Source organism: Cnephaeus nilssonii (assembly GCF_951640355.1).
Source record: "Cnephaeus nilssonii genome assembly, chromosome: 9".
Taxonomy (NCBI): Eukaryota; Metazoa; Chordata; class Mammalia; order Chiroptera; family Vespertilionidae; genus Cnephaeus; species Cnephaeus nilssonii.
Window position 1 is genome coordinate 96,223,387 of NC_137080.1, and position 136,633 is coordinate 96,360,019.

The following is a 136,633-nucleotide window of genomic DNA, read 5'->3' on the forward strand; positions in this document are numbered from 1 at the left end:
GAGTCTCGAGTCCCTGGTAAACCGTTCTTTTGCAAGATCCCATCCTTGTGCCTACTGAGTTAATTTGCACGGCAGTTCCCATCGGGCACGCTGAGGTTCCCCAGAGCGTCTCAGAGTTACTGAAAAAGGCCCACGCACATCCCAGGTTGATTGTAGACGAGTGAATCTACGTGTTGTCTTCGGAATCTACAGCCGTTTTGGGTGTTGGAAATCGCAGGCAGAGGAAGGAGGAAGAGAGCAAGGCCCCCTTCAGTTCAGGCCAGCTGTGACTTGGGTCATCCCAGCACAGCAGGGCCTGGGAGTAACAGATGCTACTCCCACTTCGCAGGCGCGTCAGCAGCGGGACCGGACTCCAGCGGGCCGCCTGCAGCCGCTGCCTGGGCCGTGGGGAGCGCCCTGAGGGTGTGCGCTCCGCAGCCCCCCCCAGCCGCTGAGTGGTGACCGCCCCTCCCTGCCCGGACTGTGGGCTTCTCACAGTTGAGCGGAAGACACAGTTTTCTCTACGTTGACTCCGCGTGGTGACAGGTGTCGACGGGACAAGGCAAGGTAAGGGACCGGGCGGAAGCCAGGTGAGAAAAGCCGCCTCTTGGTGCCGCCGGCTTCCTCACGCTCCGTGACCACCAGGGGGCAGACCGTGCCCAGCCTGGCAGCTCCGTCCCGCGGGTGGGCAGGGCTGAAGCGGTCCTCCCGGCTGGGCGGCCGCCTGCTTGTCGGGGTTCTGAGACGTGACACTCTTCCAGCTTAGGGTTTGCCGGGAGCTGGCCTTTGCGCCCAGCCAGACTCCAAGCCGGCGGTCTCCACCGTCAGATGACTGCTTCTCCAAACAATAAAGAGCAAACCCCCGGGGCGGGGGGTGGGGTGGGGGGGCTAGCAATCTACACTGTATTGTGAACGGAGCTAGAAACACAGGCACAAAGAAAAGCAACGCACTAACCCTTTGCACTCGCTGGCTTTTTTCTCGATTCCTGTATTCCACTCGGGATTTAATTTTTTAAATACCCCAGATTTTACAAAGCGCGGCAGTAGAATAACAAACTGGAGTTTCTTTTCATACAAACTTATTTATTTGGATTTTTTTATATTTCAAATTATTGATACATTCAAAGAGTAATTTTAATCTCGACATCCGAGTGCAAAAGGTTAATCTAAAAGGGTACAGAGAGCCCTGTGTGCTGGTATTTCTCTCTCTCTCTCTCTCTCTCTCTCTCTCTCTCTCTCTCTCTCGTCAATAAACATATCCTCAGGTAAGGATTGTAAAAATAAATAAATAGATACATAACATAAAAGGAGCCAGAGAGAAGTGTGTGGGGAGGGCTGGCCCTGTTCCACCAGGCACGTTACAGGTAACCCTGTGGTCGCGTGCTGTGCCCCTCACACGGCTCTGCCATGCACGTGTGAGCCATGTTCCTGCATTAACCCCTCTACAACCGTGAGCTGCATGTAACACAATGTGCCCTTCATTTGTGTCTGTGCAAACACATTCCATGGAATGGACACTGCGTTCTCAGCGGATGCTGGTTAAATGGTGATGCAGCAGTAAACGAGTGAATTTACCAGTCGGGGGCAGTCCTGGTAAAGCGCGCCGGCCAGCTGAACTCCTTCCACGGAGACCTGAATATGAAGGTTCAAACTTCCCCATCAGCTGCACGCACCCCGCCAAACCTCGCAGGTCTAAGTTAAACAGGAGCCAAGCCCCGAGCAAACCTTGTCACCACCACCAATCAGCTCGCTTCTTCTAACCCCCTGGATGATAGAATCTGTAGAGCGGCCCGGGGGAGGGTGGGATTCCAGGGAGAGAAACGGATGGGTGGGCCTGGGCACGGATGAGCCGACGGGTGGGGTGGGAAAGCGGGTTCGCTCTGGGCCCAGGAGGGCTCCCGGAGGGCTTCTGGGTTAAGGGCTGGTCTTCTCGAACATCGGAAGTTGGGGGAACCACATCCTGGTCTCACTTGCCAGACACCTAGGCCTCCACTCCCTCTCAAACACTTAAGCCACCTGCCCACAGGCTGCCGCACCTCCCGAGACCCAGATCTCGCCTCCGCAGGGCCTCTCCTCGGCCATGCATTTCCTGCCCAAGGTGCCAGGAGGCCAGGTGCTTGGCGAGTGATGTAGCCCTGTGCGTCACAGAAGGCTCCACCGGCGTTTGGTGACCAAGGCTGCTCAGCGAGGGCCGCTCCTCCTCGGCCAGCCTCGCTGCTCAGGCCCCTCGTCCGTCCGCCAGAATGCCCTCCCACGCGGCCTGGACGCTGCTGCTCGCCTTCACCACGCTCCATCCAGGTGACGGCTTTCTCCCGGACCCGGAGGGGGTGGGCCGGGGCCCGGGGAGGCTGGCTAGAGATGTCTGGAGAGCAGGCTTGGTGGGGGCTGCACCTTGAGCCCTGACGGGAGCTGACACCCGGAACTCCCTGCTCGGTTCCCTCAGGCTGCCTGCTGGCACGGTCATGGTCACGGTCACGGTCACGGTCACGCCCAGCTTCCCCCCGGAGCTCCTTTCTTCCCAGCCACCCTCCATAAGATAAACTTGAAAGAACCAGCAAAATTGGCTTGAAGTGGTCAATTTCTTTAAAGGGGTCAGTTTTAATTTGATGAGTTTATATCTCGGTGTAGAGATCATTAGGAGTTCGGGAGACCTCATTAAATCTAAGTTTCCTAGTGAAACTGACTTTAATTCACTGAGAGATCTTCCCTGTCAGGCCTATTCCTGGACTCAGACCTGTAGCTGCAGATCAGCTGGTTCCCGGGGCAAGCCCAGGCCCCTCCACACCCCTCCAGACCCACCGAGTAAAAGTCTCTGGGGTGGGCCCAGGGCCTGTTCAACAAAGACGCTAGGTGCTGTCAAGTTTGAGAACCACTGAAATAGAAGAATGCCTGGTAAATCTCACTAACTCGAGAATTTAATCAGGGATTTTAAGAGTTGGTTCAATTCATCCATTTGGATCAGTTACGTGGGGATCTCAATCAGTGACAGCCAGGTTTTCCCCTGGAGATTTCAGTACTTGGTGCTCTTTAACTGCACACAGAGCAGCAAGGTGGTGCGCGGTCGCCTCGGGCAGTGGTGCCTGGAGAGATGTGATCGATGACACAGCTAACTGGCGCCCGTTCGCCAGGGAGCTCCCCTGTGGCTGTCGCAGGGGAAGCTTCAGCAGGACGCTGCTGCTGAGTGCAGCCGGGACACAGCGAAAGGCAGGGGCGAGCCGGCCCAGGGGAGAATCAGAAAGGGGTTTAATAAGCAATATTAAATATTAGCTTGGTGAAGAGAAAGGGATGAACGAGGCTCCCACAGGCTGGGGCATTCCACGGTGAGCGCTCTTGCCTTTTCTCCTGGGTTATCCGGGGAGGCATTTACCTGGGTCTTCTCTGCCCCCAGCATCCTGTGCTCTCTGGGTGTCCCAGCCCCCTGAGATCCACGCCCGGGAGGGTGCCGCTGTCCTTGTGCCCTGCTCCTTCAACGCCAGCCAAGGGACAACGGCCATTGGCTCTGTCACATGGTACCGGGATAAGGTGGCCCCGGGGAAGGAAGTGAGGAATGGGACCCCAGAGTTTGGGGGCCGCCTGGCCCCTCTTGCCTCTTCCCGCTTCCTCTATGACCACCAGGCGGAGCTGCACATCTGGGATACCCGAGGCCGAGACGCCGGCGTCTACGTGTGCAGGGTGGAGGTGCTGGGCCTGGGTGTCGGGACCGGGAATGGGACTCTGCTGGTGGTGGAGAAAGGTGAGCCCCCCCCCCCCCCCCCCTTGGCTGGAGGCTCCACTCTCCCTGAAGTTGAGAGTCCTCCTGCGTGCACACCTCTTCCCCAGTCCCCTTACCAAGCCCTTCACCACCCGCATGCAGGACCGCCTGGGCCAGGGGCCCTCACAGCCCTCCTCCTTCGGGCTGGATTCTATGCCTTCAGTTTCCTCTCCGTGGCCATGGGCAGCACCATCTATTACCACGGCAAGTGTGAGTCCTGGAGCCGTGATGGCCGAAGAGAAGGCGGAGCAGCGAGCGAGCTGGAGGGGGCGGAGACAGAGGCCAAGGCGAGAGGAGGGTCGCAGCACCAGGGACTCGGCCACCTCACACCCAGGCCACTGCCGCCTGGGGACACTGCGCCTCTTGGATGCCTCTGATGAGTGATTCCAGACCCCAGTGACCCCAGCTCTTCAGGGGACCCCAATAAATCGGCCCACCACTAACTTCCAATGAGTCTCTGTGTTTCCTTCCCCATCCCCCAACCCCCCGGTGTGCCCCTCTCCGGGTTCTCCCTTCTGCTAAGCCTGGCCTAGGAATGTCCAAGGAGGAGCTTCCCAGCAACTGTGCCTGGACTCCCCGCCCCGCTCAGCCTGGGCTCCACAGGCAGTGGCCCAGCTCTCCCAGCCCAGGAGGCAGAGGCTGGGTCTCCTGAGAAACGAGGGCTGTCAAATCTGATTGGTCCAGTTGCCAACTGCCCACAGACAAATACAATAGTCTCCTCCATGGGGGTACCTTCCAAGACTCCTCATGGATGCCTGAGACCATGGTCGGAACTGAGCCCTCTATATACTGTGGTTTTTTCCTGTACATACATGCCTATGATGAAGTTTAATTTATAAATTAGGCATGGTAAGAGATAACAACAATGATGATAAAATGGGACAATTATAACAATATCCTATATAATAAAAGCCTAATATGCAAATTGTCCCCTTGACCATGAGTTTGACCAGTTCTACCGCTCGCTATGATGTGTGCTGACCACCAGGTGGCAGCGCGGAACATGGTGGGCGTCTGTGCCACGGCGCTGGCGGCGGGCAGCAGTGGAGGTGCTGCTGGCCCCAATGAGCCCAGAGGAGAGCGGGACCGCAGCGGGATGGTGGAGCAGGTGAGCGGGCGGTGCCAGGCCCAGGCAGGTGTGGGTGGGGCCCGACTGCCCCACAGATGGCGACCAGCAGCGGTGGCGGTGGGTGGGGCCGCTGCCTGGCTCCCAGATGCTGAGAGGGTCAGGCAGGGGTCCGATGACTCAGGCAGAGGGGGGCACGTGGGGCCCCGGGGGCCCAGGTGCTGCCCAGGGCCCAGAGGTCAGCTGGGACCTGCCCTTCCACGCCAGACACTCACGCTTCGATCGCCGGCCAGGCCTGGGGACCGCACTGTGCACCAGCATCGTGCACCGGGCCTCCAGTACTGTAATATAAATGATGTGACTGTGTTTCTCTCTCTCAAGGTATCTTATTGCCCTGTACTCACCCTGCTTCCTGTGATGTGAGAGGATACAGTGCCTGCCGATGTGATGGAGGACGTGAGGTGAATGGCGTGGGCACTGGACTGCGATAGGGTGACTTGAACACAAGCACAGTGATACCTCGACTGCTGATCTTGCAACCTGGTTGGCTACTAAGTGACTAGGCCAGGTAGCATATCCAGGGTGGGTTCGCGGGACAAACAGGTAAGCCATGCCCCGGGCAGGGTGGAGCGCGATAGAGATTTCATCACGCTACTCAGAATGGTGCGCCATTTAAAACCTAGGAATTATTATTTCTGGAATTTTCCATTTACTATTTTCTGACTGTGGGTACCCGGACCAGTGTTCCCACTGTTTCAAAGCCAAACCTGGATAAAGGAGGGACTATTGTATTCTGTTCAAGCCTTCAGGGGAGCTTGGTCCCTAGACACCCTTCTTTAGCCAAGAAATCACTACTTGACCCCGGAGTGTGTGGGAAGGGAAGTCACTTAAGTTTGGTGGTGGCAGTGCTGAGGGGCTTGAGATGGACTGAGAAGCCTGAGACACAGGAAGTTTGAGACCAAGGTGTTTACTGGGGGAGCCACAGGATGCACCGGGGTGGGGGCGGGTGCTCAGGCGGGCTTCTGGTCAGCAATGAAGGTGTAGTCGGTGCCGGGGTCCTGCGGGGGGTCTTCCCTTTCCCGGTGGCCGTGGCCATGGCCCGGCGGCTCCCGGTGGGGCAGTCGCTGCAGAGACGCGTAGTGGAGCTCCTCCTGCTCGGGGAGCTGGGCCTGGGCCTGGGCCGGGCACACAGGCTGGCGGGGTCACAGGGCCTCTCCCAGCCTTCCCTGGGAGCTCTCGCCCCACCCCCACTTTCTTCCTTCATTACTTCCTCAGCCTCCTCTCCCTTCCTTCTTCCTCTCCCTCCTCCTCTCCCTCCCTCCTCCCCTCCCCTCCTCCTCTCCCTTCCTCCTCCCCCTTCCTTCCTCCTCTCCCTCCTCCTCCTCCCCTTCCCTCCTCCTCTCCCTCCCTCCTCCCCCTTCCTTCCTCCTCTCCCTCCTCCTCCTCCCCTTCCCTCCTCCTCTCCCTCCTCCTCCCCTTCCCTCCTCCTCTCCCTCCTCCTCCTCCCCTTCCCTCCTCCTCTCCCTCCTCCTCCTCCTCCTCTCCCTCCTCCTCTCCCTCCTCCTCCTCCTCCTCTCCCTCCTCCTCTCCCTCCCTCCTCCCCTTCCCTCCTCCTCTCCCTCCTCCTCCTCCCCTTCCCTCCTCCTCCTCCCCTTCCCTCCTCCTCCTCCCCTTCCCTCCTCCTCTCCCTCCTCCTCCTCCCCTTCCCTCCTCCTCCTCCCCTTCCCTCCTCCTCCTCCTCTCCCTCCTCCTCCTCCCCTTCCCTCCTCCTCTCCCTCCTTCCTCTTCTCCCTCCCTGCTCCCCCCCCCCCCGCCCCCGCGCAGCCCTCAGCTCGGGTCCTTCCCCTCATTGCCCTTCCTCGTGTGTGTCTCACTCTCCCACCCTCTTACTCTGTCTTGGTGTCTGTTTCCTTCCTTCTCTCTTACTTTCTCTTTCACTCTTCGTCTCATTTCTGCCTCTCTCTCTCTCTCTCTCTCTCTCTCTCTCTCTCTCTCTTTTCTCTTATTCCCTCTTCCTATATCTGTACCATTTCTTTCCTCTTTTCTACTCATTCTCTATTTTCTCACTGACGCACACCCCTGCTTGCTCTCCTCTCGCCTCCCCCATCCCTGTCTCAGCCCCTCTTGCTGCCCCTCACCCAGGCCCCTGGCCCCAGACTCACCCAGCTCCTCTCCAGCTTCCTCACTGGAAGAAAGGAAGCAGCTCAGCGGGACCCAACCCTGGCGCCCCAGCCCCCTGAGTGCCCCCCCCCCACAGCGGTGGCCCCTCACTGCTGCCTTTCCTGGGGTTCCCACGGCCAAAGCCTGGCCTCTCCATTCGGACAGTCTCCCCGCCCCCCGAGCTTCTCACCTTCCTCCCCAGGGGGTGTCAGGGTTGAGGGGCGCCCTGGGAAAGCGGTAGGAAGGGTGTGGGGGGGGCCACACGGGGCATTGTTGTGGGGCAATGAGGGGGGTCAGGGCAGGCTCACCTCTCCGATGGAGCCGACACAGGCAGGCGGACAGAACAGCCACAGCCACAGCCAGGAGCCCCCCCAGCCCCAAGCCCGCATAGAGGTAAAAGGCACCTGGGGAGAAGGGGGGAGTGTGAGCGCCCCTTCCCTCTCCAGCTCACCCCACCGCCTGGCTGGCGAGGAGCTCAGCGGCCCCTCCAGCAGTTTTAGAGGCAGAAAAGCAGGCCCTCAGGCCCTTCACCGCCGGTAACCGGGCCTCCGGCAGAGGCACCACCCACCATCCCTCCAATCCAGTGGTTCTCAGCCTTCCTAACGCCGCGGCCCTTTAATGCGGTTCCTCATGCTGTGGTGACCCCCAACCATAAAATTGTTTTCGTTGCTACTTCATAACTGTAATTTTGCTACTGTTATGAATCGTAATGTAAATATCTGTGTTTTCCGATGGTCTTAGGCTCTACAGCAGCGGTTCTCAACCTGTGGGTCGCGACCCCTTTCATGGGGGTCGCCTAAGACCATCGGAAAACACGGATATTTACATTACGACTCATAAGAGTAACAAAATACAGTTATGAAGTAGCAACGAAAACAATTTTGTGGTTGGGGTCACCACAACATGAGGAGCTGTACTAAAGGGTCGCTCACCCTTGGAGGCTCCCACTGCCACCCCCACCCCCAGTCTTTGCCCACTCCCCGCTGGCCCTGGCCTGCACACCCCACGCTGCACCCACTGTGCCTGGGCCCGGGCGAGGCTGCCTCACCTGATGGGACAGCATCACCAGTTGCCATGAGACGGGCACGGGAGACTGGTCCGAGGTAGGCAAACTGGCCCCTGCCCAGCGGCCCAGGTGGCCTGGGCGAGTCATGTGCCTCAAGTTCCTCATCTGCCAAGTCCACCTCTGTCTCAATCTCCCCAGGCCCAGCGGCCTCGCTCCTGCCCAGCCCTGACCTGGCACTTCCCGTCACCGCTCCTCAGCGCAGCATGGGGCTGTGGTGCCCGCTCTGTGAGGGCCGCTCCCCCCCCCCCCCCCCCCCCCCCCCCCGCCCCGGGACTGACGGTGGCGCCTGGGCCTCTCCAGCCCGGCACAGTTCTGGGTTCGGCTCAGGAAGAGCGATGGCGGGGAGGGGCTGGGTGTGGCGTGCGTGTGGGGGCCGGTGGAAGGGCAGCGGGCAGGCGTCCAGCCCCGGCAGCTCGGGCAGATCCTGCTGGCGAGGGCCGGAGCCTCTGGGGCCCCTAACTTCCCTTCAGGCTTCCTGCCTGGCAGCCGCTGGTTCCTGTCTGAGGGCAGAGCGGAGGCCTCGGCCTTCACCCCGGCCGGATGCACAGACCGGGGCGTGGAAACAGCCTCCTGGGCCCGAGGGGAACTGCTGTGTGGGGGTGGGGGTGGGGGTGGAGCGGAGGCCCAGGTGGCAGGAGGCCCGAGCGGCCACGAGGGGGAGTGGGCTGTTGTTCACTTTGGAGGGATCCGAGACGGAGGCCGGAGGCCGGAGGCCGGGCAGGACTCCTCTGGGGCCCAGGGAGCCTCAAAGCCATGCCCTCCGGCTCCTCACAGCCTCATCTCACTCTGGGGTGTCCGTCCGCTCTCCCTGCCAAGGATCCCTGCTCTCTCCCAGCTCACCCATGGCCTGCAGGCGGGGGGGGGGGGGGGGGGGGGGCGGACAGAGGGGGCGGGTGGGGGCTCTAGCTGACAGACAGCCGAGTGAGCGGCCCGGGGAAGCAAGTGCTCACCGCAGGCATTCTCCCCGCCCCCCCCCCGCCCCCGCCGGCTTCCCCTTCTCCCTCAGCCTTGGTGTCTCCCCGCATCCTTAGAGAGAAGTTGGGCTTTCAGGGTTAGGTGAGGACACCCTTCCTTTCAGACCCTGGGACGGGACAGAGCACCTGCTCAGCTCCAGCCGTCCTACCGACCCTGCAAGGAGCCAGCGACTTGGCCTCCTCGGGGGCTGCCCTGACCACCTTCCCCACGCCTCCCACCTGCCTCGCGTGCCCTGACCGGTGGGCGGCGTGCACACACCTGACCCTGCACCACACGGAGGGCTCTGGTGGTTGCAGGGTGGCTCACTGGTGGCTGGGGCGCCCCCCTCCCTCCCTCCCTCCCTCCCTCCCTCCCTCCCTCCCCCCTCTCTCAGGGTGCGTGGCTGACTGATTTACAACCGCAAAGTCCAAGGCAGCCGGACTAAGTCTAATCGGCACTGCGGTTAGGTCTAGGGCTGTGACTGGCTAGTGTTCGGAAGGGAGGGATGGCCGTCCGGGCGGACTCCCTGCGGGAGGCAGCGTTCTCAGGTGGGGCACGGAGGTGAGCAAGGCAGTGGTCGGAGGCCCTCTGGGCAGAGGCCTGGACAAAGGCCTCCCGGCGCCGCCGGGGTGGAGAGGGAGGCGCCCCAGGACTGCCCGGGCCTGAGGAGGCGGAGACTGGGAGCTCATGGGGAGCCCGGGCTCAGGAGATCTGGTGCCGGGTCCACATGCAAATTCAGAAACTTTCTGCTACTTTCTCCCTCTCCCCTCCAGCGCTCCCCACTGCGGGACAGGACAATAGTCCGTCTCATTTTTAAAAGAGATTTATTATTAAAAAGCTTAAATAGAGAAAAATGGGAAGAATTGAACAGTGAACATATCCCTACCACCTAGATTCTACAATTAGCGTTTTTCTACATTTGCTTTATCACTCATTATTCATCTCGTTATGATACCTTTCAACGTTGCACACATCAGTGCATTTCACCTCTAACCTCTCTGCCGTGTTTATCACTGGAGTCCAGCGTCTGCTTCTCCATTTCTGTTTTGGGGGCCGAGGGAGGCGGCGTTCGCAGGCAGTGAAGTACACAAACCTGAAGCCAGCACTTAGCTTTTCCACTGTCTCGTGGTCAAGGCTCTGAAGCCAGACTGCCTGGGTTTCAAATCCTGACTCTACCGTTACTGTGTGACCTTCCACAAGTTCCTTAACTTCTCTGTGCCTCTTACAGGATTTTTGTCAGGATTAAAATAATTATTGTATATAAAGTGTATAGATCCGTGGCAGGCACATGCTAAGTGCTATTTGCCTATATATATATTTAAATCTATTTTTATTGATTTCAGAGAGGAAGAGAGGTAGAAACATCAATGATGAGAGAGAATCCTTGATTGGCTGCCTCCTGCACGTTGTACCGAGCCTGCAACCCTTGACTGGAATTGAACCTGGGACCCTTCTGTCCGCAGGCTGACACTCTATCCACTGAGCCAAATCGGCTAGGGCCCTATTAGCTATATTACTGTTATTATCCAAACACACACACGCCCTTGAGAAGGGGAGATGATGTGCAGCCACCTCTAACTTCCTCGGGCCCGGCCTTTCCCTCAACCCCTCCATCAGCCCCGTGCTCCGCACTGTCCACCACAGCATTCATTTATCAGTGCTGCTTGACTTTGCTGGATCATTCCTTTGTCATTTCTTCCTAACATTTAGTCAGCATCTGCTCAATGGCTAGGACTCTGGGTGCCAAGCTCTTTGGGGGATGCCTTGCGGCTCTTCTGTGCACTCTGGAGCCAGGGAGGTGATGCTCCCCATCCCTCCTCAGCTGCCATCGCTGCCGGGCAGCCAGTTCTGGGGGCTGGGGGGAGCATGGGAATGGAGGTCAGCCCAGTGCAGGGATAGCTCTTCTCAGGGACATCTATCCCTCAAGACCCCCGTTCTGGACCTCAGGGTTGGGGTGCAGCCCTCTGTGCAGCACCCGCCTCTGGGGTGCAGAGGGCTGCAGGCTGTGCTGGGTATCGGGAGTTTTGTGTTCTCATTGCAGCTTTGCTGCCAGGCTTTCTGCAAGCCAGCTGCCCTGCTCGGGCCACGCTCCCTCCCTCCGGAGCCAGGAGACCTCAAGACACCCTCCAGATCTACCCCGAAAGCCTGCCTCCTCGCCTCCACACCTTCCCCAGTTCAAGGAACCCAGGCATCCAGCTGCCCCACCCCAGCTCTGGGTAAACAGGAAGCTGGGTGAGGGGAGCAGGGGTGTGTGGAAAGTCCCAGCCAGGTGTGTGGGTCTATGGGGAGGGGGTGGCCCCACCCCTGAGATATGAAAGCCCCCCTGCCCTGGCCCTGGCTCAGTCTCAATGGGGGCCCTGGGGCTGGAGGGCTGGGGGAGGAGGCCCCAGGGGAAGGGCTGCCTCCTGCTGGCTGTGGCAGGAGCCGCCTCCCTGGTGACCCTGCTGCTGGCTGTGCCCATCACTGTGCTGGCCGTGCTGGTCGTGGCGCCCCCGAAGCCAGGGCTGGTGAGTGGCTGCAGCCAGGGCCGAGGGTTTGTGCTGCTCATCTGCCGGGTCCCTGTGTCACCTGCTCAGCCGGCCCGTCTGGCCCTCCTCTGTGCTGGTCCTTTCCCATGCTCCTTGCTGCTGCTGCCTCCTGATGTCTCCAAGCCCCTTCCCGGTTGTCTGTCTGTCTCCTTCCCCTTCCCAAGACTTACTCCTCCTGTCGCTCTGCCCAGTGTACCTGCGCGGCTTGCTCTCCCCTCCAGGGAGATGGTGCTGGCGGGAGGCTGGGTCTACAGTGGGAGGTGGGGTTGGCATCAGCTGGACTGACCTCTGGGCACTGTGACCCTCCCGCCCCGTCCAGGTGGCAGAGCCCCCTCACCCCGGGGCACAAGCACAGGCCCAGCAGCGACTGGGTAAGAGCAGACCGTCTCCCCTCCCGCTCCAGCTCCCGGGACTCCTCGCCCCCATCCATCTGCACCCCCCCCCCCCCCTACACTCTGCTCTTCCTCCGGGGATGCAGGGCCTCGTCCCGGGACCAGGCGCGGCGGCCGCCCTGCCCCAATCCTGGGCTCTTCGCCCCTTCCAGGGCCCCAGGAGCTGCCGGAGCAGGCCGCAGAAACCGACCCCAGCCCCGGGCCCCCGGCGGCCCACCTCATAGGTAAGGACCTCGTGGACCTGCCCGGCCCGGCCCCTGCCCGCCCTCCGGGAGCCCCGGGCGGCGGCGCTCCCCGGGGATGGGGGATGGGGGACGGGACCCGAGAGCCGCGCTCTCTCCGCAGGCGCCTGGACGCAGGGCGGCGGGCTGGGCTGGGAGGCAGCGAAGGAGGAGGCGTTCGTGCGGAGCGGCGCGCAGTTCGGCGCCGCGGGGCTGGCGCTGCCGCGGGACGGCCTCTACTACCTCTACTGCCACGTGGGCTACCGCGGCCGCGCGCCCCCCGCCGACCGCGGCCCCCTCGCCCGCGGGCTCACGCTGCAGAGCCGGCTGTACCGGGCGGGCGGCGCCTACGGCCGCGGGGCCCCCGAGCTGCTGCTGGAGGGCGCGGAGACCGTGCGCCCCGCGCCGGACGCGGCCGGGAGGCTCTGGTACGCGAGCGTGGGCTTCGGCGGCCTGGCGCGGCTGCGGCGGGGCGAGCGCGTGTTCGTCAACATCAGCCACCCCGACCTGGTGGACGCCCGCCGCGGGAAGACCTTCTTCGGGGCGGTGATGGTGGGCTGACGCCGCGGGGAGCGGAGCGGGACGGCGGCCGGGAGCGGACGATGAAGAGCGCCGCCGGCGAGCGAGCCCGAGTCTGGTCCGCGCGCGGTTGCGTAGGGCGCCCCTGCGTTTCCCCGGACGCTCGCACCCAGCGGGCTCCCCCGGCGGCCGGCCCCACTCTGCCGGAACGGCCTGGCCCGGCGTGGGCTCGGCCGGAGGGGATCTCCTCAACCCCCAAAGCATCGCCAAGCACCTGATTCTCAGAGCCGCATGCCCCCCCCCCCCCCCCACACACACACCGCTTTCTTCTCTTGGGTCCCGCCCAGCAGTGAGAGCGGGGTCATGGCTGGAAAAGGCGCGCACACGCAGAAAGGCCCCGCGCAAGGGCAGCCCTGCCGATGCTGAGGAGCCGGGGAGCAGCCGGAGAGGCCCCGGCAGGACTGCCCCCGGGCCGCTCGCCTCCGGCAGCTCCTGGGCTGCAGGGAGGATGCTGAGGAGGGGGCTGGGAGGGGGCTGAGAGAGAGGGGTGGCTTGGGATGGTGTCTGGGGACGCCATGGAGAACCCGAGGAGGAGGAGAGGAAAGGGTGCCGCCTCCTGCGGGATGGAAAGTTCTCACCTCTCTATCGCACTTCAGGTCCCCTTCCCGGAGTGGGCAAGTGTGGGGCCTGGGGTGAGTAACAGCAGCCCTCTCACCCCATGACTGACTTCCAGCCCCAGCGGGGGCAGGCGGAGGGGGACCCAAGGCCCTATCTAGGTCACCCCAGTGGGTCACCCGCCCTGCGCACACCGCAGGTTTCCCCGCCTGCTGTCGCCTGTATTTCATTTCTTCACTCTACTACTCATTTCCCCTTTTGGTCAGGATTTTTTCTCTTAGAAAACATCGTAGATCAAACAAAACATTTTAAAGTCCCTGATGTCAAGGTGGCAGTGCCTTCCTTGGACCTGGCATGCTCCGCAGACAGGGGGTAGGGCTGGGGACAGGCTTGCCTATACGAGTTTATAGGCAGCTCAGTATTTGTGCCAATTTTTAGGTTGCAGCATTAGGAAAGGACCAGCTGAGATATTACTAACATACACGAGTTTCAGGGACTAGGTCAGGTCACTTAAACAGTTGCCTCTCATTGTAGGAGGCGGGATGCAGTGGCTCCCAAATTACTGGTAGGCCTCTGGTGCACATTACCAGGCATTTACAACCACGCCTCTCCATGGAAACAAAAGAAAACAGGGTGGGACGATTGGCGCTGCCTGTCAGCCCATCCCTGAGCTCTGAAGGCAGCCAGTCTAGATGTCTGGCCCGAGTCCCTTCCGACGGAGCAGCGGAGGCTGACCGCCCTGCTCTGCAGTTTGAATGTCTCCGGTGATCTTGCTGATTTCTCTGACGGTTACATCACGTCGTCCGCTTTAGCGGGTATGACTTTGGGAAAAGGGCAGTTTTAGTTCTCAAGGATGACAAATCAAAGGATGCGAGAAAGACGGGCAGTGTCAGCTTGGAGACGCATAGCCAGATGTTAGAGGAAACTAGAATTCGAGATCTGGTCCAGTTTAGCTGTATGAATAAATCCTCCAAAGAACCGGTTTAGCTCAGTGGTGAGAGCGTTGGCCTGAGGACTGAAGGGTCCCGAGTCCAATTGCGGTCAAGGGCACAGGTGAGGATTAACAGTAACGCCAAAAAAAGATAATGAACAGCACTAGAATCTAATATCCAGAAAGGTGTATTAAACAATTTTGCTCTCTAAAATAACCCTCATTTTTACCAAATATAGCTAAGACCAATTTGTTTGTGAAATAAATCTAGTTTCAATCAAGTTGGCTTGTTATTTACATAGGAACAGCAAGAATAGGTTTTTAAAAATCTGCTTTACCCGGCCGGTGTGGCTCAGTGGTCACGGTTCAATTTCTGGTTGTGGGCTCGATCCCCATGGGGGACATGCAGGAGGCAGCCAATCAATGATTCTCATCATTGATGTTTCCATCTCTCCCTCTCTCTTTCTCTCTAAAATAAATAAAAAATTAAAAAAAATCTGCTTTGTTGGAATTTGTCATAAGGAATCTTCATACGGAACTTTAAAGGCCCCTGAGGCCAGAAAAGCCACGGCAAGGACTTGTCATCAGACAAACCTATAGGTTTGGCGAGTTTCTCTCTTCTTGAGGTCCCCAGAGTAACTGAGGCCCTGCACCTGCAGGAAGTGGCCTTCGTCACTCATCGGATCAGGCTTCCGAGACGCTGCAAGCAGGGTCCGGCCGGCGGGGCCAACGGTTTCATTGGCTTCCATAAGTCACTCCTAATCCCTTGAAGCTGTCTGCTCGTCTCTGAATCTACGTACGTCTCTCTCAAAGGACATCCCACCGAAAGCTTGGTAACATAGCCGCTTTCCAAATGTGTCCTCTGACAAGGAGAACAGATCCTTATTAACGCACGCAAATAACAATGTCATGAAAATAAGAATGCTCACTGTGATTGCTGAATCCTAGAGGAATCAAGTAGGGAGAAAAAGGTCAATGTTTCAATTCTGCTTACAAAGGTATAATTGCTCTAATTCATAGGTTGCCAAAGAAAAAATGTTTCTTTATGTCTAGAAAAACAAAAAAGTAAAGAAGCAGCAATATTTCAAATAAAAAGTCATAAAAAGTGTAATCATTCAATCCCAGGTTATTAATTCTTGTTGGTCTTGCTCTTTTTGTTAACTTTGAGGAATACAATGCTTCCCATGTAATTTTAGCAACTCAAATAGACCTAATTTGTTTTTTCCCTCCTTTTGTTTTTAAATATGTTTATTGACTTCAGAGAGAAGGGAGAGAGAGAAACATCAAAGATGAGAGTCATTAATCTGCTGCCTCCTGCATGCCCCCACTGGGGACCGAGCCCCAACCTGGGCATGCGCCCTGACGGAACCGAACCCGGACCTCCTGGTTCACGCGCGGACACTCACGCACCGAGCCACCGGCCCGGCTGCTTTCCTCCTCCTGTAAAGAGAGGGGGGCATCCTTTAGAAGGCGCCATGGATTTTCCTTAAAAATCTCAAAAGTTATGTTTAGGTTAAGAAAGAAAGGACCCCAATTTCTTAATTTTGGGAAGTTTGTCAAACATTTCAAAAGTTTACAAGTCATTGGTCAGCTTTCTGAGGGCGGCGCGGGCGCTGGGGTCCCGCGCTCCCCGCTGGTGTTGGCCGCCGCCGGCGACCGGGGCTCCCCGGGGGGCCGCGGCTGAAGACAGAGGGACACGTCTCCGCCCGACGGACGGTCGGACGGACGGGGCGGCTCTGGTGGAGCCGGTGTCGTCCGGTCCCTCAGCGTCACTGCAGCGGCGCCGTTCTGCCCAAACCGTGCCGTGTCCTGGGCCTCCTCCGTGCTCGCCACCGCGGCCCCCCAGCCCCGCCAGGCGCCCCGGGAGAACCGGCGCTGCCGCCGCTCGCGGGCATGGCACTGGCCCGGAGGCGGGAGAGAGAAAGCCCGGCCAGGGATGGCTCGTCCGCTCCTGCCCCCTGCGCACCGCTGAGCTCCGGAGGGGGAGCGAGGCCCCCGGGGTGTGAGCCCGCTGGGCACCGGAGGGGGAGCGAGGCCCCCGGGGTGTGAGCCCGCTGGGCACCGGAGGGGGAGCGAGCGCGGCAGCCGGCGCTGCGGGGCGGGCGGCCGACTCCTCGGGGCGCAGCTCTGGCGGCCGGAGCCTGGGCTCCAACAGGCCTTTGGTTGACACCCAGGTCTCCGCGCCGCGTGGACCCCTAACGGAGCCCGGCCTGTGCTCAGGTTCACAAAGCCCCGCAGAAGCTGTTCCCGCAGGAGAGCCGCACGGGCCGGCAGCCCGCAGCTCCTTCTGCGTTGAGTAACACGGGCTAACCGGCACATGCCAATGGGTCACAGCTTTGGTTGTTAATTTAAAACGACAAAAAATATTCCAATGATTCTTTCAAAGTAATAAATAAATAATAAAAATAATGGTCAAATAGGATCATGGGTCCCCGTCAAACAATACCCGGTTATGTTTAATCATTGCGACGATTAAAGACTTCACAGGCAAATACAGAAAGTTAAATATTTGTTAACAAAATTGAGCTCTTTTAATATTAAGAAGACTATTTACCCAAGCAATTAAAGACCTGATGGAACAGAGGACATAAAATAGTTTTAATAAAACACAGAATATTTGTTTTCTCTTTATAATTTAGTAAGAATATACCAATATCCTGACTCAGTGGTTGAGCATCGACCTGTGAACCAGGAGGTCACAGTTCATTTCGGGTCAGGGCACATGAGGGGTTGTGGGGGGCGTGCAGGAGGCAGCCAATCAATGATTCTCTCTCAAAATTGATGTTTCTATCTCTCTCCCTCACCCTTCCTCTCTGAAATCAATAAAATTTTAAAAAGAGTTTACCGCCCTAACCGGTTTGGCTCAGTGGATAGAGCGTCGGGCCTGCGGACTCAAGGGTCCCAGGTTCGATTCCGGTCAAGGGCATGTATCTTGGTTGCGGGTACATCCCCAGTAGGGGGTGTGTAGGAGGCAGCTGATCGATGTTTCTAACTCTCTCTCTCTCCCTCTCCCTTCCTCTCTATAAAAAATCAATAAAATATTTTTTTAAAAAGAGTTTATCAATAGTATAGAAAAACTTTCTCCTTTTAACAGAGAAAACCAAATTCTAATTTTTGATATTTAAATTTATTTACTTAATTAAACCCTTTTGTTGTTGTTGTTAACCCTCACCAGAGCATATTTTTCCATTGGTTTTTAGAGAGAATGGCAAGGAGAGAGGCATGGGAGAGTCAGAGAAACATCCACGTGAGAGAGACACATCGATAGGTTGTCTCCCTCGCGCGCCCTGAGCCTGCAGCTGAAATCTGTGTTCTTGACCAGAATCGAACCCACGACCCTTCAGTCCATGGGCCAATATTCTAACCACTGAGCAAACCGGCTAGGGCTTACTTAACCTAATTTTAATCTTATTTAGCTTGACCACACATAAAATTCTTTTCTCAAGATTCCTTTTTCACAAACCTTTCACAACTTTCCTGTCCCTCTTGTCACTTCTCACTCATTCTGAAATAACTAACTTTATTTTTTAAACTTTTTAAAAAATATATTTTTATTGATTTTAGAGAGGAAGGAAGAGAGAGAGAGAGATAGATCGGCTGTCTCCTGCATATACCCTTCTGGGGACTGAGCCCCCAACTCGGCATGTGCTCTTGATCGGAATCGAACCCAGGACCCTTCAGTCTGTAGGCCGACGCTCTATCCACTGAGCCAAACCGGCCAGGGCAAACCATTTTCTTTTAATTTTCTCAAAAATGCATTTCCAGCCCTGGCAGGGTTTCTCAGTGGTTAGAGCTTTGGCCCTCGGACCCAAGGGTCCTTTTGATTCCAGGTCAAGGGCACGTGCCTGGGTTACAGGTTCCATCCCGGGCGGTTGGGGTGCGTGCAGGAGGAAACCAATTGATGTGATTGATGTTTCTCCCTTTCTTCCCTCCCCCCCCCCCCTACTCTCTTTAAAAAATATCCTTGGGAGAGGTTTAAGGAAAAAAGTGCATTTCCATAACTTATATCTTCTTTTCCTGAAAACACATATTATTTCCTTCCATATTAATTATAATCCTTTTATTTTCTTTAAAAAAATCTTTATTGTTGAAAGTATTACATATGTCCCCTTTCACCCCCCATTGACCTCATATTAATTTGAATTCTTAACCCTTAGAAACCTTAATTTCTTTCTAATGACAACTGAAAACTAAGCAATTAGCATGCTTTAGGTTGGCAAATTTATGAATATATTTCATAACCTCTAGAAACATAGTTTCTTTTACTGGCAAATATATTTCATAATTTTTAGTTTTTTTAAAATTGATTTTTAGAAAGAGGAAGGGAGGGAGGCAGGGAGGGAGAGAGAGAGAAACACCCACATCAGAAACATTGATGGGTTGTCTCCCACACGCGCCCTGACCAGGGATCAGCCCACCACCTCTTGGTGTACGGACAATGCTCCAACCAGCTGAGCCACACTGGCCAGGGCAACAGTTCATAATTTTTAGGTGCATATGCTTCCTCAAGTGTGAAACATGTCCATTTACAGATCCAAATTTACGTTTTAGTTTATCTGTAATGAGAAGTCAAAAGTAGATAAACTTAGACTTGTTTAACAATTGATGTTCTAGTATTTTATTTTTTGGGGAAATGATCTAGATACTCAATGAATTTAACCTGACTCATCATTTAACTTAACTTGGCAAAACTCTGGGATACAAGTTACTAAAAGATTTTTTTAAAATATACTTTTTATTGAATTTTTAGAGGCAGAGGAAGGTAGAGAGATGGAGAGATAGAAACATTGATGAGAGAGAAACATCATCGATCCGCTGCCTCCTGCACACCCTCCACAGGGGATGGAGCCCAAAAGCTGGGCATGGGCCCTGACCAGTAATTGGACCCGTGGCCTCTTGGTTCCTGGCTCAATGCTGACCCTGTGAGCTACACCAGCCGGGCCCAGAGATTCTGATGAACTATCTCAGTAAACACACCATAAAACGTAAGTGTCGCTGAAAAGCTCCCTGACGCGTGTATCCCCTGTTCTCAGTGGCTGTGGGTCCTCACGGACATTTCGTTGCACCGAGTTGCTTTCCTTGCTGACAGATTCTGCAGCAGAGACGGGGACCTCCCCTGCCTGGCGAGCTACTGACTAGGGAGCCCAGGTGGATGGGTGTTACCTAAGGGTCTGCCGGTGTCACCAAACCCAACCGAAACCAGCTCTCCTACAAATGTGCTCCCACAGCCCTCGGTCCTGAGGAAGCATGTCGATTAGTTTCTATTATATTTTTGAGAAATTGTATGTAAGTGCTTAATTTCTTTCAGCCAATTAAGCAGACTTTTCCAAATTAGCACTATTATCTCGGGGTAGAAACTTCCACACGCCACACATGAACACACAGACAGATGCAAACGGAGGCCTGGTACTTTGTCTTTAAAATTTCAGCCATGAGTTCGTAAAATAAGGCAAAACCCCACTAATGGATAAGTTAAGTTCATTTATTCAGATGGCTAAGGCCTTTTCTTATTATGTTTGTGAATAAGACAGTTAAGGCTTGTGTTTGTCCTTGGCAAGGAATCTTGAGCCAGAGCATGAGTTTGTGCTTTGTACAAAAATGCTCATGTCCCTTTTCTTCCTCCAGCCGTAGGATCGGAGGCAGAGACAGGTGGCCCCGAGCTGCCTCCAGAGCTGCTTCCCAGATCTGTAAGATGAGGACGGTTGCTCTCAATACCCACAGAGCTGGGTTTTAACTTATGTGGCATCAGGGGTTGATCTACCCATCCACGTACATCATTCCCAATTGGCTTCTTTCCCTCTGGGTGCGTAGTTTTATTTTTGTTTAGGGGAGGAGGCTTTTTAAAAATTCCCAACAAGGTTTGAATCTTTAGCTTCCAATTTCGCCAAATTTCTGACCATAGAGTCATTAAGTTCTTTGAAATATCAGGTTTCTGGGGGCAGGAGGGAGGGTAGTGCGGGGGGGGGGGGTAGGATCAGGAAGAAAAGTTAAAATATCTGCTTAGATGGTCAAGCTTCTTTAGGATCCTTTTAGAACTGCTTTTAAAATCAATTTGTCTTTTTTTGTTTGTTTGTTAATTCTCACCTGAGGATATTTTTTCCATTGATTTTTAGAGAGACTGGAAGGGAAGGAGGGAGGTGGGGAGAGAGAGAGAGAGGGAGAGAGACTTAATTGGTTGCCTCCTGCACGTATCCGGACCAACCCAGGTATGTGCCCTTGGTCAGGAATCGAACCCGTGACCCTTCAGTGCGTGGGCTGACTCTAACCACTGAAAGTACCATCCAGGGCAAAATCAATTTGTCTTTTAGATTACAAGCTTCTGCATATCAATCAAAGAATTCATTCCAGTACCCCAAGAGGTTTGAAATTCTCTCTAAGGGAATTGCAACCAAGGTACATGCCCTTGAGGTGGACTTAAAGTTTTCTCTTAATGGCTATTAGAGTTCTAAGTCATTTTGGCTTAGTTGGTCTATTTTGTGCCAAAAGGCACTTGAGGGGGGACAAAAATGTTTGTATATATAACAGGCTAGCTAGAGTTCCTAAGGGAGGAGCTTTGGGGATATTTTAGGGGTCCCATGTTAAAGGTAAGTTCCCCTGAAAGCTGTCACGGTTGGACAAGAAGACAAGGAGAGCCCTAGCTGGTTTGGCTCAGTGGATAGAGCGTCGGCCTGCAGACTGAGGGGTCCCAGGTTCGATTCCTGTCAAGGGCATGCACCTTGGTTGAGGGCGCATCCCCAGTGGGGGGTGTTCAGGAGGCAGCTGACCAATGTTTCTCTCTCATTGATGTTTCTAACTCTCTATCCCTCTCCCTTTCTTTCTGTAAAAAAAATCAATAAAATATATATTTAAAAAAAAAAGAAGAAGACAAGGAGATGTTGTCTATCCGTGCATCATTTCATTTCTTAGAGGCCTCTAAATTCCAACTGAAAAATGCTTCTCATTCAGGTTGTTTAACATTCCTAAGATGTAACTAATTTTGGCATTTCAAAAGATCTCTAAAGTGGCCACTGCAGTTCTAAGTTGTGTTTGAGGTCCATTGGGATATGATTTAATAGAGAATAAATCCTAAGTTTTGAACACGTATGCAGCTGGTGTTCCTGCTGGGGCTGTCCTTCTGTAGCGGACTGAGACAGAGGACACCCCATCACAAACACCAGAGCCAGGGACCCCGAGTGGAGGCTCTGAACCGCCGCCAAAGCGGGTGGCACTGCTACAACACCCCGGCTGTTACTGAGCGGACGGAGGAGGGAGGACCAGACATCCCTGTGGGCAGTGTTGCCAGGAAGCTGTAGTTTAACGCTCTCCCAGTCCGTTCCCGCTGGCGATGGAGGAGGGCGGACACGTGCCCGGTGAGGCCTGAGGGTTGTGGGAAGGCGCTGGCCTGCCTGTCGGCCGCACCAGGGAGCAGGGAATGGGCCAGGACAGGCATGGCCACAGCGAGGGGAGAGTCTGACTATTTAAACTTCTGAACAAAGGGCGTCTGGCTCCTGGCTCCTGGTCTTTGGCCCTCAGGCCCTCTTGGGACTCCTGCATCCACCCGCATGGCCTACAGCCGTGTGGCCTCTGCCCCACGGAGGAACGGACTTGAATTAGCTGAGGCTGCACTGGACCCAACACGGGCGGCGGCTCGGGACACTGGCCCTCCTGTCGGCTCTGCGGGATCCCCAGCGCACCTCTTGCAGGACTGGGCTAAGGGCCGGGGACTTCACAACCTGAGGAATGTAACTCCACGCCAATAAAAACACTCCTTCTCCCATGCAAATCTTAGAACGTTCTAGAGACATTGTAAGAACCCCACTCCCACCGTGCGGAAGGAATTGGACTCTCTGGTAACAGAAGGGGAGTCAGAACCTAGAGGACTCACCACTGGCCTCCCGAGCGGTCATGGAGACACACAGCACAAAGGGCAGCACACACAGCCCAGGGCAGCGCAGGTCAAAGCAGGGCGTCCTCCGGCCCGGCTGCCACCCAGCGGCCTGAGCGCCGCGGCCTCGCCAGGCTTTGGCTGGTAGTAACCGGTGAAGGCTGGTGATCACGAGGCTTTGGCTGGTAGTAACCGGTGAAGGCTGGTAGTAACCGGTGAAGGCTGGTGATCATGAGGCTTTGGCTGGTAGTAACCGGGGACCGTTCACTCGAAGGTCCTAGGCTTACAAACTGGAAACACCGCAGGCAAGACGCAGAGTTCAGAGGAAGAAAGCAGGCGGAGGGCTCTGTTCGGACACAGTCCTTTGTCGAGAAGAAACGGCTCCCCAAGCTCAGCCTCGGGACGGGTCCCAGAGGAATTCTCCATGACCGGCTCTGTCCGCGGGACGCCAGCTGGGCTGGCTGCATGGACATTCGCTCCTTCGTCCTTCAGGGGCTCCACAGAGGTTATCAGGAGGTCGATGTACATCTAGATACTGACACAGGACTGGGGCGTTCAAAAGCTTAAGTTCCAAGACTGGTTAAAGCAAGAATAAAATTGTTTCCTCCGGCCTCAACCTACTTGATTTCAGTAATTTGACTGTAGTGACATTGTATTTCTTTGGCTGTTCCTCAGCGGCAGGGAGGAAACCCGGCGTCCGGGCCCCGTGAGAGCGCCTGTTCGCTGGGCCTCCAGGTCTGCCTCCACGTGTGTTTGTGACTCTGGGCCCAGAAGAGCCTCCTGGGGTGGGGGTGCTTTTCTCTTTCCAAGTCCCCACCGCACAGCCCTCCCCTCATCGTTTGCCAAAAAAACCAGGGAGACCAGGCTGCGTGTGGACCCGTCACCCACATCTTATTGCTAGCTTTTTATTGTCTTTTTTCTCTTCAGTCCTACCCACGGAGAGGGGAGGGGATAGGATGGCTGGGCTGAGTGAGCGGGAAAAGCCGGGATTCACGGCGGCCCCGGTCAGGTGCTGTGCGGGGCACCGAGGCAGCTGTTCTCCGGTGGCTGCGTCCGCGGTGGGCATCCCTCCCTCCATTTGACGGGGGAGGTCAGTGACTGGTTCAGGTGGCCAGGTGGGCCAGGTGGGCCAGGTGGGCCGGAGGCCCCCGGGGGTGTGGAGTCCGGATGCCTGACTGTCTGGAAGCCCTTGGCTGTGACTCAGGTGCCGGAGCGCGGGGCTCCTCCTGGTTCTCTCACAGCAGCCAGCAGCCGCCCCTGAGCACCTGAGCACCTGAGCACCTGAGCACCTGAGCTCAGGACTTCCCCTCTCCGGCTGGAATTCCCGGAGCTGGAAATTCCCAGGCCCGAGGCGGAGGCGATTAGGCTGGGCTGCAGGTTCCTATGGGCGGGGCTGTCTGGCTGAGCTCTGTGTTCTGTGGGGTCTCCTGAGCCCAGCAGCCCAGGGAGTGAGGACTGGGTCCAGGGACCCAAGCCCTGTGGAGAGAGGACTTCAGGGAGCAGGCCGCACGCCCAATGCAGAGTTAATTCCAAGAAAGAGACCGAGTTGCTTTTCTAAGCACACTTTATTTCTCGCCACTGACCAGTAGGGCGGTTACAGGCACAGCTCCCCTGGGGAGCAGAGGTTCAGCGATGTAGCGACAGTCAGTCACTAAATCAACATTATTTAGACACCTTGATCAGATCAATGTTTTCTAAAAACACAAGCAAAGGGAGACACCGAGACCAGGAGGCCAGGCGGGAAGAGCCTAGAGTTCAGCTCCATTTTCACGGAAAACATGTCTGAGCCCAGGCGGCCCTTGCGTTGGGTCTCCCCGGACACCTGACCTCCCGAATAAATACTCTTATTAGCAAATAAATAAATAATAAATAATAATAAATAATCACAAGTGCAAACATAAATAGAGGAGCTGGCCCTCTGGGCGCTCTGTCCCAGGGAAGCTTCCCGGAGCATTTGAAGAGAGAAGGGCCTGAGGCCCCTCAGCCAGTTTGTGGGTCAGATCTTCTCGGGGTGCTCTGAGGGGTCTGGCCAGAACGAGAGCTTCCCAGGCCCCAGCCCAGGGGTCCCAGGCTGCGTCCAGGCACCCAAACCTGCATTCGGAGTGCTCGGCAGCGGCCGGTGCCCCGTGGCCCAGGCCACACCACAGTGCACCCTAGGTTTCTGAGTGCTGTTTAAAGTCTTCAGCTCGGAGCCCAGCCCTGAGCCCCTAATCCCCTTTCTGACCCAGAAGGGGATGGCGTGGTCTGAAGGAGTGGGTGACGCAGGCACTGAGGCGGACGAGAATGGACCTCCTGCTCCCTCACAGGGCAACGATCCCGAAGTAGACCTGCCCGGACTCGGAAAAATCGAGATAGTCGGGCAGGTTGGTCTCGGCACTGAGCCGATCGCCCTTGTCCAGCTGGAAGACGCCCCCCAGGTAGATGGGCTCGTACCAGGGCATGGCCTCGGTCCCCTCTGGGCTCTCCCGCTGGCAGGGGCTCTTGATGGCATAGAGGAGGTTGATCTTCTCCTTGTAGGAGACGGCAAAGCGGCTGACGATGTGGGTGAGCAGCACGGGGCTGTGAGGGCAGCCTCTGCCCTTGAAGAGGACCTGGGAGTAGACCAGGTACAGCCCACTCAATGGCACCACCAGCTGGTTGTCCGTCAGGTTGACACCATTGGCCAGGAGCGCGTTGGCCACCTTGCTCTGCCACTGCAGCTGCCCCACGGTTTGCTGGTTTGCTGGAGGGAGGGAGAGGGGAGTCAGGGTGACCCTGTCAGTTCCACCCCCACATCCTGCCCACCCCCCACATCCTGTTCCTGTCCCCTCTGTCTTCCCATATCCCATCTGCCACGAGGTTCTGAGCATTCCCCCAGGCCTGGGGTGCTTCTCCTCCCTCCCCACCTTGAATTCAGTTCTTCTCTCAGGGTCTCCAAGGACTGTCTGCCCTCAGCCTGGGCTCAGCTCCCAAACCCTAGCCCTGCCCAGCCCACCTGCTTCTGCATCCCTCAGACCACCCTCAGAACTCTTACCTACAACATGGGCCACAGGCTTGTCACCTGGGGTTCGAGAAGATAATCCTGAGGAGGAAAGAGGAAAGAAAAAGGTGAAACCCTTAAGTTTCCCCCAAAATAGCCTGCTACTTTGACTTCCATTCCTCATCCCTCCACCCCCAGGTGTAAATTTCCCCGCTGCTACCATCCGAGGGCTAACACCAACTCTACCCAAACCCAGAAGTAGGAGAGAGGCTAGGCGACACTCACCGAGGGTCTGGGCCAGTGGGAGGCTGCCCATCGGGAACTGCTGGGGAGAAGGAGGAGGATTAGCATCAGAGCAGGTGGGGGGGGGGGCGGACAGCTGGCTGCTTAGCTAGTGTGTACTCCCTGCCTGATGTGTCTAGTTTTCTCTCCACCCATCCATGCATTCACTCACCCACCCATTTGACAATCTTTTGTTGAGTGCTGTCCATGAGGCAGACTCCCTATCTCCATCTCTCCTTATTTCTCCTTCCTTCACCTCGTCTCTTTCATGCCTCCCATCTCTGTTGATCTCTGCATCTTTATTCTTATCACTTGTTTGCTCCCTTGCTCTCTACTCGTGCCCCACGTCCCTCTACACATCTCTCTTGAGATGTGCTGGTCTGCCTGCTCATCCATTCACTCAGCACATGTCAGTGAGCACCTTCTGGGTGACAGGTCCCCTCTCCAGCCTGCTCTCTCCACTTCTCTTTCTGCCTCCCCGTCTTTCCCCAGTGTTCCCTCCCCACCTCTCACCCTCCTTCTCCCCCATTTCTCTCTTGGTGGCAGGAGGAGGGGGGGCCAAGGCTGGCGAGGCACTCACCTCTTCCCTCTGGGGGCCGATCACCCCCAAGTGCAGCAGGCAGAAGAGTGTGGTGGCTCCTGCCACGAGGAGGAAGGAGAAGAGGCTGATGCACAGGCACCGTCTGGAGCCCTGGGGGCCCCCTGCCTTCTTGGGGAGCGCCTCCTCCGCCAGCTCCACGTCGCGGATCATGCTCTCAGTGCTCATGCTGTGTCTCCCAGAGGCCAGGGAGGGCGTCGGGTGTCGGTGGGGCGTGTCGCTGAGAGACCACTTCCAGGGGGTCCGAGCTGGTCTCTCCCCGTCCTCGCTGAGGAGCTTCTGCTGGCTGGCTGTGCCGCAGCTGCCTTTATAGCCTGGGGAGAGGAGGGCGGGGAGTCTCATTCAGCCAGCGGAAAACTTCCTTGGTGGAGAAACCCATGAGCTCATCTGGAGGAAGCGGTAGTGGGCCTGCACCTTCTGTCTCGGGTTGGTTTCTTCTCCATTGCGGGGGTGGGGATTTGGAAAGTTGGGGACACCCAGGCATCAAGGATACTGGCCCCCTCCCCATCTGGATTTGAAGGTGGCCTTGCTGGGCCAGTCAGGGTTATGAATGTAGGACCCTAAAGGCTGGACCTCAGTTCCCCTCTGCCCCCCAATTCCCATCGTCTCCATTCCTTTGGGGGACCAGGGCTGTGGCCTGTTTCCCCCCGATTTCCAGACAGGACTCACATGGGGGCAGCACCGGAAATGGGAGGGGTTCAGAGAGCTGAGTCCTTGACGGAAGAAAAAGGGGGAAACCTGCTGGTCCTGAGCTGGGGCTGGGGTCCCTGGGAGAGAAGGGGATGGGCCCCTAGAGGCCTGGGGGAAGAGCAGGGGCAAGCCTGGGACAACCCAGAGGGAGGGAGGCAGCCTGGGAACCCCGAACCCCACAGGGCAGGCCTTCCCCTTTCGTTCTGACGGACTCAACAGTGCTGTTTCGGTCTTGGCTCCAAAGGCACCCGAGGCCCTCATTTTTGTATGAAGCCTGTGTGTGGCCACGGACCCCAAAGACCTCCTGCTTCCTCAGACCCCTGGAAAGGGCCTAGTCCCAGAGCCCCTGGGCATGACCATGCTTCCCGGCCCCCCACCTTGGAGGCTTTCAGGGGATCCCCATGCTCCACCCCATAGTCCTGTAGACCCTCCGGTGGGGTCACTTCTCTCTGGACGCTCCCTGTAACCCCACTCCCCGCAGCCTCTGCCTGTGGCCATATCTGCCAGGGCTCCCCTGACCTACCCGCTGCAGACCTGAACCCGCACCCTTCCTTCACCTTCTTAGCTAACCCTTCGGTTCCCTGCAGGGCCTGGCTGCCCTCCCCCCCGCAGGCCCCTGCACCTCTGTGTGCCCCAGCTCCCCTCCAAGGCCTCTGTCCTCCCTCCTTCAACAGCCCGAGACATTCTTCCCTCCCAGACAGACGGACAGAGCCAGGCGCATCTCACAGAAAAAGCTTTTTTTTTTTTTTTAATATATTTTATTGGTTTTTTTACAGAGAGGAAGAGAGAGGGATAGAGAGTTAGAAACATCGATGAGAGAGAAACATCGACCAGCTGCCTCCTGCACACCCCCTACTGGGGATGTGCCCCCAACCAAGGTACATGCCCTTGACCGGAATCGAACCCGGGACCCTTGAGTCCGCAGGCCGAAGCTCTATCCACTGAGCCAAACCGGTTTTGGCCAGAAAAAGCTTTATTGGCCGCAGGGAGGTGCCGATGTCTCCTGGTGAGGTGTCTCCTGGTGAGGTGTCGGCGGGGGCTCTGCTCCTAGGGCCTGGCCGCCTGCACTGGCCCCTCCAGGGCAGCCGAGATGACCCCCAGCATCGGGTGGGCACACTTATCTCTGTCCCCTATCTCTCCCTTCGCTCCATCCCATCCTCCATAAATAAATAACTTATTCTCTTCTCCTCATAAATACCCCCCTCCCTGCCTCCAGACAGCCACCTGCTCCCCGTGTCCTGCCCCGCGGGCCGCGGCAGCACAGAGCGGAGGGTGGGGGGTGGAACCCTGGGTGCCCAGAGCGCCTCCTTGGAAGCCCCAGGTGACGTGCGGAAAGGTCACAGGCCAGGCGACCTTTGAATGGTCAGGGTGGAGGCAACATGGGGAGAAGGCCTTGAAACCAACTTTTTTTCTTTCTGGAATTTTCTACAGAGCGAAAGCTCCAAAGAAGACAGTACTGGGCCCGAGGAGCAGGTGGTCGATGCCGTCCGTGCTGGTGGAGAGCTGGTCGCCCTGGGTGAGCAGGAACACCGCCCCCTGGTACACCGAGCGCACCCAGGGCCCCTGCGGCCCGGGGCGCACGGACTTCTGCGCGCTGAGCAGCGGCACGTGGGCCGGGTACTGGGCGGAGGAGAGCTGCACCTCGTGCGCCAGGTGGAGCGGGGCGGCCGCGGGGCAGCAGCCCGGCCCGGCGAAGACCACCTGCGAGTAGATGAAGTAGAGGCCGCTGGCCGGCACCAGCAGCGAGTTGTTGCGCAGCGAGAAGCCGTGGCGCAGGAAGGCGCGGTCGGAGCTCGCTCTCCAGCGCAGCGCGTCCCGGGCGCCGGGGTCGCCTAGGAAGAGCCAGAGGGGGTGTCCGGGCCCTGGCCTCCGAGGTCTCAGTCCCTGAAGAAGCAGGTGCCGGCCCAAGTTCCGGGGGTGTTGGGAGGACAGGAGTGGGAGCCGGTTTGCAGGGGGTGGGGGGGGCTGCGGGAGGTGGAGTAGACAGCTGTTTGGGCCTTGAAGGGGGTAGCGGGAGGGCGAGGGGTTGTGTCTGGGGGTGTTTACCAACAAGGTGAGCGGCAGGTTTGAGGGTGCCTTGTGCGAAGTGCTTCTGGGGGTGCTGATGGGCAGTCTGCGCAGCTGAGAGGCCAACATCGGGGAGCCCCTAGGGGAGAGCAGAGTTGGGGGCTCTGGGGCCCAAGGTTCGGCTGGGCCACCCCTGCACCCCCTTCTCCTGCAGTCTCACCTGGGCCGCAGGTGGCAGGGCCAGCAGCAGCCCCAGGAGCAGGAGGGGGGCGCCACACCCCCTCCGCAGGCAGAGGTGTCCAGGTGGTGGCATGGGAGACCTGCAGGGGGGAGACGTGAGGGGCGGGGCGGGCGCACGGCCCAGCCGGCCTCCTCCCCAGGCGACAGCCACCGCGAGACAGGGTGACAGGCAGAGACGGGACCAGAGGCAGTCGGGAACCGAGGTGAGCGAGCAGGGGAGACAGAGACGCGGAGGGAGGGGAGCAGAGCGGGCCGGAGGCAGACACAGAGGCTGTGTGACAGACAGGGAGAGACCCACCCGACCCGGAGTGAGAGACAGGAACAAACCAAAGCCCAGCGCCCAGGCCCAGGCCCAGGCAGGAGGCGCGGGAGGCGTGGGGAGAGCCACCGAGGGGCGCGGGGAGATGGGGTGGCAGAGGCTCACCTGCTGTCGCCCCGGGGGCCCTTTATAGAGGAAGCGGCGGCGGCAGCGGCAGGCGGTTCTGGGCCGGCTGGCCGGGGAAGCCCCCAGGGCTCAGGAGGTGCTGCCTTTCAGCCGAAGGCAGGAAGGCTGAGGCCCCGAGAGAACCAACCGCAGGCTGCGCGGACGCCTGGGTTCTGGGAAAGGGTGGGGGGTCAGGGGAATTGTGGGCCGGGAGGGCCAGGGAGTGGGGTCAGGCTGAGGAGTTCCAGAGAAGGACGGTGAATTCGGGGAGCCCAGGGCAGCAGCTGGGTGTGGGCTGGAGGCCTGGCTCCCTGGAGGGCGGTTCGTGGAACAGCTCGGCGTCCCTCCGACTGCGGGCTTCTCTCTGGGCCCACCCTCTCGGGCACCCCGTCCTGTCCCGGCGGCCCTGCCCCGGTGCCCAGTGCGCACTCTCATGTCGGGGTTCACACCGAGGAGCCTGGGACACGCGCCGCGCCGGGGCCCTTGGTTATGGCTCTGTCCTGGGCGGCATGCACGTCCCGACCCGGACATGATGCCGGGCTCATCGCACGCCAGAGGGTGCCCCCCTCACCGGGCCTTCCCTTCGTGGCCCCGCAGATCGGGTTCCATAGCCCCACACAAGCACCGCGCCCGGGGAGGGGTGCAGCGGGTTTCGGCGTGGGGCCCGGCTTGCTGTGAGCTGTGAGGGGCTCCCCCTCTGACGGCAGCCTGGCAGGGTCCCGCCTGGTGGCAGCCACGCAGCCGCCACTGCACAGGTTCGCAGGTCCCTCCCAGCGAGCGCCCGCCAGGCCGGCCACTCTGGCCTCACGCCGACGGGCCCTTCCTGCTTGTGCGCGGCCGATACATGAAGCCACACCGAGCGCGCATTGGCGTGTGGCTTCTTCCGGCCGCGCTGCGTGAGCCCCAGGACGGCTGCGATGACTTTCTGTTGTGTGAAGAGACTAATTGATGTGTCCTGGAACTGGGCCAGCTTGAAAACATTGACGTGAACATTCTTGAACACGAGCCAGTTTTCACTTTGCTTGTAAGTTGCAGGTTAAAAACAAGTGAGGTTTCTAAAGATGATTGTGTTCATGTTTCATGAGACTGAGAACACAGCCATGGCTGTCCCTAATGCCGTCAGCTTCCATTCGCAGTTTTGGAGGGGCTGGTGCTGAGGGTGGTGGTGATGGAGGCGCAACCCTCCTCCCTGGGCGCGGGGCGCGGGGCGCGGGCCCTCTCCTGGCAGCGAGCCCCGGGGCGGGTGCTGTGCTCAGTGACCTCCAGGGTGTGCACCCTCCTCCAGGGTGCCCCCTGCTCCCCCCGCAGCCCCGCAGCGCTGCCTTTCAGGCCTTATAGTCTTATCTGTGATTTCTTTGCGTTCTCATTCCGTATCCTTAGCGTTTTCTCTGTTCCACTGACATGTATTGAGCACCTTGCACAAGACCTTGAGAATGCAGACGCGAAGGACAGGCTCCTGACCTCCGGGACCTCAAAACCCAGAGTGGGAGACAGGGAAGTTACCGGGACATGACAGCAGGTGTGACAAGATCCATGACGGGGCGCTCGGGGAGAGGGGCTCAGGCACTAGGCATCGAGGCAAGGACGGTGAGGAGGAGTTCAGACGGAGGGAGCCGTGAGTGCGCAGATGGCAGGCGTGTGCTGAGCGGTACGATTGGCTGCCGGCGCAGGGGAAGGGGCCTGGCATGTGGCTGGGAACTCCTCCTGAAGGTCTGAGACCCCCAAGGAGCCTGCACGTCGCTGACTGTGGTGGGAGCCACCAAACGGCGCCGGATTGGTGTTAGGAAAACGGGTCTGGCCGCTACGAGGAAGTGGATGGGGCGGGAGCCGGGGGGGGGGGGGCGGGGGGCGGCGGCGGGGGAACCCAGAGGTGTGCAGACCAGTCAGGAGGGCTCGCAGGTGACGGGAGCCTGCATTTCTGCGGGAGCCGCAGCAGGAGAGTGGAAAGGAGGAGTTTCTAGGCAAAGCCCACGGGCCTGGCGGCTGAGCAGGTGTGAGGGAGGAAGAGCCGTGGTCACAGAGGCGTCTGTAAATATCGTGGCCTGCCTCTCGGGTTCTGCTCTTCGAACCTCTCTGTCTCGGTCGCCGTTGGTTCCCCTCGGGTTCCTGCCCCTTTCCTTTTCTCTGTGCCCCTCTTTCTCTGGGGCCCTTTCTTCTTCCTGTCGTCTCTCTGCCTCCCTAATGGTAGGGCTGATGGACAGAGACCGCCGCTCTAGAAAAGTATAAAAGGGCCTTGCAATTACAGCGAGAAAGAGAAACCGTGAGGTCAGAGAGCGGGACGGAGCACGGATGGACAGAAAGGGGAAGGGGAGGCGTGGTGGGAGGCGAGGGAGGCAGAGAGGGGGGGCAGGGCTGTCACGGGGGCACTGTGCTGAGGGCGCCTCTTCAGATGGGCCAATCTTGGTTTCGATCTCAGTTTCGAAGGAGGTTGTGTGAAATTTGGTTTCTTTCTTGGGGTGGCCGGCAGCTGGCCCGGGGCTTTCCCGAGGGGAGTGCTGGTGCCTGGAGCCTGCGCCCCAGCTCGGCCCGGTCTCACTGTGGTCTCGGCAGAGGCCAGGGGACTCTCCGAGGCTTCCAACCTGCTGAGACGGCACTCGCCTCAAACCTAAACTTGGCCTCAAAATCGAAATTGGGATTTAATACCGACTTTGACTCTAACCCAAATTTAACCTCAACCCAAATCACAGCTCAAACCCAACCCTAACGTAACATCTAAACACATCTCAATAAATGAACCCCAAACAGATTCTCTAAACTAACCCAACCTTGTCTCTAGAGCTAATCTTGAAACCAACTAGCACCATGCCCAACCCTATGGTTAAGCCTGACTCTAAGTGTAGACCCAGCCTGCACCACAAAGCTAGAGTGAGATTTAGCCCGCTTTGCCTGGGGCTCCTCCCTCCCTCCACGGAGGCCGGGCTGCTGTGGGCCGAGGGGCACAGTGGCGGCCAATCAGCCAGGGCCCGGCTCCGGGAGCCCACAGCCCAGTGAGGCCAGGCCAGGGCCCGGCTCCTGGAGCCCACAGCCCAGTGAGGCCAGGGCCTGGCTCCGGGAGCCCACAGCCCAGTGAGGCCAGGGCCCGGCTCCTGGAGCCCACAGCCCAGTGAGGCCAGGCCAGGGCCCGGCTCCGGGAGCCCACAGCCCAGTGAGGCCAGGCCAGGGCCCGGCTCCTGGAGCCCACAGCCCAGTGAGGCCAGGCCAGGGCCCGGCTCCGGGAGCCCACAGCCCAGTGAGGCCAGGCCAGGGCCCGGCTCCGGGAGCCCACAGCCCAGTGAGGCCAGGGCCCAGCTCCGGGAGCCCACAGCCCAGTGAGGCCAGGGCCCAGCTCCGGGAGCCCACAGCCCAGTGAGGCCAGGCCAGGGCCCGGCTCCGGGAGCGCACAGCCCAGTGAGGCCAGGGCCCGGCTCCGGGAGCCCACAGCCCAGTGAGGCCAGGGCCCGGCTCCGGGAGCCCACAGCCCAGTGAGGCCAGGCCAGGGCCCGGCTCCGGGAGCCCACAGCCCAGTGAGGCCAGGCCAGGGCCCGGCTCCGGGAGCCCACAGCCCAGTGAGGCCAGGGCCCGGCTCCGGGAGCCCACAGCCCAGTGAGGCCAGGGCCCGGCTCCGGGAGCCCACAGCCCAGTGAGGCCAGGCCAGGGCCCGGCTCCGGGAGCCCACAGCCCAGTGAGGCCAGGGCCCGGCTCCGGGAGCCCACAGCCCAGTGAGGCCAGGCCAGGCGGAGGAAGCGCGCCAAGGAGGGATCGGCCTGATCAGAGGGGCAGGTCGGGAAGGGCCTCTCTGAGAGGTGGCGTTTAGGCTGAGGCCCACATGACAAGAGAGACCAGGTGACGTTTGGAGGAAAGGCATTCCAGGCAACAGGCCAGCTTCTGCACAGTCCAGGAGGCGGGCGCCCAGGGGTGAGGGGAGCAGAGGGAGCTGGGTGGCTGGAGCAGAGGAAGGGGAGGGGGGAGATGCAGTCGGAGGGAGAGGGGAGAGCGGGCCCAGACCACGCACGGGCCAGGGGAGCAGGGTAAAGCATCTGGGGTTAGTCAACCGTGGGACGCTTTGGAGGATTCAGTGTGCGTGTGCGTGTGCGTGTGCGTGTGCGAGAGACAGAGAGAACGGCGCAGAGATGGGAGGCGGAGGTGACTGGCCTTTTTTATTATTTATTTATTTATTTATTTTTTTAAACATATTTTATTGATCTTTTACAGAGAGGAAGGGAGAGGGACAGAGAGCCAGAAACATCGATGAGAGAGAAACATCGACCAGCTGCCTCCTGCACACTCCCTACTGGGGATGTGCCCACAACCAAGGTACATGCCCTTGACCGGAATCGAACCCGGGACCCTTCAGTCCGCAGGCCGACGCTCTATCCACTGAGCCAAACCAGTTTCGGCATGACTGGCTTTTTAAAAAATATATATATTTTATTGACTTTCTACAGAGAGGAAGGGAGAGGGATAGAGAGCCAGAAACATCGATGAGAGAGAAACATCGACCAGCTGCCTCCTGCACACTCCCTACTGGGGATGTGCCCGCAACCAAGGTACATGCCCCTGACCGGAACCGAACCTGGGACCCCCCAGTCCACAGGCCGATGCCCCATCCACTGAGCCAAACCGGTTTCGGCGAGATTGGCCTTTTTAAAAGATCCCTGTGGCTCCTCCGTGTAGCTGGCTTGCAGAAGCAGCACTGAGAGCAGGAACACCGTCAGGAGGCAGTTGCTGTAATCCTGGAGAGCAGATGGGGCAGCCATGAAGGGTAGAATTGACAGGACCAGATGAAGGATCGGACGGATGGCCAGGTGGGGGTGAAGGTGGGGAGACGGGGAGAGCTGCAGGGTCCTGAGGTGGGAGAACCAGAAGTCTGAGGTTGGATTTGCTGTCTGACTCTATTGGACAGACACCAAGGGGAGATGTCACTTGGCAGTTGGAGGAGTCTGGGTGCACAGGCCAGGTCAGAGGTCGGAGGCCACCCTGGGCACTGTCAGCATCAGCAGGTGTGCCGCCTGTGCATCCCGAGGCCCGTCGGAGGTGTGTGTTTCTCATGACGACGGCTGTGTGTCTTCCACGCTCACTTCCACAAGCAGCACCCCCTGCTTCCAGAGACGAAGCCGTCCTACCCCACAAGGACACGCCCACCGCCCCACTTCATGGTGCTCCGTGGACGCCTCCTGTTCCCACCCTCTGTTTCATTTCTGAAAGCATCCTCCTCTGGCACCTGAAACCTGGACTCTCCCAATGCTCCTTCTCTCATTGGTGAAGCCTGCCCTTCCTCCTACCTGCCACCAGGGGCAGGGGCAGGGGCAGGGGCCGGGCAGGGTCAGGGTCAGGGGCAGGGGCAGGGGCAGGGGCCAGAGTAGGGTCAGGGTCAGGGGCTGGGTCAGAGTAAGGGTCTGGGTCAGGGTCAGGATCAGGGTCTGGGCAGGTTCAGGGGCAGGGTCAGGGGCTGGGTCAGAGTAAGGGTCTGGGTCAGGGTCAGGATCAGGGTCTGGGCAGGTTCAGGGTCAGGGTCAGGGGCTGGGTCAGAGTAAGGGTCTGGGTCAGGGTCAGGATCAGGGTCTGGGCAGGGTCAGGGGCAGAGGCCGGGCAGGGTCAGGGGCAGAGGCCGGGCAGGGTCAGGGGCAGGGTCAGGGGCAGGGTCAGGGGCAGGGTCAGGGGCTGGGTCAGGGTCAGGGTCAGTCAGGGTCTAGGGCAGGGGCAGGATCAGCGGTTGTGGCCTGGGAGCCTCCTCCTCCCCCAGAGGCCTTTGCCACACTCTCCTGTCCGCACAGCAGTCTTCCTCACCAACATCACCACGCTCCTCACAACTGGTATGCCTCGCTGTTTTCCTCCATCTCACCCCCACCACCATCTCTAGAGACTTTAAAGTCAAAAGAGGAGGCTTGCACTCGGCCTCAGTGCTTCAGCTCTGGAATCCCTCCCTACCGGATGTTCACTAAGAAGACCTAGACGTCATTTGGGAAACGTGATGGTCTCCCTCCTGTCTCTCTCCTGCGCAGCCAAGCATGCAGGCGTCATGCCACCTGCCCACTGCCCCCCAAGGCCCTTCTCGCCTTCTCACCTGGTCCCGTCCCCTGCAGGGATGTGGTCCCCAGGCTCCCACCGCTGCTTTGCCCTCACTTGTGATGCCGTCACCTGTTTTTTGTTCTTAATCCTCGCCTGAGGATATTTTCCCATTGATTTTTAGAGAGAGTGGAAGAGAGAGGGAGAGACAGAGAAACAGCAATGTGAGAGGGGCACATTGATTGGCTGCCTCCTGCATGAGCCGCAACCAGGGCCTGGGCAGGGGAGGAGCCTGCAACCGAGTACGTGCCCTTGATGGCATCGAACCCGGGACCCTTTGGTCCGGAGGCTGACGCTCTGTCCACTGAGCCACACTGGCCAGGGCGTGCTGGCATCCATTTTGCCGAGCGAAAGCCACCCAGGGCGGGGCTCCTGGCTTCTTTCTTTTCCCTTCACTGTGCTCGGCCTCCCTTTCTTCCGACTCGGGGAGCGCGCCTCCTGCCCGCGGGCCCTTTGTCCGTCCCCCACTTCCTCTCACCGCACCCTTTCTCCCTCTTAGGCTTTCTCTTTTCTTGCTCCTCTTCATTTCACAAATTCAAGTTTTTTTCTTGAAAATAAAAAAATCCTTCCCCGACTCTCTCTCTCCCTTCCATCTCTCACCTTCCTTTTCTGTGTGATGTCTCAAGAGACAGCTAACCACCCTAACCAACCACTTTTTCGGGAACTGGTAGAATTTCCTCATCTGTAAAATCTGTGGGTTGAGCTAGAGACAATTCTTAGTTTCTTCCGTATTGGCCATTCTCTGACTTTGTACCCACCACCTCCCTTTCCCCACCTCCTACTCGCTCTTGGCCTGTGTGAGGCGACTTCTGCCCTCTGTAAGTGGAAACTCTCTTCTCAAAATTGGTAATCACCCAGTTCCTGAGCCTCCGCCCGCCCGCCCGCCCGCCCGCCCTCCCGACCTCCCGAAGCCTCAGAGGGCTCTCTCCTCCGGGCCTCTGGTCGTCCTCGTGCTCTGCCGTGCGCCCTCTTTTGGGGATCCTGTCCACTCAGGTTCAACCTCCACGGGAGAGGAGTTTCACCCAAATCGACCCCTGGGGCGCATCCCTGCCGGCCGGAACCCGCCCCTGCCGGCCAGCACCCCGGCTCCCAGGCCTCCGCGGCACCTCCATTACTGTGTGTGGTTGTCACGGGCACACGGGTAGTGTGTTTCGGTAGATGGCAAGCGCTGCGGCAGTGGCTGCCTCTCTCTGTGCCCACTGTCTGGCAGCTGGGAAAGGTGCTGGTTGTGTCTGCACGGACCCGCCTTTCCCCGTGGCCACGCACCTCCTTTGTTCAGGCATCATCACTTTCCGACCCTCGGCTTCACACTTGGCCATCGCAGACTCCCCTTCCCGCACTGGCACCACCCCACCAGTTGTCTCGCCGTGACAGCCTCGGAAGTGTATGAACTCTGCTCCCTCCTTAACACCACCTGCAGCTGTTGGCACCTCCGGGGTCTCATTACCGCCAGCGAGTCCATGATGATTCCCTCATTCTTTAGCCGTGTGGCCTCGAGCAAGCCACAGGACGTTATGAGCCTCGGTCTCCTCACCTGTACAATGGACCCCCTCCTGGACGGCCGGGGGCAGGGTTACTGGAGTTAAGAAACGGACCAGGTCATACATAGCAGGTGTTCAAAACACCACTTTCTTCTGCCCATGCGCGTGCCCGGCAGCGCTCCCGCCCTCGGCCGCAGCCCGAGCCCTCTGCGGGCATCTGCGGGCATCTGGGCATGCCAGAGCCGCGCCCGCCAACACTGCTCCCCGCTCCTGGGCTTCCTCACCCGCACGCTCTTCTCCTCAACACTCTGCTTTGGACTCCCTGTCTCTGCTCAAGCCCTTCCGTGACCTCTGGCGCCCCCCTCCCCGCACACAGAAACGCTGCCCATTGGCCAGCCATGCTCCATGCCCTCGCCTGCTCAGGGCGCTCTTGTGCACACACACCGCCCCCCCCCCCCCCCGCCTCCTTCCACCGAGGAGCTGCTCCCGGCTGCACCCCGACCCACTGGGGTTCTCTCGGGCGGCTTGCTGCGCGGCTGGCCCTTTTCCTAAGCAACCCAGACCCCAAACAGACCTTCCACCTCACCAGTCTTATTCCCAACCCTGTTTCTCTGACTGAGACCCACACACCTCCCGAGAACCGATCTCCGGAGGACACGCGCTCTCCCGCTTCACGGGAGGCAGTCACCCGGGATCCCTGGGCCCCTCCCTGCCCCCACCGTGTTGGACAGGAAGCCCGCTGCCTGGCCCAGGGGGTCAGAGGAAGCCAGGGCCTCTGAGGCTCAGTATTTTTATCAGCCTAGGAAAAAAAGACACTGAAGCGGAAACCATGTGGTCAGAGAAAGTGAACAGCCCTCATCTCAGGGGAACCCCCAACAGGGCTGGGGGCCAGACACCAGGGAGGGACACTGGAAAGAGGGAGGTCTGGGGGCCAGGAACAGGCCTTATGGTACTGTGGTTTATGTAACTCTTGCAAAGGGCAAGCGATGTGCTTAAAAAGCAGAGAAAAATCTGGATGGAGGAGCAAATTTGGACACCAAAGTTTTCTGATACTTACCTGTCAACTCCCAGTCGGACCCTAACCCTCCCCCCGGCCCCCCCAACCTGAGCTCTTTGCATGCCACTTCCGAAACCCCCAGCTGTGAGCGGAACCGGACGCCTGGGTTGCTCACAGCCCGTCTCTTCTCTGAATCACAGCAGCTTCCTCTCATAGCGCTTCCTCCTCCCGCCCCAACATCTGGCGATGCCTCCAGGCCTTGGGCCTCTTGGCTCTCTGTCTCCCCGGGGTCTGGTGCTCACCCCACATGGCCATGCCACGTTCTGAGGCTGCGCCTTCCCTCCTCCAAGGCCTCCCCTGCTCCCGGCTTCTCCAGCCCGCGGAGACTGGGGCTCCCAACCTGGAAGATCAGCTTGATTCATGAGCGTCTTGAAGCAGACAGCGCCCGCCGCACTCGCCACTCCTGCGGCGCTGCCGGGCTGCCTTTCTTTTCACTCCACTGCTGTGCCCTGGGGGGCGGCCTGGGGTCTGGTGCCGTCTAGTCCTACACCAGTGCAGGGTGCTGAGAGCTGAGCATGAACAGTAGGAGGCATGGTGCCCCCGTCCTCCACGGAACCCCAGGCCTTCTCCCTCCACCCTCAGGACATTTCTCTGGAGGGCCAGGCCTGGCTGCCAGCGATGAAATCCAGGCTTCATGGGGGCAGAAGCCATGGAGGGAGCTGAGGATTGAGCTGTCGAACAAACTCAACGTGTTTGGAGGCTTTGGCTAGAAATACACGGTAACGATTTATTCACAGCTTTGCAAACTGGAAGCACAACGAGGCAAAAACCCAGCAGTGTTTCCGAGTAAAAGCTGAGTTCTCCGCGTACGAGTGCATCTCGAGAGCGGTCGGTCCTGCAGGCTTCGCCAGGGCCCAGCCGTCCAGGTGGCGGCCAGGCAGACCCAGGCGGTCTGGAAGACGCGCACCAGGTCTGGTCACACCGTGTCTGGGGAATGGGTGCCAGGTCAAGGTGTAGTGAGGCTCTCGGGGGTAATGAGGGCTATCAGGAGGCCTGTGAATGCCCAGGCACTGACATGGCCGGGAAAATGGAGAAGTTAAGTTCCCAGGCTGGTTAAATGAGCACAGTCGTTTCCTCAGGCCTCAACCGACCTGGCTTTAGTGACTGAGCAGCTTGACTAGAGTGAGTCCATGTTACTCCTCACCCTCCGCGGGTGTGGGTCCCCGGTTGCCCAAGAACAGACAACCCAGGTTACATAATTGGGCTCTTTCCGCCTACTGCCCCTGGTCCTAATTTTAGCAACCGAAATTCCACTCCCCCACGGGCGCCTCCTCATCCTGCTCCCGTCCCGACCTCTCACAACTCCCCGTGGTCCCCAGCTCGGCTGCCCCACTTGGGCCATTGGGTGACTCAGCACAGGGAAAGCCCTGTCTGCCGGGGAGGCAGTGAGCGGGGAGGAGGATGTGGTTCTGGTGGGGGCCGGGAGGGAGGGAAACTAGTTTTGTTCCCTTTTTTGGCCGGTGTTCACATTCATCTCTTGGGCCCCGATTGCCGAGGGGAGCCCGGCAGAGGGCGAGGAGTGAGGCTGGCGGCACACGGGCCTGCTCAGGGCCGCCTGCAGGGGGCCGGCGGCGGGCCGCTAGCGTCCAGGGCCCCGCGTGCCGGTCACAGGTGTGCAGAGCTGTGGGGTCGGCAGATGGCGGGAAAGATGTTGTGGGCGATGAAAACCACCGCAGTGGAAAAAGGCAGAGTCCTGGGAGTGAGCCGTGGAACCAGGTCTTATTAGGAAGTGGCGGAGTCGAGGAGCAGTGCCGGTGGCTGCCCTCCCACCCCCGCTCGTCACAAGTTTCGCTCCCACCCCACATCCTCTGCTGCACAGCGCGGTCCTGCCTCGTCCTCGTCACCCCGCCTCTGATCATGCCCTTCCTGCCGGCCTGTCTCGAAGGCTGCGTGCCCTGCAGCCCCGCCTGGTCTCCCGGCGGTCACTTGAGGGCCTCCGCACGGCGATTCAGGGCCTGCGAAAGGGCTGTCACAGCTGCCATCACGCGGCCCAGCTCCCAGGCCTCAATCTGGCTCCGGAATCGCTGAAGGAAGCGGTCCGGGTGCCAGTGAACCTGCTGGGCCCTCAAGTACCTCCTCAGAGCCTCTTGCTCCTCCAAGGGGGGACCCCTGGCCACCAGGGCTGCTGCCATGGCCTCCGGGTCCCCTCCCCCAGGGCAGGGCCAGGGCACATCACTGAAGCGCCAGAGATTGCCCCTGCCGACCCCCCTGGGTTGCTGGGCCCTGGGCCCCGGGTCCCCGTGAGCCGCCTGCGCCTGCGCCTGCGCCCGCCGGGCTCTGCTCTCCCGCAGCTCCTCCTCCTTGGCCCTGGCCCGCTCTTGGAAGAGCCTCCGCTCCTCCTCCAGCCGCCGCCAGCTGAGACCGGAGCCCTCAGCCCGGGCGGGCCGGCAGGCTCCCTTGGCCTCACGCTGCTGCTGGCACTTCTGGGCATGCTCCCGGGCCAGGCGATCTGACCAGGCTGAGAAGGACTCGGGTTCCTGGGCCTCATGGGAAGCATAGTCTGTTTGGGAGGGTGGGACAGGGGTGGTCGGGGAGAGGCCATGGGAAGGTCACAGGGCCAGAGAAGCGGGCGGCAGGGGAAGGTGCAGGGGGTGCAGGCGCAGTGGCAGCTGGGAGGGGCAGCGTGGGTGGGAACGGCCTCCTCACCTTCAAGCCGCCCAGCGGCCTCCTGCCACTCGTCCTCCAGCTCTGCCTGCAGCTTCTGCCTCCACTGGTGCTCCTGGGACGCCTCGTCTTCCTCCTCCTCTGCAGCAGAACCCCAGGGGGGCCCCCAGCCCAGAATTTGCCCTGGGGTCTCCCCATCCTTATTCTTTATTCCCATGGCAGAGGGACAGCGCCGCAGCAGCGGCAGGAAGAAGTCCGTGTAGGCTGTTGGTGGGAGAGCGGTGGGGCGTTAGCTGGGATCCTGCCGGCCACGCGCGCCCCGTCTGCCCACCTGGACCTGACAGCACTGACAGTTTACCACGGTTAGCTATTCTGGCCTGTCCCCATCGGCTACTTTATGTTTTCTGCCTCCAGCCCCCCGGGCAATGTCAGAAACCTCTGACCCTGTATTCCAGTTTTGGCTGGAAAATACCGAGTGGCCAGATTGTTATGATCTCTGAACGTGTAATAATCTGGCCCCTCAGTGTATATCCTATATAATAAAAGGCTAATAGGAAAATTGTCCCCTCGACCAGGAGTTCAACCAGCAGGCAGGCTGGCCAACCGCCCATGTTCCCTCCCCCTGCACGAATTCATGCACCAGACCCCACCCATGCACGAATTCATGCACCAGGCCTCTAATGTGTATGTGTGTGTGTATATGTGTGTATACATATATGTATACACACACACACACACACACACACACACACACACATATACTGAGTGGCCAGATTATTATGCATTTGGAGATCATAATAATCTGGCCACTCAGTGTATTGTCACTTTAGCCCAGCCAGTGTGGCTCAGTGGTTGAGCGTCGACCTATGAACTAGTAAGTTTGATTCCCAGTCAGAGCACATGCCCAGGTTATGGGCTTGATCCGCAGTGTGAGGCATGCAGGAGGCAGCTGATCAACGATTCTCTCTCATCATTGATGTTTCTATGTCTCTCTGAGATTAAAAAAAAAAGAGAAAAGACAATATTGTCACCTTATACCTCTCACCCCACATTATACTTCAGATTGGTAAAATATTTGAACATTCTACTCTACCATTATAAATATGCAAATATCGAATAGGTATCTTTTTATATTACTTTCCAATAAACTGCATAAAATAAATGTTTTTAGGGGAATTTCCCTCAGCCAGCCTTCCCCAGGGTATGCTGGGAGGGTGGAGGTAGAGGGCCAGATCAGCAGAGTTTGAAGCAGAGAAATGCTCCAGGCAACCAGCAAGCTCTTTCCAAGGACTGCTGGCCTAGGGGAGGGGAGAGGGACGGAGAGGGGGTTCCGCCCAGGAACTCCCCTCCCTGAGTCCTGACTTCCCCGCATTGGCTCCCGAGTGGCCATGTGCCGAGGGCCGTGTGCTCACTTCACTGCCTACCCAGGCCCACCCGTGCCACCCAGCACCTCACTCCTGGGGCCAGGAGGGTGCGTGAGGCTCTCTTGCTGTGGGCCTGCTTCCTCTCGCCAGGGCAGGCGGCCCCCCATCTTTCCCGTGGCACTGGCCATCCAGGAGAGGCACGGGACAGGAGGGGTGTTCCCACTGCCAGGGAGGCAGCGGGCAGAACGGGCCCAGCCTCGGCCGGCCGAGGCCCACGGCCCCCACGCATCTCCGGGCACACTCGAGTAGCCGGATCCAGACCCCATCAGGACGAGGGAGGGCGCTGCTCTCCTGACCAGGGCTCATGGCGGGGGTGAGGGTGGCAGGTGCTCAGGCCAGGACGGGAAGGCTTTAAGTTCATAGGTTTTAAGGAGTAAGGCTTCCAACTATAAGATATAAGTAAAATATGACACAGGATATTAAATAGTAACTAAAGATGACGTGTGTGTATGGAGAAAGCTGGCTACAAAACTGTGCATGGGACCTGACGGCAGCTGTGTAAGGAGAGCAAGTGTCCTGCTGGAAAAGGCGCAGCAACAGAGGAGGCTCTGTCTCCGCAGGGGCCGGGGTGGCTCCCACTCTGACTCGGCGTTCTGAAGTGCACGGATATAACGAACGTTCAATGCCTCTCCTCGTAAAGAATGAAGAACACATGTAAGCACTCTGCCACTGGCCGCTCTTCTCCAGCCCTATCTGGGTGCCATCAACCACACAGCTGACAGCTCTGTCAGCGGGACATGACCTCACTCTGTTTTACTTGGCAACTTGCTCTTCGCGCTTAGCATCTCATCCGTTTTCCACAGGAGCACGCGTGTGGCCTCCTTTTTCATGACTGCGTGGTGTTTCACTGTGCACGGAACAAACGCCCCCCCAGGCGACAGAAACTGTCTGGCTTCCTGCCTGCCTCTGTGGGCTCCTGTGGTGTTTCTGCGGGGCTGTTTCTCAGAAGTGGAATTTCTGAGTCAAGAACATGTGAGGTTTTGCCAAACAGCTCTCGTTAGCGCCAACACACACCCCTATGGAAATCTGTGTCGTCCTTTACCAAAACTGCGTCTCATCAACCTTTTCATTTGGCCCATCTGACAGATTAAAGATTTTAATTATGAAATTTTCTTTTTCGTATGCTTTTGGCTCTTTGTGTTTCTTTGTGAGTGACCTGCTCTTATTCATCTACTTTTCCCTCGGAAAGGATAATGCAGAGAGGCAGCCTTTATGTGGTAGAGGTCAGCCCTGTGTCTGTGCTACATGCATTGTGGGTATTTTCTCCCATTCCCACAAGTTTATGCCAGAGTGCTCAGTGTTGGGTGCCGACCTATGAACCAGGAGGTCAAGGTTCGATTCCTGGTCAGGGCACATGCCTGGGTTGTGGGCTTGATCTCCAGTGGCAAAGGGGAGGGGGGGACGTGCAGGAAGCATATGATAGATGATTCTCTCATTATTGATGTTTCTATCCCTCTTTCCCTCTCCCTTCTTCTCTGAAATCAATAAAAATATATTTGTAAAAAAAGTTTAATGTAGTTAAATCTGTATCAATAGCTTTTGACTTTATTTCATTCTTAGGAAGGTTTTCTTCACTCCAAGATTATAAAACAATTCCCCTGTGTTTTTCTACTATACTTACTTTTATTTTTAGAAAACTAAAAAATTCAAAATAAGTAGAAAGTATAGTACAATAAACACCTCTATTCCTATCACAGGGTATGTTAATATATTGTCATTTTTGCAACGTCATTTCGTTTTAAAGAAATAAAACCATCATGGATAAAGTAAAATTTTCTTCGATGCCGCCCTCTAAGTTTTATTCCCCCAGGGGAACCCCTCCCGTGAATTTGGCATGTGCCCTTCCTGTCATATGTAGGTGAGCTGCGGGTCCCTCACGTAACTTACTTTTAAGTCAGGAATGAGGGAGGACTGTTTCTCCTGGATGAAGCAAATGCTCCGTTATCACTTGTTAAATAGCTCACCTTCCTCCGGTGACTTGCAATGCCAGCTGTATCAGCAGCTTAGCCGTACAGATCACCTTTTCCCCAATGTGCTTTTCTACTGGGAAGAATGTGTATGAAAAAAACGTTTGGAGTAAAAACAGACTTTGTCGTAGTGATGACAGCACTGCTTTTCTCCTCCCCATAAGATGATGTCTTCCTTAAAGCAAAGTTCACACTAACCGGTACAGCTCACTCAAAACCCAGTGTCAGAAGCTTATCGTGAGGACAGCTGACTGAGGGGGGCACAGAGGAAGAAAAGGTAGTCGCGGGCAGGGCGCTCCAAGAGGGCCTCCAGGTGGAGGTGGCTTACGTTGGTCTGGGAAGGGAGAGTAATTGAGCAAAGTAGAAATCAGGCAGACGGGAAAGCCACAGGCAAGAGAGAGGCAGGCTCGTGAAAAACATGCTGGGGGCACGGAAGACAGCCACGCAGGGGGCTGCAGCTGGCGGGTGTGCTGTGGGAGGTCAGGCTGGAAAGGCAAATGGAATGTGGACTGATGACTCGGCCACCTGTAAGCAGGGCCGCCGCCTCTTCTGCCGCGCAGACCGAGGGTAACGGACAGCGCATGTCGGGCACACAGCAGAAGTGCAGTGAGTGCCATATTAAAAATAATAGATCTGGAAAAAAATCAGGTTGGCTCTGGATTTTATTCTTTTTGCAAAGACTGTGGAAAAAAACAACCCTATTTCTGTGTTCGATAATTCTTGCTGAACGCAGAGAATGGTTATTGTCAGACTAAGGTGTGTGCACACAGGGGTCTCTGACAGCTGAGATAACTTCCCCATGAGGTGATGGGTCCGAAGAGAAGTTACCAAAAGCCCAAGGCGGGGCCCAGCCCAGCCTCCCCAGCGAACAGGCAAGTCCATCGGGCCTGGGCCTGCCTGGGAGCTGAGGGGATGCCCCTCCTCGGAGATCCAAGATAATTTCATCTGTTCAAAGGGCACACTTGCACTTAAGGCACAGTGGTTTCTCAGCAGCTGGAAACGGAGACAGGCCTTCCTGCCTAGGAGTTAGAAGGCCCCCTGGTGGCAGGACTGGGAGGAAGGAAGGGCTTGGGTGTGACCCGAGTGTGGATCTCCCTTGGGAAGAAAGTTCCTGAACCGCTGGGCAGGCGCCGTTCAGCGGTTGAGTGTCCCCCGATGAACCAGGAGGTCCCGGTTCGATTCCAAGTCAGGACACATGTCCGGGTTGCAGGCTCGATCCCGTGTGAGGTGTGCAGGAGGCAGCAGATCAATGATTCTTATTGATGTTTCTATCTCTCTCTCCTCTCCCCTCTCCCTACCTCTCTGAAATCAATAAAAAATATACATATATATGTATATATATATATTTAAATATATTTTATTGATTTTTTACAGAGAGGAAGGAAGAGGGATAGAGAGCTAGAAACATCGATGAGAGAGAAACATTGATCAGCTGCCTCCTACACCCCCCCACTGGTGATGTGCCCGCAACCAATGTACATGCCCTTGACCGGAATCGAACCCGGGACCCCAAAGTCTGCAGACCTATGCTCTATCCACTGAGCCAAACTGGTTTCGGCTAAAATATATATATATTTAATATATTTTATTGATTTTTTACAGAGAGGAAGAGAGAGGGATAGAGAGTTAGAAACATCGATGAGAGAGAAACATCGATCAGATGCCTCCTGCACACTCCCTACTGAGGATGTGCCCGCAACCAAGGTACATGCCCTTGACCGGAATCGAACCTGGGACCCTTGAGTCCGCAGGCCGTCGCTCTATCCACTGAGCCAAACCGGTTTCGGCTAAAAATATATTTAAAAAAAAAAAGAAAGTTCCTGAACTTTCTAGGCCCTGCTTTCCTCACCTGTGAGATAATAATATCAATCTTACAGGTTTCTTGGGATTCAATACGATGAAGAAAGCACTTACCATGAGGAATATTTTTATTATTCAAATAGCCTTAATTAATATCAGAATAAATATAACACTACTTCTCATTTAGTTAGTGCTAAACTGTACCAAGCGCCTGCCTCTTACTCTCACAACCTGCATTTTAGAGGCAAATCAGGCTCACAGAGGGTGAGCTGCAGGTCCCTCACCCAGCCCAGCCCGGCCCCGGACCCCAGGGCCCTGGCTGGCACCTGGGTGAGGGCTCAGCTTTTGCCACCTGCAATGCCGGTTGTTCAGTCAGCCACCTGCACTTTGCCAACCTCCTTTGTTTTTAAGTTTCAAACCTCCTCCTGTGCTGGCCTAGCTCACTTATGTTAAGAAACATTAAAGAAAGGGGGGATTTTTCTTTACTGTAAGGGGAAGGTGTGGGGGTGGACACGGGTTCCTATGCTTGGGGTGCTGGGGGAGCAATCAAACTGAGTGAAGGCTGCTCATCCCAACCCAGAGGTTCTCCTCAGATGATCTTACTCTGGAAGGAAAACCTCCTGAGGAGGGCAAATCTGGACCGCCGCCCCGACAGAAGCCACAGGCCGCCCGGGAAGCACAGCGGCCGGCGGGCGGCGTACATGCTGTGGGTCTGAGAGCTGATCTGAAGTGCACACGGTGTACGGGGTGGCCCGGGAGGACCTGGGCAGCCCCGGGGCCACACACACGAAGGCTTCTGAATGTTGACATCAGCATGACAAAAACACATCGCAGGTGGCCTCACTCTGGTCAGGGTAGGCTTTGCCCTGAATGAGTTTGGTGGCAGGCTGACATAACTGTTTGCCTCTCAGAGCGTTTTCGTTTCAGAACCGTCGGTAAGGGAGTAGGGACGTGCTGACAACAGGCAGGACAACGGTTAGTATCTACTGAGTGCTCACCAAGCGTCCTGTTTCCGGTGATTCTTAGCACTCACCCAGCATGGGGTGGAGCTCAGGCACCATCACTGTGTATTTCCATAACAACTCTGTACCGAATCACCGGACAGCGCCCTCGCTGGGCTGCCTGGTTACAGTCACTGCTGCACCATTTTGGCAAATTACTTCTCTGTTGGTACTTACACGGTTGTTGTGAGGATGAAAGGAGTTATGTTGTGAGAAGTGCCTGGCACATAGCAAGCGTTGTTATTATGTAACTTTGCACGTGGGTAAGCTAAGCCTCAGGGAAGTTCGGTACCTTGCCCAAGAAGTTCCAGCTATTAAGAGTGCAGCTGGGATTTGAACCGAGGCAACCTAGCTCTAAGCCTACCCTCTGTGCTACTTTCTGCACTATAGGCAAACCACCACTCAAGAGACAAAGTAGCTACGCGAAATCTGAGCGTTGGGCTCTTCAGACAATAGTAGTTTAGCATTGTAACGGCACAAGTGATAGCCAATGCCAACTTGGGCATCTCCCCCTAGGTCCCAGGATGCTGGCCTCCATCTCAGACCCGGTCAGTAGCTCAGGGCCTGTCCCGCAGGCACACTCACCATCAGGACCCTGGCGGGCGGCAGCGTGCAGCGCCGTGTTTCCGTGGCGGTCCTGGTGGGCAGGGTCAGCCCCGAGCCGAAGGAGCAGGCACAGGGCGGGGGCATCGTGGCGGGCACAGGCCCGGTGCAGTGGCGGGGGCTGCCCAGCATCTACATCGAGGCCGGGGTGTCGCTGCAGGAGGGCCTGGGCCCGGGCCAGCCGACCTGCAGACAAGTACCGCCGGAAGCGACGCTCTCGGCGCTGGCGGCGGGAGGCGGAGGCCATGGAACTCCTGGGCTGAAGAAGGAGGAGGCATCAGAGGGGACCCAGCCTTGGCCGGCCCCTCCCGCCACCCGGCCACCCCGTCCCTCCTTTCGGCCCGGGTTCTCACATCCGCAGCAAGAGATGAGGCCTGTTCCCCCCTCCCCCTCCCCCTTACCAGATGATCGGTTTGAAAACATTTTTTTTTGGGGGGGGGGGAGGGCTGGCGTCACACATTTGCTTTTTAATGTAAAGTTGAGAAAAGGACCAATGATCACTTTGCGGCCCATTAGCCGCGCTAAAGTTTAAACAAAGAACTTTGGAAAGGGGGAATAGGGACTGATAGGGGACATTTTTATCAAGTTAGAATTTTAAAGTCATGGGCAATTTCAAATAATGATCTAGAAATTGAATATAATGCACCCGGTCGAATGATGTAAAATAAAGGCTTCTCCCTCTGGACCAGGGGGGTGGGTGGGGGTACTCATCAGACCTGCCCCCGCCCCCCAAGTACCCTCAGAGCCGCCGGCCCGAGGCCGGGGTTCAGGCGCTGCGAGCGAGGGAGGCAGGAGGGCGGAAACGGCGCAACTAGACGCAGGCAAAGGGCGGAAATGACCTAAGAAGCATTACCGGATGTCGTTCCTCCCCGAGGACGCGCGGTGGTGCGGCGGGGAGGTGTGTTTCCGCGGGGTGGCCTCCGGCGGGAAACCAGGGACCCTAAGATAAAGGGTCTACCTGGAACGGGAAAGTGGAGGGCGGGCGCAGAAAAAGGTGGGCGGCCTGGAGGTTTACCCCCACCTCCCCAGCTGGGAAGAGAGTAGTGGTTCCGAGATAGATGAAAAGATGAAAAAAGAGAGAAAACAGGAGAGATAAGGGAGTAAAAATCACAGTGAAAAAGAAAAAAACACATTGAAGCCAAGAACAGGGGCAGATCAAAAAGAGAAAAACAGGCATGAAAAGACATAAAGGCAAGTGAGGTGGATCAGAAGTTTGGACTTGGAAAAGAGATTGGAAATGGGAACGGCTGGGAGAGAACAGGGAGGAGATGTTGGCCGAGTTCAGAAGTCCAACGTACTCTTCCCGACGCACCACGGATGGTGACTTCCTACTTCCTCACCCAGTCTCAGCCCCTCCAGCCGCCTTCTCTCCCAATACCGTCCTCAGCCCGGGCCCTCCCGGACTGGGCCGGCCTGGCGCCCAACTCTAGCGGGCAGCTTTGGGGCTGGTCTCCGCTGCCCCCGAGAGGCCCTTCTCGGTACTGCCAGAGTGAGGTGGGCGAGGAGGACCAGCCAACATCGGAGGATCAGTTTGGGGGAGACACCCGGTGCAGGCTAAGCGAAAAGGGGAGCACTAAGACCCAGGGATAGTGGAGGACTGCAGCGACGAGCTGGAAGAGGAGAAGTAGGCGGTGGGGTGGGGGGCTGGGAGCCATTTGGTACCTTGGTAGCATCCGAAACAGAATCTGCCATAACGACAGAAATGGCCAGCCAATCCCAGGGTATCCAGCAGCTCCTGCAAGCAGAGAAACGAGCGGCTGAGAAGGTGGCAGATGCCAGGAAGAGTGAGTCTCCCCCTTCCTCCATTAGTAGTTTGGAAAGAAAATTGGGGGTGGGAGGACAGCAAACATTTGAGTCCTGAGGAATACCCACGCCTGATGGGGAGAGAGCTGAGGGCTGGGGGGCTGGTTAGAAGGGAAGAAATGGGGGAGTGTTAGAATCTAGCACCTGGTTGGCTGAGCGCAGAATAACTTTCTGGGAAGAAGTGACCCCCACTATCATATTTTATGTCGGGTTCACCCACCCCCATCCTTGTTTTGCTTCCAGGGAAGGCCCGGCGTCTGAAGCAGGCAAAGGAAGAGGCACAGATGGAAGTGGAGCAATACCGGCGGGAGCGAGAGCTGGAATTCCAGAGCAAACAGCAAGCGGTGAGTCTGGGGAGAAGTGGGGCTGGCACCCAGAGTGCATGTTGGTGGATGCATCTGGTGAGGGTGATTCTACGATAAAATAAGATGGCCAAGGACAGAAGGGGGTCCTGGTGGGGGCCATGTGACATTGGTCAAGCTTTGTGGTATTTTGGAGCCTGGGCACCTGAAGGAATTGAGCAGCTTGGGGGAGGGGGGGTTGCCAGTCTGTGTGGAGGATGATGGCATTTGGGTGGGGGGCAGAGTGCAGTGGTCATGGGTGGTGAGGGTGGGGGTTGTACAGTCTGACGTTGCACGTCAGGTCTGGAGGAAAGGGGTTGTGTTGTGTCCTGGTGTCTGGCTGTTTCCGTGGGATGGGCGGTTTGGAGAGGGCCTTTCTCTCTGGCCTTGCTCTAGGACCTTTTCCTCCACATGCCTGGACCCTCTTTCTCTGTCTCTTCCTTTTCCTCTCCTGCCCCTTCCTCACCTCCCAGGCCATGGGCTCCCAGGGAGACCTGTCCGCGGAAGTGGAGCAGGCTACCAGGCGCCAGGTGCAGGGCATGCAGAGCTCCCAGCAGAAAAACCGAGAACGCGTCCTGGCCCAGCTCCTTGGCATGGTCTGCGACGTCAGGCCCCAGGTCCACCCCAACTACCGGATTGCTGCCTAGGACAAACCTAGTGCCTGATCCCCCTCAAAAGAAATCCCCAAATCAGAGTCACCTCCCTCCTAATCCTACTCTGTTTTCCATTCCCTAGAAATTCTCGGAGGCAAGACCCAGTAATTCTTCTGTGAAATATAGATACCCTGCTCAGACCTGAATCTCCTTGTTGTTTGTTAACCTTCACTGAGACCTTATAAACTCCCAAGTCACCCTCACCCATTCCCCCTGTGAAACTTGTAGCATGAAAAAGCAGGGATATAGAAAACACCCTAACTCCAGAGCCCGGCAGGCTTGGATCCCTCTCCTGACCCTGCTACTAGTTGACAGGCAACCAGAACAAGCTACTTAACCTGTAGCCTCAGTGCCTCCCCGGGAACAACAATGCCCACCTTCCCGTGTTGCTGCAGTAATCAGGAACCATTCTCTACAGAGCCTAGCAGGTTTCTGGCATGTAGTAGTTATGATTCGATTAATGGCAACCCCGTTATATTATTACCACCCCATGTCCACCTGCCAAAACCTAAACACAGCTGTTTCCTCACTTCTGTCTGTGACTCTAACTCTACTCATTCGTTCTGTGACCCTAGTAATTCTCTGAAGAATTGGTTCTTCCCACCTCTCTTTTCTCAGAGAGCCTGCACTACCTGAAAAGATAAAATGATGATTTAATTTAGCCCCTTTACTGTAGTTCCAGAAAGATGGTGCATTTTTTAGCCTCTCCTTCATCTCTCTTAAGTTGGTCTTTCTCTTTATTGGTTTTCTCCCATTTCTTATTACCCCAAAGACCTATCAGATGATCGCTGCTTCCTGAGATATGAAGTGAAGCTTGTCACCATGTGTGCATGGACTTCCTTTGTAACAATAAAAACTGTCAATAAAGTGACTATGGGAAAATCCTTTTGTTTCATCATTTCTCATTTAGCCCCGCTCTTGTGTCTGCTTTCTGTGTTCTCCAAACACTCAAAAGAGCTGCCCTTGGAGACTTGTAGTAGAAACATAGCAAATGATACATTATTATTGCCCGGCCGGTGTGGCTCAGGGGTTGAGCTTTAACCTAAGAACCAGGAGGTCACAGTTTGATTCCCTGTCAGGGCACAATCTGGGTTGCTGGCTTGTTCCCAAGTAGGGGGCATGCAGGAGGCAGCTGATCAATGATTCTCTCTCATCACTGATATTTCTATTTCTCTCCTTCTCCCTTCCTCTCTCTGAAATCAATAAACATATATATTTTTAAAAAAGAAAATCTTAAAAACCATATTTCTCTAAAGTGAGAAACATAAGTGATTCCGAGTTTGGGAAATTGAAGGCTTTAGATGGCGACTGTAGAGAAAAGCTGGGGTGTAGGAACAAGCATTTGCCCCTTCAGTAACCACAGAGGCTCAGGCTGTAGTAAGCACAAAAGGCATTTATTTGAACAAAAAGCCTGCACTACCATGCAGATCCAGGTAACTACTCAAACTGCTCTCGGAGAGAACAAAGAAAGGCAGGGTTTATAACAGCAAAAAACACAAAAAAGTGCAATTCTTTCATGTAAATGAAGGATCGCTGGCTGGGGATTGGTTGGTTCTAACATGCAAATGAGGGAGGCAAAAACTATGAGGAGCAGGTAAAGTCCATGTGTCCCTGAAGCAGTTGTTCCAAAATGTTTATGAACTACTACTTGGCATATTTATGTTTGTGTGTTGTCTGTTCTGTTGGTGAACTCTGTAATGACAGGGCCATTCACTGCTATGTCCCCAGACCCTAGAATAGCACTTTGGACAGAGTACGCAAGATAAATACTGTTGAATAAATTGATACATAGGGTTGGAAAAACAGCCCTTTTATGACACCATCCTGGGATCCTTGGATGGATCACTTACTGCATTTTTCTTGGCCACAGAAAACAAGCCTCTAAACCAGACTCTAAGCAGGGAGGCAGGATACATCCTCCTATATAATAAAAGGCTAATATGCAAATCGACTGAACCGTGGAACAACTGGTCACTAGGATGTGCACTGACCACCAGGGGGCAGACGGTCAATGCAAGAGCTGCTCCCTGGTGGTCAGTGCGCTTCCATAGCGGAAGCGCTGCTCAGTCAGAAGCCCTGAGCCAGGTTCACCGCTGGCGAGCGCAGCAGTGATGGCAGGAGCACTAAGGATGTCAGACTGCCAGCTTATCCCCTGAGGGCTCCCCAACTGCCAGAGGGTGCAGGATGGGCTGAGGGACACCCCTCCCCAGCAGGAATTTCATGCCCCGGGCCTCTAGTCCTACCTAATAAAATGGTAATATGCAAATTGACCACACCTTCGCGACACCCGAACCACGCCCACCAGCCCAAGCCACGCCCACCAGCCAATTAGGGTGAGTATGCAAATAAACCCAACCAAGATGGCTACAGCCACAGAGAGCAAGGTTTCCCAGGCAACAGAGGAAGCCAAGCTTTCCGCATGCCCTTGCCAGGCCTAAGCCTCCACTCAAGCTACAAAGTTTCAATTATAGAAAGTAAACAAATTCAAACAGAATGGCGGCAGCCACGGAGCTGGAGAGACCAGGCCAGGGTTGCCCGCGGCAACAGAGAAAGCAAAGCTTTCCGCACACCCTGGCCAGGCCCAGGCCTCCCCTCCATGCTACAAAGTTTCAATTATAGAAGGTGAATTAACCCAAACAGAAATGGCTGCTGGCCGTGGAGCATGCAGGAGGTTTGGCTCCGCCCCAGGCTACAAAGTTTCAATTGTAGAAGGTAAATAAATTCCAGATATCAGGGCCTCCACTTGGGTTGCCAGGGGGCGTGGCCGGCCTGCAAACCACCACAGGCCCCTTGCTCAGGCCGCCCCACGCCCCAAGGGAACCCCCACCCTGATCCAGGACACCCTTCAGGGCAAACCAGCTGGCCCCCACTCCTGCACCAGGCCTCTATCCAATCTAATAAAATAGTAATATGCAGATTGACCATCACTCCAACACACAATATGGCTTCCCCCATGTGGTCAAATATCCTGCCCCCATGTGGACACAAGATGGCCACCACAAGATGGCCAGCAGGGGAGGGCAGTTGGGAGGCACCCGGCCTGCAAGGGAGGGCAGTTGGAGGCGATCAACCCTGCAGGGGAGGGCAGTTATGGGTGACCGGGCCGGCAGAGGAGGGAAGTTGGGGGCAAACAGGCTGGCAGGGGAGCAGTTAGGCATCAATCAGGCTGGCAGGCAGAAGCGGTTAGGGGCAATCAGGAAAGCAGGCAGGCGAGCAGTTGGGAGCCAGCAGTCCTGGGTTGTGAGAGGGATGTCTGACTGCCCGTTAAACAGTCAGTCGGACATCCCTCGAGGGGTCCCAGATTGGAGAGGGTACAGGCTGGGCTGAGGGACACCCCCCCCTCCATGCACGGATTTCATGCACCGGGCCCCTAGTAGAGAATAAGAGGTGTTTGTTTTTATCCTGGCTCTGTCACCTTACTAGCTGCATTACTTCCCACATGTTGCTTTATTCTCTTCAGTCTGTGCTTGTTAATGGAATGGGAATAATGGTCTCCACTCCTCACTGTTAAATGGTTGTTTAATAACAATTACAGGGCCAAACGTTTGTTGTCATTTTTGTCAAGCAGCAGACATCAAGTCTGGTTTCTATAGCATATCAAAGACAGGGTATCAGATGCTTCATTCACGAAAAAATCCAGGCTGAACAATGGGGCTATTGGGGTGGGGCTAAGAACATTCTAGCGCCATTAACAGTACTTAGGGAATGTTGCATAACCCTCAAGCCCTGTCATTTAACACTTGGGGCCCAATCTAGACCCCGTTCCCACTCTGAGTTCGGAACGCCTTGACTCGCAGCCCCTGCCCACTCGCAGCTTAGGGCCCTTGGGACATGTGCTGTATGGGCCAACACTGCTTTTGGGCAAATGTCAGGCCGCGGTCCCCACGGCTGCCTATCTCCAGCGCGGACGCCCCAGGTCACCTTGACTACCGGGCCGAGGACCCCGTGGGAACCCGCAGCCTCGCCAGCCTCGCTCGCCGCAGAGGGGTGCCCAGAGAGAAGACCTGCGCGGCAAGAACCTAAGCGAGGAAGCGAGGGGCGTGGAGAAAAGTGGGACAAGAGAAAGGGGATGCTAGTGGGAGGGGATGCTAGTTTCCTCTATGTCTTTCGTTACGGGCAATAGCGAAGGAGTTAGAAGCGGCTTTTTAAAAAACTTCAGACAGGCAGCTTCTAAAGGCAACCCCAGGGCCCCCGGAACTACAGAACCACGGAAGGTCCTTCTTCCGGTGCCTGGAGCCTGACGCTAGCAGCCGCGAAGGCGGGAGGCCGGGGTGGAGGGAAACTGGGAACCGGAAGTGAAGGCAGATTGCCTCCTTCGTCGCTGTTGCTGCCGCCATACGCGTTCGCCTTGCTCAGGTAAGATTTGGCCTTCGGTACCATCCATTTCCATCTGCGTCTCCCTGCAGCCATCCTACCGTATGGAGTCCTGATACCCCTTCCGCAGGCGATGGCCTGGTCGCTGGGGCCTCGTTGGGTCGTTATTTCCATCACTTGCATCCCTTTCGAGAGCAAAGAGCTCCTGGGGAGCTAAAAAGGCTCAATCCAAGATGGTGGCCTCGCGCCATTGTGTCCCCTTAGCTCTCCGCTCCTCCGGCGGCCTCGTTCCCTAAAGGCCCTAGCGACGGGGAGAGGCGGTGCTGGGCGGGGCTCCCCTCGTTTCTGGGTCCTCTCGGCCGGCGTGGGACTCGGGGGAGCCCGCTTCTGGGCCTCGTTGGACTTCCTACCTCGACTGGCCCACGTTTATTGGGAGCGCTTTGCCAGCGCTTTCGGGAGATGTGTGTTTTCGGACTCTCAGCTGCGGAGTGGCGCCGCGGGGGTGGAGGCGCGCGCTAAAGGCTCCTGCAGCCGAGGCCGTCCTCTCTGCCTCGGACGCACTGTGTGATGGAGAGGTGGACATTGCTTTCGGCGGAGCCACCCCCGCCATTGGCTGATCCCACGGAGTTCTAAGCCGCAGGTGGGGTTGCCGAGGGGGAGGCTGGTGGGCTGTGGGGTGAGCGGCAGCCACATGATGTTTTCATGTTGAGAGGTGAGCGCTCTGCGCAGTGATGACCTTCATCTATCACCCTGGACTGATGGCTGCCGCGCGGGGGCTTGACAGCTGGAGGCCAGGGAGCGCGGGTCTTCCGTGCAGGGTTTCGGGACTGCCCCCCTTCGCTCCGTCTCCACTCCTGGCGTCTGCTTTCCTCACCTGTTCGTTTTCCTCGCTGTTAGGGACGAGTTCCTAAGCTGCTCTCCCACCATCAGATCCTAGTCTTGCTGGAGTCTGTGACCTGACCACCTCCCCTGGAACCCTTTTCCCAGCCCCTAGTACTCTTGCCTTTGTGTTTCGTGTTTCTTTGTTACTGTTTCACCCAGGTAAAGGTTTCATAGTTTAGGGAAAGTGGGAAGGGCGTGGGGATGGAAAAGAAGTGGCGAAGGCTCTGCTCATGACTGATGTCCTTTTTTTCCCGTTTTTGTTTTTTTTCCTAGCTCTTCTGTCAGAAACGAGTGTATCTTCTATTCCTTAAGCCCCACTTTCCTCCTTTGTTTTCACTTAATCTGCGTGAACCCATTCAGAGACCCTCCCTCCTCCCCCTGTCGGCCCAGTTATGGCGGAGAACGATGTGGACAACGAGCTCTTGGACTATGAAGATGACGAGGTGGAGACCGCAGCTGGGGGAGATGGGGCTGAGGCCCCCGCCAAGAAGGATGTGAAGGGCTCCTACGTCTCCATCCATAGCTCTGGCTTTCGGGACTTCCTGCTCAAGCCAGAGTTGCTCCGGGCCATTGTTGACTGTGGCTTTGAGCATCCATCAGAAGGTAAATTTTCTCTTGGGCATAGAGTACTCACAAGGCACTTGAATGATCCTGAAAAAGATGTGTTCCTGGTCCCTCAGTGATACAGACCTGCATTTAGGATAGACCAGGAAGTAAGGAAGTCCCAGGAGTCCCAGAAACTGTTTTAGCACTAGAAGAGGTTTATATCGGTTGTCTTTTATTCATGGTGCATGAAATTCGTGCACTGGGTGGGGAGGGGGTCCCTCAGCCGGGCCTGCGCCCTCTAGCAGTCCCAGAGCCCACAGGGGACGTCCGATTGCTGTGGGGGCTGGAAAGGCCACCGCTGCTGTGCCTGCCAGCCCTGAGCCCGGCTTCGGGCTGAGCTGCGTTCCCTCTGGTGGTCAGTGCACCCCAAAGCAACTGGTTGTTTCGCCATTTGGTCAATTTGTATATTGGCCTTTTATTATATAGGACAGGATAGCATCAAACAAAAGCAACTTACAGGTCTGCTGTTCATTTTTGTGACTGGTTTTTCCCCTTCTAGCTTTGAATTTTGTCACTTTAACTTGTAATTTTAAATATCCAGAGAGGAGTTGGTTGCACTTTTAGTTCTCTCTCGGGCCAGGCCAACTCTGGTCTCCGGACACCTTTATGGCTCTTCTAAAGGTGGTTGGCTTCTGGGTCAGGTACCAGGTCCTTCATTTAGTGCAAGGTTGCAGGGTTCCATGATCCAAAGGATGGCAGTCTAAGCAGGAGATATGGCCTGTAGCAGGCATGCAAATGCCATGGGTTGTTTAAGATGAAGGAAAATAAGGGCAGCCAGGGCCACCAAAGATGGGCTGTTGATAGATGCAAATGGGTGGTTGGGGGGGGGTGGCATGGCAGGGGGTTTGGTTGGTGCTGGAGGAAGCTAAAGCTAGAAGGGACTAGGAGGGTCTGATTTGGAGATGAATTTGAAGGAGCGTAGAGTTAGAAAGTGTCTAGAAATTGACAAAAACCACTTAAGAATTTGGTGGCATGAAATGGGTGTGGCTGGTGAAAAATGTTATCTGGAGATTGAAGCTCTATTTATCTTTTTTCTTCTATATTTAGTTCAGCATGAGTGCATCCCTCAGGCCATTCTGGGAATGGACGTCTTATGCCAGGCCAAGTCGGGCATGGGAAAGACGGCAGTGTTTGTGCTGGCGACACTGCAGCAGCTGGAGCCAGTTACTGGGCAGGTACAGTTGGGGAAAGTGTCGGGGCGGGCGTTGGGGTTAGGAATGTGGGGCAGAGTGTTTTTAGCTCAGCTACATGATGTATTCACAACCATGGGTGCTTGTTGCTCAGATGACCTCTGTCGCCCTTGAGGCCACGAGGAATATTTTTTTTTTTTATTCCTCACCGACCCCCCCCCCCCCCCCCCCGCCCGCATCTCAATGGGGAATATTTTGTAGTAGTCATGGGGTTAATGATTTAGATCTCAGAATTGAAGTCATTTATGATCTGCCAGGTATGTTTTTGTGATAGTCACTTCCCCAGAGGGGTAGTGAAGAGAGACTTTCTTTCTACTTACCCCCAAGGTGTCTGTGCTGGTGATGTGTCACACCCGGGAGCTGGCTTTTCAGATCAGCAAGGAGTATGAGCGCTTCTCTAAGTACATGCCCAATGTCAAGGTAAGCCAGGGTAAAGAGACGGGGAGAATGAGGGTGTGGATAGTTGGAGGCATTTGGGACTTACAGACCATCAGTCTTCATGTCCCACAGATGTTAAATTCCAATACCGTACGTGAACCTCAATTACATCTAATAGTTAGTTCCTGCAAACTTATTTTTATTGATTTCAGAGAGGAAGGGAGAGGGGGAGAGAGAATCATTGATCGGCTGCCACCTGCATACTCCGTACTGGGGATTGAGCTCTCAACCCAGGCATGTGCCCTAATGAATTGAACTGTGACCTCCTGGTTCATGGGTCAGTTTCAGTCACTGAAACACCACCAGCTGGGTTCCTCCTGTCTTATTTTTAAACATAGTGTGTAAAGATGCTTGTGTATCACGAGACTGGGTGGTTGGACTGTGGAGGAAGTTTCCGCAGACCACCCTTTTGCTTACTGCTTTCTTAAGCTGACACTTTGAATCGTTTCAGCGTGCTTTGGGTAACAGTTTGAGAATTTGGGGGTGTATGGCAAGAGAATGCTGGAACTCCAAAATGGCTCTAGTGTGATGTGAATTTTGAGAATTATTTAAAAGTGGCAGAAAATTAAAAATTTCTGGGAGCCATAACAAAGTTGGCTTAAGTTCTCCATGGTATAACCTTGATGTTTATAACCTCCAATCTTCCTGGTTAGGATGGTGTGAAGAATAGTATATTTTCCTCAAAAAATTAAATGTGAAACTGCCATTTACCCAGTGATCCCACTTCTAGGAATATATCCTAAGAAACCCGAAACACCAATCTGAAAGAATATATGCACCCCTATGTTCATAGCGGCACAATTTGCAATAGCTAAGGTCTGGGAACAGCTCACGTGCCCATCAGTAGATGAGGGGATAAAATATGTGGCACATTTATAGCATGGAATACTATGCAGCAGTGAAAAATAAGTATCTCTTACCCTGTGAGAGCATGGAGGGACCTGGGGAGTATCATGCTAAGTGAAAAGTCAGAGAAAGACAAGTCTCACATGATCTCACTCATGTGGAATCTAAGGAACAAAATAAACTGATGAATGGAGTGGATCCAGAGCCATGGAAGCCTGGAAGAGAGTGCGGAATCTCGGGGGGAAGGGGCAGACAATAGGGTGCTGAAATCCTGGGGTGGGGGCGGGCTGGAGGGGGTCAGTGGGGGGGGGGAGGGGGACATATGTAATACTTTCAACAATAAAGAATTATTTTTAAAATTGTATCAGTACTAATAACATACTGAGTGAAGCTTAAAGTCTGTAACTCTTTATGGTTGAAAATGAAAACTGCCTCCAGGTTATGGCTTTACTAACCAAAGCTTTATTTCAAAAACAAAACACAACCCTGCCGGTTGTGGCCCAGTGGTTGAGCATTGACCTGTGGAGGTCACAGTTTGATTCCTGGTCGGGGTTGCAGGCTGGATCCCCAGTAGGGGGTGTATAGGAGGCAGCTGGTGAACGATTCTGTCTCATTAATCTTCCTATCTCCCTTCCTCTCTTAGAAATCAACAAAAACAAAACACGAAACAGACAAAAAGGAATACTTTTGTTCAGATTGTTATAGTTTTTCCTGTTATACACGTTTTTAATTGACTTTTTTAGAGAGAGAAACATGGATGTGAGGATGAAACATTGATCAGCTGCCTCTTACATGCCCTGTACCAGGGATAGAGCCTGCAACCCTGTTACTATGATTTAGAAATAAGGTTAACAGCTTAAGTGTGGTGCTGCTGGTAGCTGCCTGGTGAGAGGGCCTCCGAACGCCCACGGCCTCACAGTGAAGGGTTGTGTTCTCCCTCTGGCCCTGCTTCCGGAAGCGAGTCACTGTTACCATCTGAAAATGCTGCTGGTTTTGTAAAATGAAGTGTTAGGCACTGTTTCCTCAACTGACCAATTTATAGGCCTTTTTCACTCAGCTCATTTACATTGTTGTTTTGAAACATTAATTCTAATTCTCTAAGTATGTTCTGAATGCTGTATATATGTAGGCGTCCACATTATGTTTACCTCTGTTTTTACACTGTCTGTGTCAATAGCATTGACTTCTGTCCTTTCTCCAAGCAGTTTTGTCTGGGTTGATTCTAAAACTTGGAAACCAGGAACCAGTTTCCATTGTTAAAACTATGGAAACATTTATCGTTGAGCTCTGTGGACTGCACTTCCTCCTAGCCATTTGACTAGGTGTATAGGTCCAACTCATCACCTTTGTGCCTATATTCTTGGTGTCCAGATCAGATACAAATTGTCATGACACTTTCTTTTGCCCAAAATTATGCTACAGTGACTTGAAGAGGCTGGGCCCGTTCTACAGAATGCCCTACCTCTGGGTTCCTCTGGTTAACTCTCTTAAATCCTTACCCGAGGGTATGTTTTTCATTGATGTTTTTGTTTTTATTTTTTTGAGAGAGAGGAGGGGCGGGGGAGAGAGAAACATTGATGTGAGGGAGACAGCCATCGGTTGTCTCCTGTAGGTGCCCTGGCCCTGACTGTAATCGAGCCTGCAACCTTTTTGGTGTATAGAACGATGCTCCAACCAACTGAGCCACTCTGCCAGGGCTTGTCTCGTTACTCCTTTGTGGTAGTTAGCTTGTACTTTCCTCCCAGTACTTCCTGTGAACAGATTTTTTGGCAAGAATTCTTCATGGGTATCCTGTGCACCTCCTGTTTTGTTGTAAACCTGGTGTCCCACATTTAGTGATTTTAGATTTACTGTAGGACGAGGGTTATGATAGCCTGATTCCTTGATTGATCTTCCCCTCTTGAAACTAGAAAGCAGTTTTTGGTGTTATATTGTACTAAGTCCCAGATCCTCAACAACCATTCCCCTAATGGTTTTAATATGGAGTATAATATGGTTCGCCTGAATCAGTAATTACATAGGGCTTGTACAAAGGAGTTTAAAAATCCGGGTTGAGTTAGGAAAACTTGGTATTCCCTGAGCTTTGTGGTGATCCTTGACCTGGTGATTCCTGCTGCTCTCGTTCTTAGAGCAAAGCCTGATCTCAGAGTCCTGGGAAGAAAGTGGTTAGGGTAAGGCGGCGGGGCTGGAGGCTTGTGCTGACTGCTCAGGTCAGCCCTGTAGCCTCAGGCAAGCCACTGGCTTCTCCCTCAGGGTTGGGGATATAGTAATTTTAGGCTGGATGGCCCTTAGTGTTCCTTTTAGCTCTGAAATGGTCCAGAAGTGGCTTAGATGGAGCTGGAAGAACGGGGGCTGTGGAGAGACTGGAATCAGTGTTTCATTGTGAGACACTCTCTCCCCGCTGGCAGGTGGCAGTGTTTTTTGGAGGTCTGTCTATCAAGAAGGATGAAGAGGTGCTGAAGAAGAACTGCCCGCATATCGTCGTGGGGACCCCTGGCCGCATCCTAGCCTTAGCTCGAAATAAGAGCCTCAACCTCAAACACATTAAACACTTTATCTTGGATGAATGTGATAAGATGCTTGAACAACTCGGTGAGTGGCAGTGCTGGGACTGGGCCTTTGGAACAAGTGCTGTTTGGTTGATACAGGAGCACTGTCGTGCAGGACGACCCTTCATTTGCCACCCTCACGAGGGCGCTGGCTCCCTTGGTTGGTCTTGATCGCGCTCTTTAAGCAGCTGTCGTGCTCAGGTGCCAGGGCCAGCCTGACAGGTTGAACCGGGCTGAGGTAGGGAGGTGGGAATTGAGAAAAGACAGACAGACAGGAGAGCGGGATCGGGCGGACTACAGGTCATTGAGAGACTGCAGCGAGTTTATTAACTGCGTAATGCCTTTTATACACAAACACTGAATAGGAGGTCTGTCAAGAGGAATGTATTCTTTGTTCCTCTTACGCTAAGGGAGAGACAGAGCAGAAGGACAAATTCACGGTACAGCAAATCAGGCAGATTCTCAGTACAGCAAATCTCAGTAAATAGTTACAGACTTCTTGGTAAGCCATGAAAGGTTGCTCTCATTCTACTGATAACCGCCATCCCAACAGGCCTGGGAAAACTGTGGGTAGAGGACAGCCTTGCCGGTCCCTTCGGGTGTGTCAGCTTACACCCGGTCTCCAACACTCGGGGAGAAGGGCGTTCTGTTCTTCCATTCTGTGCTGGGTGTTTCTTTATCTTCGAGAGGAAGGACTTCGCTGGCAGTGACCTCCGTCACATCACCCTTTCCTTTACAGATCCCTCTACGGGATGTCTTAGGGGAGATGCCAAACTGTAGGGGGGATGGTCTACCCTCTGACATCCTCGCACAGCATATATCCTGAGACTTTCTAGCTGAATAGATCTGTAGACTTAAGTTACAGGGTTAATGTGGAGGGTGTTGCTGGGCGTTTGTGTGGCTTGGTATTCTAGTGTGCTAAGTGGGGTCACAGAAAATATTCTGTAAGAACTCACATTTGGTGAAGGAGAGAATAGGGGTGGATGTAGCCTTAGGGGTCAGCCATTCCAAATGATCTTTGGCTGTTCTAGATGGCAAGCTATGAGGTGGGCTCCAGGTAGGGATGTCATGTTCCCTGGCTGGTAGGAAAGTGACCCAGAGGAAGCAGGGAGCAGGCTGACAGCTGGAATGCCCAGGTGTGCCGTACTTGGAGGGAGCCGGGGCTTGGGGAGGGGAGGGCGAAGGGGCTTGTAAAGTGTTTTCAAAGGGCTTATTCTTGGGGCCTCGTGGCGGGCTCTCTCCCTGTTTAGTTGTAGGCTTTGGGGCTTCCTCATATTTCTTGCCTGTTTAAAACAAACACACAACTGGATTCTGATCCCAAATCTTGATTCCAAATTCATTGCTTTTTTAAACGTATTGTATTATTACTATGGATGTAATTTCGTGAGGGTGAGAGGAAATAGAGTAGAGAGAGACCTGAGGCAAATCTTGCCTCGAATGGACTCTGCTTGCCCGTTTCCAATGGTCTCGACCTCATTGGGAGGTCTTTGTGACACATGCTGCTTTTTCCCTTTCCTCGTAGACATGCGTCGGGATGTCCAGGAAATTTTTCGCATGACCCCCCACGAGAAGCAGGTCATGATGTTCAGTGCCACCTTGAGCAAAGAGATCCGCCCCGTCTGCCGCAAGTTCATGCAAGACGTAAATACCTTCTCCCTTCTCTCCCTCCACTCCCGCCCACTGCCTCCTCCCCTGCGGGCCCGCTCCCTCCAGACTCCCTGTCCTTCAAGCACCAAGAAGGGCACGAGCCCATCTGGGAGTGATGACTCCTTGAAGAGACCACAGAGGCAGAGACAGCTAGCGTTAGGGTCTGCGCGGGTGCCAGGGACATTCCGGAAGACTTGGTCGGGTTAACGTGAGAGCGGGTAGTGTTCGACTTTTTTTTTTAAATCACAGCATTTTTGAACCTCTTCTCCCTTTTGGGGGAGGGCAGGGTTATCTGCCCTACCACCCACCCATCGTCTCCTACACGTCCCCTACAGCCACGCACCCTCAAGGTGGCATCGAGCATACAACTGGAGCCTTCTGCTCCCCAAAACTCGTAACCTCCCGGTGGCAGGAGAGCAAGAGAGGGACAGACAGATGGCAAGGCATGTGCAAACGAAGAGCAAACAGCACAAATGAATCCGCTCCCTCCCCACCTCCAGGGGTGGGGGCCTTTGGCACCTCAGTCCCCGATCCCCTACGCCTTCCCACCCGAACCTCCTCGCACCCACGTGGAACCTCGGTTGATGAGCCATGAGCAGCAGCAGAGAGAAGCACTGGCGCAGCGGGGATTCAGACGGCACCGGCGCGGATGGCGGCAGCGGAGGCCGCGGGGAAACCTGACCAGGAAGATGAGGACCAAACCAGCCTCTTTTTCTGTTCCCGGTTTTTTTCCTGAACCAAGGCGTGCCGTGCTCCTTGTTTCCACCATATGTGTGGGGTGGGCGGAGTGTCCTGACGGGGTGGTAGCTTCCCCCTTCTGTGTAGTGCTCGGGAGAGGGGGCAGGGAAAGGGAAGCGCCCACTTGCTGTGACCCCGTGGGCTAGGATTGGGCCAGGCGCCCCGTGTAAGCAGCGGAGTGTCCTTTGCCTCTGGCTCTGCTCCTCCCAGCTCCTTGTCTGTAGCTGGACTTGGGCTGCCGTGAGCTTTGGAGGCCACAGGCCTTTTTGGAAAGCCTGCCTCTGCGCCCGGCTTCTGGCTGTCTCGTGTGACACAGCCTGTCCCCTGGGTCTCCAGTTAACTATGCTCCCCAGGTGGTGAAGGTGCTAGGAAATGTGGGCTCTGGAGTTGGCTTTTGTCTCAATTTCTATCTTTAAAATTTTTTTATTTTATTAAAAAATGTAATTTGTCTTTTTTGATGCTACCTTCCTCCCCTTCAAGGGTAAAAACATAAGTGCATATCTGCAGCTCTGAATTTCTTTTAAAAAATACTTTATTGATTTCAGAGAGAAAGAGAGATAGAAACATTAATGATGAGAGAGAATCATTGACCAGCTGTATGGGGATTGAGCCTGCAACTCCAGGCATGTGCCCTGACCGGGAATCGAACCACGACCTTCTGTTTGTAGGTCGACACTCAACCCCTGAGCCAGGCAACTCTGATTTCTTAGCACCACTTACTGATGCCTTCCCTGTGACACTGCCGACGGCTGGAGTCTTAGCTCAGGACCAGTGTCAGCTAGAGCCATGCCCTTGTGGTTGAGGGCAAGTTGTTTCTCGTTTTGAATCGTTTTTGCTTCTCCTTCCGTGGCATGTCGGTCGTGTCCATCGAGGGAGGGGTTCCCAGCCTCTTTACGAGGGTGTGACTCCCAGTGGAGAGAGCACTCAGGGAGCAGTCCTCCTCCCCGCATTCTTAGACTTGCTGGATGGAGTTATTCTGACGTCCAGGCAGTATTTCCCATGCTTTCCCAGGTGTTTGAATCCTGTTTCCCTTTGAGAATCTTCTACTGACGTTCTTTCCCCGCCTCCATTTGAGGTAATGGCATCTTGCCATGGGGTGGTTTCTCTGCTCCTTTCCCTCCCTGCAACTTCCTTCCTCTGACAGTTTTCAGTGGACATTCTTAGAACTCCATTGATAGGAAGGAAATTAGGTCCAAGGTGGAAGAGACCATGTGAAAATGGGCATGCTTTTGGGAGTGGGGTGAAGTTTTCAGTCTTTTCTTCTCCCCATTCCCCCCATGGGGTGTATTGGAGATCAACTTCCTCCACCCCCCCAGGTTTAACCCCCCCACTCTGCCCTCCTCCCGTTCCCCACCCCACCTCCCCCTCCCCCTCAGCCAATGGAGATCTTCGTGGATGATGAGACGAAGCTGACGCTGCATGGGTTGCAGCAGTACTACGTGAAACTGAAGGACAACGAGAAGAACCGGAAGCTCTTTGACCTTCTGGATGTCCTTGAGTTCAACCAGGTCAGTTGTTCCAGGCCCAGTGGGAGGATGAGCACGTCTCCAACTGTAGCAGAGCTGTGTGTTCGGCCCCCTGTTGTAGAGGACACCACGTAGGTGATGGGAGAGGATGGAGGAGACAGTCTCAAGGGAAATCTTTTTCTTTAAATCTTTACCTGAGGATATTTTTGTAAACTTTAGAGAGAGAGAGACATCAATTTGTTGCCTCGCTTTGTGCACTGCAACCAGGGATCGGACCTGTAACCTACCTATGTACTCTGGGAATCAAACACAACTTTCCTTTTGGTGTACTGGACAACGCTCCAACCGACTGAGCTTCCAGGCCAGGGCTTAAGTGAAAAAAATTTTTTTAAATATATTTTTATTGATTTCAGAGATGAAGGGAGAGAGAGAAACATCACTGATGAGAGAGAATCATGGATGGGCTGTCTCCTGCACCCCCAATACTGAGGATTGAGCCCGCAACCTGGGCATGTGCCCTGACGGGGAATCAAACCATGACCTCTTGGTTCATAGGTCAATGCTCAACCACTGAGCCACGCTGGCTGGGCATGAAATTCTTTTAAAGTAGAGTATAAATGTCTTAGAGCTGAGCATGAGCAAGGTGGGAGCTGCTGTTCTGTTCCGTTGCTGGCACAGACAGGTACTCAGTAAATAAAAGCAGACCTCAAAATAAAATCCTTAAAGGGTTTTAATAAGGTTGTAATGGCTCTGAAATGTCTTGATCATCTGTTTAGGTTTTTAAATTTGTTTTTCATGTACTATTTACTGAGGAGATGTGTTTCATCACTTTACCTATTAATGTAGGATTTGTATGTGTGTGTTTTTATTTCGGAGAGGGGGAGAGAGAAATCAATGATGAGAGAGAATCATTGATTGGCTGCCTCATGCACACCCCACACTGGGGATCGAGTCTGCAACCCAGGCATGTGCCCTTGACCAGGATCGAACCCAAGACCCTTCAGCCCACAGGCCTATGCTCTATCCACTGAGCCAAACCAGCTAGGGCTATTACTTAGTTTATTTGCAATAAAATTTATCTAGACTTGGGGTAAGGTTACATTTAGAGCAGAAGAGGAAACATATGATAGGGACTGAGGAATTCCTTTAGAAGAGTAATTACTGAAAATTCCTTTTTCATATAACCCCACACGTGTATGGACCCACATCACACACACACACACACACACACACACACACACACAGGTGGTGATCTTCGTGAAGTCTGTGCAGCGCTGCATCGCTCTGGCCCAGCTCCTGGTGGAGCAGAACTTCCCCGCCATCGCCATCCACCGCGGGATGCCCCAGGAGGAGAGGCGAGTTGGAGATGGGGAAGATACTTTGTGTTCTTGGGAGGAAGAGACTTGAGAGAAAGGACGCATCATTTTCTAATTTCCTTTCTCACAAAGGCTTTCTCGGTATCAGCAATTTAAAGATTTTCAACGACGAATTCTTGTGGCTACCAACCTGTTTGGCCGAGGCATGGACATCGAGAGGGTGAACATTGCCTTTAATTACGACATGCCTGAGGACTCGGACACCTACCTGCATCGGGTAAGCCCCGCACCCACGGGCCGGTCAGTGACCTCGCCCGCCCCTCATTTTCTGTGTCTTCATAGCATACATCTTCCCTCCTTTTGGGTGTTGTCTTCTGGGTCTTCCTGTCCTACCTTCTGTCTCCTTCCAGGTGGCCAGAGCAGGCCGGTTTGGTACCAAGGGTTTGGCCATCACGTTTGTGTCAGATGAGAATGATGCCAAGATCCTCAATGATGTGCAGGATCGTTTTGAGGTCAATATTAGTGAGCTGCCTGATGAGATAGACATCTCCTCCTACAGTGAGTATTGATCACATGAACTGCCCCACCTCGTGAAATTCTCCTTGTTCCTTACTGTGTTTGACTTAAATCCCATTATGTGGGTAAAGCCCCTAGTACAGTGGTTCTCAACCTTTTCTAATGCCACGATGGTCTTAGGCTCTACAGCAGCGGTTCTCAACCGCTAGCAGGGTCGCCTAAGACCATCAGAAAACACAGCTATTTACATTACGATTCATAACAGTAGCAAAATTACAGTTATGAAGTAGCAACGAAAATAATTTTATGGTTGGGGGTCACCACAACATGAGGAACTGTATGTAGTAAAAGGGTCGAGGCAGTAGGAAGGTTGAGAACCACTGCCCTGGTACATAATGGGCACCTGACTAGCTCAGCCCCCTGAGCTCGACACCCTGTTGGGATGTTTAGTTCACGTCCACTTGGGATCTCTTCACTCCCCCAAGTCTGCTCTTTAGACCAGACTCTGCACAGGCATCTGCATGCATGAGCATGTGTTCTGCCAGCCTCGCCTTTTCGCTCTCGTGTCTTACTCTTTTCCTTTTCTTTTTTTAAATAAATATTGATTTCAGAGAGGAAGGGAGAGAGAGAGAGAGAGAGAGAGAGAGAGAGAAACATCAGTGATAAGAGAGAATCATTCATCGGCTGCCTCCTGCACCCCCCACACTGGGGATCGATCCTGCAATCCCATTGCCCTGACTGGAAATCGAACCGTGACCTCCTGGTTCATGTCTATGCTCAACCACTGAGCCACACCAGCCGGGCTCTCGTGTCTTATTCTAACCGCCACATCTTCTTTTCAGTTGAACAGACACGATAGAGGACACAGCGCCTGTTCCGGAATGTGCCGTCTGTCCCTCTTCAGGAGATGACACCAGGCGTGGGGGTGAAGGAGACACTACGGCCCCTACCCCTGACAGCCCAGCCCCACCCCGGCCTTCCCTCTTTTGCATCACCACTTCTAAGTCCCCGCTTCCTTATTTGTGAGAACTTTTTTTAACAAAACAAAAAACATGCGTCTGTGGTGTCTAAGTGCTCCTTTTATTGGCTTTGGGTGAGGTGGTTCTAGGTTATTGCTGTGGGCCAGGGAGACTGCGGCGGTCCGGTTCCCGCTGCTTGCAGCCTGGCCCTCTGGAGGCGTCTTCTGTGTTTCTTGGTGGCTGAGAGGCTGCCGTGTCTCTGACGTCTCGGGGCAGGTGGCGTGCGGTGTTGCCCACGTCGGAGGTGCGGTGGGCACCAGAGCAGCCTAGGTTCCTCCGCCCAGGCTCTCGCGGAGTCTCCTCATCTGCTCCTTCAGCTTCTGGGTCTTGAGCACCAGGGCCTGGGCCTCCCAGGCCCCCTCCTGCCCTTCCTGCAGGGCCTGGGCCAGCTCCAGCTGCTGCTCCAGCAGCTCCTCTGCCTGGGCTAGCTCAGCAGGGAGCCCAGGACCCTGGGGGAGGGGTGGGGAGGGAGCATCAGCCACGGCAGGGGGCAGGGGGCTGGAGGCTGGAGGCTGGAGGCTGAGGCTGTTGGTGTCAGAATTCTGCCTCCAGTTTTTGACACCATTCCTTTAAGGGTAGCTTCCTGTCTTGGGCATAGGCCTTTTGGGAAGCAGGGGCTAGGGCAGATAGAGATCACTGGCTCAGGGGCTGTAAGGACTGCCTGCCCCTTCCCCCATCCCCCAGAAATCATTAACTTAATGAGGGGAAATGTCTGCTCAAGGACAGTGGACTGCCAGCAGGGAGTAAGCCCTGAGGTCTGGAGGGGTGGGGGTGGGGAACACTGGGAAGCCGAGAATTGGAACTAGGCAACAGACTCCAGGGGTCTGGGTTGGTATCTGCTCTAGGCCTGTGGTACAGGATGAGATTGGGGGACCCCCCCCCCCCCCAGCACAAATCTCCCCTCACACCTACTCTCCCTCTTGGTGCCACTTACCGGGGTGGCGGCCCTCATCTTCCCACTGCCGGCGGAGCTGGCCTGCTCCTTTGTGCTTGTCTTGGGGCTCTGGGAGCAGCATCTCTGCGAGCCGCCAGGGGCCAGCGGCCTGGAAGGCAGGAGGAGGCGACGGCTGCAACACCAGAGCCAGGGCAGGACCATGGCGGGCGAGGCAGGGAGCTGTCAGCTGCCAACTGCCACCAGAACTGGCTTCTGCCGGGCGGGCCTTGGCCTTCGTCTTGCTTCAGTGCCTGGCCCTGCCCCTGCACTCACCTCCCTCCCAGCCTGGCCCTAGAGAGACTCCTGTTCCTGATGTGGAGATACTGCCAGCCTAGGCAGAGCTGGCGTTAGAGCACGTGCCCAGCCCGTTTCCTTAGCTCTGGCTTCTTGTTCCTCTCCATTCCCTAAGGAAGGAAGCACTGTCCAACCTCAGTTCTCTGTCTCCCCTTCGGTTTTCAACCTGACAACCCTTTTATACTGATACTAGAGGCCTGGTGCTTGGGATTCGTGCATGGGGGTGGGAGTGGGGGGAGGTGTCCCTCAGCCCAGCCTGCACCCTCTCCAATCTGGGACCCCTTGGGGGATGTCCGACTCAACCTGGGACTGCTTGCTCCTAATCGCTCACCTGCCTGCCAGCCTGATCACCCCCTAACTGCTCCGCTGCCAGCCCAATTGATGCCTAACTGCTCCCCTGCTGGCCTGATCGCCCCCCAACTGCCCTCCCCTGCCGGCCCAAAGGCCCCCAATTGGCCTCCCCTGCCGGCCTGATCTCCCAAAACTGCCCTCTTGTGGTGGCCATATTGTGACGACGTGTGAAGGTGTCGGGCAACGCCACCTAGGCTTTTATTATATAGGATGTCCGCATGACAAAAATCTCAGGCCACAGAAAATACACCAGTGTGAGTCAGTTTACTGCGCTAACATCTCAGGACATTGTGCTGTGAATATATATATATATATATATATATATATATTTATATATTTATATATATATATTTATATATATATATATATATTTATATATTTATATATATATATATTTTTTTATATATATATAAATATATATTTATATATATATAAATTTATAAATATATAAATATATATATATATATATTTTTTTTTTGCGTTTATTGCTGGCAAAATGGATGATTAGCACAATTTTAAAACAAAGAGGCCATCAAGAGTGCTAATGTTGCTAACATGTGAAAGAAACATCATAGGCGGTTTGGTTAGCTGGTGACAGCAAGTGAAAATGCCCCAGGCTGAGTGGAAAGACACCCTGGAGCAAGTGCTGAAAATGACTCTTGAGGCTTGTATAGGGGTGGATCGGTACATTTAAGAAGAGAAGTGTTTGGCCCTGACTGGTTTGGCTCAGTGGATAGAGCGTTGGCCTGCGGACTCGGGGGTCCCAGGTTTGATTCCGGTCAAGGGCATATGCCTTGGTTGCGGGCGCATACCCAGTGGGGAGTGTGCCAGAGGCAGCTGATCGATGTTTCTCTCTCATCGATGTTTCTAGCTCTCTATCCCTCTCCCTTCCTCTCTGTAAAGAATCAATGAAATATATATATATTTTTTTAAAAAAGAAGAGAAGTGTTGTTTATAGATTAGACAGCACATTTGGCATGCACTGTACATAAGAAAGATTAACATGGAATCATTTGGGGGTCTGGAATGAATTCATTTTACATTATTTCTAAAGGAAATGATTTTCAAACAGATCGCTTCTTGAACAGCCTTCCGGAACGAATTACGTTGGAGAACAGGTTCCACTATGTCTGGTTTTGCCGAGGAAGCTGGCTTGGAGGGTTTCATTCAGCACTCATGCATCCGGCAGGTGTCTGTGCTCCAGGCCCCACAGCTGGAGGGTTCAGACCCAGGTCTACTTGGCTTGAAGACTACCCATTGGCCTGGCTCTAGTCTTTTTTTTTTTTTTAATTTCTTTATTGATTAAGGTGTCACATATTTGTCCTCATCCCCCCATTCCCATCCCACACCCCTCCCCATGGATGCCCCAACCCCCTGTTGAACTTAACCATTGGTTAGGCTCTTATGCATGCACACAAGACCTTTGGTTGATCTCTCCCTTCTCCCCCCACCCTCCCCTATCCTCCCTCTGAGGCCCGATAGTCCGATCGGTGCCTCCTTGTTTCTGGTTCTGTTCTTGTTCATCAGTCCATGTTGTTCATCATTTCCCCTAGATGAGCGAAATCATGTGTCACTAGAGATGTACTTATAAGAATTGAATGTGCGACGGGCAATAATAGTTATGCTGACAGGCAAAAAATCAGTCTGTAGTGAGTTTCTTTCTGGACCAACAGTTCTTTTGAGACCCAATATCAATGTCCACCAGTTCCTTATGAGTACATGTCGGCACTGACCCCTCAGCTCTGGATGGTGGACAAATGGTGATAATGCAGGTCCGACTCCCTCTGGTTTGGTCTCGGCCGGACCCAGGGGGGGCACGGCTTCACCCGGACCCGGGACCCAGGCTCACCCGGATCCAGGGGCCCGCGGCCTCGCCCGGACCCGGGACCCAGGCTCACCCGGATCCAGGGGCCCGCGGCCTCGCCCGGACCCGGGGCCCCGGCTCACCCGGATCCAGGGGCCCGCGGCCTCGCCCGGACCCGGGGCCCCGGCTCACCCGGATCCAGGGGCCCGCGGCCTCGCCCGGACCCGGGGCCCCGGCTCACCCGGATCCAGGGGCCCGCGGCCTCGCCCGGACCCGGGGCCCCGGCTCACCCGGATCCAGGGGCCCGCGGCCTCGCCCGGACCCGGGGCCCCGGCTCACCCGGATCCAGGGGCCCGCGGCCTCGCCCGGACCCGGGGCCCCGGCTCACCCGGATCCAGGGGCCCGCGGCCTCGCCCGGACCCGGGGCCCAGGCTCACCCGGATCCAGGGGCCCGCGGCCTCGCCCGGACCCGGGGCCCAGGCTCACCCGGATCCAGGGGCCCGCGGCCTCGCCCGGACCCGGGACCCAGACTCACCCTGACCCAGTTCCCAGCCTCACCCGGACCCAGGGGCGCGCAGCTTCACCCGGATCCGGGACCCAGCGGGGTTTCGTCTTCTTGATCCCATTTCCTGTTGGTCAATTCCATCTCAGTAATTCCTTCGGCCATTTTCTCAGAGCTCCAGGGCAGCCGCCGCAGAACTCGTTGGGCGGCGGGCTCGGCGAAGCTCCGGTGTGCCCGGTGCGCGGCAGCGGGCTGGTCCGGGGTGGCTGCGTCGGCCCTTGGGTCTGCAGCGGTGGCCAGTCACCGAGCGTGCGCACCTGGCCGCTTCCGGGGCGTTGAGATTCTTGAAGGACTCGGAGGTCAGCAAGCGCGGAGTCTCCCACCCCATGTCTCCCAGGGGCTCGTCTGTCCGTGCTCGGCAGCGAGTGGGACCTTCCCCTCAGCCGGAGACCGCCGGGGGAACTGCGCCGGGCACGTTCCAGGCCGCCACTGTGTCGTCTGAGCCGTAGTTCTTAAAGTGTGATCTTTGGGTCACCGGCATCAGCATCATCCCGAGTACCCCTCTCTTTTATTCTAGTTGTAGAGCATCTGCTCAGTCAGCCCTCCGGTGGTTCTGGATGGTGTCTGCTCCGCTCTCCCGTCGTAGACTCAAAATTGTTGTGGTAGGCAGCAATCAGGCTTCCGCCCTATGCCTCCATCTTGGTCTTCCTTTGTATAGTTAAGTCTTGATTGTTGTTGGTGTCGCTGGGAGGAATTGTCCTCCAGGCCAATTGGCCGTGCAGATCCTCTGTGTCTATAAAGGAAGAGTTGCTGTGTAGGAGACAGATTTATGGGCCGGGTCTTGGTGCAGCAAGGCTTTGGCGCTCATTGATTCTGCCTCTGGAATGTGTCCTTTATGCGAGTGGTTGAAATCTGGTGTCATCTCACACCGACCACTAGATGCCCTCGTTTCTGGGTCTCCAATGGTGTGTAGGTCAGCTACTACCTGAGACCACTCAGCAGGACTTACGGCAAAAACTGCAGTTTCCTCCTCCTGTCTGAGCGTCCCTAGAGCAGTCCGACTAGAACCGCAGTTTATCTGGTCAAGCTGCCATAGGGCAGGCCACCCACATGCAAAAGCTGTTGCTTGGAGCCCAGGTGGGCCTGCAAGACGTGCGGGGCGGACCTGCAAAACGAGCGGGGCAGGTCCCAGGGCGGGGCGGGTCTCAGGGCGGGGCGGGGCCTCAGGGCTCCACCAGGCCATGGCGAGGCGAACCGCACTGGCTGCAAGTCTGCTTTTTCTGTTTTCCACGTTTCCAAGCCCCCTCATTCCGCACTCCAGCGCAGCAAACACTGATTGCTGGGCGCACCTCCACAAGGAAGTCACTCCCACTCTCCGACAGGAAGGCCGAGAGTCCAGCCTCTTCCCGCAGGCGTCTGGGGAGCTAATCTCCCCTAGGGTTGGAGCAAAAGCCACAAGTCCCTTCCCCCGACCCACGCGCCTCCGCACCTCAGCTCCTCCAGAGTTCGCTCTTTCCTCTTCTCTCTTAGCTGTAAATCCACCATTCAGCCAGCTCTCCTGTGGTTCTGGGTGGCAGACGCTCTGTGCGCGGCGAAGTTCCTTTGTTTAACTTTGAAATTGCTGTGCGCGAAGTTCCTTTGTTTGACTTTGCTGCCTTCTTGGTCCTCCTCTCTCAAAATGGCTAGAGGACTTGAGTGTAAGACAGGAAGTCTTAAGAATCCTCTAAGTCGGTGTTGGCGGTCTCCGGGGCCCCGAGGATCTCAGTGGGGAGCTGGGCCAGGTCGGTGACGCGGGTGGGCCCGTCTCGCAGAAAGATGGTCTCTTCCTTCACCGAGAGCCGCTGCGCCGAGTCCGCGGCCGCCGCCACAGCAGCTGCCGCGGCGCCCACGAGCTCATGGCCCCGGCTGCGGTGCTGGCTGAGAGGAGCCGCCGCCCGGTCTGGGGAGACGCGAGCAGGAGTCGCCGCGCTCACCAGTCCATCTTTTAGTTGTTTTTCCAAAACTGCCATGCGAGGCAGCAGATCAGCCGTTCACCTCCGCCGCCATCTTTTCCACTGTGCTCTGGCTCTAGTCTTAATTCCCCCTTAATTTTCCTTCCTCTTGCGGGCTCAGCATGGCCTGTCCTGTCCCTGTTGCATATAATGTTGTGGGGTTTGCCTTTGGGAGGTCTCAGCACTGTGGTTACCACTTAAAAAAAGTTTGTATTGATTTCAGAGAGAGGAAGGGAGAGGGAGAGATAGAAACATCAGTGATGAGAATCATTGATCGGCTGCCTACTGCATGCTCCCTACTGTGGATTGAGCCCACAACCCAGGCATGTGCCCTGATTGGGAATCAAACCGTGACCTGGTTCATAGGTTGACACTCAACCACTGAGCCACACCAGCTGGGTTACTAACACATTTTTAATATATTTCTGTGTTTACTCTTGGTCCCTCCTTGAGATTATAAGTTTTGTGGCCAAGGACAGGGACTTGATTTTCACAGCTGCATTTCCATTGCCCCCAAAGGGCCTGGTTGTTGATTTTAAAGCATCTGTTGAGTGAATGAATGAGTGAAGGCATCCTCAGACTGCCCCACCAACACAGACACTACACCCACAGGGACATACCCATGTACACACACTGACATACTGACACACATTCTCACACACGCACTGCTACACACCAATACAGATACCATAGCCATGGGGACACATATACACACACACTGACATTCTCACACACACGTTCTCATACGCTCACACTAATACACATTCTGACACACACTAACATTCTCATACACTGACACATATTCAGACACACACACACATGCATAATTAAAGCTTACTTTTCATTGAACATTATGTTGTGAATGTTTCCCATGTCATTATGCATTATTATTTAAAAATTTTTCTCCAAATTATTGTGAAAAATTTCAAAGATACTTAAAGTTTGAAAGAAGAGCACAATGGTCACCCAGGTTTAATCATTTTAATATTTTGCCATATTTTCTTTATGTAATTATTAGAGGTCCAGTGCACAAATTCATGCACCACTGGGGTCCCTCAGTCTGGCCTGTGGGATTGTGCCAAAACTGGCTTTCCAACATCTCCGAGGGGTCCCGGATTGCGAGAGGGCGCAGGCCAGGCCGAGGGACCCCACCAGAGCATGATCGGGGCTGGGGAGGGACGTGGGAGGTTGGCCAGCTCTGGAGGAACCGCTTTGGGAGGGCTCCAGGGTGTGTCCAGCCCATCTCACTCAGTCCGATAGGCTGGACCCCAGCAGCAAGCTAACCTACCGGTTGGAGTGTCTGCCCCCTGGTGGTCAGTGCACATCATAGCGAGTAGTTGAGCAGCCTTAGCATATCATTAGCATATTACCCTTTGGTTGAACAGACGACTAGGCACTTAGCATATTAGGTCTTTATTATATAAGATTTCTATAATCTTGGCTAAAATATTTGAAAATTGCCTGCCAACATCATGATCCTTACCCCTACACATTTCAGTATTTGTCTCTTGAAAAATAACCTTTTTTCTTCAAACACTATTATTTTAAAAAATATATATTTTATTGATTTTTTACAGAGGGGAAAGGAGAGGGATAGAGAGTTAGAAACATCGATGAGAGAGAAACATCAATCAGCTGCCTCCTGCACACCCCCTACTGGGGATCGAGCCTGCAACCAAGGTACATGCCCTTGACTGGAATCGAACCCAGGACCCTTGAGTCCACAGGTCGACGCTCTATCCACTGAGCCACACCGGTCAGGGCGAACACTATTATTATTAGAGTGAAGAAGATAGCAGCAATTCCCTAGTGTTGTGAAATTCCAGTGACATCGACTGTGTCATCCTGCAACGCCGTTCGTTTGCAGCAGAGCGGCACTCAGGAGCCCTTTCCGCTCAGGGTCCCAGCCCTCCCGGCAAGCCCTCATGGCAGCACCGCGGGGAACTGAAGAGTAGACACTTTCTCCCGCCCCCTATTACTGTGACTTCACTCAGGCTTGGAAATAAATCCTCCTCTTTGGAAACGGCATCTCCCTGTGCACACAGTCTCCCACAGGGTGGGCGGCACTGGGCTCCCTGACCTCTGGCCCCGCAGCAGGACGAGAGGAGCCCGGGCAGGGTCACGCCTGGTGCCCCAAGGTCAAATCTCCGACAGCAGATGCCACAATGACCTGTTGTGAGCACAGTCCCCCTCGGGGGTAAGAGAGGGCCATGCACATCCGCTAAGACCCTCTGCCCCAGGCACTGCACCCCATAACCAGGGGTCAAGAAAGGCTCCACACACAGGAACTAAGATAACCACCCCAAACCTCATTCCCCTCGCCAGAGCCCAGTGAGAGCCCCAGCCCCCTGCTCCTCCCACCTCCCTCACACACCACCATCTGCCCTGAATCCACCAGGACTAACCTCATTCTGTCCTTTCCCCTGATTGTCTGTCCCCAAACACCCTGCACGCTCCTCTCCACAGGCCCGCACACCCCTCCTCTGTCTTCTCTCCTGCCCCCTCACACTGCACCCCCAGACTTCTCAGCCCAGGATCAGCCAAACTTGCGCAGCCCTCCCCAGGAGGTCCCTGCACGCGCAGCCCTGACAGACCGGGCCTCCCTGAGGGCGCCCTTCCTCTGAGGCCCTCCCGTGGGGTCTCCTCTCCCTCTGACCTTGTGCCTCGGGGCTGTGGTGGGTGGGGTCCTTGCTCCTCAGCTGCTTTGACCCTCCCACCTCCCTAACACCCCCTAATCCAGTGATGGCGAACCTATGACACGCCTGTCAGCACTGACACGCGTAGCCATTTCTGATGACACGTGGCCGCTGAGGCGGCCGCATGCCGAGGATGAAACATTTGCTGCTCCTGAGGATGAAACATTTGCGAAATAATGTTTTTTCCTCAAAGTGACACACTACCTGAGTTATGCTCAGTTTTTTGGCGAAGTTTGACACACCAAGCTCAAAAGGTTGCCCATCACTGCCCTAATCCATCATCAGATTGGAGCCCCCACCCCCTCATTGCAGGTACCCCCGTTCCTTTTAGCTCCCAGCTCGCTGTCACTCTCCCCAAAGTACTCCCTCCTCGATCCTCGATGCTTCCAGCACAATCAGAGGACGTCTAGGCCAGTCCGTGGAGCCTGTGGGCAGTGTCCTTACACACAGAGACTTGGGTGCTGCATTGCGGTTCAGGACCTTGGACAGGGAGACAGACTCTGAGTTAGTGGGCCGGCCCATCACCTCTGGAAACCGGGAAGCAGAGCAGTTTCTCCGGCTGGAGTAGGAGATGCTGCAGCAGGAGAGATGAGGGGCAGGAGGTCCGAGAGGTTCCATGGGTGGGGGGTCGGTGCTGCGGGGGCCACGTTCCAGGGCCCAAGTCGTCCTCTAGGAGCTCAGGGGGGCTCCAGCTGACAGCCAGCAAGGAAACGGGACCTCAGTCCTACTCCGCAGGAATCTGCATTCAGACAACCAAGCAGACGGGCTGGGCAGTGGGTGCCCCCAGAGCCCCGTGAGGAGCAGAGACCTGCCCACGCCTGGTTCTGGCCCCGGGAGGACAGGGGCTGCGCAGCCTACACGGCGGTGAGACAGTGAAGGGCCGTGTGTAAAGCTGCTCGGCTGGTGGTGACTGTACAACAGGGACAGACCACGGCCCGGAAAGGGGCTCTCAGCCTGCTGCTCAGCCTGAGCTCCTCTCCTCCCTGACCTCCCGCTCGGCTCTCCATGGGCCCCGCTCCCTTGTGGTCCCCTCAACCTTGTCATTGTCAACAGCCCGTCCTTCCACAGCGGCACTTCCCGCTCCCCATCATCCCGCAGGGCAGGGCGGCCTAAGCTCTGGAAACTGGTGCGACTACTGGATCGGGCCTTGTAATGTAGCATCAGCAACCCATTCATCACTAATGTGCCTGCTTCCCAGGCCAGGGTCCATCGTGTGCTACACCAACCCCAGCAATCCTTTGACCCCACCGGGATCCCCACTTATTATCCTGCCACCCATTCTCTGCCCGCACCCCTCGATGTCCTCCTGTTCCTTAAATTCCATGGTGCGCCATTTCCGTCCCTCCCTAGGCTCTCCCGTGCTGTCACCCGCTTGGAAAACTACACAGCCGGTGACTTCCCTCTGCCTGGCCTGCTCCTGCCCCACGAGCTACAGGAGGCGGAGAACCACACAGCCACGCGACGCTGCCACGTTAACATCATGGCCCAGACCACCCGGGCGCCACACCGCTGCCCACAGTCATCCTGGTCCTGCACGGCTCCCTCAGTCTCCCCCATCCTCCGCTAGACATCCACCCTCCTTCCCCATCTCTTACGGCTGGTGCCCTTGTTTCCTGCTTCACTGACAAAACTAAGTACATTCGAAGACAATTATTACAGAAATCTCCAACACCGCCAGCTGTCCACATTCCTGGCCCGAGCCAGTCCCTGCTGGCGCTCAGGCCTCATCCCTCTCGTATAATTAGAGGTGTTGGTCCAGCAGTTCGTCCTCTTTGCTGTCCTTTATCATTACTTTTTGTTTGTTTGGTTGGTTAATCCTCACCTGAGGATATTTTTCCATTGATTTTTAGGGACAGTGGAAGAGAGAGGAAAAGACAGAGAGAAGCATCAATGTGAGAGAAACACACCGATTGGTTGCCTCCTGCATAAGCCTGGACCAGGGTCTGGGCCGGGGAAGAGCCTGCAACCAAGTTATGTGCCCTTGACCAGAATCGAACCCGGGACCCTTTGGTCGGCAGGCTGATGCTCTATCCACCGAGCCACACCGGCCAGGGCTATCATTATTTTTTGTTCTCAACTATATGCATGTGGAAACCATGAAAATGCACACCCCAGTCCTTAGGAGGAGGAAGCATAATTGACTGATGGTTCCAGCTGGGACCGTCTGAATTCTATTGCCATATTTGTGCTGAGGCCACACTTCCATTGGCTGATCTGGCCAGTGACTGAGAACAGCAGGGAAACTAAGGCAGGACCATTACTCCTCTGAAGGTTGAGCTGGGCTCCAGGCTCCCTGAACGCTCCTTACTCTGCCCTGGGTCTAGGACGCCTCCAGCCCAGCTTCCTCCTTTCTCTCCTCCACTCGGATGCAGACTTGCATTGAGATCTGATGGTTCCCCCAAGCTTTCTGGCTCCCTCCACATTCTCTCTTGCAGGTGTTTTCTCTAATAATATCTGGCATATTTAATACTGTACTAGTGTCTGTTCTTCATACTAACACAGTGGTGTCAGGAGTGGTCCAATAACACAGGCCAAAGACGGGGATTTGGGCTTATTTCTCCCACTGCCTGCAGACCAAGAAGGTGTCGTCCAGGTTGGTAGGTGGGGCACATGACGGCAGCTGAACAGCTAGATGTCACTGGTGGTGAGCTGAGAAAATGTCTTGGTTCAGGGGAATGCTCTGGAAAGTGTGATGATAGAAGGGTTTGTCCATCACGAGAGTGAGGCAGGGGCATGCCTGCAAAGACCGCAGAGTTGGCTGGCTACTGCGAGCTGTGTGGATGCCCTAGGAAGGATGATGAGAATCTGAAAACCGTTAACAAACCATCACTGGTGAGTGTGAGAGCCTGTGCTGCAGTTATAGAGAGGCCTTTATGGCATGCACAGGGCAGCAGGCAGAGTTGAATGGCAGCTGAATACATAATTCATCTAGCTCTCTAGATGTCTGGACACTCAGCCAAGTCAGGTCTGTCAGGTCAACTCATTAGTCAACAGCCAAATATCAACAGCACAATGATTGAAATTTCTTTTGAGAGCCAAATTTTTTAAACTTAAACTTCTTCTAACGCCACTTCTTCAAAATAGACTCGCCCAGGCTGTGGTATTTTGTGGAAGAGCCACACTCAAGGGGCCAAAGAGCCGCATGTGGCTCGAGAGCCGCAGTTTGCCGACCACGGCATCAGGTAAAAGTCAAGGCCTTAGATTCTGCAAATTGGAACAGGTGATTCTGATGGATGCTTTCTGGACCTTCTGGACTTTTTGAGGAGGCTTGCCCTTCTCTAGGAATGCTTAGCTCTTCCACTCTGCAGGCAGATGCTGCAGCAGCCTCACCTCTATGGGTAGCCCACTCACTAGCTGCCCCTCCTTCTTTCCTTAGCCCAATAACGGGCCAAAACCCCAGCATCATCCAGCAAGGGAGACATAGTAGGGTAAGTAAGGGGGAGGGGAGAGGCTTTACCTACAACTAATTGCAAGAACGTAGCCAGCATGTACATGTAGGAGCCCAAGGAACACTTCGAGGTTGGATTTTGAAAGGCCAGTATGCCAGGTAGAGAAGCAAAATTTGATTGGCTTTCTCAAGGCACGAGTTTATCAAGTACTGCAGGGTGTGAGGCTGGGGTGGCTCTATGCAGACTAGAAAAAACAATGTCCAAAAAATAAAAAAACAATGTCCAGCTCTCAATAGTGTAGACATGACTTAATTGCCCTGGTAGCTGGTCTCATGGTCTAATTAGCATATTACCCTTTTATTTATATAGATAGGATGTGACATACTGCTAATGTTGGGGGCAATAGTGTAGACATGACTTAATTGCCCTGGTAGCTGGTCTCATGGTCTAATTAGCATATTACCTTTTATTTATATAGATAGGATGTGACATACTGCTAATGTTGGGGGCAATAGTGTAGACATGACTTAATTGCCCTGGTAGCTGGTCTCATGGTCTAATTAGCATATTACCTTTTATTTATATAGATAGGATGTGACATACTGCTAATGTTGGGGGCAATAGTGTAGACATGACTTAATTGCCCTGGTAGCTGGCAGAGAAGAGGAAAGAGCCTGAGGGAAGCTTGCATATGAAGTGGGCCATCGGGTCATGCTCCACAAGAGGACCCAGAGGGCACCTTTTTCTCTAAAGGTATCAGGAATGTGCTGGTGTGAGGCACTGGCATCACCAGGAAGGTTGGTAGTGTTGTGCTTTGAAGGCCAGGGATGATGGTAGGAAAGTGGTCATAGAGTTGGGCTCATTATTTGTGGGAAAGGTATGACCCTGACCCTGAAGAATTCAAGGCTGAGTGGTGGGTTGGTTTTGCCTATTAGCTCCATTAATCCCTAGAATTCAGGAGGCCACAGTAAGTATAACAACTCTGGAGGAGTCGCCTCGAGAGCTTGACTTGCAGGCACTTGTGGAGGAGGCTTGTCAAGCATGGTGTCTCAAGGGCCCAAACCCTAGGAGAGTGGATGTTGAGGGATAGTCAACATGGTTGCTGCTTAACGTCTACGGTTTTAAAAATCAATAATTGAGGAAAAGAAGGCTGCAGATTGTTGCATCCATAAAATATCATGATTCCTTTCTCAGCTGCCAGAACTGAGCCAATTTTCATATTCAAAGTCCATTGATTGAAGAGATATTCATATCCCCAAGAGGAAGGAATTGGAGCACCATGAAATATATATTATGACAGTTTTCCCAGTCCTTGTGGGAAAGAGCCTAGCACCATTTACTCAGGTGACTGTACCCCGGAGAAAGAAAAACCATAAACTTCAAGGCCTATAAGACATGTTTAAGTTGACATTGACATCCACAGCATCAATCAAGCCCATTATAATGGGGGATTTCAGAGGTCAAGTAATAATGGAGTCCCAATCAAAGTCCAGCTCAAAAACGGACCATGTTTCAGAACCTCCTAGTACATAATTAGGTATACTAAATACCCCGAGTCATCTCTTCATTCCCTGAGTAGATAATTGCATTGATATACTTGGCAGTTTGAGCGACCTTCATACTGGGTCCACCCGAGGGCGGAGCCGCGGGCGCCTGGATGCGGCAGGAAGGGCCGCAGTGTGGGAAGCGCCGACTGAGAGCCCGGGTCCATGCCCAGACTTCCCGGTGAGCCCGCACACGGCCCTCGGCTACGGCAACCAGAGCGGGTCCGGTGAGCGGCCGCGTCCCCTGGAGCAGCCGGGGTAGCTCCGACAGGGCGGCCCGGGCCCCCCGGTCAGGAGACCCTCGCAGCCGAAAGCCGGAGAGACGCGCGGAATCCCTGGGGTTTTGTTTTCTATTTGGTGGGGGCTCTGACCAATCACCGCCTGCGGATCGCGCGGAGTGGGCGGGGCTGACCGCGGGGGCGGGGCCAGGCCCCACACCTTCCCGGGCGCGTCTGGCTGCGACCTGGCCGCGGTTCTGAACGAGGCCTGCGCTCCGGGGCCGCCGCGGCCAGGCGGCCGGGATCACCCGGCGCCGGCGGGAGGCGGCCGAGGCAGCGGAGCGCCACCGGGACTACCCGGAGGGCGGTGCGTGGGTGGCCCCGCGTTCCCGGAGAAGGAAGGAGACGCTGCAGGGACCGCCGGGGGATCGGAATCTCCCCTGGGGCTGGGACGGTGGCTCCAGCGGCCCGGAGACGAGGGGAGAAACAGCGAATCGACACCGGAATTCTTCCCTCAGCCCCTAGGTCCCGAGGTGCGTATTTCGGTGGGTTTCAGATCCTGTACCTCGAGTGACTCACCCCAAAGGGCCCGATTTCCTCTCAAGACATTTAAGGGATTCATTCTTTCTAGAGATGGAAAGGAAAATCTCTGAATTCGGCTAATGGATTTTTTTGGACCCTGGCAGCCCTTGCAGCACTGGGACTGACACTCTCAGGCCTGTAGTCTGCTCCATGCCAGCTTCCCCGGGGACCTCACTCCGTGTTTGCAGTACCCAGTCTACACCCAGCGGGCCCAGAGGCCTCTGTGTCCCATGCAGAGGCCTGGGCCTCCCCCCGGGTTCTTACCCTCATTCTAGGACTTTCCGGGGAACAGGAGGGTCTCAGACCCCGGAGTCCAGGCTGGAGCTTTGCCCTTCCCTGTCCTCACCCCCGCTGTCCTGTCCATCCTCGGGATGGTCCCAGCAGTGCTGCCTCAGTGGCCCATGGGAGTTCCTAACTTTTCACACCCTCCTCAGATCCCCAGAAGGCACACGTGACCTACCACCCCCTCTCTGACCGGGAGGTCACCCTGAGGTGCTGGGCCCGGGGCTTCTACCCTGCAGACACAGCCTGACCTGGCAGCGTGACGGGGAGGACCAGACCCAGGACATGGAGCTGGTGGAGACCAGGCCTGCGGGGACGGGACCTTCCAGAAGTGGGCGGCCGTGGGGGTGCCCCCTGGCGAGGAGCAGAGATACACGTGCCATGTGCAGCACGAGGGGCTGCTCGAGCCCCGGACCCTGAGATGGGGTGAGGAGGGCCGTGGGCACAGAGCCTCTTCTCAGGGCAGCAGGGGCCCTGGGGACCTCAGTGGGGTCAGGGCTCAGGGCTCAGGCCTGGGGTCAGGGCCCTCCCCTCCCTTCCCCTTTCCTCCTTTCCCCTCCCCTCCCCTTCCCTCCTCTTCCCAGGGCCACCTCTTCAGGCCTCCATCCCTGTCAAGGGCATCTACTAGAGCTGTGACGTGGGAGAGAAAGGGCTCAGGTAGGAATGGGGTGGGGTCTGAGTTTTCTTGTCCCAATTTGGGATTTTCAAACCATAGGTAGAAATTTTCCAATTTCTTGCTATGATGCTGAGAGCTGCCACCCACACACCTGTGCTTACCGTCTGGGGTCCTTTTTGCTAACACTGCTTTGGAAAAGGAGACGTGATCACCTTGGTGAATCTGGTGGTTCCTCACCTGGTGATTCCCAGGTCAGAGTGGACGGTCCCTGCGGAGGGCAGACCTCCAGGAGGCCGTTGGTCCAGTCCCCACGTGTGTACTTTCCTCAGGTTTCCTGATCCTGCCCTGGGTCTGTGGTCACAGTTCCGGAAACTTCTCTGGGGCCCAGGACTAGGGCTTCCCTTAGGACCTCATGGCGCTGCCTCCTCCCTGGTCTCACAGGGTGTTTGTTTCCCGCAGGTGGAAAAGGAGGGAGCTACGCTCAGGCTGCCAGTGAGTATGGAGGGGACCCTGAGGCCTGTGACAATGCAGACGGGAGCCGTGGGGGACCTCACCCCATTGTTCCTCCTTTAGTCTCCTGTCTGGGGGCTCTGACCACATCCTGTCTTGTCCCCCCAGCAGGGACAGTTCCCTGGGCTCTGATGTGTCTCTCAAGCTTCTAAAGGTGAGACCCTGGTGTGGGGAGGGGCTGGGCAGAGGGGGGCCTGGGTAATGGAGTTTCTCTGGATGTGGATGTTTTGAGTTAGTGAAGGGCCGTTCGGAATGTCACCACTTACAGCGACTGGCCTGAACTTGTTCTTACGTTCTTTCCCAGCGAGACCTGCCCGATGGGGAACTGAGTGAGACAGATGTGCTGACGCCCTGCTTTGTGACGAGGATCTCCCGACTCCCCTTCTGCAAAGGGCATGGCGTGCCTGCGTTCCTGTCAGCATAACTGAGGAGTGAGGAGCTGGCCCAGCCCTGCCCACGTGACCTGGCCCACACCATCCTGCCCACTGTACACATTCAACACATGCCGTTTTTTGTATAGCAATGAAACCTCAATAAAGTTGTTTTAAAAAAGATTATATTTAGAAAAACACAGTTTTAAAAAACATTTGTAGTGTTGTTTTATTCGTCAGAATTTCCAGAACCAGGTTCTCCACTGGACAAGTAGAAACAGGAAATTGTACTCCTGTGGAGAGGCATCTGTGACAGACACGTGTACTCAGGGAGCGGCTCTGGGCCTCGAGCAAATGCAGAGTCCGCTCCGGGCGGCGCGGCCCACCACGGAAAGGAACTCGTGTCCCCGCATTGTGAGATCTGTGTTTCCCTCCCCGGCCCTGCTAGCCGGCCCAGGCCCGAACCGGAACCGAGCACTCGCTTGCTGTCTTCCACACCGTGTTGCTAGGCGAGGCCTGGACAGTCAGAAGGAAGTTCTGGTTGAGGTCCCGCTGTTTGTTGCCTTCAAACGTCACTGCTGCACGGACCACAAGGAGGACTGCGGTCTGGCTGGGGTGGCTTCCTCAGGTGCGGACTGGCAGGAACCACATCCATCTGGAGCTCACTGGAAGGCAGCATTTCAAGAACTCACTCAAGGACTCTTGTCCTCAAACAGCGTTTCTGTCCACACCAGGGTGGCCGCGCCCTGCGGAGGCGGGACAGCAAACGCCTCCGCTTGTCCCTGGTGGTGGAGGAGACCGGCAGCCCGCAGCAGCCCTGCAGGCCATCGTGCAGGTCCGAGTCGCTGCAGCCATCGCTGGCCTCCTGAGGAGGCCCACCCAGGTGCTTCCTGCCCGGAGGCCCGGGGTCCCAGGCCTCAGCCCTCAGTCTGAGTCCCTCTCGGGGACCACAGCTCCAGGGAAAGTCGGACCCGGAGGTCATGGGCTGGCAGGACCCCCCCACCCCCTGCCTCCCCCCAAAAAACACGTTTTGAAAGTGGCCGACTGGTTTCTAATTTAAGTATTACAATTTGAGATCATATGTTAGATTGACAAAGTTCTTGTAATTTTTATTTTATTTTTTACAGTAAATGATTCACTCTAGTTTCTGATAAAATACAATGTTCAAATATTAATGTGAGCAGTTCAACACTCACTTATGTGTAACCTGTCTGCCAGAAGCCGTGCACAATGAATCGTAGAGACTAACAGTGAAAAGTAAATGCCAATCTTGAACTCCTAAATTACAAGCTAAAAGGGAGTCCCACAAACCACAGCACTCTCCTGGCCTCTTGTGCTGAACGAGCTTAGGGAAGAACCAATGGGATCCGTGTGCAGATTTTTGTGTGAAAGTAAGTTTTCAACTCCTTTGGGCAAAGAGCAAGGAGCACAGCGGCTGGATCGAATGGTACGAGTATGTTTCGTTTTGCAAGAAACCACTGTGCTGTCCTCCGGGGTGGCTGCACCACGTGGCACCCCTCCCCCGCAGTGAGTGAGAGGCCTGCCGCCCGCCCCACGGCCTCATGGGGCTCCACGTGTCAGTGTCTGGGTTTTCGCCGTTCTGATAAGGAAGCGGTGCTAGCTCCTTGTTGTTTTCTTTTTATTTTATTTTATTTTTTTCCACACTTTTTTTTATTAAGGTATTATATGTGTACATATCTTACCATTGTCCCCCCCCCCAACCCCACACCCATACATGCCCTCACCCCCCAGAGTTTTGTGTCCATTCGTTATGCTTATATGCATGCATTCAAGTCCTTCGGTTGATCTCTTATCTCCCCCACCTCTCCCTAAACTCCCCCCTATAATTTGACATTCTGTTTGATGCTTTACTGTCTCTGTATCTATATTTTTGTTCATCAGTTTATAATGTTCTTTATTATCCATAAATGAGTGAGATTATGTGGTATTTTTCTTTCATTGACTGGCTTATTTCACTTAGTATAATGTTCTCCAATTCCATTCAGATTGCTGCAAATAATGAGAATTCCTTCTTTTTTATGGCAGCATAGTATTCCATTGTGTAGATGTACCACAGTTTTCTGATCCAGTCACCTGCTGACGGGCACCTAGGCTGTTTCCAAATCTTAGCTATGGTGAATTGTGCTGCTATGAACATAGGGGTGCATATATCCTTTCTGATTGGTGTTTCTAGTTTCTTCGGATATATTCCCAGGAGTGGGATTACTGGGTCAAATGGGAGTTCCATTTTCAGTTTTTTGAGGAAACTCCATACTGTTCTCCACAGTGGCTGCACCAGTCTGCATTCCCACCAGCAGTGCACGAGGGTTCCTTTTTCTCCGCATCCTCGCCAACACTTGTTTGTTGATTTGTTGATGATAGCCATTCTGACAGGTGTGAGATGGTACCGCATTGTTGTTTTGATTTGCATCTCTGGGATAATTAGTGACTTTGAGCATGTTTTCATGTGTCTCTTGGCCTTCCTTCTGTCTTCTTTTGAAAAGATTCTATTTAGGTCCGTTGCCCATTTTTTTATTGGATCATTTATATTCCTTTTATTAAGTTGCATAAGCTGCCTGTAGATGTTGGAGATTAAACCTTTATCAGTGATAGCATTTTCAAATATGTTCTCCCATAAAGTGGGCATTCTTGTTATTTTGTTGATGGTTTCTTTTGCTGTAAAAAAGCTTTTTATTTTGATGTAGTCCCATTTGTTAATTTTCTCTTTAGCTTCCATTGCCCTAGGGGCAGTGTCAGTGAAGAAGTTCTTCTGGCATATGTCTGAGATTTTGTTGCCTGTGAATTCCTCTAGTATTTTTATGGTTTCCTGTCTTATGTTTAAGTCCTGTATCCATTTTGAGTTGATTTTTGTGTATGGTGTAAGTTGATGATCTAGTTTCATTTTTTTGCATGTATCTGTCCAATTTTCCCAACACCATTTATTGAAAAGACTGTCTTGATTCCATTGTATGTTCATGCCTCCTTTGTCAAATATTAATTGAGCATAGTGGTTTGGGTAGATATCTGGATTCTCTATTCTGTTCCATTGATCTATATGTCTGTTCTTGTGCCAGTACCAGGCTGTTTTGAGAACTGTGGCTTTGTAATACATCTTGAGGTCTGGTATTGAGATCCCTCCTACTTTATTCTTCTTTTTCAGGATTGCTGTGGCTATTCGGGGTCTTTTTTAATTCCAGATGAATTTTTGGAGAGTTCTTTCTAGGTCTGTGAAATATGCTGTTGGTATTTTGATGGGGAGTGCATTGAATCTGTAGATTGCTTTGGGTAGTATGGACATTTTAATGATGTTGATTCTACCAATCCATGAACATGGTATGTTCTTCCATCTGTTTACGTCTTCCTCTATCTCTTTTTTCAGTGTCCTGTAGTTTTCCGTGTATAGGTCTTTTACCTCCTTAGTTAAGTTTATTCCTAGGTATCTTAGTTTTTTTGGTGTGATGGTAAATGGGATTGCTTTTTTAGTCTCTCTTTCTGTAAGTTCACTATTGGTGTATAGAAAGGCCATAGATTTCTTGGCGTTAATTTTGTATCCTGCTACATTGCCGAATTCATTTATTAAGTCTATTAGTTTTTTGATGGAGTCTTTTGGGTTTTTTATGTACAATATCATGTCATCTGCAAATAAGGACAGCTTTACTTCTTCTTTTCCAATTTGGATGCCTCTTATTTCTTCTTCTTGTCTAATTGCAATGGCTAATATTTCCAGTACTATGTCAAACAGGAGTGGTGAGAGTGGGCATCCCTGTCTTGTTCCTGTTCTTAGGGGAAATGGTTTTAGTTTTTGCCCATTGAGTATGATGTTTGCTGTGGGTTTGTCATATATGGCTTTTATTATGTTGAGGTATGATCCTTCTATTCCCACCTTGCTGAGAGTTTTTATCAAGAAAGGGTGTTGGATTTTGTCAAATGCTTTTTCTGCATCTATTGATATGACTATGTGATTTTTTTTCTCTCAATTTGTTTATGTGATGTATCATGTTTATTGATTTGCGGATATTGTACCATCCTTGCATTCCTGGGATAAATCCTACTTGGTCATGGTGTATGATCTTTCTGATGTACTGCTGGAGCCGATTTGCTAGAATTTTGTTGAGGATTTTGGCATCTATGTTCATGAGGGATATTGGTCTGTAATTCTCTTTCATTGTGTTGTCTTTATCTGGTTTTGGTATTAGGGTGATTCTGGCTTCATAGAAGGAGCCTGGAAGTGTTCCTTCCTCTTGAATTTTTTGGAATAGTCTGAGGAGGATAGGTTTTAGTTCTTCCTTGAATGTTTGGTAAAACTCTCCTGTGAAGCCGTCTGGCCCCGGGCTTTTGTTTGCCAGAAGCTTTTTGATGGCTGCTTCAATTTATTCCATAGTTACTGGCCTGTTGATCTGTTTAGAGTCTTCCTGATTGAGTTTTGGAAGGTTATATATATATTTTTTTTAAAAAAAATATATTTTATTGATTTTTTACAGAGAGGAAGGGAGAGGGATAGAGAGCCACAAACATCGATGAGAGAGAAACATCGATCAGCTGCCTCCTGCACACTCCCCACCGGGGATGTGCCCGCAACCAAGGTACATGCCCTTGACCGGAATCGAACCTGGGACACTTCAGTCCGCAGGCCGACGCTCTATCCACTGAGCCAAACCGGTTTCAGCTGGAAGGTTATATTTTTCTAGGAATATGTCCATTTCCTCCAGGTTGTCCAGTTTGTTGGAATAGAGTTATTCGTAGTATTTTGTAACAATCTTTTGTATTCCGGCGGGGTCTGTTGTTATTTCACCACTTTCATTTCTGATTTTGTTTATTTGGGTCCTCTCTCTTTGCTTCTTGGTGAGCCTGGCTAGAGGTTCATCAATCTTGTTTATCCTTTCAAAGAACCAACTCTTGGTTTTGTTGATCTTTTGTATTGTTTCTTTGGTCTCTATGTCGTTTATCTCCGCTCTGATCTTTATTATTTCCTTCCTTCTGCTTACACTGGGCTTTTCTTGTTGCTCTCTCTCTAACTCTTTGAGTTGTTGGGTTAGGTAATTTATTACCATTGTTTCTTGTTTTTTTGCAGTAGGCATGTCGAGTTATGAACTTCCCTCTCAGGACTGCTTTCACTGTGTCCCATAGATTTTGGATTGTTGTGTTTTCATTGTCATTTGTTGCCATGATGTTTTTTATTTCTTCCTTGATGTCTTTGGTAACCCAGTCATTGTTTAATAGCATGCTGTTTTGTCTCCATATGTTTGATTTCTTTTTTTAAAAAAATATATTTTATTGATTTTTTACAGAGAGGAAGGGAGAGGAATAGAGAGCTAGAAACATCGATGAGAGAGAAACATCGACCAGCTGCCTCCTGCACACCCCCTACTGGGGATGTGCCCGCAACCAATGTACATGCCCTTGACCGGAATCGAACCTGGGACCTTTCAGTCCGCAGACCGATGCTCTATCCACTGAGCCAAACCGGTTTCGGCCATGTTTGATTTCTTTGCATTGTTTTTATTGTAGTTGATTTCCAGATTTATGCCGCTGTGATCTGAGAAGATACTTGATATAATTTCTATCTTCTTAAATTTGGAGAGACTTTGCCTATGTCCTAACATATGGTCTATCTTTGAAAATGACCCATGTGCACTTGAGAAGAATGTATATTCTGTGGCTTTGGGGTGAAATGTTCTGAAGATGTCGATTAATTCCATCTGGTCTAGTGAGTCATTTAGGATTGATGTTTCTTTGCTGATTTTTTGTTTAGAGGATTTGTCCAATGGTGATAGTGGGGTATTAAAGTCTCCTACTATGATTGTATTGCTGTGAATCTCTCCTTTGATATCTTCCAGGAGTTTTTTTGTGTATTTGGGTGCTCCTGTATTGGGTGTGTATATGTTTGCAAGAGTTATTTCTTCTTGTTGGATTGCTCCCTTTAGTATTATGAAGTGGCCTTCATTATCTCTTGTTATGTCCTTCACTTTGAGATCTAATTTGTCGGAGATAAGTATTGCTACCCCAGCTTTTTTTTTTTTCATTTCAATTCACCTGGAAAACCTTTTCCATCCCTTCATTCTCAGTCTGTATGCGTCTTTTTTTCTGAGGTGGGTTTCCTGTAGACAGCAGATATATGGGGTTTGTTTTCTTATCCAATCAGTTACCCTGTGTCTTTTGATTGGGGCATTCAATCAATTTACATTTAAAGTTATTATTGATAGGTATTTATTTGTCGCCATTTTTATTCTATACCCGTGTTCCTTCTTTGCTTCTTATTTCTTTTTCTTTTTCTTTTTATAGCAGATCCTTTAGCATTTCTTGCATTGCTGGTTTGGTGGTGATAAACTCCCTTAGTCCTTTTTTGTCTGTGAAGCTCCTGATTTCACCTTCAATTTTGATTGATAGCCTTGCTGGGTACAGTATTCTTGGATTCAGACCCTTCCTTTGCATGACTTTGTATATTTCATTCCATTCCCTTCTGGCCTGATGAGTTTCTGTTGAGAAATCAGTTGCTAGTCTGATGGGGGTTCCTTTGTATGTAACTTTCTGTCTCTCTCTGGCCGCTTTTAAGATCCTTATTTTGTCGTTGGTGTTTGCCAATTTAATTATAATGTGCCTTGGCATCGGTCTTTTGGGGTTCATTTTGTTTGGGACTCTGTGAGCTTCTTGGATTTGTGTGGGTTTTTCTTCCCTACATCAGGGAAGTTTTCTGTTATTTCTTCAAACAGGTTTTCTATTCCTTGCTCAGTTTCCATTCCTTCTGGTACCCCTATTATTCGGATGTTGTTTTGTTTCGTGTTGTCCCGAAGTTCCCTTAGGCTCTCCTCATGCTTTCTAATTTTTTTTTTCTAGAAGCTGTTCTATTTGGGTATTTTTTTTCCACCTTGTCTTCTAGCTCACTTATGTGGTCCTCTGCTTCTTCTGGTGTACTGTTGATGCTTTCTATTGAGTTCTTTACAGCAGTGATGTCATTTCTCATTTCTTCTTGGTTCTTCTTCATTTCCTCTTGGTTCTTTTTTTCTTTTTTTTTCCAATTTTTTTATTAAGGTATTATATGTGTACATATCTTACCATTGCCCTCCCCACCCCCCACTCCCATATATGCCCCCACCCCCCAGAGTTTTGCATCCATTGGTTATGCTTATATGCATGCATACAAGTCCTTTGATTGATCTCTTATCTCCCCCACCTCTCCCTAACCTTCCCCTTGTAATTTGACAGTCTGTTTGATGCTTTACTGTCTCTGTATCTATCTTTTTGTTCAAGTTTATAATGTTCTTTATTATCCATAAATGAGTGAGATCATGTGGTATTTTTCTTTCATTGACTGACTTATTTCACTTAACATAATGTTCTCCAATTCCTCCCAGGTTGCTGCAAATGATGAGAATTCCTTCTTTTTTATGGCAGCATAGTATTCCATTGTGTAGATGTACCACAGTTTTCTGATCCAGTCATCTGCTGACGGGCACCTAGGCTGTTTCCAAATCTTAGCTATGGTGAATTGCGCTGCTATGAACATAGGGGTGCATATATCCTTTCTAATTGGTGTTTCTAGTTTCTTCGGATATATTCCCAGGAGTGGGATTACTGGGTCAAATGGGAGTTCCATTTTCAGTTTTTTGAGGAAACTCCATACTGTTCTCCACAGTGGCTGCACCAGTCTGCAATCCCACCAGCAGTGCACGAGGGTTCCTTTTTCTCCGCATCCTCGCCAACACTTGTCGTTTGTTGATTTGTTGATGATAGCCATTCTGACAGGTGTGAGATGGTACCGCATTGTTGTTTTGATTTGCATCTCTCGGATAATTAGTGACGTTGAGCATGTTTTCATGTGTCTCTTGGCCTTCCTTCTGTCTTCTTTTGAAAAGATTCTATTTAGGTCCGTTGCCCATTTTTTTATTGGATCATTTATCTTCCTTTTATTAAGTTGTATAAGCTGCCTGTAGATGTTGGAGATTAAACATTTATCAGTGATGCCATTTGCAAATATGTTCTCCCATGCAGTGGGCCTTCTTGTTGTTTTGTTGATGGTTTCTTTTGCTGTGAAAAAGCTTTTTATTTTGATGTAGTCCCATTTGTTAATTTTCTCTTTAGCTTCCATTGCCCTAGGGTCAGTGTCAGTGAAGAATTTCTTTTGGCATATGTCTGACATTTTGCTGCCTGTGGATTGCTCTAGTATTTTTATGGTTTCCCGTCTTATGTTTAAGTCCTGTATCCATTTTGAGTTTATTTTTGTGTATGGCGTAAGTTGGTGATCAAGCTTCATTTTTTTGCATGTATCTGTCCAATTTTCCCAACACCATTTATTGAAGAGACTGTCTTTATTCCATTGTATGTTCATGCCTCCTTTGTCAAATATTAATTGAGCATAGTGGTTTGGGTCAATATCTGGATTCTCTATTCTGTTCCATTGATCTATATGTCTGTTCTTGTGCCAGTACCAGGCTGTTTTGAGAACAGTGGCTTTGTAATACAGCTTGAAATCTGGTATTGAGATCCCTCCTACTTTATTCTTCTTTCTCAGGATTGCTGTGGCTATTCGGGGTCTTTTTTTATTCCAGATGAATTTTTGGAGAGTTCTGTCAAGGTCTGTGAAATATGCCGTTGGTATTTTAATGGGGAGTGCATTGAATCTATAGATTGCTTTGGGTAGTATGGACATTTTAATGATGTTGATTCTACCAATCCATGAACATGGTATGTTCTTCCATCTGTTTACGTCTTCCTCTATCTCTTTTTTCAGTGTCCTGTAGTTTTCCGTGTATAGGTCTTTTACCTCCTTAGTTAAGTTTATTCCTAGGTATCTTAATTTTTTTGGTGCGATGGTAAATGGGATTGCCTTTTTAGTCTCTCTGTCTGTAAGCTCACTATTGGTGTATAGAAAGGCCATAGATTTCTTGGCGTTAATTTTGTATCCTGCTACATTGCCGAATTCATTTATTAAGTCTATTAGTTTTTTGACGGAGTCTTTCGGATTTTTTATGTACAATATCATGTCGTCTGCAAATAAAGACAGCTTTACTTGTTCTTTTCCAATCTGGATGCCTTTTATTTCTTCTTCTTGTCTAATTGCAATGGCTAATACTTCCAGTACTATGTCAAACAGGAGTGGTGAGAGTGGGCATCCCTGTCTTGTTCCTGTTCTTAGGGGAAATGTCTTTAGTTTTTGTCCATTGAGTATGATGTTTGCTGTGGGTTTATCATATATAGCTTTTATTATGTTGAGGTATGAGCCATCTATTCCCACCTTGTTGAGAGCTTTTATCAAGAAAGGGTGTTGGATTTTGTCAAATGCTTTTTCTGCATCAATTGATATGACTATGTGATTTTTATCTTTCAATTTGTTTATGTGATGTATCACGTTTATTGATTTGCGGATATTGTACCATCCTTGCATTCCTGGGATAAATCCTACTTGGTCATGGTGTATGATCTTTCTGATGTACTGCTGGAGCCGATTTGCTAGAATTTTGTTGAGGATTTTGGCATCTATGTTCATGAGGGATATTGGTCTGTAATTCTCTTTCATTGTGTTGTCTTTATCTGGTTTTGGTATTAGGGAGATTCTGGCTTCATAGAAGGAGCCTGGAAGTGTTCCTTCCTCTTGAATTTTTTGGAATAGTCTGAGGAGGATAGGTTTTAGTTCTTCCTTGAATGTTTGGTAAAACTCTCCTGTGAAGCCGTCTGGCCCCGGGCTTTTGTTTGCCAGAAGCTTTTTGATGGCTGCTTCAATTTATTCCATAGTTACTGGCCTGTTGATCTGTTTAGAGTCTTCCTGATTGAGTTTTGGAAGGTTATATATATATTTTCTTTTTTTAAAAAAATATATTTTATTGATTTTTTACAGAGAGGAAGGGAGAGGGATAGAGAGCCACAAACATCGATGAGAGAGAAACATCGATCAGCTGCCTCCTGCACACTCCCCACCGGGGATGTGCCCGCAACCAAGGTACATGCCCTTGACCGGAATCGAACCTGGGACACTTCAGTCCGCAGGCCGACGCTCTATCCACTGAGCCAAACCGGTTTCAGCTGGAAGGTTATATTTTTCTAGGAATATGTCCATTTCCTCCAGGTTGTCCAGTTTGTTGGAATAGAGTTATTCGTAGTATTTTGTAACAATCTTTTGTATTCCGGCGGGGTCTGTTGTTATTTCACCACTTTCATTTCTGATTTTGTTTATTTGGGTCCTCTCTCTTTGCTTCTTGGTGAGCCTGGCTAGAGGTTCATCAATCTTGTTTATCCTTTCAAAGAACCAACTCTTGGTTTTGTTGATCTTTTGTATTGTTTCTTTGGTCTCTATGTCGTTTATCTCCGCTCTGATCTTTATTATTTCCTTCCTTCTGCTTACACTGGGCTTTTCTTGTTGCTCTCTCTCTAACTCTTTGAGTTGTTGGGTTAGGTAATTTATTACCATTGTTTCTTGTTTTTTTGCAGTAGGCATGTCGAGTTATGAACTTCCCTCTCAGGACTGCTTTCACTGTGTCCCATAGATTTTGGATTGTTGTGTTTTCATTGTCATTTGTTGCCATGATGTTTTTTATTTCTTCCTTGATGTCTTTGGTAACCCAGTCATTGTTTAATAGCATGCTGTTTAGTCTCCATATGTTTGATTTCTTTTTTTAAAAAAATATATTTTATTGATTTTTTACAGAGAGGAAGGGAGAGGAATAGAGAGCTAGAAACATCGATGAGAGAGAAACATCGACCAGCTGCCTCCTGCACACCCCCTACTGGGGATGTGCCCACAACCAATGTACATGCCCTTGACCGGAATCGAACCTGGGACCTTTCAGTCCGCAGACCGATGCTCTATCCACTGAGCCAAACCGGTTTCGGCCATGTTTGATTTCTTTGCATTGTTTTTATTGTAGTTGATTTCCAGATTTATGCCGCTGTGATCTGAGAAGATACTTGATATAATTTCTATCTTCTTAAATTTGGAGAGACTTTGCCTATGTCCTAACATATGGTCTATCTTTGAAAATGACCCATGTGCACTTGAGAAGAATGTATATTCTGTGGCTTTGGGGTGAAATGTTCTGAAGATGTCGATTAATTCCATCTGGTCTAGTGAGTCATTTAGGATTGATGTTTCTTTGCTGATTTTTTGTTTAGAGGATTTGTCCAATGGTGATAGTGGGGTATTAAAGTCTCCTACTATGATTGTATTGCTGTGAATCTCTCCTTTGATATCTTCCAGGAGTTTTTTTGTGTATTTGGGTGCTCCTGTATTGGGTGTGTATATGTTTGCAAGAGTTATTTCTTCTTGTTGGATTGCTCCCTTTAGTATTATGAAGTGGCCTTCATTATCTCTTGTTATGTCCTTCACTTTGAGATCTAATTTGTCGGAGATAAGTATTGCTACCCCAGCTTTTTTTTTTTTCATTTCAATTCACCTGGAAAACCTTTTCCATCCCTTCATTCTCAGTCTGTATGCGTCTTTTTTTCTGAGGTGGGTTTCCTGTAGACAGCAGATATATGGGGTTTGTTTTCTTATCCAATCAGTTACCCTGTGTCTTTTGATTGGGGCATTCAATCAATTTACATTTAAAGTTATTATTGATAGGTATTTATTTGTCGCCATTTTTATTCTATACCCGTGTTCCTTCTTTGCTTCTTATTTCTTTTTCTTTTTCTTTTTATAGCAGATCCTTTAGCATTTCTTGCATTGCTGGTTTGGTGGTGATAAACTCCCTTAGTCCTTTTTTGTCTGTGAAGCTCCTGATTTCACCTTCAATTTTGATTGATAGCCTTGCTGGGTACAGTATTCTTGGATTCAGACCCTTCCTTTGCATGACTTTGTATATTTCATTCCATTCCCTTCTGGCCTGATGAGTTTCTGTTGAGAAATCAGTTGCTAGTCTGATGGGGGTTCCTTTGTATGTAACTTTCTGTCTCTCTCTGGCCGCTTTTAAGATCCTTATTTTGTCGTTGGTGTTTGCCAATTTAATTATAATGTGCCTTGGCATCGGTCTTTTGGGGTTCATTTTGTTTGGGACTCTGTGAGCTTCTTGGATTTGTGTGGGTTTTTCTTCCCTACATCAGGGAAGTTTTCTGTTATTTCTTCAAACAGGTTTTCTATTCCTTGCTCAGTTTCCATTCCTTCTGGTACCCCTATTATTCGGATGTTGTTTTGTTTCGTGTTGTCCCAAAGTTCCCTTAGGCTCTCCTCATGCTTTCTAATTTTTTTTTTTCTAGAAGCTGTTCTATTTGGGTATTTTTTTTCCACCTTGTCTTCTAGCTCACTTATGTGGTCCTCTGCTTCTTCTGGTGTACTGTTGATGCTTTCTATTGAGTTCTTTACAGCAGTGATGTCATTTCTCATTTCTTCTTGGTTCTTCTTCATTTCCTCTTGGTTCTTACTCATATTGTCGAATTTGTCTTCCATTCTTTTCAGCCACCTTATGACCATTTCTCTGAATTCTTTCTCTGATAGGTTGCTTGCCTCGAATTCGTTTACTTCCTTTTCTGGTGATGCCTGCTTTTCTTTCCTATGGGGGCTGTTTCTTTGTCTCCCCATGGTCTCTCTTCTCTGGATGTCTGGTTATATAGTTCTCTCTCTCTTGCGTTGATTTAAAGGTACAAAATACAACACAACCAGGTACAACGCGCAAGGCACTGAACAGAATTGTATTCACAATATTAATAACCTCCAATAAAGGTGTCCCCCAGAGAAAGACAAATTAGGGGATAGGAAAGGAATAGGAAGAGTAAAAAGAAAGAACAAAAAAAGGAATGTGAAAATGAACTTGGGAAAAGTGAAGAAAAAAATAAAAGAGAAAAAAAAAGTAAGAGAGATAAGAACGATACTAAGAGAGAAAAGGGGAACAAACTATAAATATGGTGAGTAAACTCCAATAGAACAACCACTAATCCCAGCAAATGCCAGCAAAACCAACCTGGAGATTAATACAAAATACAACACCAACTAATATCAAGTGAGGCAAGGGAAAACAGAAGTAAAAAAAAAACCACAACAAAAAACAAAGCTAGCAAAAGAACCAAACCAACAAAAAAAGAATAAGCAAAACAATCTCATAAAAAAGCATACAAATTCAATCTAATCAACATTTAAGCAAACAACAACAAAAGGCCAGAGAGAAAAACAATTTATTTATTTTTTGTTTTATTTATTTATTTTTTTAGTTAAGGTAGCTTAGAGAGAGGTGTGTATGGACTTGGATCAGGGGATTGGAAATTAGATATATAAGTAGGGTGAAGTTTTAGCAGAGGGTAAACCGAAAGAGTAGGGAAAATCTAAAGCCAGAAAGGGTTAAGATAAACAGGAGACCAAAAGGGAAAAGGTTAGGAAGAGAGTGATGGCATAAAGTTAGCGTTGAGATAGGGTAAAACGATGCTAAAGGAAAGATGCAGATAGAATGTAGGACACTAATCCCAAAATAAAACAAAGAGAAAATTAAATGACACTTCAAAAAAAAAAAAAGTAAAATAATAGTAATATAATGCTGATTGAAAATTAAAATGTAATAATTAAAAAGGTGAAAATCGAGTGAGGAAAAAGAAAAAAAATTTAGTTTCTTAAGTAAAAGATGCAAAAAATGAAAATAAAAATAAAACATTAAAATTAAAAAATTAAAATAAAAAATAAGAAGAATAAAATGTGCAGTAGCGGCTGTCATTCACTTCCTCTATTGTTCGGTTTGGCACGCCTGTTTCCCAGTCCGGGCTGTATTGCAGTTCCCTTTGTTCCACTGCTCCTCAGTGTTGTAAGCCTGTCCTGATTTTTAAGCCTGCGGTGTCTTAATTTCTCGTAATTATTTTTGATTAAACCAGAGACAATTTGTGTTTCAGCCCCTGGGTGGCAGTGTTTCTGGATTGACTTCCGGGCCTCTCTAGCTTTTTTTTTTTCCGTATGGCACTCACTACAGGTTTGTGGAAGTGTGCGCCTCAGAGCTGCCTCTCCGATGGTCACTCCCAGCTCTGCTCCCCAGGTTCCGGAGAAACAACTTCCCCCTGCAGTCTCTCAGGGTATTCCCCAACTGGGTTTTCCTATGTATTGGGCTTAGTAATCAGAATCGGAACAAGCCCAAGTGTGCGGACAGTGGATCTCTGCGCAAGACTAAGCAGCCTGCACTCCTTTGAAAAATTCTTAGTCTGACCCTCCTCGTCAGATCAAAATGGGTTGCTTTTTAGAGATCTCTTCTGTTAGCAGCTCAGAGGACCCCCTTCCACATTCACGGATCATGGCAGCTCCAACAACCGCAGATTTTTTTAGGCACAGACTTCCCCGGTCCTGCAGTTCCTGCCGTTCGTGCGTTTCCCTCTCCCACCGCTGGGACGAGAAACCTCACCTTATCCCAGGAGAAATCTGACCTTTCCTTGGTGCAGTGAAGAATTCCTTTGAATCCGCGTGTTTGCGCAGATTAGGGACCGGTGTTCTGGTGCTCACAGCTGTTCAGTGTTCGCTGTTGTCGCAGAAAGTCAGGCCTCCAATAAAACCCTCCTTCCCTTGCAAGATGGCGAGGTTTCCCCCTCTGAGCCCGCAGCTCTGGGAGGAGACCCAGCTCCTGTGGGTGCTGCAGGTCAGGGGAACCCTGCCTAGCACTCCTCCACCTTCTCCTGGAGTTTAGCTGTCCCTTAGCTTGCCAACAGACACTCCCCGTGCGAATCTCAGCTGTTCTTACTCTCCGCCCCAGGACCAGGCTTAGAACACGAATCTATTCAGCCGCCATTTTCTCCGTCTCCGCTCCTTGTTGTTTTCATTTGCATTTCTCTCCTGACACCGGAGGTGGAGCTGAAAGGGCAGAGCAGGACAGCACAAAATGTACTGTACCCTCCATCCTGTGTAACTATGTATATGACTCCTTTTTCTTAGAAAACCGCGAGAATATAACAGTTGCATAAACCTGCCAATAGGAATGTAGAGAAGTAGACTCAGTCCAAATTAGGCAAGCTGCACAGTACCCCCGTGTAACCAGACCCCTGACCCTGCCCCCTGACCAATCAACGGGGCCACGAACGTTCCCCTGCCCACTGCTTTGGACCCCCTTTAAGGCCTTTGTTCTCTCTCTCTCTCTCTCTCTCTCTCTCTCTCTCTCTCTCCAAACCTCACCGCTGCGCCGGTGTGTGTGTGCCTGTGGGACTGAGCACAAGCTAGCTTGAATACAGACGCTTTGCTTTTGCATCGGACTCGTTTAGTTCCCTGGTGGTTTTTCTTGGGGACCCCGAATTCTGGGCATAACAGAGCATCTTCTCATATGCTTATTTGCCATGTGTATATCCTCTTTGCTGAGGTGTCTGTTAAGGTCTCTGGCCCAATTCCCCCCATTGATTTTATTTATTTATTTATTTATTTTTACACTGTACTAGGATAGAATGAACCACCTCAGTAGCTTCTGAGGCTAATACATTTCTATCACCACAATTACTTTAGCAAACCTGGTTCCCTTCACTTCTGCAACTCTCCCCATTGGTTTTAGAGAGAGGTAGAGAGAGAGAGAAATATAGATGTGAGATAGAAACATACAGACATCAGATGCCTCCCCCACGCAACTCAACTGGAAATTGAACCCGAAACCCAGGCATGTACCCTGACCAGGAATGGAACCCACCACACCCTTGTGTACGGGATGATGCTCCAATCAACTGAGCCACACTGGCCAGGGCTTGGCCCATTTTTAATTAGGTTTTTTCCCCTTACTGTTGAGTTTTTAAGTTCTGTGTGTGTGTGTGTGTGTGTGTGTGTGTGTGTGTATCCTATATAATAAAAGCCTAATATGGTAAGTGTCTGGTCGTCTGGTCAGCTGCTCAACCAATCAAACGTAATATACTAATGATATGCTGCCGAAACCGGTTTGGCTCAGTGGATAGAACGTCGGTCTGTGGACTGAAAGGTCCCAGGTTCGATTCCGGTCAAGGGCATGTACATGGGTTGCGGGCACAGCCCCGGTAGGGGATGTGCAGGAGGCAGCTGGTCGATGTTTCTCTCTCATCGATGTTTCTAACTCTCTATCCCTCTCCCTTCCTCTCTGTAAAAAATCAGTAAAATATATTAAAAAAAAAAAAAAGATATGCTAAGACTACTCAATGGCTGGCTATGACGTGCACTGACCACCAGGGGGCAGACGCTCCGACCCGTAGGGCAAGACAGCCCGGCAGCCCTAAAGCCCTCCGGTGGTTCCTCCCCAGCTGGCCAACCTCCTGTATCCCTCCAGGCCCTGATTGTGCACAGGTGGGGTCCCTCGGCCTGGCCTGGGCCCTTTTGCAATCTGGGACCCCTCTGGGTCTAATCGGATACAAAAGAAAGCATCTTTCAAGTCTAATACTGAAAACCATGGAGTCTGGGAGGGAGTTTCCCCTACAATTGTACATGGAGTTGGTACAACAGGGTGTGTGGGAATTACAGCCTCGCTGATGGCCTGTAAATCTTGGACTGATCTGTACGTTTCGTCCTTTTTCCTGGCGGGTAAGCGGGTGTCCAGGGGAATCAGGAGCCAGCAGCCATGACCAAGGAAGGATGTCCTAGCCGCCGCAGGCCCCGGCCTCTGTGCCCTAGGGCATGGCGCTTGCTGGCAGGGTTGGGCCCTGTAGTCCATGTGGCTGGTGCGCTCTGTGGGCTGGTCCTGGCGTTCCTGGCTTCTGTCTCCATCTCTCTCAGCCGCCCTCTTGCCACAAGTCAAGTCATCACTGGGATGGGACCCTCGGTGTCTGTTGAAAACTCCGTGAGGTTTGACTTTGCTTAGAATGTGTCTCCCTGACGATGGGGGGCCAGTGCCCGCCCCCACAGGCAAGGGAAAGGGGGGAACGCTGTGCCTGGGGGTTCCCTCCTGCCCTGTGCGAAGCTGCTGGCGGAAGAGAGGCCCAGGGCGGAGGCTGGGAGGTTACCCCAGCAGGCGGCTCCGTGTCCGAGAGAAAGTCACGGGCCTTCCCGCCACTTGAGGGGTCACCTGGGCTCCGTCCCCTCAGTGCCGGAGCCACTGGGCGCAGGTTCTGGTCCGGGCCCCGCTGCGGCCAGGCCGGTTGCAGAAGGCACGGTTCTCGGGTTTGGGGTCCGGAGGAGGCCCCTCCTGGGCGGTCCTTCTTCCAGGGTCCGGCGGCCTGTGCGGGAGCAGCGCTCGGAGGCTCCTTCTCTGTGGCTCCTGGCTTCTGCCCGCCCGCCCCTCCGTGGTTCTCTTCTGCGTCCTCCGTCCCTGCGGCAAGGTACTGACGATGCTGCTCTGGGCATCTCCCCCACAGGGCAGCGGGCCCCGACTTCTGTAGCCTCCTCCTCATACCTGGGGCCACTGGGCCGTGCACTTCCCTCTCTGGACCTTCGCCAGCGGGTCAGCAGGGTCCAGCTGGGAGCTGAGGGAGCTGAGCCAGGAAGGAGCGGGGTTTGGGGGACCTTGGTCAATGGCTGCTAGCCTCTTGCAACTCGCAGATCTCCGGGAGGGTCACTCCCTGCAGGAGGGAAAAGCACGTGATCCAGTCCCATCACCCCCGTCTGAGCCCCAATAGGACCAGAGGGGGGCTCCACTCCCCTGGGGAGTTACCTTCTGCTTGTGGGGTTCATTCGCATCGGCTAATGCCTCCCCTGAGACTGCGCTTCCTGCGGTGGCCAGGGCTTCTTGGAGGGTTAGTGAGGACCCCTCGGGACAGTCACACCTCCCGGTGAGCTTCCCCCGCCCCCGTAGCTGTGCCGGGCACCGGTGACCCCCGCCGTCCCGTGTGCCCCTGAGGCCAGTGTGCCAAACGGAACCGAATCCTCCTCTCCCCTGACCTGGGCTGCCCTCAGGGGCAGAGTCCAAGTGGTATTTTGGTTTTCACTTTGTACTTCCTGCTTTATCCTCCTCCCAGCCAGGTGGGTCAGTAGAGGGCGGCGCTAGTTCTCGGGTGGCCGGTTGTTGGGGCTCCATGGGTGGAATCCGGCGTTCACTCTCAAGATGTAGTCCTTGCGATGGCTGCTGGAGTCAGGATCCGCCTTGCAGCTCTGCTATCAGTTGGAGGTATTTCTCAGGGCCCTAAGGACCGGGCCACACGGTATTTCCGTCCCCTGGCCCTGCCTCCGACAGAGCGACTAACTGCAGACGGTGTGACATGGGGGCTCCCGAGCCCAGGCCACACTCCCCATCTCCTGGTTCACACGGGGCCACGCTGGACCGAAAAGAACCCACCTCCTTCTCCTTCGGGGCTGAGGGTCAGAGCGGCCGGCTCTTTAGGCTGCACCCACCGGAGGGCTTGTGGTGCTGAACGTTGGTTCCCATCTGAAGAGAATGGAAGAGAGCATAGGACAGAAGGGGGTCCCCGCTCCATCTCCGGGGTTACCCCGGAGAAGGCGGCCCTTCTCAGGTGCAAGTTTCTAGGCTTACCCCGTCCTTACTGTGTACCCCCTGGTCTTCCGGGCTTAACCAGTCCCCACTGTGTACCCCCCTGGTCTTCCGGGCTTAACCAGTCCCCCTGTGTACCCCCTGGTCTTCCGGGCTTAACCAGTCCCCCTGTGTAACCCCCTGGTCTTCCAGGCTTAACCAGTCCCCACTGTGTAACCTTCTGGTCTTCCAGGCTTAACCAGTCCCCCTGTGTAACCCCCTGGTCTTCCAGGCTTAACCGGTCCCCCTGTGTAACCCCCTGGTCTTCCAGGCTTAACCAGTCCCTACTGTGTAACCCCCTGGTCTTCCAGGCTTAACCAGTCCCCCTGTGTAACCCCCTGGTCTTCCAGGCTTAACCAGTCCCTACTGTGTAACCTTCTGGTCTTCTAGGCTTAACCAGTCCCTACTGTGTAACCCCCTGGTCTTCCAGGCTTAACCAGTCTCCACTGTGTAACCCCCTGGTCTTCCAGGCTTAACCAGTCCCTACTGTGTAACCCCCTGGTCTTCCAGGCTTAACCAGTCCCCACTGTGTAACCCCCTGGTCTTCCAGGCTTAACCAGTCCCCACTGTGTAACCTTCTGGTCTTCTAGGCTTAACCAGTCCCCACTGTGTAACCCCCTCGTCTTCCAGGCTTAACCCATCTGTTAAGGGGCGACCCGCAAGAGACGACCACCAGAGACAGAGATCAAAATTTATGAGCCTTTATTAAGCTGGCCAGGACTACAGTTGCAGCACTCTACCGCGATAAAGGCCGAACTGCAGTGCAGACCACAGGTGTTACAGCAAATTTATACTCAGAAACCACAAGAGGGAGTTAGGACAGTTACAATGACAACCCAAAGGTTACAAAAGCTATTTCAGCCGTTTCCGAGAAACTCAGGGCACAGGTGCAACGCTTGGCTGGAGCTTGAACCGCCACCTCCCTCCAAACTCCAACCAACCCATTGTTCGGTAACCTACTCCACCTCCCTCTGTCCCAAGGCATCCTGCCTCCAGGCAACGGAGGAGCTGTGCAATGTTTGTAGCCCAGAACACATCCTTACTATGTACCCCCTGGTCTTCCAGGCTTAACCAGTCCCCCTGTGTAACCCCCTGGTCTTCCAGGCTTAACCAGTCCCCCTGTGTAACCCCCTGGTCTTCCAGGCTTAACCAGTCCCCCTGTGTAACCCCCTGGTCTTCCAGGCTTAACCAGTCCCCCTGTGTAACCCCCTGGTCTTCCAGGCTTAACCAGTCCCCCTGTGTAACCCCCTGGTCTTCCAGGCTTAACCAGTCCCCCTGTGTAACCCCCTGGTCTTCCAGGCTTAACCAGTCCCCACTGTGTAACCCCTGGCCTTCCAGGCTTAACCATTCCCACTGTGTAACCCCCTGGTCTTCCAGGCTTAACCAGTCTCCACTGTGTAATCCCCTGGTCTTCCAGGCTTAACCAGTCCCACTGTGTAACCCCCTGGTCTTCCAGGCTTAACCAGTCCCCCTGTGTAACCCCCTGGCCTTCCAGGCTTAACCAGTCCCCACTGTGTAACCCCCTGGTCTTCCAGGCTTAACCAGTCTCCCTGTGTAACCCCCTGGTCTTCCAGGCTTAACCAGTCTCCCTGTGTAACCCCCTGGTCTTCCAGGCTTAACCAGTCTCCACTGTGTAACCCCCTGGTCTTCCAGGCTTAACCAGTCCCCCTGTGTAACCCCCTGGCCTTCCAGGCTTAACCATTCCCACTGTGTAACCCCCTGGTCTTCCAGGCTTAACCAGTCTCCACTGTGTAATCCCCTGGTCTTCCAGGCTTAACCAGTCCCACTGTGTAACACCCTGGTCTTCCAGGCTTAACCAGTCCCCCTGTGTAACCCCCTGGCCTTCCAGGCTTAACCAGTCCCCACTGTGTAACCCCCTGGTCTTCCAGGCTTAACCAGTCCCCCTGTGTAACCCCCTGGGTTTCCAGGCTTAACCAGTCCCCACTGTGTAACCCCCTGGTCTTCCAGGCTTAACCAGTCCCCCTGTGTAACCCCCTGGTCTTCCAGGCTTAACCGGTCCCACTGTGTAACCCCCTGGTCTTCCAGGCTTAACCGGTCCCACTGTGTAACCCCCTGGTCTTCCAGGCTTAACCGGTCCCACTGTGTAACCCCCTGGTCTTCCAGGCTTAACCAGTCCCCACTGTGTAACCCCCTGGTCTTCCAGGCTTAACCAGTCCCCCTGTGTACCCCCTGGGTTTCCAGGCTTAACCAGTCCCCCTGTGTACCATCCTGGGTTTCCAGGCTTAACCAGTCCCCCTGTGTACCCGCTGGGTTTCCAGGCTAACTAGTGCTTCTGGTGTCTGTATTCTCATTGGTCTAAGCCTCCTCTGCAGGGGGAGGCCTCAGACCTCTGGGCGCACTGGGACTCCATGCAGGCGGCAATGCCACCAGTTACGGGCGCTCTCCTGCCAGAGGCCCTGCTGGAGTAAGAAGTGCAGGATCGCTCGCCCCGCCAGCCCAGCCGGCAGCGTAAAGACAGCACTCCTCCAAAGGCCTGTACTGCTTTCATGCCCTCGGATAGTTTGCTGTTTAGCATATCTGTCTTCCGGAGTGTCTGGAAAAACCCGCCGCTCCTGTCCACGCCCCCTGCCTCGTGGGTCCCGTGGAGCTGTGGGAACGGGGTGATCAGCGTGGGATTAGCTTCTTTGTCTGTGCCTAAGCCGGTAGTTGACCGGCATCGCATTCCCTGCTGTGCCTGTCAGCTTTTTCAAGATGGCTCACCAATTGGTTTTGAGCGTCAAAGCCCAGAGTGCACGTGTGAGGACGGTGCCTTTGTGCCACCGCCCACAGCTGGCGTGGAACCGGTCCCTGGTTAGCGAGGAGCCCGCGGCAGCCCGTGGAAGTTGCAGGACCTCAGCCTCCAGGCTCCTAACTAGAGCGGCTCCCCAGCGCTGGGTCACGTGGTAGCGTCTCCCCGCCCTTTCTGACCCGGGCTGTGGGGCACCCCAGGAGAAACTTCCTCTGGCTGTGAACAGAGCCCCAGGGCGGAGGGTGCAGGCTGCCCGCGGGCTGGGGAGCTGCAGTTATTTCTCCGGGCCGCTCCAGAGGCAGAGCTGAGGGTCTGCGGCAGCGGGTCAGGGTGAGCCGCTGTCACCTCCATCCTGTTACCTGCCGAGTTCCTCCCCCCCAGGACCTGCAGCTTCTGCCCACCCCGGCTCTCAGGGCCTCGGGCAGCATGGGGAGGCGGCCGGGGCGGAAAGGCGGGGCGGCAGCCAGGGAAAGGAAAGCCCATTCTAGCAGGAATCTTTGTGCAGCCGGCTTCTAGTCTGAAATAATGCTCATCACTGATCATCAGAGAGATGTAATGAAAACTATGAGGGAGAACCAAGATGGTGGCATAGGTAAACGCCTGCACTCGCCGCCTCCCACAACCACATCAAAATTTCAGAACCACTAAAATACAGAACAGCCATCATTCGGAGCTGCCTGAGAGCTGGCTGAAGGATGTCCTACAACCAGAGAAGGAAAGAAAGCACCCTGAGGCTGGCAGGAGGCAAAAGCACGGAGCAGACCGTGCCAGCACCCACGTGTGTCGCTTTCTTAATCGGGAGGGAGAGCGTCTCTGTGGAGGCCGCCTGGAGGGGCAAGGGGTCCCAGACCCACGCCAGCCCCCCAGCCCCGGGTCCCAGAGCTGGGGAGAGCAGTCCCCACAGCCAAGCACTGTAAAATCCAGCGGGGCCCTGGCCAGTTTGGCTCAGTGGATAGAGCATCGGCCTGCGGACTGAAGGGTCTCAGGTTTGATTTCAGTCAAGGGCACATGCCCAGGTTGTGGGCTTGATCCCCAGTAGGGGGCAAGCAGGAGCAGGGGGCGATCGATGACTCTCTCTTCATCACTGATGTTTCTATCTCTCTCCCCCTCTCCCTTCCTCGCTGAAATCAATAAATATTAAAACAAACAAACAAACAAAACAAAGAGAAAAAAACAACAAAGAAAACGAGCGGGGGTTGGGGCTGAGTGACATGGAGGCTTCTGGAGATCCAGGTGCTCCTTTTAAAGGGCCGGTGCATGAACTGAACTTACAATGTCTCACTCCCTCTGAGCTCCGGCTCTGGGAGACCCAGACGCATACAAGGAGGAATTGGATTGTCCTGCATCATGGTATGAATTCAGGACAGCTTTCTCCCAGATGGGAGGTATTTGCAGGAGTCATTGTTCCTGTCCTGGGACCTCCCCGGTTGCAGGGCTGACTGGCAGCCATATCTGTTTGTTCCACCCTGGTGATTCCCTGAGACCCACCCCATCCAATTTTCAGCTCCACCCAACCTGTTTGCAGTGGCTGTTGCATATGAATGGCCTGTCCTTGCTCAGGCTTCAGATTTTGCTAAAATCTCTCAAACAAAATGCAGCTGGGTCAGCATGCCCCAAACCTATCAATAAAAGGCCCAAGATCCTGAACTAGCCTGCATTGCTTCACAGCTGGGCCTTACCTGGGCACCTCTAAGCCAAATACAAATAGCTCCTGTAGGGTGTCCCCAGGCAATGGCTGACTTTGCACCTCCCTGGAGGCCCAGTGGACAGCTTCAGACCATCCAGACTACAGCTCTACACATCCACAAGTGACACTCAAGGGGCAGACGCAGTGAGCACCAAAGCCCCACTGAAGCAAGTCCTGCTCCATAAGGGTGTCTCCTGCACAGCAGCTCTCCCACTGTAGTGGCAGCTGGTCCTCACAGGAAATTGGCCTGGAGGTCAGTTCCTCCCAGGGATGCCAACAGCAGTCAAGGCTCAACTACAAGACAGTGCACACAACCCACAGAGGCACACCTAGAGTGCCCAGCTCAGGTGACTGGGGAGGCTGAGCCACTGGGCCCTGCAGGACACCTACTACCCAAGGCCAATCTATCAATTCCAGGACACATAGCAGCTCTATCTAGTACATAGAAACAAACACAGGGAATCAGCCAAAATGGGGAGACAAAGAAACATGTCAGAAATGAAAGAATTGAAAGCAAGCAAACTTTTGGATACAGAGTTCAAACCATGGTTATAAGGTTACTCAAGGATCTTCAGGAGATCTTAGTGAGAAAGTCAAAGACATGAAAAGGAGCCAATCAGAAACTAAGCATACACTGACTGAAATGAAGAGTAATTTACAGGGACTCAACAGGAGAGCAGAGGAATCTGAGAATCAAATCAATGATGTGGAATATGAGGAAGCAAAAAACACCCAAATCAAAACAGCAAAAAGAATCCAAAAATATGAAGGTAGTATAAGGAGCCACTGGGGCAAATTCAAGCGTACCTACATCTGCAAAGCATCACATATGGGGGTACCGGAAGGAGATGAGAGAGAGCAAGATACTGAAAACCTATTTGAAGAAAGTCCACGTAAGTCACAGAAGGTCTGTGCAAATTTAATAAAGGGACAAATGGAAAGGCAAAAAGCTCTCTTTAATTTTTTTCAAAACCGAGTGTTACTGCCCTACAAAAGCCCCAGGAATGTGGCCCTTTTCAAAGAAAACCTTGGCTGGTTTCCTGAGGACTCTAGTAAACTCACAGGGGTTAGTCACTGACACTGATTTACAACTTAGAATAGTTTACAAATCGTTCTCGTCCACTGCTGCACTACAGAGAGAAGTCAGCACCCCCTACACGTTATAAGGGCTTATGCTAATAAATTAACTGGCTATAAGGGCTTATGCTAGTAAATTAACTGGTCGTCATGGCCACCATCACAGTCACAGAGCAGCGGGAGAGACCCTCCCAGATCAGAACCCTAAGTAAGCCGATCAAACTAAACACATGGGGACAGAGGAAAGGAGCCGAGGGACCCACAGAACTAAGGAAAGGACGCCAGCCAGCCTCTGCCCCCAGCCTCCCAAGAATAAAAACGACACCTGAAGGGGAAGTTGCCATGTCACTTCTGAGTCCCCGCAGCAACCTCCACCTGAGACCTCAAGCTCCTGGCCCCTTTTCAAGGAACAAAACCCTGTTGCCGTAAGTAATACAATGGCTGGGCCTTCATGGAATTGTCCACTGACCTACTTGTCAAGTTCGTCACCCCTAGGACACCACAACTCCAGGCAAGACACTGACGCCGGGGGCTCCAGCCCATGCCCAGGTGGAAGGATCAAGGGCCGCTCTGTGCCGGCTCGGACCCCACTCCGGGCCTCCCTTAGGGCAGACAGGAAGAGCTTCCCCACCCGGACGCAGGCATGAAGACAGACTTTCCTCCCTCGTCAACCCTAAAAGATTCAAGGATGGAAGTCTCTGAGGGGGAATGTTACCGGATTCCAGAGCAGGAGGAAGAGGGACACTGAGACAGGAAAGGTAAAACAAGGCCAATCAGCCCTGGCCGGTTTGGCTCAGTGGATAGAGCGTCGGCCTGCGCACTGAAGGGTCCCAGGTTCGATTCTGGTCAAGGTCACATGCCAGGAAAGAACATCCTGGCATGTTCACAGAAAGAACATCCAACTTGTTCTTTCTCAGGATGGCTGTGGTTGTCTTTTCATGTCTTTGACTTTCTCACTAAGGGTTGTGGGCTTGATCCCCAGTAGGGGGCGTGCAGGAGGTAGCTGATCAATGATTCTCTCTCATCATTGATGTTTCTCTCCCTCTCCCTTCCTCTCCGAAATCAATAAAGAAATATATTTAAAAATAAAATAAAATAAATAAAAATGTAAACTAAAAAAAGCAAAAACAAAACCCCCCCAAAACTAAGGCCAAGCAGTGTGGGCAGTTTGCACCTTGTGACTAACCAGCCCAGGAGCAAATGGCGGAGAGGAGAGGATGCGGAAAGGGAGGGAGGGAAGCCCTAGCAGAGCAGCCGGCAGCCGCAGGTTGGTCAGGATAAAGCTGCCAGGTGTTACTCTGAATTCTGGGACGGCCACAGCAAAGTGAAAGGGACCTGGAGGATTACTCTGCACCAGTACAGTCAGCGGAGGAGTTCTGAGACCCATAGACAGGAGGGTGTGTAACGCCCCGGGCCCCCACCCAGCTCGCTCCTCAGATCAGCTGAGCACCCGCCGCCCTTCTAAGCCAGATGCATAGGCGCACGCTTTCCTTGCTTTTTTTTTTTTTTAAATATATATTTTATTGATTTTTTACAGAGAGGAATGGAGAGGGAGAGGGATAGAGAGTTAGTAACATCAATGAGAGAGAAACATCGATTCAGGTGCCTCCCGCACACTCCCTACTGGGGATGTGCCCGCAACCAAGGTACATGCCCTTGACCAGAATCGAACCTGGGACCCTTGAGTCCACAGGCCGACGCTCTATCCACTGAGCCAAACCGGTTAGGGCTTTCCTTGCTTTAATACATTGGCTTTTCCCGGCACAGGCAAGGTCTCCCGTGTGAATTCATCTACATGAGAACACAAGGATCAGGTTGGGGACAGCTCTCCCACGGCCTCAGGGGGCTGTCCTGCCCCATAACACCTCCCTGGTGTCGGTGCTCGGTGCCTATAACCGTTTGATATGAGGTAGCATGATTCCTCCAACTTGTTCTTTCTCAGGATGGCTGTGGTTGTTTGAGGCCTTTGTGGTTGCATATAAAATTTTGGATTATTTTTGGATTATCTAGTTCTGTGAAATACACCATTGTTTATTAGGAAAGAAATTGCATTGAATCACACATTGCTTTAGGTAGTGTGGATATCTTAATAATGTTAATTCTTTCTATTTATGAGCACAGTATATGCTTCTATTTATTTGTATCTTCAATTTCTTTCTTTTGTACCTTATACTTTTTTTATGGGTCTTTTACCTTCTTGGTTAAATTTTTTCTTAAGTAATTTAAAAAATATATATATTTTATTGATTTTTTAAATTTTTTAATTTTTATTTTATTTTATTGATTTTCCACAGAGAGGAAGGGAGAGGGATAGAGAGCTAGAAACATCAACCAGCTGCCTCCTGCACACCCCCCACCGGGGATATGCCCGCAACCAATGTACATGCCCTTGACCAGAATCGAACCTGGGACCTTTCAGTCCGCAGACCGACGCTCTATCCACTGAGCCAAACCGGTTTTGGCTATTTTATTGATTTTTTACAGAGAGGAAGGGAAAGGGATAGAGAGTTAGAAACATCGACCAGTTGCCTCCTGCACACCTCCCACTGGGGATGTGCCCGCAACCAAGGTACATGCCCTTGACCGGAATCGAACCCGGGACCCTTCAGTCCGCAGGCCGACGCTCCATCCACTGAGCCAAACCGGTTTCGGCCCGAAGTAATTTTTTATGCCTTTGTAAATGGGAGTTTTCTCAATTGCCCTTTGTGATAGTTCTTTATTGGTGTATAAAAATGCAACTGATGCCCTAGCCAGTTTGACTCAGTGGATAGAGCGTCGGCCTGTGGACCGAAGGGTCCCAGGTTCGATTCCAATTAAGGGCACATACCTTGGTTACAGGTTCCTCCCTGGCCCGAGCCCTGGTCAGGGGCTCGTGCAGGAGGCAACAAATCAATGTGTTTCTCTCACATCGATGTTTCTCTCTGTCTTTCCCTCTCTCTTCCACTCTCTCTAAAATCAATGGAAAAATATCCTCGGGTGAGGATTAAGAAAAAAAAGAAGCAATTGATTTTTGAATATTTATTTTGTATCTTGCTACTTTATTGAATTTACTTATCAGTGTTAGTAGTTTTCTGGTGGAATTTTTAGGATTCTTTTATTTGTTTTAAAAATATGAGAGAGGGAGAGAGAGAAACATCAATAATGAAAGAGAATCATGGATCAGCTGCCTCCTTCAGCCCCCCACTGGGGATCGAGCCCATACCTGGGGCATGTGCCATGATCAGGAATTGAACTATGACCTCCTGGTTCATGGGTCAATGCTCAACCACTGAGCCACGACAGCTGGGCCACTGTAATATTTTTGTTGAGGATTTTTGCAACCATGTTCATCAGGAATATTAGCTTATAATGTTCTTTGTAGTATCTTTTTTTTTAAAATGTAGTTTATTGAATTTTTACAGAGAGGAAGGGAGAGGGAGAGAGAGTTAGAAACATCCATGAGAGAGAAACATCGATCCCCCTGCCTCCTGCACGCCCCCCTCTGGGGATGTGCCCGCAACCAAGGTACATGCCCTTGACCGGAATCGAATCTGGGACCCTTCAGTCCGCAGGCCGACGCTCTATCCACTGAGCCACACCGGTTAGGGTAACTTTGTAGTATCTTTATGTGGTTTTGAAATTAGTGTAATGCTGGCCTCTTCAAAGAGCTTGGGAGTCTTCCCTCCGCTTGAATTTTTTGGAACAGTTTGAGAAGTGTTGTTAGTTCTCTTTGGAATGTTTGGTAAGATTCTCTTGTGAAGTCATTAGGTCCAGGACTCTTGTTTGTTGGGAGTTTTTTGAAGGAAAAATTAAACCTTATTTTTTTAAACCAGACCATTAGGGACATACATGACAGTCCTGAACCAGCAGCCAGACAGGCCATCTGATCATTTAAGTAACAAGTGGGTAAAAGGACAAAGTCTTATCAACAGCGGAGGAGCCAGAGCTGCGGCGGCACTGCCTGCTGCCAAGGCCTCAGGCAACGTGGTATTCGCTCCGGGGTGGGGGTGGGGGGGCTGCCCCTCTTTTGCTCTAAAAAAAGCCAGAGCTCCCCCAGATTGCTTACTTCCCCCTGGTCCTCCCTGTTGCCATGGGATGATCTCCACAAGGCGAAGTGATTTCAGGGGCTGAGCGAGCGGCACTGGGTTTAGGTTTCATCCTGAAAGCCAGGTTTTCCCCAGCGCGGTGCTTCCGCAGCCACCAGCTCCTCCTGCACTGCTCACTCCTGGATCCGGGCGCACAGAGCAGCCGACCCTGCGCCCCGCGGGAGGGCGCCAGGCAGGGCTGTCCTGTCACTCTGCTGCGCACAGGCCACCTGCTTCCCGCACCTGGTGTGGCATCACCTGTCCTGTGATGGAGGGTCTCAGGCTTCATGATGTAACGTGTGAGACTCAAGAAACGCACATCCCCGCCCCGATGGAAACTGTCAAAGTACCCAAACGACCTCTCCCAACTCCACATCTTAAGTCACCTTCACGCTCTTGCATGTAGAACAAAACCAGCAACACAAACACCCGGAACCGGTTTCCCTTCTAAGTAGTGACCTCGCGGGTTTTGTTGTACAGCGTCTGGTGTGAGGCTGTCTCTGGTGAGCAGGAGCTGGCAGCACACACAAACCTCTCCCCCTCCCCAGGGCACCGGCAGGGTTGGAGCCAGCCAGCCTGCCAGGACCTCAGAGGTTCTGGCTGGGTTTGAGGGAGCTGCCTGATGCCAGGACAAGCTCTTGCCACATAACGTGGAGGCTCTCAAAAGTCTCTGCTCCAAATTTTAGCACCAATAGTTTTCTGTTTCACTTCCTAGGATTAACCCTTTGCACTCGCTTGCTTTTTTCTCGATTCTTTTATTCTACTCGGGATTTAATTTTTTAAATACCCCAGATTTTACAAAGCGCGGCAGCAGAATAAAAAACTGGAGTTTCTTTTCATACAAACTTATTTATTTGGATTTTTTTATATTTCAAATTATTGATACATTCAAAGAGTAATTTTAATCTCGACATCCGAGTGCAAAAGGTTAAAACACAGGGAACCAGTGTCCAGAGGCAAATGACATATGTTTTATTTATTTATTTATTTATTTATTTATTTATTTATTTATTTATTTATTTTCTTTATTACCCCCACCCCATCACCAAGCCCCAAATGACATATGTTTTAAACGTGCTGCCATCCTCTATTTCCTCATTCAAAACCCTGCTTAAAAGACTAAAATTCTCATTCTTCTTTTTAAACAGTTTCCTGCCCGCAGTCCCAATGGCAAAGGCTTCTGGTTCTGAGAGGCAGGGGAGCCGCCTTCATCTCCCGTCCTGGTTGGAAGGAGGTTCGTGTGGTCATCCACACCCTTGGTCACAGCTGCCTCCCCTGGCTCTACTCCCGGCATCTATGGAACCTTTGGCTTTGTCGATGCCGCACGGTGCACCATGCACCAGGCCGGGAGGTCCAGCCACTTCTCCAGCTCGCCCGTCACCAGGGCTGGGCTTGAGCCAGGTTTGTCCTCACAACAGCCGCGCTGCACCGGGACACGGGCCCTGCCGGTGTCCTCTCTCTCTCCAGACTCTTCACGGAGTCCACTGCCTCCTGCACCGGGGCTGCTGCAGGTCTGCCACAGGGCTCCATGCTGTCCTGCTTGGCACTATGCCCACCTATGGGAGGTTTTTGATTACTGCTTTGATTTCATTAGTTGTAATCCGTCTGCTCAGATTTTCTCTTTCTTCCTGATTCAGTTTTGGAAGATTGCATGTTTCTAGGAATATATCCATTTCTTCCAGACTGTCCAGTTTGTTAGCGTGTAGATGTCCATAATATCTATGTATATAAAAGCCAAGCGACCAGAACAGCAGAACGACTGGACGACCGGTCGTTATGAAGTGCACTGCGGCGGCCAACCCGCCCAATTGGCCCCAATCAGCCCCCTGCAGCCTCCCACAGCCCCTCCCTCTGGCTGGCCCTGCCCCTGATCAGCCTCCATTGGAGCGGGTCAGCCGGACCCCACCTGTGCACAGGTTCGTGCACCGGGCCTCTAGTTTTCTTATAATTCTTTGTATTTCTGTGGTGTTTGTTGTTACTTTTCCCCTCTCATTTCTGATTTTATTTGTGTGTTTTTTTAATGTGTCTGATTAAAAGTTTGTCAATCTTGTTTATCTTTATTAAGAACCAGCTCCTGGTTTCATTGCTCTTTTGTATTTTTTAAGACTCTATTTTGTTTATTGTTGCTTTGATCTTTGATCTATATTATTTCCTTCCTTCTACTCACGTTGGGCTTTGTTTGTTGTTCTTTTTCTAGTTCCTTTAGATGTATTATTTTTTAGATGGTTTATTTGAGAATTTTCTTGTTTTTTGAGGTGGTATGTACTGCTCTAACTATGGCCCATAGATTTTGTGTGTGTTTTTTCATTTGTCTCAAGGTATCTTTTGATTTCTTCCTTGATCTCATTGTTAACCCATTTGTTGTTTAGTAACAAGTCATTTAGCCTTGATATGTTTGTGTTTTCTTGATTTTTAAAAAAATTCATTTCTAGTGTCATACCACTGTGGTCAGAGAAGATGCTTGATATGATTTCAATCTATATATATAAAAGCCCAGTGACTGGAACGGTGGAACAACCAGAACACGCACTGCAGCAGCCAACCAGCCTGATACGGGCCCCCATAGGCCCCATTGCCCCTGGCTGGCCCAGCCCCTGATCAGCCCCCAAAACCCCAGTTGGGGGCAGGACCGGCCAGCCAACTGCCTGCAGCCCTTCTCCCCCCATTGGCCCGGCCCAATGGGCCCCCATTGAGGTGGGCCGGCTGGACCCCACCCATGCATGAATTTGTGCACTGAGCCTCTAGTATTTTATAATTTATTGACACTAATGTTTTGTGTCCTAACATGTACACTTAAAAAGAATGCATATTCTGCTGTTTTGGGGTAAAATGCTCTGAAAATATCAATAAAATCCATCTTGTCTAGTATGTCATTTAAGGCCATGATTTCCTTGTTGATTTTCTGTCTGGAAGATCTATACATTAATGTCAGTGGGGTGATAAAATTCCCTAATAGGACTGTATTACTGTTGATCTCTCCTTTTATGTCCAACAGAATTTGCTTTATATATTTAGGAGCTCCTACGTTGAGTGCATAAATGTTTACAATCCTCTTGTTGGATTGATCCCTTTATCATCATATATCATCCTTTGTCTCTTATTATAGCCCCTCTTTTAAAGTCTAGTTTTGTCTGATATAAGTATTGCTACCCAGCTTTTTTTTCTGCTTCCATTTGCATGAAATATCTTTTCCATCCCTTTACTTTCAGCCAGTATGTACCTTTCATTCTGAGGTGGGTCTTGTTCTGTCTCAAACGTTAAAAATTTTTTTTAGCTATACTATATATATTTATTTTATTAAAAATATTTATTGTTGCCCTAGCTGGTTTAGCTCAGTGGATAGAGCATTGGTCTGCGGTCAGAAGGGTCCTGGGTTCGATTCCAGTCAAGGGCACATGCCCGAGTTGTGGGCTCAATCCCCAGTAGGCAGGAGGCAGCCAATCCATGATTCTCTCTCATCATTGATATTTCTATCTATCTCTCCCCTCGCTCCCTTCTTCTCTGCAATCAATAAAAATATTAAAAAATATATATATTTTTTGTTGAAAGTATTACATAGGTCCTCTTTTTCCCCCATTAACCTCTTCCAGCCCACTCCTGTCCCCTCTTGCCCCATCTCAAACTTTAATTATTTCTTCCCAAAGGTGAAATTTAAAGCATTAAAGAAAAATAATCAGATACAAAAGCATTTGACTTACAAAATTCTGAAACAATATTTAATTATCATTTTTGTCTTTACATTTATGTAAATTTTTATACTCCTCCCTTTAAGAGATGGAGTAATTTTCTCCTCTTGAGTGTGGGCTGGATTTGATGACTCACTGTTGACAGAGTGAGGCTGATGTAATGATATGTGACTCAGTCTAGGGCAAGAGACTCACTGCAGCTTCTATCTTGGTTGCTCTCTCTCTGATCACTTGCTCTGTGGGAAGAAGCTCTAGTATTCACTGCCTTATGGCAAGTCCACGTGGTTAGGGACTGAGGGCTCCTGGGACCAGCCAGGAAGGAAATCGGGCCTCTTTCAGCAGCCCTGTGGGTGAGCCATGTTTCCTGCGAGTCCTCCAGCCCAGCCAGCCTTCCGACCACGCAGCCCTGGCTGGGAACTTGATTGCAACCTTGAGAGACGCCTGAGCCAGAAGCACTCCGGAACCCGCCCTGGCCTCCTGACCCTGGGAAACTGCGAGCGATAGCCCATGTTTGCTGCTGTGCGCTGCTAAGTTTGGGGTAATTTGTTCGGCTGCAGTACAAACTAATACAGTATCCAAAGAGAGAATGAGTGATTGCATTTAACTTTTACTTGCTTTAAATTGGTTATGATATTACACATATAATTTGGATTTGAGATTTAGGAATTTTGGGAGCTAATAGGCAGGATGTGTATTTTATTATCATTCACAAAAATCTATTTTTTTGAATTTTAATTGACACCATGACCCAAATAAACATAAAAGGAAAAACAGGTGGTACTAGGCTGATCCTATGATGGCCCCCAATAACCACCCTAATTATTTATCTTCCCCAGTTATTCAAGCAAACACTAATGTAGGTTAGGGATTTTATAGACATTTCTACAGTCTCAAATCAGTTGACCTTAACACTACCCGGGGTGGGACACTCCTATCAGGTTAGTGCTGACTGGGGATCCTCCTGGGCAGAGAGGTTCCAATGAGAGAGGAATTCAATGTGAGGGGTTTTCTCCACTGGGGCTTTATGGATGGAGGGCCACATGGTAAAGACTATGGTGGGAACTTGGTCTTGGAAGCAGCTGTCTCACCCTTCAGCTCTTCCTTGCTGACTTGTCAAGGAAACAGGGACCTCATACCTACAACAGGAAAAAGCTGAATTCTGCCAACAATCTCTCTCTAAGCTCAGAGGAGGTCCTGAGCTTGGGATGAGGACACAGCTTGTGGCCCTGACCAGAGGACCCACCACACTGCACCTGTATTTCTCACTAAGCAACTGTGAGCAAATAAATGGGGGCTGTTTTCAGCCACTAAGTTGCAGTAATTTTTATATAGTAACTAGAGGCCCAGTGCACGAATTCATGCACCAGTGGGGTCCCTCAGTCTGGCCTGTGGGGTCAGGCTGAAACCGGCTCTCCAACATCCCCCAAGGGCGCAGGCCAGGCCAAGGGACACCACCAGTGCATGATTGGGACCGGGGAGGGATGCGGGAGGTTGACCAGCTGGGCAGGGACTGCAGGAGGGCTCCAGGGTGTGTCCAGCCCATCTTGCTCAGTCCCAATCGGCCAGACCCCAGCAGCAAGCTAACTTACCAGCAGGAGTGTCTGCCCCCTGGTGGTTAGTGCACATTATAGCTATTGGTTGACTGCCCCCTGGTCATCAGTTCACATCATAGCGCAGCGGTTCTCAACCTGTGGGTCTCGACCCCTTTGGGGGTCGAATGACCCTTTCACAGGGGTTGCCTAAGACCATTGGAAAACACAGATATTTACATTACAATTCATAACGGTAGCAAAATTACAGTTATGAAGTAGCAACGAAAATAATTTTATGGTTGGGGGTCACCACAACATGAGGAACCATATTAAAGGGTTGCGGCATTAGGAAGGTTGAGAACAACTGTCATAGCGAGTGGTTGAGTGGCCTTAGCATATCATTAGCATATTACTCTTTTATTGGTCGAATGGATGTCTGGTTGACCGGACACTTAGCATATTAGGCTTTTATTATATAGGATAGAAAACTAATATACAGGCTCAACTGTGCAATAAGCACACACACAACATTTTTTCCCACTGGAATAAATTTATGAACTGATGTCCTAACTGGTTTGGCTCAATGGATAGAGCGTCGGCCTGTGGACTGAAAGGTCCCAGGTTCGATTCTGGTCAAGGGCATGTACCTTGGTTGCGGGCACATCCCCAGTAGGAGGTGTGCAGGAGGCAGCTGATCGATGTTTCTCTCTCACTGATGTTTCTAACTCTCTATCCCTCTCCCTTCCTCTCTGTAAAAAATCAATAAAATATATTTTTAAAAAATTTATGAACTGACATGTACAGTAGTTACATGTAATAAAATATTTCCTAACTTTTTTTGTTTTTCTTTTATGGCTTTTATGTAATGTAATTAAATTTTAACACAAGTATCTTTCATTAATTCATTTGATAATTAACTTAATCCCTAGAATGTACCAGGAAACAGCTTCATGTGCTGGAGATACAGTTTTGACCTAAACAGTCCAAAGTCCCTGTGGTCACGTGTCTTACATTCTTCAGCCTTTATATGAGCGACATGAGAGCCATTAGAGTTTTATAAGTGAATAAATGACACAAGCTGACAAATTAGCAGGATTGCTGACCCCTGTGGGGAGAATAGTCTCTGGGTGACAGGTGAGGTGGTGGCACTAGTGCCATAATCAGAGAGGGTGATAGAGACAAAGGGGAGAAGAGGCCTGAGGGATGGAGAGCTGGAGAAGCAGACAGCGAGGAAAAGCAGCAGAGGTAGACATTCTAAAACAGTGGCACTCTCAGGTTTAAATATGTTGTTTTATAGATGTACTGGAGGCCTGGTGCATGCATTTGTGCATGGGTGGGGTCTGGCTGGCCTGCCCCAATGGGGGCCGATCAAGTCGGGCAGTGGGGGGAGGGGCCGGGGAAGGTTTGTGGGGGGCGATCGGGGCCCTGATCAGGCTGGTTGGCCACTGCAGTGTGCGTCATTGTGACCCATCATTCTGGTCGCTTGGCTTTTATATATGTAGACTAGAGGCACAGTGCATAAAATTCGTGCATGGGTGCAGTCCCTGGGCCTGACTGGCAATCGAAGCAGGAGCGTCTGGTGTGGAAGGACAGCACCTGGGCTCCCACAGGCCCCCCCCCCCCCCCCAACCTGAGTCATGGCGCCTGAGTCCCCACGCAGAGATGCAGTGAGCGCGGCTGGACGCCATGGGCCGGGGCACAGTGTGGGCCTCTGGGCCACCCAGCCACACCGCATGGAAGCCGGGCGTGCAGCGCGCTCTCACCCGGCTGGCCTCGCAGACTGGCTCCTGCGCGAACCCACGGGGAGCCCAACCGGCCCCTGTGGTCCCAGTGGCTGCGGCCCGGCTCACCTGAGTGCGGGCGCTTCCCTAGCACATGAGCCCTGGAGTCCCGGGGGAGGGTAGCAGTGGGAGTGAGAGGGAGCTCGGGGGACACCCCACATTCTCACCGCACCTCCATCCCTGTCACCCCCGCTCCCAGGTAGCCAGTGAGAGGTCGCAGCCCCCAGCCCCGAGCGCCACCCACCCCCAGATCCCAATCCCATCCTGGGGCCCGGCCCCAATCAGGTGATCAGGGCCTGCTGGCCACTGGTTGCCACCTGCGGGGAGATCAATCGGGGCCGCCCGTCCCCCGCCCAGCTCCCTCAGTGCCCCAAGTCAAGTCTCATCCATCACCATTGATCCCCCCATACCCTCCACTTTCCCCGTCCTCCACCTGCAATCACTACACGGTTGTCCATGTCCACGAGTTCTCCCCGCTTTTTTTCCTTTTTTGCTCACCCCTTTTTTTCCTTTTTTGCTCAATCGCTCCACATCACCCCCCTCCCAAGCCCCTGCCCCACAGCTGTCAGTGAGCTATCTATGACTCTGGCTCTCTTGCTTGTTAGTTCACTCGCACTGTTGCTGCCAACCTAGCCAACTCTGGAATCCCTTTTCAGCCAATAGGACTGAAGCTTTCCTCACCCAATAGGAGGTGCACAACTCCGACCAACCAGAGTGGCTCTATTCGGACCAATCTACACGGGAGGATTTGGAGTCCTCATGCAAATCAGGGACCACGGGTGGTCACAATTGAGCTGTTTTGTGCTGAAAGTTTCTTTCTTCGCGGTGCCCCAAACTGGGGTTTCCTGTTGGTGTTAAATGTGCGCCAGCCGCCTGGGGAAGCGAGCGGAAAGGGGTTGAGCCCAGCTGCAGTCTCCCTGGCGGGCTTCCTCAGACAGACTGCGTCCCGATCCGGGAGACAAGGCGCCAGGGAGCTCTCCGCGCTGGAGAGGGTCAGGGCCCAGTCCCCGGTGCCAGGCTGGCTCTCGGCGTCTCAGTCCGCGGATGGAGTCTGGGGCCCGGAAAGTCCTTGGTGTTTCACTTCCTCTCACAACCCGTGCCGCGTCCTCCTGCCTGGAAACCCATGACGCGGGCCCAGCTCTCGCTCCCATTGGGTGCCCGGTGTCTAACAAGGGCAGCCGCAGCGCGATTCCGGTTTCAGAACTCCCAGCCGCCCGGATGAGAGTCTGTCTCCTTGCCCGCGGAGAATGCGGATCCAGAGGTCCCAAACCCTCCTGCTGCTGCTCTCGGGGGCCCTGGTCCTGACCGAGACCTGGGCGGGTGAGTGCGGGTCGGGAGGGAGCCGCCTCTGCGGGGAGGAGCTAGGGGGCTCGGCTGGGACGCAGACCCCGGCTAAGGCGCCTGTCCCGCCACCGCCCAGGCCCCAGATGCCCCACCTTGAGCCCCGCCCACGCCCCCTCTCTTCTCCGCCCCGCCCCGCCCCGTCTCTCCGGCCCCTCGCCCCCGGCCCAGGCCCGCACTCACTGAGCTATTCCCCCCCCCGCCCCAGGCCCGCACTTCCTGAGCTATTTCTACACCGCGGTGTCCCGGCCCGGCCGCGGGGAGCCCCGCTTCATCGCCGTCGGCTACGTGGACGACACGCAGTTCGTGCGGTTCGATAGCGACTCCGCGAGCCCGAGGATGGAGCCGCGGGCGCCGTGGATGGAGGAGCCGTGGGTGGAGCAGACGGACCCGCGGTATTGGGACGTAGAGACGAGGAACATCAAGGAAACCGCACAGGCTTTCCGCGCGAACCTGAAGAACCTGCGCGGCTACTACAACCAGAGCGAGGACGGTGAGCCACGCGGCTGTCCCCACCCACCCCTCCGCCGGGCCGGGGTCGCCCCGAGAGTCCGGGTCCGAGCTTCACCCGGAGGCTGCGGGACCCGTCCACCCCCACCCCCACCCCCACTCCCACCCGGGAGGAGCCTGCGGGGAATTTGACCCGACTTCACTTTCAGTTTAGGTTTAATCCGCGCGGGCGAGGCGGCGGGGCGGGGCGGGGCTTGAGGCGGGGCTGACCGCGGGGGCGGGGCTTGAGGCGGAGTTGCCTGCGGGGCGGGGCGGGGCTTGAGGCGGGGCTGACCGCGGGGAGGGGCGGGGCTGACCGCGGGGAGGGGCGGGGCTTGAGGCGGGGCTGACCGCGGGGGCGGGGCCAGGGTCTCACACTTTCCAGTGGATGTACGGCTGCGAAATGGGGCCGGACGGGAGCTTCCTCCGCGGTTATGACCAGTTTGCTTACGACGGCGCCGACTACATCGCCCTGAACGAGGACCTGCGCTCCTGGACCGCGGCCAGCGGGGCGGCTCAGCATTCCCGGCGCAGATACGAGGTCGTGGATGAGGCGGAGGTGCAGAGGAACTACCTGGAGAGGGTGTGCATGGAGTGGCTCCGCAGATACTTGGAGAAAGGGAAGGACATTCTGCAGCGCGCAGGTGCCAGGGGCGAAGGGCCGCCATCTCCCCTCGGGCTGGGGCCTGCGAAGAGGAGAGGAGGAAATGGGGTCAGCCTCAAAATAAGGCCCTCCTTGCGTGGGGAGACCGAAGATCCGGTAGCAGAGAGTGACCCCAGCTTTCTCTCCCGGAAAGTTAGGGTGCAGTCTCCGGGAAAGGAGCGGGGACCAGCCCTGAAATAATCGATCAGGCTTCCCATGCGCCCTGCGGTGGCTCTGGGACCCACCGGGACCTTCTCTCTCAGGCCTTGCTCGCTGCCCCTCGCCCACTGGGTCCGAGGTCTGACCTGGCTTTTCTGAGTCATGTGGCCTCCACCCAGGTCAGGACCAGAAATGCCTTTTCTCCCCTCAGAGACCTGCCTCCTGCCCTGGGCTGTGTCACTCTGATTCTAGAGCTTTCTGAAGACTAGGAGGTCCTTCCAGCTGCCTCAGTCCAGGCTGGTGTGTGGGCTGTGTGCTCCCTCCCCCACCACAGGGGTCCTGTCCAAGGATGGTCACATGGGCGCTGCTGGAGTGGCCCATGATGGATGCCAAGTTCCTGAATATCCTCACCCTTCCCTCAGACCCTCCAAAGACACACGTGACCCATCACCCCCTCTCTGACCGGGAGGTCACCCTGAGGTGCTGGGCCCGGGGCTTCTACCCTGCGGACATCAGCCTGACCTGGCAGCGTGACGGGGAGGACCAGACCCAGGACATGGAGCTGGTGGAAACCAGGCCTGCGGGGGACGGGACCTTCCAGAAGTGGGCGGCCGTGCGGGTGCCCCCTGGAGAGGAGCAGAGATACACGTGCCATGTGCAGCACGAGGGAATGCTCGAGCCCCGGACCCTGAGATGGGGTGAGGAGGGCCGTGGGCACAGAGCCTCTTCTCAGGGCAGCGGGGGCTGAGGCCTGGGGTCAGGGCCCTCACCCTCCCTTCCCTTCTCCTTCCAGAGCCGCCTCCTCAGACCTTCATCTTCATCATCATGGGCATCAATGGGGGCCTGGTTCTGCTGGGAGCTGTGGCTGGAGCTGTGATGTTGGGGAGGAGGCGCTCAGGTGGGCAGGGGTGGGGTCTGAGTCTCTTGTCCCAGGGAGGGGTTCAAGCCCAGGAAGAAGTGTGTCCCACTTCATTCATGGGAAGCACCAGCCCACACGTGTGCTTGCCCAGTGTGGGCCCTATTTGCTCACACTAACTCCTTAGTAAGGCACGTGTGGGAATGAGGCATAGATTTATCACCTGGTGATTCTACTGATGGAGACCAGGTCAGAGTGGACGGTCCCTGCGGAGGGCAGACCTCCAGGAGGCCGTTGGTCCAGTCCCCACGTGTGTACTTTCCTCAGGTTTCCTGATCCTGCCCTGGGTCTGTGGTCACAGTTCCGGAAACTTCTCTGGGGCCCAGGACTAGGGCTTCCCTTAGGACCTCATGGCCCTGCCTCCTCCCTGGTCTCACAGGGTGTTTGTTTCCCGCAGGTGGAAAAGGAGGGAGCTACGCTCAGGCTGCCAGTGAGTATGGAGGGGTGACCCTGAGGCCTGTGACAATGCAGACGGGAGCCCGTGGGGACCTCACCCCATTGTTCCTCCTTTAGTCTCCTGTCTGGGGGCTCTGACCACATCCTGTCTTGTTCTACCCCAGGCAGGGACAGTTCCCTGGGCTCTGTTGTGTCTCTCAAGCTTCTAAAGGTGAGACCCTGGTGTGGGGAGGGGCTGGGCAGAGGGGGGGCTGGGTAATGGAGTTTCTCTGGGACATTTTGAGCATGAAGTGGACTTTGGAGAATGTCACCAGTTACAGTGACTGACTTGTATTTGTTCATGATTGTTTTCTTCTACAGCCTGAGGCGTGTGCCTTGTGGGGACTGAGTGATGAAAGATTTGCTCAGGCCCCAACTTCCTGCCTCAAGAAGTAGATAGACCTGTGGACTGAAGGGCCTCAGGTTCCATTCTGGTCAAGGGCATGTACCTTGGTTGCAGGCACATCCCTAGTAGGAGGTAGCTGATCGATGTTTCTAACTCTCAATCCTCCTCCCTTCCTCTCTATAAAAAATCAATAAAATATATTTTAAAAAAAAAAGAACCTCTGCTTAGCCCTAGCCAGTTTGGCTCAGTGGATAGAGCGTTGGCCTACGAACTGAAAGGTTCTGGGTTCCATTCCTGTCAAGGGCACATGCCTGGGTTACAGGCTCGATCCCCAGTATGGGGCATGCAGGAGGCAGCCAGTCAATGATTGTCTCTCATCATTGATGTTTCTATCCCTCCCCCTTTTCCTTCCTCTCTGAAATTTAAAAAAAAAGTGTGTGTGTGTGTGTGTGTGTGTGTGTGTGTGTATGTGTATGTGTATATACTAGAGGCCCGGTGCACAAAATTCATGCACTGGGGTCCCTCAGCCCAACCTGCACCCTCTACAATCCAGGAGCTCTCAGAGGATATCCTACTGATGGCTTAGGCCCACTCCCCATGGTTCTCTGCTCTCTGCGGGGCCTGGAGGTTTCCCTGCAGCCATGGAGATGAAGCCCCCATGCCCTGCTGTCGCTCTCTGCCTGCCGCCACCATGTGCCATGTGAAGGAAGCCCCAATGCCCTGCAGTGTGCTCTGTCTGCCGGGCCTGGGGGCTTCCCAGACACGGACACACTAAGGAAGCCCCATGCCCTGTTGTCCAGGCTCTGTCTGCCGGGCCTGGGGTGTTCCCACCGCCACTGCCTACTAAGGAAGCCCCCAAGCCCTGCTGTCTGGGCTCTGTCTGCCATGTCTGGGGACTTCCCTGCCACTGCCCCACTAAGGAAGCCGCCATGCCCAGCTTTGCTGGCACTGGAGTATTCCCGATCGCCGCGGAGACCAACAGGAAGACGCCAGGCCCTGCTCCTCCGCGGGCTCCGTGTGCGCGGGGCCTGGCGGCTTCCCGATCGCTGCGGAGACCAACGGGAAGACGCCAGGCCCCGTTCCTCCGTGGGCTCCATGTGCGCGGGGCCTGGCCGCTTCCCGATCGCCGCCAGGCCCCGCTCCTCCGCGGGCTCCGTGTGCGCGGGGCCTGGCGGCTTCCCGATCGCCACGGAGACCAACGGGAAGACGCCAGGCCCCGCTCCTCCGTGGGCTCCGTGTGCGCGGGGCCTGGCTGCTTCCCTATCGCAGCCAGGCCCCGCTCCTCCGCCGGCTTCGTGTGCGCGGGGCCTGGCGGCTTCCCGCTGCCGCAGCACTAAGGAAGCAACCATGCCCTGCTCTCAGTGCTCTGTTTGCTGGTGGGACAGGCCAGACACTCCAGCAGCGGGGCTGAGGGGACTGGGCGCCGCCATCTTGTGGGTATGGGGGCCGCCATTTTTGTCGCAGCGTGATGCCTAATTTGCATATTACTCTATTATTAGATAGGAGATATATATATATATACACACACACACACACATACATACATACAAGAGAGGCCCGTTGCACGAAGATTCATGCAATAGGCCTTCCTTCCCCTCGCTGCCAGCACTGGTTTTCCTCCGGCAACCAGGACCCAGGCCTTCACTCCAGCCATGGTGGAGAAGCCAAGCCTCTTCAGTCTTCAATCGTCTTCAGTCTTCACTCGGGCCGGAGCTTTCAGTCTTCGCTCCATGCCTGTGTATGCAAATTAACCCGCCATCTTTGTTGGGTTAATTTGCATACTCCTGATTGGCTGGTGGGTGTCACGGAGGTATGGTCAATTTGCATCTTTCTCTTATTAGTGTAGATATATAAAGAACCTCTGCTTAGGCCCAACTGGTGTGGCTCAGTGGTTGAGCATCAACCTATGAACCAGGAGGTCAGGGTTCGATTCCTGATCAGGGCACATGCCCAGGTTGCAGGCTCGATCCTCAGTGGGGGGCCTGCAGGAGGCAGCAGATCAATGATTCTCTCTCATCATTGATGATTCTATCTCACCTCCCTCTCCTTTCCTATCTGAAATCAATCTATATATATAAAAGGCTAATATGCTAAGTGCCTTTCCCACTGTCTGCGCACTGACCACCAGGGGGCAGACGCTCAACGCAGGAGCTGCTGAGCTGCAGTGACTTGGCAGGTGGTTCTCAGGTGATGCACCCTGAAACCAGAGAGGAGGGAGCCGGATTCCTCCCGGGGCCGCGAGATTCCACTTTTGGCCGCGGGTTATGTTGTTGCTGGGGCATGTCGACCCGAATCTGGTTTACTGCACACTTGTGTTTGCGTTCCACACCCTGTATGGCAGCAGCTTTGCAGAGTGCCCTCTCGCACTCCGGGACCCCTCGGGGGATGTTGGGAGAGCTGGTTTCAGCCTGATCCCCGCAGGCCAAGCCGAGGGATTCCACCTGCCGGAGGGACCCCACTCACTCCACAGCTGCCTCTCGAGCCACGGAGCCACCCAGGTGCGGCTGGCCTGGGAGGGACCGAGGAGAATTGGCTCCAGGGTGTGTCCCACCCATCTCTCCCAGTCCTGCCCCACCAGCCACCTTCTAATTAATTTCCTTTCAATGTGCATGAATTCATGCACTGGGCCACTAGTAGCATATAAAGAAACTGATTGGGAGGCTGGCACACCTGGGCCCCCACGCCTCCTCCCCACACTTTTTTTCCAGGGCTGGGAAGTAGGAGAGGGGAAGGGAGGAATGGGAGATGGGATGAGATGGCCCAACATGCAGGACAGGTGCCACGGAGGGAGCCTGGGGACAGGGCCCCTAAGGGAACAGGTAGGAGGAAAGGAGAGCTTGCCAGCAGGGGCAAGGAGGTCACAGTGAAGGAGGTCTTGCCCATGGAGTGGAGGGGGGTGGTGGGAAGGATCCAGGATGGGAGGGGATCTTGGCCAGAGGGGCTGTGGTGCAGAGGCGGTGGGTGGAGGAACGGTAAGAGGCTGCTGCCTGTGACGGAGGGTCACCAGGTCAGGGTGGGGCAGGGAGGGTGTGGCAGTGAGATGAGGGGGCGCCAGGGGCTGTGCTGTGGCCTAAGGGGTTTAGGGTGGACTGGTACCCCTGGGAGGTGAAGGTGTCAGCCCGGGCCCAGGTGAAGAGGTGGATGGACCTGCCAGTGTCCCCGGGGACAGGCAGGTGGCAGGGGTCTCAGGGAGGCACTGTGCCCAAGGGTAGTTTAGGGCTAGAAAGCGGGGAGGATAGCAAGGGAAACGAACTCACATGCCCAAGTCAGGCAGGCACGATGCACGGTGGGGCAGGCCCTACGTGGTGGGAGTGGTTCAGGGTGGGGCAGGTCCCCCACGCAGAGGCTGAGGGTTGGCCATGCAGCACAGGAGGCGGAGTGTGGGGAGCAGGCCTGCGGCAGGGGAAAGCCAGAGCTGGCCGAGTGGCCCAAACAAGGATCCTGGATACTTGGTGTAGGGAGTGAGGCCACTGGTCAAGGAGCCAATGGGTGGGTGCGGGAGGGTTAGGGCCAAAGAAGCGTTGGACCAAGAGCAGTTTGCAGGTCAGCGTGTAAATGGAGAGCCAAGGTCCTAACCTGGCACCTGGGACCTCCCATCGTGGCACTGCAAGCACAGGTGTTATCTGCACATGTGCCTTTATTTCAGGAGATGGGACCGCGCTCTGCATCAGGTCAGCAGACTGCAAAGACTTCACCCTAAACTCTGAAAAGGCTCTGCATCAGGGAGGAGGGCGAGATTGGGGAGCTCAGACTCCAAGCCCACGATCACTCCTGCACAATGGGGTACTGAGAAGTGGGGCAGGCCAGTCCATTCCCTCTGGGAGGAGGCAGGGAAGTCAGAGCCACAGTGGATGGGTGTCCAGTTCCATTGAAGGACTACCATTCCCAGAAAACCCGCGTCACACTTCTAAACCCACACATGCTCAGACAGAACCACACCAGAAAACCTACCCTCGCTCAGGTGAGAACTGAAGTTGTCTGAGGTAAAAAAAGGCAATTCTATTTAGGGCTGCAGCCCAACACCCCTCTGCCCGGGGACCCCAGGAAGGACCCTCCCTCTTCAGCACTTCACCAGGAGGTCATTTCTGGGGAGAAATGTAGAATCTCCCTGGATGCCGAGGTTTTACACTTACTTGCTGTCTTTGCAGAGTTGAGTTCATCTTTGAACATGTCAAAACTAATCTGCTGGGAGGTGTGCCTGAAGCAGGAGGCAAGGGACTGGCCTGAGCTGCCGCCCTCCTCGAGGCTCAGTTAGGCAGTAATTATAAGAGATGTGGGCCCAGGAAAGTCATGGCTAGGTCACCAGTAAACTCCCCGTTTCAGCAACTTTCAGATATCCCAGCTTGCCCAGCTGGCCTCGCTTTAACATTTGATAATGTAGATTTTCCTAGCTGTTGAGTTTTAAATGGTTCATGGATCTTACTTTGTGTTTGTGGCAGTAAGCCCCCTGGAATCCACTGTGGACTTAAGTACAGGTGTGGTTCTCCCTTGAATTACTGCTAACAGCATCTTAGAATGTACCAATCCTGAATCCGGTCACTCCTCACTCCCCACCCCTTCCCCAACTCAGCATGAAGCAAAACCTCTCCTTTGGACTTCACCAGTCGGAAATCCCTACCGATGGCTCCACGATCCTATGCCTCCTTGGGGTCAGCAGTACAGGCAACACGGAGAATAGCACCAATGCATAGATTACCGGGTGTCATGTAATCTCCATCGCACCACAGTGAGAGTGGGGTGGATCCACTCATTTTCACAGCTCGAGAATCTGAGGCCCTGAGATTCTGAATGTCTGGCCTAGGTTCTCCAAAAACGTTGGCCTTGAGGCTTAGAGGACACCTGACCTCCTGGGAAGCCCAGCCACCTGGGACTGAGCCACACCAAGGAGCGCCACACAGGAGGAAGATCCATGCGGGGCCGGACCCCAGGGACGCTCTCCCTTACACGGTCCACAGCCAGGGGGATGCAGACAGGGGAGGGCACGTTCTATTAACCAGAGACTCCTTGGTGTGAATCATTCTTGAGTTGTTAAAACAGCAGAGGGGAGGGGATGGAAGAGTGTAGCCTTGAGAGTAGCTTATCACGTACCAGTTTGAACAGAGGAGCCAATAAATGTTGGGGTTTATTTAATTGACAGGTGCTTCTCATAAATTGTGGAAGGTCACAGCAAAGAAAAAGAAATGTCTTTTTCTGTCCTTACACCCACCACAGTGCAAAGCCCTGGTCACAGAGGGGATAACCACCATCCTGGGTTACACAGCACTTTTCTTAACCCAACAGAGGTATAAGTACTGCGGATAAGAGAAAACAAAAACTTGTGCTATAGCGCCCTCTACTGGAAAAGAAAAGTCAGTACCTACCTATGGACAGTAGAAAGTAAAACAGTGCCTAAATGAGATGGTGAGAACCAATCCATCAAACACTACGAACAGCCAAGGTAACATGGGAGCACAGAAAGAAAATGAAGTTTCCAGAAACCACACTCAAAGCCATGCAAGACTGTGACATAAATGGCAGGGAATTTAAGATTGCAGTTATACTGTAAAGAAGCCCAATGAGATACAAGAGAACTCAGAAAGGCAATTCAGTGATCTCAGGAAGAAAATTAATTAACAAAAAGAGTTCTTTAACAAAAAGATTGAAATTATAAAAAAGAACCAAATGAGGTTCTGGAGCTGCAGAGCTCAGTAAGTGATATGAGGAATGTATCAGAGAGCACTGGGAACTGAGCAGACCAGATGGAAGACAGAATTAGCAAGTTCAAAGACAGCAAGCCAGAAACGACCCAGGAGTAAGAAGAGAAAGAGCTAAGAGTTATTAAACAACAACAAAAAAGTGGGGCCCTGGCCAGTGTGGCTCAGTTGGTTGGAGCGTCATCCTGAGGACTGAAAGAGCACAGGCTTGATCCCCAGTCCAGGCATGTGCAGGATGCAGCCAGTCACTATTTCTCTCTCACATCCATGGTTCTCTCTCCACCCCACTCTCTAAAACATATTTTAAAAGTTTTTTTTTAAGTTTGTGTGAGGTGGGAAGGGGATGAAGAACTGTATGGGAACTGACTCGATTAGAAAGAGCAACCTAAGGATAATAGGTATACCAGAAAGAGAAGAGAGGGAGAGGGAAACAGAGAGCCGACTCAAAGAAAGTATTGATAAGAATTTCCCAAGCCAGTGGAACGAGCTGCACATGAGAATAGAGGAAGCTGAAGATGGTGATGTAGCTAAACGTGGTACTTGCTGCCTCCCACAGCCACATCAAAATTACAACTAAAATACAGAACCGTCATCATTCAGAACCACCTGAAATCTAGCTGAACATAAGTCCTACAACTGGGAAATTAAAGAAGCACATCGAGACTGCTAGGAGGGGACATGGGCGGAATTGTGGAACCAGCTGGTCCCACATCTATGTGGGGCAGTTTAAAATTGGCAGGGATATCTTGGCTGTGGAGGTTTCCCTGAGGAGTGAGGGGTCCCAGCCCAGGATTCCAGTGCCAGAAAGAGAAGTCCCCACAAGTTCTGGCTGTAAAAACCAGCAGGACTCGGCCAGTGTGGATCATAGGTTGAGCATCGACCCATGAACCAAAAGGTCACAATTTGATCCCTAGTTGGTGCACATGCCCAGGTTGCAGGCTCAATCCCCAGTAGGAGGCATGCAGGAGACAGCTGGTCAATGATTCTCTCTCATCATTGATGTTTCTATCTCCCTCTCCCTCCCCTTCCTCTCTCTGAAATCAATAAAAACATTTAAAAAAACAAACAGTGGGGATTGTGGCTAAGTGACAGGGAGGCTGCTGGCCCAGGCAGTTCCTCTTAAAGGACCCATGCACGAACTTACTCAGACTCACTCTCTCTGAGATCCAGAGCTAGGGCAGCAGATTGGAAGGAACCTAGGACATTCAGGGAGGAACTAACTTGCCTGGAATTAGAGGGAGAGCGGGAGGGGCAGCTTTCTCCCAGACAAAGTGCTGGTAGCGCCCACCAAAGAGCAGGCAGGCAGGGCACACTATCTGAATCTCCATCAGCCTGGCTCACACTTTTCACTCCACCCTGGTGATTCCCTGAGACCCTGCCCCACCCTACTTGTAGCTCATCCTAGCCATTTCCAGTGGCTTTTCCATAAAACAAGCTTCTATTGTCTCATGCTTTGGACTTCCCTAAAATCTTTCAAACAAGCAGCAGCTGGCCTCAGAATGCCCAGTAACCCTCAATAAGTGTCCCCAGGCCTGGTACTAGCAGCAGCCTGACTTGGTTCACAGCTTGGCTTCTCCTGGGCACCTCCAAGCCCAACACAAGTAGCATCCATCTACAGATTGCTTTGTAGCTCATGCTGGGTGGCCCAGGCAGGACAGAGGCAGTGATTGATTTTGCACCTCCCAGGATGCTCAAGAGCCAGTGCACCTGCGGTGCAGCTTCAGACCACGCCAGATTACAACCTTACCACCTCCACGAGTGATATTCTCGAGGAGCAGACTCAGTGAGCACCAAAGCCCCACTGAAGCAAGTCCTGCTCCACAGGGGCATCTCTTGCACAGCAGCTCTTCCACTGTAGTTGTAGCTGGGCCACACAGCCAATTGGCCTGGGGTTCAATTCCTCCCAGTGACGCCAACAGCAAGCAAGGCTCAACTACAACTGGATAGTGTACACAGCCCACTCAGGGGCACACTTGGAGTGCCCAGCTCAGATGACTGGGAAGCTGAGCCACTAAGCCCTTCAAGACACCTACTACACAAGGCCATTCTACCAAGTTTGGGAAACATAGCAGATCTACCTAATACATAGAAACAAAAGCAGAGAGAGTGGAAGGGACGGGGAGAGACAGCTAAAATGCGGAGACAAAGAAACATGTCACAGCCCTGACCAGTTTGGCTCAGTGGATAGAGCGTCGACCTGCGAACTGAAGGGTCCCAGGTTCGATTCCAGTCAAGGGCATGTGCCTTGGTTGCAGGCGCATCCCCGGTGGGGGGTGTACAGGAGGCAGCTGATTGATGCTTCTAACTCTCTGGCCCTCTCCCTTCCTCTCAGTAAAAAATCAATAAAATATATTTTAAAAAAGAAAAAGGAAAAAAAAAAAAAAGAAACATATCACAAATGAAAGAGCAGGAGAAATCTCCAGAAAAATAAATAAATAAAATGGAAGCAAAAACTACCAGAACTTGAGGGAATGACTCAGCACAGGAAACTGGGGTGTCTGCCTTCTGAGTTCTAACCCCAGAGCCCCTGATCCTGACTTCTGCTCACCTAGCTCCAGTCCACTCTGCCCTCCCTCTGCCAGAGCACAAAATGGGTGGCTCCACAGGAAATTTTGTGCATTGGCCCTTTCAGAGGGTGCCTGAATTTCCAGCCGTCTCTCCCTGGAAGACAGCAACCCTGGTGATTTTCCCAGCTAGATGTTATGTGGGTACCCACCTTCTCAGTTCTGGTGCATTCTGAGACCTCAGAGTTCTCAGTGGCAAACCCCCACAGCTGAGCTATCTCTCCGGAACTTCAGCTGCTGTCTGTGGGGCCCGGCCAGCCCTTTAGTGCCTCCGGCCCTCCCATCAGTCTCTATGAGGTCTCCATTTTCTGTCCTCGGTTATCAGGGTTCTCTCCAGTAGGTCTTCAGTTGAGTATCTCCCTTTGTCTTTAATTTTTGGCATTTTAACTGTGATGTGTCTGGGCATGGGTCTGTTTGGGTTCTTCTTGCCTGGGACTCTCTGTGCCTCCTGGACTTGTGTGACTTTTTCCTTCACCAGATTAGGGAAGTTTTCTGCCATTATTTCTTCAAACATGTTCTCTATCCCTTGCTCACTTTCTTCACCTTCTGACATACCTACTATGTGAATATTGTTATGTTTCATGTTGTCTCACAGCTCCCTTAAACTGTCCTCCTGTTTATTAATTGTTTTCTCTTTTTGGTTCTCTATTGAGTGGTTTTTTTTTCCTACCCTGTCTTCTAATTCACTGATCTGATCCTCAGCAGCTTCCCCTAATCTGCTGTGTATTCTTTCCACTGTGTTCTTTATTAGTGCTATGTCATTCTTCATAGTTACTATGTCTTTTCCCATGCTGTTGAGCATCTTTGTCATCATTATTATGAACTATATGTCTGATCAATTTCTTATCTCCACTTCATTTAGTTTTTCTTCTGAAGAATTCTCTTGTCTTTTCGTTTGGGGTATGTATGTATGTATGTATTTATTTATTTTTTGTCTCCCCATTTTGGCTGCCTGTTTGGGTTTGTGACTATGTATTAGATCTTCTATGCCTCTCAATCTCTAGTGCAGGACAGTGTCAAATGCTGTTTCTGGCTAAATAAGTCAGGCAAAAACTCAACACCTCCAGAGACTCACCTCTGCCTGCAGATTGATTGGATTCAGTCTTGAGTATCCTCAGATGGGGTGAGAGATTTTCCAACAAGGTGTGACCAATGCTTCTGCCTGAATGCTAATTGCTATTCTCTTAATGTGCCTCAGAAATTCCAAAGGGTGGGGCAAAGGGTTTTCCAATAGCGTGCGTCAACTGTCTTCCCCCATGCAAATCTGTTGGGATAGCAAAAGTCTGCCTGAGAAAGATGTACTCTGCAGCATGAGGGAATGACTCAGCACAGGAAACTGGGGTGTCTACCTTACCACCTCTAATCTTAGAGCCCCAAATCCTGGCTTCTGCTCACACAGCTCCAGTTACTCTGCCCTCCCTCTGCTGGATCCTAAATGTGAGTGGCTGCACACGAAATTTTGTGCATTGGTCCTTTAAGAGAGTGCCTGCTTTTCTAGCGGTCTCTCCCTGGTAGACAGCAATCCTGCTGCTTTTCACAGCAGATGTTATGTGGGCACATTTATCAGTTATTGTGTGCTCTATTTCTTTCACCAGGTAGGATTTAGACCGAAGAATTCTCAGTGGCAACCCGCCCACAATTGAGCTATCTCTCTAGAACTTCAGCTGCTCTGTGTGAAAACCCAGCAAGCACTTTTGCACCTCTACTCCTCCTACCAGTCACTAAAAGCTCTCCACTTTTTGTCCTTGGTTATCAGTGTTCTCTCCAGCTAGTCTTCAGTTCTAATTTTGCCCTTATTTTCTATGTTTCTGCACAAAAATTGTTTTAGGTAATTATTAATAATTTATTTTATATGGAAAACTAAAACCAATAATGGCTAAGGAATGTATCGTAAGTCACAAACAAACAAACAAACAACAACAACAAACATACACACACAAAAACTACCAGATACAGGGTTCAAAACAATGGTTATAGGGATGCTCAAGAAACTTACTGACAACTTCAAGGAACTTGGTGAGAATATTAAAAAGGACCAGTCAGCCCTAACTGGTTTGGCTCAGTGGATAGAGCGTCAGCCTGTGGACTGAAGGGTCTTAGATTCGATTCTGGTCAAGGGCATGTACCTTGGTTGCGGCACATCCCCAGTTGGGGGTGTGCAGGAGGCAGCTGATTGATGTTTCTCTCTCATCGACGTTTCTAACTCTCTATCCCTTTCCCTTCTTCTCTGTAAAAAAAAAACACACAAAAAAAACAATAAAAATATTTTTTAAAAATAATCTATTAAATAAATAAATAAATAAATAATAAAAAGGACCAGTCAGAAATTAAGCATACACTAACTGAAATAAAGAATAATTTATAGGGAATTAAAAGTAGAGTAGAGGATGCTGAAAATCCAATGAAGAAGTTGGAATATAAGGAAACAAAAAGCAGACAATCAGAGCAGCAAAAAGAAAAAATAATCCAAAAGTATGAAGGAGCCTCTGGGACAACATCAAGAATAACAACATTTATATCATGGGGGTGGAGAAGGAGAAGAGAGGGAGCAAGAAATTGAAAATCTATTTGAAAAAGTAATGACAGACAACTTCCTTTACCTGGTGAAAGAAATAGACATACAAGTCCAGGAAGCAGAGCAAGTCCCAAATAAGATGAATCCAAAGAGACCTGCATCAAGACATATCATAACTAAAATGTCAAAAGTTAAAGACAAAAAGAGTATATTAAAAGCAGCAAAAGAAAAGCAGTTAGTTACCTACAAGGGAATGCCCACATGACTGTCAGCTGATTTCTCACGAGAAACTTTGCAGGCCAGAAGGAAGTGGCAAGAAATATTCAAAGTGATGAAAAGTGCCCTAGCTGGTTTGGCTCAGGGGATAGAGAATCAGCCTGAGGACTGAAGAGTGCCAGGTTTGATTCCGATCAAGGGCACATACCTCTATTGCAGTCTTGTTCTCCAGCCCTGTTCAGGGCCTTTGTGGGAGGCAACCAATCGATGTGTCTTATCACATTGATGTTTCTCTGTCTCTCCCTTTCCCTTCCACTCTCTTTGAAAATCAATGGAAAAATGTCCTCAGGTGAGGATTAACAAAAATGGAAACATACACACACAAAAACAAAGTGATGAAAAGCAAGTACCTACAGGCAAGATTACTCTACTCAGCAAAGCTATCATTTAGAATTGAAGGTAAGATAAAGAGCTTCTCAGACAAGAAGAAGCTAAAGGAGTTCATCACCACCAAACCAGTATTACATGAAATGTTAAAAGGTCTTTGTTTTTAAACCCTTATCCAAGGATAATTCTCTCCCCCCTGCCCTTGATTTCTAGAGAGAATGGAAGGGACCAGAGGGAAAGAGAGAGAGAAACAACGATGTGAGAGAGACACATTAATTGGTTCCCTCCCACATACACACCCACTGAGGCTGGGGAACCAGCAAATAAGGTATATATCCTTGACCTGGAATTGAATCCATGACCCTCAGTCCATGGGCCGATGCTCTAACCACTGAGAAAAACCAGTCAGGGCAAAAGGTTTTCTTTAAGAATATGGAGGAGATAAAGAATGGCGGCAGAGTAAGTGGATGCTACACAGACATGCTCTCAGGACCAAACTGGAAATACAACTAAATTACAAAATAACTTCCTCAAAAAACAATGGAAGACTTGCTGGAGAGAACCCTGATAACCGAGGACAGAAAATGGAGACCACATAGAGACTTGGAGGAGGGGCAGAGACATGAAAGGGCTGGCCGAGCGCCCACAGATAGCAGCTGAAGTTCTGGAGAGATATCTCAGCTGTGGGGGGTTGCCACTGAAAACTCTGGAGACTAATCCCAAAGCTGGCCTCCCCAGCGGAGAGCACCAGAACTGAGAAGGGTGCCCACATAACATCTGGCTGTGAAAAGCAGCAGGGTTGTTATCTGCCAGGGAGAGAAGGCTGGAAATGCAGGCACCCTTTATGAGGGCCAATGCACAAAAGTCCCTGTGCAGCCACTCTCCTTGTGCTCTGGCAGAGGGAGGACAGATGGATTGGAGTTATGGGAGCAGAAGCCAGAACCAGGGGCTCTGGAATTAGAGCTCAGAAGGCAGACAACCTGGTTTCCTGTGCTGAGTCATTCCCTCACTCTGTGGAGTTCATCTTTCTCAGGCAGTCATTGGTTATCCAAGTGATTTCACCTGGGGGAAGACAGTTGACTCACCCTATTGGAAAACATCTTGCCCCACAATGTGGAGTTTCTGAGGCCCATTAAAAGGCTGGGAATAACAATTAGCCTCCAGGCAGAAGCAATTGCTGCACACTGTTGGAAAAACTCTCCCCACACCTGTGGCTGTCTGCCTTGAGAGTTATTCAAGACTGAATCCAGGGAGAAACCAAGATGGCAGCATAGTTAAACACCTAAACTGCAGCCTCGCACAACAATTTCAAAAATACAACTAAAAGACAAAACAGACATCATCCAGAACCACAGGAAAGCTGGCTGACTGGAAATCCTACAACTAGAAGGAAAGAGAAAACCACAAGGAAAATCAGAGGAGCTGTAAAAGCCTGAGGTACGGAGACATGGGCGCGCGTGTGCGGAGAGGACGGAGCCGGAGAGGATGGGGCGGCTGAGTGCCTGGCTGGCGTTCTCTAGCGGGAAGGAGATAAAAGCTCCAGACTGTGCTGAACCCCAGCTCCGACTGCACTGAACCCCAGTTCTGGGCGAGACCCTGGGGACCCAGACTCATACTGGGGGAATCTGGGCTGTAAGGCGGAAACTCAGGGGAGCAGCGAAAGGCAGAGCTCCGGAGGCGCGCACGTGAATGCGCGCAGAGGACGGACTGTTGACTGTGCTGCTGAATTGCCCTAGTGGGAAGGAGACAAAAGCTCCAGATTGTGCTGAACCCCAGTTCCGACTGCACTGAACCCCAGTTTCGGGCGAGAATCTGGGAATCCAAATTCATTGGGGGAGAGACTAGACTGTTTGGCAGCGGGCGAAACTCCAAGGCGCCTTTCTCTCAGAGGTGCTTGCAGCGAGTACCAAGGGACACTGAGACCTAGGAACCTCATAGGGTGGGGCTGACAGGAAGCCAAGGCTGTAGGCTCCACCCTGAAACTCCGCCCCATCCAAGCTGAGCACAGAGGCTTTTACAATTTTGCAAGTCTAGTCGAATAAGGCTGTCTCCCGGCGTAGACACAGCTGATCCTCACAGCAAATTGGCCTGGAGGTCAACTCCTCCCACTGATACCAACAACAATCAAGACTTAACTACAACAAGGCTGTACACACAGTCCACAAAGGGGTGCACCAAGAGTGTCCACCTCAGGTAACTGGGGAGGCTGAGCCACTGGCCCATATAGGACAACTAGCACACAAAGCTACCCTACCAACTCAGGGAAGCAGCAAAAATGTGGAGACAAAGAAACAGATAAAAAACCAAAGAAATGGAGGAAAATAAACAACTGGAGATAGAGTTCAAAACCACGGTTATAAGGTTTTTCAAGAATTTCCTAGAAAAGGCCGATAAATTTAGCAAGACCCTCGAGGATATGAGAGA

General features: G+C 52.9%; 10 protein-coding genes and 1 long non-coding RNA gene across 23 annotated transcripts; 6 read left to right on the top strand and 5 right to left on the bottom strand.

Annotated features, from left to right (window-relative positions):
• Positions 1-1,825: 1,825 nt before the first annotated feature.
• NCR3 (natural cytotoxicity triggering receptor 3) lies at positions 1,826-4,114 on the top strand (the record flags this gene model as incomplete). The annotated part of the gene is given in 5 exon segments (XM_079780156.1): positions 1,826-2,277; positions 3,368-3,712; positions 3,833-3,996; positions 3,999-4,086; positions 4,089-4,114. Coding segments are annotated over 5 exon segments (678 nt in total). The 5' UTR covers positions 1,826-2,222.
• A 1,650-nt stretch (positions 4,115-5,764) lies between these two features.
• Positions 5,765-8,252, bottom strand: LST1 (leukocyte specific transcript 1). Of its 2 annotated transcripts, none has more exons than XM_079780662.1 (4): positions 8,005-8,252; positions 7,265-7,360; positions 6,959-6,981; positions 5,765-5,971 (listed from the first exon to the last, which is right to left on the bottom strand). In XM_079780662.1, exons 1-4 carry the CDS (start codon positions 8,030-8,032, stop codon positions 5,807-5,809), a joined length of 312 nt encoding a protein of 103 aa, XP_079636788.1. In that variant the 5' UTR covers positions 8,033-8,252; the 3' UTR covers positions 5,765-5,806. The 2 variants fall into 2 exon arrangements, with proteins under 2 accessions (XP_079636788.1, XP_079636787.1); XM_079780661.1 differs by having other exon boundaries at positions 5,765-5,989.
• Positions 8,253-11,287: 3,035 nt separating this feature from the next.
• LTB (lymphotoxin beta) lies at positions 11,288-14,632 on the top strand. 2 transcript variants are annotated; one of them, XM_079781084.1, is made up of 4 exons: positions 11,288-11,483; positions 11,824-11,875; positions 11,983-12,120; positions 12,242-14,632. In XM_079781084.1, exons 1-4 carry the CDS (start codon positions 11,325-11,327, stop codon positions 12,676-12,678), a joined length of 786 nt encoding a protein of 261 aa, XP_079637210.1. In that variant the 5' UTR covers positions 11,288-11,324; the 3' UTR covers positions 12,679-14,632. The 2 variants fall into 2 exon arrangements, with proteins under 2 accessions (XP_079637210.1, XP_079637211.1); XM_079781085.1 differs by having other exon boundaries at positions 12,049-12,120.
• Positions 14,633-24,346: 9,714 nt separating this feature from the next.
• TNF (tumor necrosis factor) lies at positions 24,347-26,053 on the bottom strand (the record flags this gene model as incomplete). 4 transcript variants are annotated; one of them, XM_079781220.1, is made up of 4 exons in its annotated part: positions 24,347-24,768; positions 25,060-25,107; positions 25,291-25,327; positions 25,868-26,053. In XM_079781220.1, the coding sequence occupies 4 exons, from the start codon at positions 26,051-26,053 to the stop codon at positions 24,347-24,349; spliced, it is 693 nt and encodes a 230-aa protein (XP_079637346.1). The 4 variants fall into 4 exon arrangements, with proteins under 4 accessions (XP_079637346.1, XP_079637345.1, XP_079637347.1 ...); XM_079781219.1 differs by having other exon boundaries at positions 25,291-25,330; XM_079781221.1 differs by lacking the exon at positions 25,291-25,327 and having other exon boundaries at positions 25,864-26,053.
• A 1,947-nt stretch (positions 26,054-28,000) lies between these two features.
• On the bottom strand, positions 28,001-28,900 carry LTA (lymphotoxin alpha; the record flags this gene model as incomplete). Its single annotated transcript, XM_079781388.1, has 3 exons — positions 28,803-28,900; positions 28,622-28,721; positions 28,001-28,407 (listed from the first exon to the last, which is right to left on the bottom strand). The coding sequence occupies exons 1-3, from the start codon at positions 28,893-28,895 to the stop codon at positions 28,001-28,003; spliced, it is 600 nt and encodes a 199-aa protein (XP_079637514.1). The 5' UTR covers positions 28,896-28,900.
• A 9,438-nt stretch (positions 28,901-38,338) lies between these two features.
• Positions 38,339-48,595, bottom strand: NFKBIL1 (NFKB inhibitor like 1). 4 transcript variants are annotated; one of them, XM_079780128.1, is made up of 5 exons: positions 48,527-48,595; positions 48,082-48,168; positions 47,211-47,487; positions 40,476-40,697; positions 38,339-40,329 (listed from the first exon to the last, which is right to left on the bottom strand). In XM_079780128.1, exons 3-5 carry the CDS (start codon positions 47,473-47,475, stop codon positions 39,752-39,754), a joined length of 1,065 nt encoding a protein of 354 aa, XP_079636254.1. In that variant the 5' UTR covers positions 47,476-47,487; positions 48,082-48,168; positions 48,527-48,595; the 3' UTR covers positions 38,339-39,751. The 4 variants fall into 4 exon arrangements, with proteins under 4 accessions (XP_079636254.1, XP_079636253.1, XP_079636251.1 ...); XM_079780127.1 differs by having other exon boundaries at positions 48,082-48,186; positions 48,527-48,579; XM_079780125.1 differs by lacking the exon at positions 48,527-48,595 and having other exon boundaries at positions 48,082-48,219.
• Positions 48,095-50,867, top strand: ATP6V1G2 (ATPase H+ transporting V1 subunit G2). Of its 3 annotated transcripts, XM_079780131.1 has the most exons (4): positions 48,095-48,126; positions 48,929-49,012; positions 49,275-49,375; positions 49,846-50,867. In XM_079780131.1, the coding sequence occupies exons 2-4, from the start codon at positions 48,931-48,933 to the stop codon at positions 50,017-50,019; spliced, it is 357 nt and encodes a 118-aa protein (XP_079636257.1). In that variant the 5' UTR covers positions 48,095-48,126; positions 48,929-48,930; the 3' UTR covers positions 50,020-50,867. The 3 variants fall into 3 exon arrangements, with proteins under 3 accessions (XP_079636257.1, XP_079636258.1, XP_079636256.1); XM_079780132.1 differs by lacking the exons at positions 48,095-48,126; positions 48,929-49,012 and adding an exon at positions 48,611-48,722; XM_079780130.1 differs by lacking the exon at positions 48,095-48,126 and having other exon boundaries at positions 48,879-49,012.
• A 3,366-nt stretch (positions 50,868-54,233) lies between these two features.
• DDX39B (DExD-box helicase 39B) lies at positions 54,234-67,588 on the top strand. 2 transcript variants are annotated; one of them, XM_079780801.1, is made up of 11 exons: positions 54,234-54,381; positions 55,495-55,824; positions 56,875-57,002; positions 57,345-57,437; positions 60,710-60,893; positions 62,373-62,491; positions 64,612-64,743; positions 65,947-66,056; positions 66,150-66,294; positions 66,428-66,575; positions 67,376-67,588. In XM_079780801.1, the coding sequence occupies exons 2-11, from the start codon at positions 55,614-55,616 to the stop codon at positions 67,390-67,392; spliced, it is 1,287 nt and encodes a 428-aa protein (XP_079636927.1). In that variant the 5' UTR covers positions 54,234-54,381; positions 55,495-55,613; the 3' UTR covers positions 67,393-67,588. The 2 variants fall into 2 exon arrangements, with proteins under 2 accessions (XP_079636927.1, XP_079636928.1); XM_079780802.1 differs by lacking the exon at positions 54,234-54,381 and adding an exon at positions 54,430-54,979.
• A 117-nt stretch (positions 67,589-67,705) lies between these two features.
• MCCD1 (mitochondrial coiled-coil domain 1) lies at positions 67,706-69,401 on the bottom strand. Its single transcript, XM_079780803.1, has 2 exons — positions 68,487-69,401; positions 67,706-68,001 (listed from the first exon to the last, which is right to left on the bottom strand). The coding sequence occupies exons 1-2, from the start codon at positions 68,646-68,648 to the stop codon at positions 67,819-67,821; spliced, it is 345 nt and encodes a 114-aa protein (XP_079636929.1). The 5' UTR covers positions 68,649-69,401; the 3' UTR covers positions 67,706-67,818.
• A 12,223-nt stretch (positions 69,402-81,624) lies between these two features.
• On the top strand, positions 81,625-83,766 carry LOC307105163. Of its 2 annotated transcripts, XR_013813994.1 has the most exons (4): positions 81,625-82,565; positions 83,215-83,251; positions 83,377-83,419; positions 83,570-83,766. It is a non-coding gene; the product is annotated as an uncharacterized lncRNA (long non-coding RNA). The 2 variants fall into 2 exon arrangements; XR_013813995.1 differs by lacking the exon at positions 81,625-82,565 and having other exon boundaries at positions 82,865-83,251.
• Positions 83,767-119,579: 35,813 nt separating this feature from the next.
• Positions 119,580-123,038, top strand: LOC307105310 (HLA class I histocompatibility antigen, B alpha chain-like). The gene is made up of 8 exons (XM_079781035.1): positions 119,580-119,825; positions 120,055-120,339; positions 120,704-120,979; positions 121,560-121,835; positions 121,931-122,035; positions 122,451-122,483; positions 122,614-122,660; positions 122,810-123,038. Exons 1-8 carry the CDS (start codon positions 119,753-119,755, stop codon positions 122,882-122,884), a joined length of 1,170 nt encoding a protein of 389 aa, XP_079637161.1. The 5' UTR covers positions 119,580-119,752; the 3' UTR covers positions 122,885-123,038.
• The last annotated feature ends 13,595 nt before the right edge of the window (positions 123,039-136,633 follow it).

Coding starts and splice junctions, on each gene's coding strand:
- LST1 (XM_079780661.1), bottom strand. CDS start 8,032: ATGGCAACTGGTGATGCTGTCCCATCAG. Junction 6,982..7,264: donor GTGTCGGCTCCATCGGAGAG/GTGAGCCTGCCC, acceptor CCTTTCTTCCAG/TGAGGAAGCTGGAGAGGAGC. Junction 5,990..6,958: donor GGAAGCTGGAGAGGAGCTGG/GTGAGTCTGGGG, acceptor TGACCCCGCCAG/CCTGTGTGCCCGGCCCAGGC.
- LTB (XM_079781084.1), top strand. CDS start 11,325: ATGGGGGCCCTGGGGCTGGAGGGCTGGGGGAGGAGGCCCCAGGGGAAG. Junction 11,484..11,823: donor CGCCCCCGAAGCCAGGGCTG/GTGAGTGGCTGC, acceptor CGCCCCGTCCAG/GTGGCAGAGCCCCCTCACCC. Junction 12,121..12,241: donor CCCGGCGGCCCACCTCATAG/GTAAGGACCTCG, acceptor CTCTCTCCGCAG/GCGCCTGGACGCAGGGCGGC.
- MCCD1 (XM_079780803.1), bottom strand. CDS start 68,648: ATGGTCCTGCCCTGGCTCTGGTGTTGCAGCCGTCGCCTCCTCCTGCCT. Junction 68,002..68,486: donor AGATGAGGGCCGCCACCCCG/GTAAGTGGCACC, acceptor CCCCTCCCCCAG/GGTCCTGGGCTCCCTGCTGA.
- NFKBIL1 (XM_079780128.1), bottom strand. CDS start 47,475: ATGGCCTCCGCCTCCCGCCGCCAGCGCCGAGAGCGTCGCTTCCGGCGG. Junction 40,698..47,210: donor CGCCCGCCAGGGTCCTGATG/GTGAGTGTGCCT, acceptor TCCCACCAACAG/CCTACACGGACTTCTTCCTG. Junction 40,330..40,475: donor GGCCGCTGGGCGGCTTGAAG/GTGAGGAGGCCG, acceptor CCTCCCAAACAG/ACTATGCTTCCCATGAGGCC.
- ATP6V1G2 (XM_079780131.1), top strand. CDS start 48,931: ATGGCCAGCCAATCCCAGGGTATCCAGCAGCTCCTGCAAGCAGAGAAA. Junction 49,013..49,274: donor GGTGGCAGATGCCAGGAAGA/GTGAGTCTCCCC, acceptor TTTTGCTTCCAG/GGAAGGCCCGGCGTCTGAAG. Junction 49,376..49,845: donor TCCAGAGCAAACAGCAAGCG/GTGAGTCTGGGG, acceptor CTCACCTCCCAG/GCCATGGGCTCCCAGGGAGA.
- DDX39B (XM_079780801.1), top strand. CDS start 55,614: ATGGCGGAGAACGATGTGGACAACGAGCTCTTGGACTATGAAGATGAC. Junction 62,492..64,611: donor GCCGCAAGTTCATGCAAGAC/GTAAATACCTTC, acceptor CCTCCCCCTCAG/CCAATGGAGATCTTCGTGGA. Junction 64,744..65,946: donor ATGTCCTTGAGTTCAACCAG/GTCAGTTGTTCC, acceptor ACACACACACAG/GTGGTGATCTTCGTGAAGTC.
- LOC307105310 (XM_079781035.1), top strand. CDS start 119,753: ATGCGGATCCAGAGGTCCCAAACCCTCCTGCTGCTGCTCTCGGGGGCC. Junction 122,036..122,450: donor GTTGGGGAGGAGGCGCTCAG/GTGGGCAGGGGT, acceptor TGTTTCCCGCAG/GTGGAAAAGGAGGGAGCTAC. Junction 122,484..122,613: donor GAGCTACGCTCAGGCTGCCA/GTGAGTATGGAG, acceptor GTTCTACCCCAG/GCAGGGACAGTTCCCTGGGC.